Source organism: Nelumbo lutea, chromosome 6 (assembly GCF_056320005.1).
Source record: "Nelumbo lutea isolate HS-2025 chromosome 6, American lotus-T2T, whole genome shotgun sequence".
NCBI lineage: Eukaryota > Viridiplantae > Streptophyta > Magnoliopsida > Proteales > Nelumbonaceae > Nelumbo > Nelumbo lutea.
In genome coordinates, this window is record NC_142689.1 from 64,646,380 (window position 1) to 64,790,558 (window position 144,179).

The 144,179-nt window shown below is 37.9% G+C and overlaps 5 protein-coding genes and 2 pseudogenes across 9 annotated transcripts; 5 read left to right on the top strand and 2 right to left on the bottom strand.

The window, feature by feature from the left end:
• The first annotated feature begins 7,405 nt into the window (after positions 1–7,405).
• LOC148849275 (26S proteasome non-ATPase regulatory subunit 4 homolog) lies at positions 7,406–33,631 on the top strand. Its single transcript, XM_088949906.1, has 11 exons — positions 7,406–7,645; positions 7,759–7,872; positions 8,099–8,204; positions 26,950–27,064; positions 27,149–27,358; positions 27,462–27,777; positions 29,309–29,432; positions 31,979–32,082; positions 32,174–32,242; positions 32,883–32,967; positions 33,066–33,631. Exons 1-10 carry the CDS (start codon positions 7,634–7,636, stop codon positions 32,931–32,933), a joined length of 1,221 nt encoding a protein of 406 aa, XP_088806032.1. The 5' UTR covers positions 7,406–7,633; the 3' UTR covers positions 32,934–32,967; positions 33,066–33,631.
• Positions 33,632–40,984: 7,353 nt separating this feature from the next.
• LOC148849276 (actin-depolymerizing factor 5-like) lies at positions 40,985–42,669 on the top strand. The gene is made up of 3 exons (XM_088948150.1): positions 40,985–41,306; positions 41,453–41,712; positions 42,298–42,669. The coding sequence occupies exons 1-3, from the start codon at positions 41,286–41,288 to the stop codon at positions 42,449–42,451; spliced, it is 435 nt and encodes a 144-aa protein (XP_088804276.1). The 5' UTR covers positions 40,985–41,285; the 3' UTR covers positions 42,452–42,669.
• A 7,057-nt stretch (positions 42,670–49,726) lies between these two features.
• LOC148849277 (uncharacterized) lies at positions 49,727–50,346 on the top strand. The gene has a single exon (XM_088948151.1). The coding sequence runs from the start codon at positions 49,797–49,799 to the stop codon at positions 50,127–50,129; it is 333 nt and encodes a 110-aa protein (XP_088804277.1). The 5' UTR covers positions 49,727–49,796; the 3' UTR covers positions 50,130–50,346.
• Positions 50,347–63,035: 12,689 nt separating this feature from the next.
• Positions 63,036–65,983, top strand: LOC148849278 (subtilisin-like protease SBT1.6 pseudogene; annotated as a pseudogene). The gene has a single exon (XR_016100239.1). The product of XR_016100239.1 is annotated as a subtilisin-like protease SBT1.6 pseudogene (transcript).
• Positions 65,984–70,667: 4,684 nt separating this feature from the next.
• LOC148849279 (Transcription elongation factor (TFIIS) family protein) lies at positions 70,668–81,189 on the bottom strand. Of its 3 annotated transcripts, XM_088948152.1 has the most exons (4): positions 80,907–81,120; positions 80,294–80,389; positions 76,608–76,715; positions 70,668–74,258 (listed from the first exon to the last, which is right to left on the bottom strand). In XM_088948152.1, the coding sequence occupies exon 4, from the start codon at positions 74,137–74,139 to the stop codon at positions 71,053–71,055; it is 3,087 nt and encodes a 1,028-aa protein (XP_088804278.1). In that variant the 5' UTR covers positions 74,140–74,258; positions 76,608–76,715; positions 80,294–80,389; positions 80,907–81,120; the 3' UTR covers positions 70,668–71,052. The 3 variants fall into 3 exon arrangements, with proteins under 3 accessions (XP_088804278.1, XP_088804279.1, XP_088804280.1); XM_088948153.1 differs by lacking the exon at positions 76,608–76,715 and having other exon boundaries at positions 80,907–81,189; XM_088948154.1 differs by lacking the exon at positions 76,608–76,715 and having other exon boundaries at positions 80,294–80,797; positions 80,907–81,178.
• A 5,038-nt stretch (positions 81,190–86,227) lies between these two features.
• LOC148849280 (U-box domain-containing protein 39-like) lies at positions 86,228–93,530 on the top strand (annotated as a pseudogene).
• Positions 93,531–111,257: 17,727 nt separating this feature from the next.
• CLV1 (Leucine-rich receptor-like protein kinase family protein) lies at positions 111,258–115,901 on the bottom strand. Of its 2 annotated transcripts, XM_088948156.1 has the most exons (3): positions 114,875–115,896; positions 112,556–114,751; positions 111,258–111,793 (listed from the first exon to the last, which is right to left on the bottom strand). In XM_088948156.1, exons 1-3 carry the CDS (start codon positions 115,140–115,142, stop codon positions 111,441–111,443), a joined length of 2,817 nt encoding a protein of 938 aa, XP_088804282.1. In that variant the 5' UTR covers positions 115,143–115,896; the 3' UTR covers positions 111,258–111,440. The 2 variants fall into 2 exon arrangements, with proteins under 2 accessions (XP_088804282.1, XP_088804281.1); XM_088948155.1 differs by having other exon boundaries at positions 112,556–115,901.
• Positions 115,902–144,179: the final 28,278 nt, after the last annotated feature.

The window sequence follows — 144,179 nt, forward strand, 5'->3', positions numbered from 1 at the left end:
CCGGTTAACCAATTTGATCGGTTTATTAATATAAAAAAATTGGAGATTAATCAATACATACATATTTCATATATTTCATATTGTCTATATATTATAAATGAAGATATGTGCAATATATATTTATTATTTATTATTTATTATTTATAATATAAATATTTTATATTTATTATATACAATATTATATAAATAAAAAACCAGAAAAACCAACAAACTGAGCTGGCAGTTAAATCAGTCAATTAACCGATCGGCTTTAGTTCGGTTTCGATTATTGGTTTTCCAAAAAACGATACTACCAGTTCAAATTGGAAAAAAAAAAAAAAGGCCCATGGTTTGCTTATGAGCACCCCTACTAATTTGTATCTTATCCCATCAGTTTTACCTTTTTGGCCCCGTTCACCTTTCGGGAAGTTATTTACCTAGGTAAGTGCATTACCCATATTCTTTTATTACTCAATAAATAAGGCAATGTTTGGGAGTGCTTATGTTAAAAATAAGTCTTTATTGAATAAGTGCTTAAAAACAAGTGTTATTCGAATAAGTACTTATTTGCATTTGGCACCCAACTTTTTCAAGTGCTTATTTTAAAAACTAAGCACTTATTTTATATTGGGCGTTTGGTGGTATTTTTCTCCAATAAGCACATATATCTCTTTTGTCCTTCATTTTCTTTCAAATTTTCAAAATATCCAATCCAAAGTGAATGAATAAAAGTACTTTGGTAGAAGTGATTTCGTAAAAGTACTTTAGTAAAAGTATTTCTGTAAAAAGTTCTTTTGTAAAAGTGTTTTTATAGAAGTACGTTCGTAAACGTGCTCTTATAAAAGTATTTTTGCATAAGTACTTTCATAAAAGTGCTTTCGTAAAAATAACAATATTGAAAGGATATAATTGGTATTCTAAAAAATTATCAGGGACAAGTATGGGAGAAGAAATTGAATAAGTGCTTATTGTATGAGCACTTTAAAAAAAAAAAAACCTGGAAATTTGGGCTTGAAAAATAAGCACTTAGTTTGGACTTATTTCACAAACACCAATAAGTGCTTAATGGTGTGGTCCCAAGCCAAATAAGCACTTCTTTTTAAGCACTCCCAAACAAGGCCTAGGACAATGATTGTTTAGTCATTAAAAGCCATTATTAAAATGGGCAATTTTATTCTATCCAAGTGTTGACAACTTCCCCTAGTGGGAAAGGAGATGGGTATCACTTAGGATCTTTTTGGTGTCGTTGAAGACCAATCATACCACTTCAGTGAAAAATGGTCATTCGAACTCTCTTATTGTTGAAGAGAGTCAGGGTGTGACCGTTAGTACGATCCAAATGGTCAACGAATATATTTGCTTGACCATAGACAATTTTACCCTTTTACATTATTTAAGTGCAAGTCCCATTGTACCCGCCATTAACAATTTTCAGTGATATTCGTTCGGTGCTCGATCGATCAGAGACGTCCAAGGGGCCTCTACCACACTAGAGAAGAGGTGATACACTGCCACCGGAGAATATCTTGCCCTTAGATCTCCGTCAAATTTACTTATTGGAGTGATTTTGAAGAGGTACGTTATTTTTCCTCTTCTGACACTATTTGTCTTAGGCGGCTTGCCAGACGAACACCGGAGTAGTAATTTTTGATTGCCACAATGGACATTGTCGGATCCCTGTATCGACGTCGTGCAAGAGTTGTCGGTGGATAATGTTCATCGAACTTCTCCCAAACCTTGTCGTTGATGCATCTTTGTTTTCACTATCGAGGTTGAAAATAACCTCTCAACCCTTTTATGTATTTTGGAAGTATGGTTGTCCAGTCCATCTAAGTCGGACTAGGTTTTATTATATGCATGGTGTGTAATTATTATAAGGATGCGGTTATATGTATGCAATTTAGAGGGGAAGTTTTTTGTTAAATTGGCTTTTAAACCTAGTTTGGGTCAACCAATACCTATACTTCTTTAAAAAGTACAAATAGCCTAAGAAAATTTTTGGAATTTTGTGATGACAAAATTTACCCCTCTATATTTAAATTTATGGGAAATTGTCTAAAACTCACCATGAGTTTTCAACATTTTCCTTAAACTCACCACAACTTCTCAAAATGTCTAAAACTCACCATGTTAGTAAGTTTTTATTTTCCAAAACTCACCTTCCATTAGTGCATTGTTAATGCTTCCTAACATAGGTGTCCATGTCAGCATAAATAACAATTTTCATGACCAAATTACCCTTGAATGGCGAGTTAGAGGAAAAATGGTCTTTTCAGTTTTCAATTTTCTTTTTTTTTTTTGCATTTTTAGTGTTTTGTTATAATTTCCAATGTTTTTTATAGTTTATGTTTTTTTTTTACATTTTCAATTTTCTACTATCTATAAATTTTCCTATATTTTTTGTTATTTATTTGTATTTTCTGCATTTTTCTATAATTTTTGGTGTTTTTTCTACAATTTTTATTTTCTAATTTTGTTTTTCAATTTCTATAGTTTGAAAATAATTTTTTGTTTTTTTTTTTGCAATTTCTATAATTTTTTATTTTTTGTAATTTCTATGCTTTTATGTATTTTATATTTGAAAATATTTTTTGAACTTTTTCCTTTTTTCATGTCTAAATATTAAAATAGTAATATATTAACACATGTTAATATACTTTGTATATATTTTATATTTTTCTCTAAAAATTAAAATGGTAATATATTAACATTCATTAGTCTGTTTAACGTCAAGTTAGTGACATAGTGAGTTCTAGACATTTTGAAAAATTGTGGTGAGTTTAAAATAAATGTTGAAAATTTATGGTGAGTTTTAGACAATTTCCCTAAATTTATTGATAAAAAAATGATGGCAAATAGGGTAATTAGTTATGGATATTAAATGAATTGAAAAGAGTTAATTTTAAGATATTCAATGCATTCAATGATCTCTCATTAAATTCAACATTTAAGGTATTAATTTGCATTCACCTTCATTGAATCATATATTTAAGGCTTATTTGTTTCTTCTCAGCATTAAATTCTATAATTAAAAATATACATAATAAATTAATAATTTAAATAACTTAAAAACTTATACTTTTAAAATCTACTTGGAAAAAATAGTTTTTTCATCTAGGTGGTGGTAAGAAATTAAACCATTTGTGTCAAAGTGGCCAATCCATGTTACCACAATTAAATAATATAATTTAAAAATATATAAAGTGCAAAAAAAATGTATAAATAGAAAAAATGGAAACATTTTTAACATCATATATGTGACATATTAAACAATAATAAGTATGCTAAACAATATTTTAAAAACCAACTCAGAGGCCGACCCACTTTTGCCTTTGGGTTACAAGCCACCAGTTCGACTGTCAATGTCAAATGAGTCAAACCGTTTTGTGTCAACACTATGTGTGTGTGTAAAATTATATATTTTATCAATAAATAGTATAATTATGTTTTACATGTATCATAGTTATGTTTTACATATATTACATATAATATATTTATTATGTTATATTTATTTATATATTTTAATTCTGTTTTTTGTTTTTTTTATTTATAAAAAATATTAAAAATTATAATTTGGGGCCAAAAAAGTTTTTTTAGCAAAAATAGCAAGGCAAGGTGCATAATACCCTTGGAACGTATAGATCTTGAAAATTTTATCAAAAGAAAAAAAAAAGATAACCCCAATTGCACATCGGAGTGCAAAGTTATGGCTTCTAAAAGTTTGCACATAATCAAGTGTATAATATGTGACTTGGTTACTGGATCAAATGGGTTAATGGTTGAACCGCCAAAGTTATATGATTTTTAACCAAAAGGGGGAGTTTCAACAGAACTAAACCTAGAATCACAGTCGACTGACAGTTCAAATAGTTCAATCGACCAGGTCAACAACAAGTTGAAAACATTGATGATAAATAAGAAGTATTTTATTAATGATGGAAATGAAATGTAAAATTTAATACCAATTGGAAGTATAACTATTTTCTTATTATCTCTCATTAAATCCCACATCTAAAGTATATTCTCTTATTAAATCCTATATTTAAGATATATTTTTCTAATCATTAAATTATACATTAAATCCACAACATTAATTTTAATTATATAAAAAAAATATTTTGAAAAAAAATTGAAAACAAAACCATTTTCTTCCCTCTTGATGGTGAGTAAACAATTCAACCATTTGGGGTCAAATCCATTAATAAATATTGCCATAATTAAATAATAAAAAATTAAAATAAATAAAATATATAGTACAAAAAATAAAAAGAATTGGGCATGTTATTAAAATTGTATATTCATTATATTAAATTAAAAAAGTATGAAATGTAAGAAGTATTTTTGTATGATGAAAATGTATATCAAAATTAAAATTAACCTAAAAACGAAACTATGTCATAGCCAAATAATAAAATTAAAAAAAATATATAAAATACAAAGAATCATAAAAATAAATATTATACATAATATATAATGTTATATATTTATAAAAAAATAAAATATTGGATACATATATAATATTATACATTCATTATATTAAACAAAAATAAATATTATACACAAGATATAATTTTATCAATAATGGAAACGTAATACAAAATTTAATATCAACATAAAAATCAAACCATTTTTCTTTTTGGGTCGTGGGTTAGTGGTTTGGGTCAAATGGATTAATTGATGATATAATAGTTAAATAATAATTATTTAAAAAATAATAAAAAAGTACAAGTAATCAAAAGAATATATAAAAAATATACATTAATTTTGGCAAACAAAAATTAAGTGTGATAAATAAAAATTATGTATATAATGTAGATGAAATTTCTGCATTTAAAATTGATACAAAAGCAAAAATATTTTGTTATTTAAATGGTGGGTCAATGATCCAACTTTTCAAAGAAATTCATGATATTATAATTGAATAATAAATTATTAAAGAAAAGATAGAATACGAAAGATAAAAAAGTATAGAGTTTTGTCAAAGACATTTTAGAACATTTTTAATGTTATATAATAATCATATTAAATAAAAATAATTGTTAAAATAAAAACTATTTTTATGTAAGACAGAAATGGAATACAAAATTTAGTAGTAGTAGTAGTAATTATTATCGTAATTTAAAATTTCTGCGGGTGCACATTTTGTACAAGTATTTAAGTTTATTTTTAACCATATTGTTATTTTTATTAATTTTCAATTTCTATCCTAACTATGATATATCTAAGACTCAAGTAGTTAATAGGAAAAAAATTCATATGCACGTGCTTAATTACTAGTATGGCTAAAGGGACAAAAGTAGGTTATTAATTAATAATTAATTAAGTAATTATTATCATTAATAGTAATTATTAAATAAATAAGGAATATTATTAAATAGCAATTAATTTTACCATTAATTATTATAAGTGATTAATTGATGTTTAAATATATTATTTGAGCCACCCTATTTCAGTTCAAAAAACAAGTTTTATATATATGGTATGTGTAGATAAATGTATATAATATTATATATGTATTATGTTGTAAAAAATAATAGCAAATAATAAAAAATAATAGAAAAGTAATATTACAAAGATATAGAAGTGAAAAGCTCGTAATAAAAATCCAAATAAAATAATAAAAAAATTAAATATTGGAATATATATATATATTGTATGTGTATACAAATATATATAAATAGAAAATAATAAAAAATTATTAGAAAATGATAAAAATTAATAGAAAATTATTGTTAAAAAATACTATATATATATAATAACAGAAAATAATAAAACATATGACTATACATAGAGGTTTTATTATTAAAAATATTCAATATAAAAAGTAAAGATGTAATAAAACAAAATAAAACAATAAAAAAATTATTTAAAATAGAAAATAATATACATATGATATGTTTATATATATATATATATATATATATATATATATATTATGATAGCAAAAAATTAAAAATGGTAATTTGATGTATGAAAAGATTATGTGTATGCATTCATACATATAATATACATATGATATGTTTTATTTATCAACACAACCTTTAATTTATATTTTGTCAACTCTAATGTCAACACAACCTTTGATTTAATTAGCCATTTGCTTTTTTTTTTTTTATCATCTATCATATTACAGTTTTTTAATATTTTTGTTATCTTTACATATATATATACATTATTATTATTATTTTCTATTGTAAATAATTTTTATTATTTTATAATTTTCTTTTATTTTTTACAATATAATATATATTTTTATATTTATAGTTATAATATATTATATATATTTTTATATTGCTTTCATATATCATATTACCAATTTTTTAATACTTTTTTAGTATTTTATTTGTTTTTATATTATATACTTATATATAATAACACCAAATAATAAAAAATATTAAAAAATAAAAGAAAATAATAGAAAATTATTGTTGTAAAAAATAAGATATATTATATATAAAATGTTAAAATGCTAATAGTAAAAAAAATAAATAACAAAAAATATTATAAAATTACCAATACACACACACACACATATATATATATATATATTGGTATATATATTAAATGGTATATGTATTTAAATATATATAAAATATAAATAATTATTAATTATTTAAAAACTTAAAATACAAAACAATTATCTACTCTTATTTGTTTCTGTTATTTAACTTTTACTTAACAAATCTGCTATTACACGGGTAGGAATGGCAACGGGGCAGGGATCATAACCCCTGTCCTCGACCCCGATTATAAAAGTAACCCCCATCCCCATCCCCAATCCCCGTTGGGGATAAATTTTGTCCTCCATTCCCGATCCCCGACGGGGGTTCTCCATAGGGATCCGAATCCCCAAATTTTTTTTATATATAACAGTATTTATTTGAAAAATAAATTTACTTAAAATAAATAAATATTTTAAATTATAAATATTTTTTTAAATATGTTTTGATATATATAATATAAATAACATAACAATATATATTTAAAATATATATATATATATACATAATTGGGGTCAGGGCGGGGCAGGGACCTCAATCTCCATCTCCGTCCCCATCCCCATCCCTCGTAAACAATCTCCATCCCTAATTTCATCGGATCGAGGAAGTTAGATCCCCGACGAGGATGGGAAAAATTGCTATCCCTATACACGGGTCCGGCTAGTATTTTTAAACACTCCCATATTACACAAACTTGACCAAAGATTAAAAAGAAAAATCTTGAATTAGGTGTAAATTGTGCAATGACGTTAGGGCAATCTGGTAACTAAGATCAACTCTAGCCGGTCTGATGCTGACCAAAAACATGTTAGCCGGTCTGAGGAGCTCCCTTTATTACTGTCGTGGACAAATCTGGTGCAAATCGGATTTTTCATGTTATTTTCTCTAAATATTAGGGCAATCTGTAACTAAGAATCCTTTTTTGTAAGGCTGTGTTTGTATAAATTTTCTTACGTTTTTCTTTATTTTCCTATTTTTTCCTTCAAACCAAACATAGCCTAACAGTCTTCCAAGTTACCAACGAATCAGTAGCCTTCTGACACAAGGAAGAAGAAACTCTTTTTTGATCCCCCACTAATAAGTTGTTTTTTTTTTTTTACTTACAAGATTACTTCGTCTTGATTCGCCATTGTTGCTCCTTCCAACCTTCCATCATGGTTCTCGAGGTCTGTAATTGAATCACTCCCTTATTAGTTAGAACGAAACCATTATATATATATTTTTTCTTTTTTCTTTTTTGGGATTAGGGTTTATTCTGATCGGCGTTGTTGTTTGTCAGGCTACTATGATCTGTATCGATAATTCGGAATGGATGCGAAACGGTGACTACGCGCCCACAAGGTTTCAAGCACAAGCTGACGCCGTTAATCTCATATGTGGAGCTAAGACGCAGGTAATATCAGGCCATCCATTTTCTTGTCATTCTAGGAAATGCGGTTTTGTAGTGGAAGAAATTTATTAGGCTTGATTTATTTGAATTGGGACTTCTTTTCTTTTTCCTATACTGTTGTTGAATGAACTCTTGGGATTGCTTCTGGTTTTGTTTGTTTGTAGTTCCATTTCAGTTTGTTTCAGGGCTTGTTTCTAATGCAAATGTGAATCCACTGATGTATCCGCAGTCTAATCCGGAGAATACCGTGGGAGTTCTAACAATGGCAGGCAAAGGAGTCCGTGTTTTGGTCACGCCGACCAGTGATCTCGGCAAGATATTGGCTTGCATGCACGGTATTCTATTCTGTTTTATTTTATTTTCTTTTCTCAATTTGCTTCGACAATGGATTAGTTGTAATTCCATATCTTCTTTTCTTTTTTCCTTTTTTTTTTTTTCTTTTTGGTCTGATAGTTTGAGCTACTGTTATCTGTTGGACGTTATTGGGAAAGCGATATTCTACAATCTGGATGTAGGTAACCATTTTTTCTGTGAGATTAAAGGACTATCAGTTCTCATATGCGATGTAGACTCTGTCTTTGTGAGGTGGTCTATTCACTAGGTTTTCATGTAGAGTGCAAGTGTGCAAGTGTGTGTACAATGTAGTGTTACATGTTATATGAGATGAAGATCAGTTGCTGGGGACTGTAGGAGTTGCTGTTGGTTAGTCTTAGGGTTGTAGATTATGGTGGAACCTTATAACCCTAAGAACTGTTTGCTAGTGGGAGGAACCACAATGTTATGAATGGCCATTATTCCATTTTTTCTAAGTATTTGAGTCAGACAAAAACTTTTAAGTTTGCAACACATTAAATCGTTGTCAATTAATATAAAAAACATAAAATATCCTAAAGGGTAAATTACGGGTGTAGGATGTGTAAGGCTGGGGTGAGGAGCGGTCTCTTTGAAAAACAGAGGAAGGCCTATAAGAAAGAAAGGACAAAGTTCTTAGGTTCGGGTTGCACGATAGGAGAGTTAGGGTGTACTCGGGAGTACTGGATGGTAAAAATGCTTAGGATCTTATGATTTCTAATGTGAGGAGTATCTCTATTTATGGAGGAGGTTCCGAGATTCCAAAAGGTAGGAGATGAGGATATTCGCTCCGTATCGGGGAAGGGAATATTTGATTTGTTGTTGTTAGCATAGGGGTATTTCTGTCTTTATACCTTGATTGATGTTGTTGATCTGTAATGTTGTGTTGAAACATGTGCTCTTAACTTAAGTAAGGGCACATAGGTCTTTTCAGTCATGTTTTAATAATAATAATATAAATACTTACTGGCCGACTGGGAGGAGCTAAGTTGACTCTTTCAGTTCGAACCATAATTCTCTCCTCTCTTTCTTTCTTTCTCTATCACTTTTTCTTTTTCTACAGAATTGAACTCAGTCAGGACGAACTCTAAGGCAGACCTGAATTATAACATGGTATCAGAGCTAGGTTAAATCTGCATAGATTTCTGCTTGCCTAGGGTTCATTCTCTGCACACCCTATCTAGGGCTTTCCTCTTTTTTTTTGTGTTCGATTGGAGATAAGGGAAAGGGCTGAAAGGAGTGATCGCCCTCTTCCCTTGGGGGTCTCTATGCTTCCAGTCAGGTCGTATGTGGTCGGTTGCTATGATTTCTGAGATCGCCCTCTCCTAGTAGAGGAAGAATAGAGGGCCGAACTACGTGGGCAGTGGCTATTGTGTGTGGCTGTTGTGTGTGAAGCGGTTGTTGTGTGTGGACTGCTCTCCTGCTCGCATGGGTGTTACTTCAGCGATAAGGTAAGAGATTTCAGTGCATGATATTTGTTATGGATTAAATAGGAGGTGTGTTTCAGACCATTTGCTAGGGTTTCGACCAGTAAGTGCTAGGGTTTATGTTGGTTTCTTTGTGCATTTTGAAAGAAGAGATATAATCATATAGTGGTGAGATTTCAGGTAGTTGTAGGAGTAGGGTTTGTGGTGTGAGCACACTTTTTAGCAACAACAAGTGCTGAAATCAGTGTGACAGGTGTGATCTAGGGTTTGTGGTGTAAAGAGCACACATTCCAGCAACAATTAGTGCTGCAATCAGTGTGGCAGGTGTGACCTAGTGGTGTGTAGTGTGCAGATCTCAGTGATAATAGAATTCAGCAAGTGTGCAGAATTGGTGATAACATAATGGGAGACAATAATGATTATAAACCTAGTGTGATGGTGCCTACAGACTACCTGAATGTTCAGATGACCTCCATTAAGTTAAATGGAGAGAATTATGTGCCTTGGGATAAATCCGTTGAAGTCTTTCTGAAGGCAAAGAAGAAGGTAAAACACATCAGAGAGGAGAAACCCTCCTCTGACTCTCACGAGTATGAAGACTGGGAGCAAGAGGACGCTTAGATCATCACATGGTTGTGGAACAGTATGGAACTCGGGATTAGTGTGAACTTCATGTTCCTTGATACTGCCAAAGATGTGTGGGACCATGCGAAGAAATTGTATTTGGGGCAGGACAATACAACCTGAAATTATCAGCTTTATCAAGAGTACTTTAATCTGCAACAGGGCAATCCGAGTCTTGAGGAGTACTATGCCAACATGAGGAACGTACGTAATGAGTTGAATGTCTATCATCCTCTCACTTATGATGTCAAGATTCAGCAACAACAGAGAGAGCAGCTTGATGTGACTAGATTTTTTGTGGGACAAAATTCTGAATATGAACCAGTACGGGCTCAGATATTAGGGGGATTAGCTCTTTCGTCCCTAGAAGAGGTATTTGCTCAACTTTGGAGGATTTCTGTCGGATCTACTGAGAACTCTAATATCTCAGATAGATCTGCCTTTGCTGCATCGAGAGGCCGTGGTGGTAGAGGTGGAGCTTGGGGAGCTCAGTCTGGCCGTGGTGGTGGTAGTGGTTCTGCATATGGCCAAAGTGGCAATGGTGGATCTACTCATAATCGTGGTGGTGGTCGTACTGGGAGCAGAGATTCAGGGAGAGCCCGTGGTAGAGGACGTAGCTCAGGCCCGAGGAAGTGCACTCATTGTGGTATGGATGGACATACCATCAACTATTGTTATGATTTACATGGTCCTAACTCAACCTGGACCAAACATGCCGCGACTGGTGACTCAAGTTCCAACTTTAGACAGGATAATCATTCATCTGACCAGTTGCCTCCTACATCCACAGATGGTCCCATGAAGGAGATGGTGAGTGTTCCCCGTGATGAATACAAGAGGTTTATCCAATCACAGTAGAACACGACGACTTTTGCTCACTCAGGTATGGCTTGTTTGGCATCTACACCCAATCCCTGGATCATTGACTCTAGAGCCTCCGATCACATGACTGGAACTCCAGGTGTGTTTTCCTCCTTATCTCATTTCTCAACATCACAATCTGTCACCCTTGCTAATGGTTCCACATCCTCAATTTGTGGTGTTGGTAATGTTGACCTAGATCCTGTATCCCTCTCATTAGTTCTGTATGTTCCTAAATTGCCTTTTAATCTTATGTCTGTTAGTAAGTTGACCAAATCACTTAACTGCTCTACCTTTTATCCTTCTATGTGTGTCTTTTAGGATCTCAAGACGGGGATGAAGATTGGTGGAGGGCATGAAGCAGGTGGACTGTATTATCTTGACGGTGGTGGTGGTAGAACTTCAACAGATCTCCAGTCATCTCTTTCTCCTCTCCAGTGGCACTGTCGATTTGGTCATCCGTCGCTCAAAGTTTTGAAGTCCTTGGTTCCGTCCTTGAGTCATCTTTCTGTTTTGGATTGTGAGTCATGTTAGTTTGGGAAACACCATCGTGTTCCCTTTAGTTCTAGGGTTGATAACCGTGTGTTGAGTCCTTTTTCTTTTGTTGATTCAGATGTTTGGGGTCCTTATAAAGTAATGTCTTATAATGGATACAGATATTTTGTCATTTTTGTGGATGATTTTTCAAGGATGACGTGACTCTATTTAATGAAAGAAATAAGTGAATTGTTTACCATTTTTCAAAAATTTTATGCTGAAATTCGTAATCAATTTGGTACCCACATCAAAGTTTTTCGTTCTGATAATGGCCGCGAATACTTATCCTCATCATTTCAGGAATACCTGGACCAACATGGCATTATACATCAGACCTCGTGTACCTACACCCCGCAACAAAATGGGGTGGTTGAGAGAAAGAATCGCCATCTCCTTGAAACAACAAGATCCCTAATGCATCACATGTATGTTCCCAAACCTTTTTGGAGTGATGCAGTGCTTACCTCTTGTTTCTCACTTTGTCTTCGTTCCCTCTTACGCCGAGAGTTTTTGGGTGTGTTTGTTTTGTCCATAATCTGGGTCCCGGGAACGATAAGCTTGATGCCCGTTCTCTCAAGTGCGTCTTCCTTGGCTATTCTCGGACCCAGAAAGGGTACAGGTGTTACTATCCTGGTTCTCGACGGCCCTTTGTGTGTGCTGATGTCAGTTTCTTTGAGTCTACTCCGTTCTTTTTGGGGTTCGGTGATGCTTCTTCCTCCTCATCACCTCCTCATCTTCCACTTCCCGTTATCGATCCTCCTCTCTTTGTTCTAGTCGTGATCAAATCCTTGCCTCCGGTGCCACCACCTATTGAACGCCCACCTATCCGTCATGTGTATACACATCGCCCAAGTGCACCAGCTACTACTCCTCCGGCTACATCTCCGTCGACGGATCCGGCACCAGACCCCCACTTAGCATCTGAGATTGATCTACCTATTGCTTTGTGGAAAGGTAAACGTACATGCACCCTTGTTATCATCAGTTATTGTTCCTAAAGATGTTCAGGAAGCCCTTGCCTCTCCAAGGTGGTGCCGTGCCAAGGAAGAAGAACTCTCAGCCCTTCATCATAATCATACTTGGGACCTCACTACTCTTTCTCTTGGGAAGCAAGCTGTTGGTTGTAAGTGGGTTTATACGGTTAAGTATCTGCCTGATGGTAGTGTTGAATGCCTGAAAACGCGATTAGTTGCAAAAGGGTACTCCCAAACCTATGGCATTGACTACACAGAGACCTTCTCACCGGTTGCTAAGATAGGGTTAGTTCGTGTTGTGACCTCTCTTGCAGTCATGTATGAGTGGCCACTATATCAGCTTGATATCAATAATGCATTTTTGCATGGTGACTTACTCGAGGAGGTCTACATAGAGCAATCTCCAGGGTTTGTTGCTTAGGGGGAGGATGGTAAGGTGTGCAGACTAAGGAAGGCTATATATGGGCTTAAACAATCTCCTCAAGCATGGTTTGGTAGGTTCAGTGAGGTGGTAAAGAAGTTTGGCATGAAACAATGCAAAGTTGACCATTCTGTATTTAGTCATAACTCTCCGGGAGGAAAAATACTGTTGGTGGTGTATGTAGATGATATTGTTATTACTGGGAATGATAACATTGGTATTGATAGGCTGAAGACTTATCTGTATGATCACTTTTAGACAAAGGATCTGGGTAAACTGAAATACTTCTTGGGGATAGAGGTAGTGAGATCCAAGTATGGGATTAACCTGTGCCAGAGGAAGTATGTGCTTGATTTGCTGGAAGAAACAGGCTTGTTGGGTGCCAAACCAGCTGAAACACCCATGGACACAAATACCAAACTAAGCAGTGATATGGGTGAAGTGTTTGAAGACCCTGGCAGATACCGGCGACTTGTGGGCAAACTGAACTACCTAACCATTACCAGACCAGACATCTCATTTGCAGTTAGTGTGGTAAGCCAGTTCATGCAAAAACCTCTGATTCCTCATTGGAATGCGGTTCTGAGAATTGTGAAGTATCTAAAAGGGGCCCCAGGTCGCGGTCTGATATACAAGAGTGGGGCAAAATTTGAAATAGAAGGGTATTCTGATGTTGATTGGGCCGGTTCTATGTCTGATAGGCGGTCTACTACAGGCTATTGCACGTTTCTGGGAGCTAACCCGGTGACATGGAAAAGTAAGAAGCAGACAGTTGTGGCAAGAAGCAGTGCAGAAGCAGAATATAGGGCTATGGCGCATACCGCTTGTGAATTAGTGTGGCTAAGGAACCTTCTACAGGAAGTAGGGTACAACATTAACACTCCAATGAAGCTCTATTGTGATAATCAGGCTGCAGTTCGTATCTCCTCTAATCCAGTGTTTCATGAAAGAACCAAGCACATTGAGGTAGACTGTCACTTTGTGAGGGAGAAGGTGCTGAGTGGAGAGCTAGACACTACACATGTTAATACAGGAAATCAATGGGCTGACTTATTTACAAAAGGCTTGAGTCGGGGAAGAGTGGACTACATATGTAACAAGTTGGGAGTATATGATATATACTCACTAGCTTGAGGGGGAGTTTTAGCATAGGGGTATTTATGTCTTTATACCTTGATTGATGTTGTTGATCTGTAATGTTGTGTTGAAACATGTGCTCTTAACTTAAGTAAGGGCACATAGGTCTTTTCAGTCATGTTTTAATAATAATATAAATACTTACTGGCCGACTGGGAGAAGCTAAGTTGACTCTTTCAGTTCGAACCAGAATTCTCTCTTTCTCTCTTTCTCTCTTTCTCTATCACTTTTTCTTCTTCTACAGAACTGAACTCAGTCAGGCCGAACTCTAAGGCAGACCTGAATTATAACAGCTGTCGATTATTGGATGCTCTACTTGGGTATCGCCACATGTCTCATGAGGATCTTCTCAAGGATTGGCCTTCCTTATCCTCGAGTTCCCTCATTTTTCACGTGTGCTACTACCTTTTTGCACGTCATGACTAATCCTATGTGGCAACGGTGACATCATTGTTCGGCAGTCGGTACTTCGTCAATTCCTTGTGGCTGTTTGCAAAGTCCTTTACTGTCGTGGACCCGGATTACTGTCCTTTCTAGCCCCGTCATCCAGAGTAGGTTTGCAGGTTGTGAGCTCATTGCACGTCATAGCGGGTGTGGCTTCATCGCACACTCAGGTGTGCTTGGGTCTTCTTGGACGAGTCTTTCTGGGTTTGTTTAGGTTTGGGCGTTGGCTAGACCTTGTGGGCCGTGGGTTTATCGCAGTTTTGCTTAATGTGTTGCGGGTTCATCGCAAAAGTGGCGATGTACCGCGAGTGTACATACCTACAACGGGGACCCCTAGTACTTTAGGGGGTTGTGAACTTGTGATACTTTGCCCCCTATTAGAAGAATTGATCTGTTACAAGAAGGGGCTAGAAAATCTAGGGGCAGACTGAAAAGGACTTGCATGGAAGTAGTAAGAAATGATCCAAGTGCCCATAATTTAATGATGGCTATAATTAGGTGACAAAGCGTCCAATTGTTCATGGTGGTTTTCCTCGCTTAAGCACCTTGTACAAGGTGCTATATAACATTCTTTTTTTTTTTTTTAACTTTATGAGATTATCAGAAAATATAGGCATCATATATACTAGTTTCTTTTTATTATTTTCTTGTTTGTTCAATCAACACACATGTTGGTGTGTGCTGTCTTGAAGCTTGAAGACTTTAAGACCTGAGCCGATAAGCAAGGTAGAACTTAAAATTTTATCCAATCAAAGCATTCTTCTTCTTTTCTTCTTTACCTAGGAAAAAACAGGTATGAACTTTCTTTTCTTCATTGTTCATTCTTTTCTTGTTTTATTCTTTTCTTCTCATGAACATGTTGATTTTCTATATTCTGATATGAGGTTTATACTTATTTGATGAACATTCATTCAAGCAAGAGATGAATGTTGGTTGCTATGGGAATCTAGCCACCTAGGGAACAACTCTAGGATTTAAGGTTTTTATTTAAAGAAACAGATTGACCATGCAAGTGCCTCTTTCTGCCTGGACGCGCTTTGGCACCTTGAAAACTATGCCAAAGATCTGTAACATCAAAGTAACCTCACAGGATCAGTCAATAAATCTCAGCCATCCAAATTATGTATCAAGATTTAAACTAACTTGGTCCATCCAAATGAGGTAGATTTGATTTGGGTTGTGTTGAACTAATTTGAGTAGTATAGTAATAGTATATAGAACAAAGGTATGTAAACAAAATTTGAACTTTGTGGGACTAGTACTATGCTACTATTTGGCTGAACCGAGGGGTAGGGGGTTGCACCAATGTCTAAAAGTGCAGAGGTCTGAGGCTAGACTCTAGGACCTTTGGATGCATGAGATGTAATGTTCATAAACACTTTTTTAAAAGAAACAACCTGAAATTAGAATGATTAAAAGCATACGAATATGCAAAAGAGTATATTGTTATATTGGAAGAGCATATAAATGAATAAAAGATCATATGTTCTCAGAAGGCACATCCTTGGAAGACCACGGAAGGGCATATTCTAGCTTTGGTTAATTCTTGAATGCTGGCCAGCGAAGACTTCTCAGGCATCAGCTATGTTGACCTTGATGGAAACCTTCTGGAGTACCTGAAATCTTCCCGCTTTGATCCCCAGCCCAGTTTCAGCCTCTCTGTTGTGGAACAAACAAAACAAACCAGGGTCTGGAAAATACAATTGGCAAGTAGAGAAAAACAGGAAGAGAACAAGATAGAAAACAGAGTGTTCAAGCACACTCAGAGATTTATTTGGTTCAGCTTATAGCCTACGTCCATGGGCGTCAGAGGAGAAGAAATCCACTATGAAATAGTAGAGATTGCAGTCACAGTGTTCAGATTCCAAACCCTAGCTCCTAATACTGGAATTCAAGGCATAAACACAACTCTCTCATCCCGGACTGATTGTGCTTCCATTTTGCAATTCAATGTCTTTCTCAAAAGGTCATCTGAGCTCCCAGTGCTGCTTATTTATTTATTTATTTTGGGGGGGGGGGTTGGGTTCATCCTCAAATCTAATGGTGGCTTGCGTTGGGTTTTATAGTGGTCCCACAACTGCAATTGATGCCTCTGAAGCAGAAGCTCGCTCCCTTCTTTCTGGTCTAAGTAATTGCCAAAGAGACTCAAGCTGTTTCCTTGACTGGTGAAGGTGACTCCTGGAATGTGATAGGCTGGGCCATTAAGTATGGGGCAGGCCCCTGGCAGCTACTTCATCTCATTCATGAAATCAATGATCTCTCTGAGTCCCTTGGATGCTGTTACAGATGGATTCCTAGAGAACTGAACCAAGTGGCAGACTCTTTAGCTAAATCTGGATTGGATAGGGTTTTTGATTTTTTTTTTTCTTTTATAGAGCCCTGTTGTTTTACATCCTCTCATGTACATCTCTCTTTTTTTCTGAACGAAAGTGTTCTTTTCAAAAGATGACATGTTCTTATAAATGATGACTGTAATGAAAGTAATTGCATTTTAAAATGCTCTATACGTTGCTTATTCAAAAAAAAAAAACCCTATTATGTTAAATAATACCTTAAAACATTCTTAGATATATTGAAACATAGATCCAAGCACATAAACATGTAAATGTACACATCCAAGGCTTCTAATAGCATGAAGAATATCATATTAGAATGCATGAGCCTCAAGGTGTAGAGTATTGTAAGCAATGTGCACCTTTTAAAACACTGGTCACACTCACTTATGATGGTGGGGCTCAAGCCAAACCCAAGTTGCCTAATTGGATTTCATGCCAGATTCAGTGTGTAAAAGTTGAAAAACTGTTAAGATTTAAAATTTGGTTGCCTCAGGTTGCTAGATTGCATAGCACATCCCCAGTACAATGCTTGTACTTTTATGTTATTAGTTTACTCAAAAAAATTATATGAAATGTTGTGCAGATCAGTTGGGTTAGAGTTTGATTGGGCTAGATTATGTTCAAGTGATGAACACTTTGGCTTGGGTATGAGTTTTTCCCAACCAGACCTGATCCTTCTAAGCTAGACTCAATTTATGCTTTTTTTTTTTTTTGATCAGTGAGCTAGACTCAATTTATGTTACTACTTTTTATGCTATTTTCCTTCATGGACTGTTTATTAACAACTCTCGGTGACCATTTATAAACAAGTGATCTTTCACTCTAACAATCTAACATTCTATAAGTTGAGTGTTCTTTCCTTTGTCCTGATTTCCCTTCATGCTGACATGTTTTTTTTTCTTTTTTTTTTATGAATAAAGAAAAATTTATTACTTCATAACTTAATAGAAAGCTTTAAGCTCATACAAGATATAACAGCCCTTGGTGAGGCGCGAGCTGCAGCCTCTCCCAACTGATTACTAGGAAATTAGAAAGAAGAAAAAACAAGCATTATAGCTGAGCCCAAAACAAGACTTCCCTAATTGCCCCTTGCTTAGCTAAACCATCAGCCAAAGCATTTGCTGATCTCCCCACCCATTGTATAAGAACAGACATATTCCTTGTTAGCCACTGAAATTTTTTGATTTCATTCTTATAGCCATGTAGTATCCTTGGTATTCTTCAACCACCCCACCACCACCTTGGAGTCCCCTTCAATCAGTAGCTGCCCTATGCCCCGTTGATTTGCAAATTGCACTCCCTGTAGGGCTGCTAGTAATTCTGCCCTGACTGAATCCCCAAATCCCAAAGGACCTGGGTAGAGGAGTACAATCTCTCCAAGCTTGTTTCTCAGCACACCCCCCATTCCAGAGCGTCCTGGATTACCTTGGCTCCTCTCATCAGAATTCAGCTTCAATGAGCCTTCAGGCAGTGGGATCCATCTTGTAACTGCCCCACCACCACCTTGGAGTCCCCTTCAATCAGTAGCTGCCCTATGCCCCGTTGATTTGCAAATTGCACTCCCTGTAGGGCTGCTAGTAATTCTGCCCTGACTGAATCCTCAAATCCCAGTAGAGGAGTACAATCTCTCCAAGCTTGCTTCTCAGCACACCCCCCATTCCAGAGCGTCCTGGATTACCTTGGCTGCTCCCATCAGAATTCAGCTTCAATGAGCCTTCAGGCAGTGGGATCCATCTTGTAACTGCCCTAGCCTTGCTGGATGAACACCTTACTACTATTAACCAATTTCTCCATAAATCTGTTAAGGAGAATTGATGTAACAGTTCTATTGTCTTTAACCAATGTATTGCCCTATTCAACACACAATCCTTTAAATCATGACTATTCCTCTCCTTCCCTTGGAATATTCTAGCATTCCTTTCTTCCCAGATTGTCTAGATCAAGGCTTCTTTAGCGCATCTCCACATAATTTTTCCTCTGTTTTTTTGGCCAAATGAAGGTAGAGGGATTAAAAATCATGCTTACTTCTGTTGGCAAGTTCCACCTGTGCCCAAACAACAGAAAAAGCCAAGCTCATAATTCTACAGAAAGAGGACAGGACATTAGTAGATGGTAACGATCCTCTCCATGAGCTCTACAAAGAGTACACTAGTTGGATGAGATACGAAGGAAAGGTCTTTTCTTTGGTAGGGTATCTAAGGTGTTCACTTTCTCATGATACACTTCCCAACAAAATGCCATTATTTTAGGAGGAACCGGCCTACACCAAATTTCTTTTGAAGGGAAAAAAATCTATTGAGAGTGGGACTGATAGAGGGACTTGAAGAAAGAAGCGCAAGAAAAAACCCCTTTAGACTTGGAAACCCAAATCCTTTTTGTAGAGAACACTGATGTGGGCCCCACAGCTACGGTCCCACTGTGTTCGTAGGGTAGAAGATGTTCTAGTCTGCCTAGGGTTAGCTATTGGTCATTTAGTTGTTTCAGTTATTTATTTCAGTCTTATTTTTGCTCTATTTGTTATGTAAAGACTAAGGGCAGATTTGTCCTTTCCATGTAATGAGCATAACCTATAAATATTAATTAAAGTGGCGGCCGCAGAAAATTAAGCTTCTGCTCCTTTCAACCCTTGTGTTCTACTGCTTCTCCTCCCTCTTCCTCTTCCTTCCTCTTACCTTTCTTCTTATCTTCGATCCTGAAATCCATTAGAGTTCAAGACTGATAGCAGTCCTGAACTTCTACCTGGTATCAGAGCTAGGGCTTCTCATGTGAGTCTAGTCCAGCCGACCACATGAGAACCATCTAAGGCTGGAAGCTGAGAAAGCAGAGTTCGTTGACTGATTCTTGGAGATCTCCAGAGGATTAGCAGCTGTTTGAAGAAGTGCCATAGTTGCAGCGAGTTGGTGATCAGGAAGAATCAGAGAAGGCTAGGGTTCGGGTAACCTTGGTAGGCAACGAACTGCATCCTATTGTAAGTCTTTTATTTTCTGAGAGAAGTAACATCAGAGAAGATAGGTTGGACCTATCCAGCAAGGGTGGCCGAACCACTCTAGGGTTTTATCTCTCTATTCTCTAGGGTTTTGTCTTATCCCTGCGGCAAACCCTAGTATTAGGCCGAACCTTGTGATTTTGTCCCTGTGGCAAACCCTAATAGTTCTCCTCAACATTGATCAGTTTTAGGGTTTCATATTAACCCTAATACAAATCTTATCCGTACGTCTCTTAGGACTGATTATAACCTCATATTGGCTTCAGCATATCATATTGCTCTTCAAACTGTTTGTCAGTTTTCTTTTGGGGTTTTGAACACTTCTAAAGGGGTGAAAACAGTTCGGACTGTTGCTGTTGTGTGTGGTTATTGATTTCAGATCAGTCTTATACATGTTTCATGCATATCTACCGTGAGTACATATTGGTTCTATACTGGTTTTTTGACTGTGGTTGGGAGTCCTAGTGCTGGTTTTGACTGTAGTAACCATAATTTTGAGAATTCTGGTTCTTGACCAAAATGGAGCTTAAGAATCAGGCAGAAGGCAGTTTTGGGAACAGCAGTTATGGTGGTGGTTCTGAGACAAGTTTTCAGATTACAACTGTAAAGTTTGATGGATCAAACTATTTGGAATGGGCCCAATCAGCCATGATGGCTATTGGGGGAAGGGGCAAAGTAGGGTATCTCTTGGGAGATGTGGTAAAACCTTCCAAAGGAGACCCTATGTATACCAAGTGGATCCAAGAAAACTACTTGGTTATGACATGACTCTGTAATTCTATGCAGTCCCATATCAGCCGAAATTACTAATGGGCAAAAACAGCCAAGGAGATATGGAATGTGATGAAAGAGACTTACTCCCAACCCCTTAATGTTGCCAGAGCATATGAGTTGAAATGTGAGGTGAATTCCCTTAAACAAGGAGAGAAACCGGTGTTGATCTACTTCTCTACCTTGAAGTCCCTGTGGCATGAGATTGATCACTTAGAGACTCTTGAGTAGGAGAGTCCCAAAGATGCTCAGATACATAGAAAGCACATCGAGACAAACAGAGTGTTTGAGTTACTAGCAGGACTGAATTCAGAATATGATATTGTGAGGCAGCAGATTTTGACCAGAGATAGTGTGACCCTTTCTCAGGCATACTCCTTAGTGCACAGTGAAGAGACCAGGAGGAAAGTCATGATACAACCTCAGCCGCTTACACCTGCCTTGGTAGCTGTCAAACCCAAAACTGAGGGTGATTCAGAGAGGGACAGAAAGAAGGAAGATAAAAGGGATGTGGTGTGAGAATTGCAAGAAACCTAAACACACAAAAGAAACATGTTGGAAGCTGCATCCACATTTGGTCCCGACAAAGTTGAGAAATAAAAGGGGTAATGCTCATGTGGCTATGACTACTGATTCAGCATCCTCATCTAGCACGAGAGGCACACCATTAGAGACCTTAGCTGCAGTTCGGACTGCTCTAATACAATTGGAGAAGGAAGTTGGCAGTTCAGCTCAGTTACCGCAATCATCATCAGCTCCGGCCACATCGGCCTTTGCACACTCAGGTACTCGAGCCTCAGCCTACCATGATTCCGCTCTAGGTACTACTGAACCGTGTTGGGTAATTCAGGTGCATCCGACCATATGACTAGTTTGCCCTCTTTGTTTACTACTTATCACTTATCTTCTGGTAGGGATAAAGTATCTATAGTTGATGGCTCTCTTGTCCCTATTTCTGGCAAGGGTGACATCAAACTGTCAGATACTATATCCTTGTCATCTGTCTTGCATGTTCCTAAACTGGATACTAACCTCCTTTCCGTTAGTAGTATTACCAAACATTTGAACTGTTCAATAACTTTCTTTCCTGACCGATGTGCTTTTCAGGACCTGGAGACGAAGAAGGTGATTGGGACTGGCTGTGAGACGAATGGGATCTATCTACTCGGGGAGAGTTCTCATCGGGAAGAGTCAGTGGATAAGAAGTTACTTGTTTCTCAGGTTGTGAGTCCGATTATGCTTTGGCATAACCGATTGGGTCATTTATCTTTTCGGTCCTTGAAGAGTCTGTTTCCTACTTTGTTTGGGTCTGTTGAGTCATCTCAGTTGAAGTGTGAAAGTTGTGAGTTTGCTAAACATTGTAGAAACTCTTATTCATTGAGTAATAAAAGGGGTAATAGTTCTTTTGATATTGTGCATACTGATGTTTGGGGGCCATATCACATTCCTTCTATGGGTGGGTACAGGTATTTTTTGTTATTTGTTGATGACCACACCCGGTTTTCTTGGGTTTATCTTACCAAATGATCCTAACCCAGTTTGATGTCAGGATAAAAGTGATTAGATCTGATAATGCAAATGAATACTTTGCTAAGCCATTGGCATCGTACCTCCTTAATCATGGGGTTATCCACCAGAGCACTTGCCCTCATACACCTTAGCAGAATGGGGTTGCAGAGAGGAAGAATAGGCACATCTTGGAGGTGGCTAGAAGTATTATGTTTACGTCCAATGTCCCTATTCGCTTATGGGGTGATGCTATCCTTACGGCGGTATATCTTATTAATCGGATTCCTTCTCGGGTTCTTGATATGAAACCTCCTTTTTCCCTTCTATACATCAATGAGGAATTGTTCACTATTCCCCTCAAGACATTTGGTTGTACCTGCTTTGTTTAGCTTCTCGGTCCCCATCACTCCAAGTTTGAACCCAAGGCCTCCAAATGCATCTTTCTTGGTTATGCACAAACTCAAAAGGGTTATTGTTGTTATGATCCTGTCTCAGGGAAGAAGTTTGTATCCATGGATGTCACTTTCTTTGAGGAGACACCCTACTATTCTCGGGTCTCTCCTCAGGGGGAGAGTAGTGAGCGTGGAGACTTGGGTCCTTCTCTTCAGGGGAAGTGCAGTGAGGACAGGGTTAATACCTTTGGGGCTGCTCCCTTACCTATTCCAGTTGGTGATGAGGGCTGTAGTAGCGAGGGTGGTCAAAGGGATCAGGAGTTGAGAGTCTATCATAGGCGATGCAAGCAGGTTGATCCCGGTTATCAGCAGTCCCAGCCAGCTCCAATCTCTTCTGCGGCTCCAAGTCCAGATATTACAGTCCCAGGGCTCATAGAGACTCATTCCATTGTTGCTACCTCACCCTCTGCAGATGACCTTGACCTTCCCATTGCCCTCCGTAAAGGAAAACGGCATTGCACCACATCTACAGCCCACTGCATCTCCCAGTTTTTGTCCTATCCGAGAACAGTGCAAGAAGCCCTATCAGTCCCGGAGTGGAGAGGTGCAATGCAAGTTGAAATGGATGCCCTGTTGAAAAATAATACCTGGGAGCTAGTTGACTTGCCCAAAGGAAAGAAACCAGTTGGATGCAGGTGAGTATTTACTGTGAAGCACAATGCAAATGGTTCCATTGAGAGGTACAAAGTTCGGCTAGTTGCAAAAGGGTTCACCCAAACTTATGGTATAGATTACTTGGAGACATTTGCCTCGGTAGCCAAAATGACCACCATTCGGGTTCTATTATCTCTTGCAGCAAGCTACACTTGGCTTTTGTACCAAATGGATGTTAAGAATGCCTTCCTGAATGGGGACTTGCAGGAAGAGGTTTATATGCAGTTGCCTCCTGGATTCTATGATACAGAGGCATGTAAGAAGGTCTACCGGCTCAATAAGGCATTGTATGGTTTGAAGCAGTCACCTAGAGCTTGGTTCGACAGATTCAGACTAGCCCTTGGGAAGTTCGGTTATGTACAGGCCCAGTCAGATCATACACTGTTCATTAAGAGGGTGGAGTCGTCACTGATACTACTTGCAGTTTATGTTGATGATATTGTGGTGACAGGAAATGACAACCATGAGATTTAGTCCCTCAAACAGTTCCTTCATCAAGAGTTTGAGGTGAAAGATCTGGGTACACTACGGTATTTTTTGGGTATTGAGGTTGCTGGATCTAAATAGAGGATCTTTGTCTCTCAGAGGAAATATGTTTTAGATCTCTTGGCTGAAACTGGAAAGCTAGGTGTCAAACCTGCAGATATACCCATTGAACAGAACCACATGATTAGTGTAGAGAGTGGGGAGCTACTTGAAGACAAAGTTATGTTCCAGCGGTTAGTGGGAAAGCTCCTATATCTATGCCTCACCCGACCAGACATCAATTATGCCGTTAGTGTTATCAGTCAGTACATGCATTCTCCTAGAACCACACACCTTCTAGCAGCAGAAAGAGTATTAGCATACTTGAAGAGATGCCCGGGTAGAGGTATACTGTTCAAGAACAATGACCACATGAAGGTGGAAGTCTATACGGATGCCGATTGGGCTGGGAGTGTTGATGACAGAAGGTCTACCTCTGGATATTGTGCTCTTGTGGGAGGTAACCTGGTTTCTTGGAGGAGTAAGAAATAGAGTGTTGTCTCCCGATCCAGTGCTGAAGCTGAGTACAGGTCAATGGCTAATGGAGTGGCTGAAATTCTTTGGCTGAGATCACTACTTGAGGAGTTGGGTATTGAGTATGAGAAGCCCCTGATGTTGTATTGTGATAATCAAGCAGCTATTAATATAGCACACAACCCAATGCAGCATGACAGGACTAAACATATTGAAGTTGATCGACACTTTGTACGAGAGAGGGTCTCATCACAAGAAGTGTGTCTCCCATACATCACCTCCAATATGCAATTGGCAGATATCCTCACCAAAGCTGTACAACGGAAGAAGCTAGAGGCAGATGTTGGGAATGATAAACATTTATTCCCAACTTGAGGGGGAGTGTAGAGAACACTGATGTGGACCCCACAGCTACGGTCCCACTGTGTTCGTAGGGTAGAAGATGTTCTAGTCTGCCTAGGGTTAGCTATTGGTCATTTAGTTGTTTCAATTGTTATTTATTTCAGTCTTATTTTTGCTCTATTTGTTATGTAAAGATTAAGGGCAAATCTGTCCTTTCCATGTAATGAGCATAACCTATAAATATTAATTAATGTGGCGGCCACAGAAAATTAAGCTTCTGCTCCTCCTTTCAACCCTTGTGTTCTATTGCTTCTCCTCCCTCTTCCTCATCTTTCCTCTTACCTTTCTTCTTATCTTCGATCCTGAAATCCATTAGAGTTCAAGACTGATAAGAGTCCTGAACTTCTACTCTTTTGTTGAGTTTAGAAAGGATCCAAAAAAACTTGACTTAAAAGACAAAGCAAATTAGAGAGAGAATCAATCTCCTCATCCCTTAACCCCTTATGGGAGCCAAAATCCCAATTTGGGTCTAAGGGGGTTCCCAGTGGTGAAATAAAGTTTGAAACAACCTCTTCCTTGTACAAAGAGGCAAAGAATAGTGAGGGGAAAAGGTTCTTCAAAGGGGTGTCTCCAACCCAAATATCCTCCCAAAAACTAATTGAGTTTCTAGAACAAACATCATACTTGACATACTTGGGGAACTGGGAAAGAACACTATGAATGGCTTTCCTAGGTGTTGCCAAAGTAGCCTGCTTTGATACACCAACATTCCACCCATTCTCTGAATGTCCATGAATACTTCCCACCACTTTGTGCCAAAGCCTCCCTTTCTCCAAAGGCCACTGCCATAACCACTTCCCCAATAGAGCTAAATTTTTCTGAGCCACCTTTCCTAATCCCAAACCGCCCTCCTCTTTGTTTCTACACACAACTTCCCACTTCACTAAGGCTGTGTTTGATTTGAAAGAAAAAGTAGGGAAACCTTTACAAACCTTGTATAGATTTTTCTGCCTTTCCCTTCCTTTCCCTACCTTGTCCTTCAAACCAAACATAGCCTATATGATCATTTTTCCTTGTCTCGGTTCCCAAAGGAAGTCTCTCATTAATTTCTCTAGCTTCTTTGCTTCCCAAGGTGGTATCCTAAAGACAAACAAAAAAATAAGTAGGTCTGTTTGCCAAGGTAGTTCTTATCAAGGTGATCCTACCACCCAAGGAAATGTAGTTCTTCCACGAAGCCAGTCTCTTTTCAAACTTTCTATCACTAGAATCCAAAAACTAGTCTCCCTAGGGTTTGCCCCTAACGGAAGCCTTAAGTAGGACATAGGCCAAAGACAGATAGAATATTCAAGGCACTCTGCAATAGCCTCAACCTCCCTAGTTTCCAAATTGGTTCCTGCTATACAATTCTTTTCCAGATTTATTCTTAGATTGGAAATTCTTTGAAATCCTCTAATCAACTCTTTCAAATTTGCTACCTTCTCGCTATCACCCCCATCACAAAAAAATCATCAAATCATCCGTGAACTGAAGATGGATGATTGGGGTCCGACTTTTACCTATCCTCCAACCCCTTATAATATTTTCCCTACCGGCCTTAGTGATGATTCTACTGAAAACATCAGCTACTGGGGTAAAAAGGCAAGGTGAAAGTGGGTCCCCTTGCCTAACGCCTCTACAAGTTGGAAAGAAATCCTTCACCACTCCATTAACCAAGATTGGGCAATGGTAGGTACTAACACACCCAAACATCCATCTACACCCTCTCTCTCCAAACCCACAATTCCTCAACACTTGTAAAAGAAACTGCAAATCCACCAAGTCATAAGCCTTTTTGAGATCCAGTTTACAAATAAAATCTTTTTTCCCTGACCTTTTCAGCTCCTCCGCACATTCATTAGCAATCAAGATTTGGTCGGTTATTTGTCGCCCTTGAACTTGGCTGATTATAGAGGAGAGAACTTCTTTAATCCTCAACAAGAACACTTGAGCCAAGATTTTATAAATACTTGTCACCAAACTAATCGGCCTAAAATCTCTAGTGTGGCTAGCATCAGGCTTCTTAGGTATTAGAGCCAAAAAAGTATCCTTCACTCCACGGCTTACTATATACTTATCTGCAAACTCCTTAAAAACATCACACAAGTCATTTGAAAAACTCCCATGGCTAGCATCAGGCTTCATGCTGAGGTATGCTGTATACTGGAAAATCTTCCTTTTCATTTTCTCAAAAAAAAAAATCTTCCTTTTCAATGCAGGTTTAGAAATAGGTGGTGAAATGAACTTGGCTGCTGGGATTCAGGTAGCTCAACTGGCTCTTAAACATCGCCAAAACAAAAAGCAGCAACAAAGAATTATAGTTTTTGCTGGAAGGTTGATAACATTCTCTCTTGTTAAGCTTTATCATTCTCATCACCATTTATTGCTCAATTATGTTGTCATTTGTCATTATTTCAGCCCAGTTAAATATGACAAGAAGGTATTAGAAACAATTGGGAGAAAGTTGAAAAAGAACAGTGTTGCTCTTGATGTTGTTGATTTTGGTGAGGAAGATGATGGAAAACAAGAAAAGCTGGAGGCTCTCCTCTCTGCTGTGAACACTAATGATAGCAGCCACATTGTTCATGTTCCACCTGGTCCAAATGCTCTTTCTGATGTGCTCATAAGGTTGGTGTTGCCGTGTCGGTAATTTCCTTGTTTAACATTTCCATTTTAATAGCTTAGTTTGGTTTTGTGCATTTGAAGTGATATGGCTTCCTTTTCATTACAGCACACCTATATTCACTGGGGATGGAGAAGGGGGAAGTGGTTTTGCAGCTGCAGCAGCAGCAGCAGCAGCGGCAGGTGGTGTGTCAGGCTTTGATTTTGGCGTTGATCCCAACCTAGATCCTGAGCTGGCCCTTGCTCTTAGAGTTTCAATGGAAGAAGAAAGAGCAAGGCAAGAAGCAGCTGCTAAAAGGGCTGCAGAGGAAGCTGCTAGACAAGAAAAAGGAGGGGAACAACCCTCAAACTCACAGGATACAACTATGACCGAAAGTGATACTGTTACAGCCCCCGAAGCTGACAACAAAAGAAATGATCTAACGGTTTGTCTAATCACAACTTCTATTTTTCCTTGGAAATCATCTTATATGTTCTTTGGTAACCACATTAGACATCAATTTTTCTGACTTTTTGTATATATTTTTTAGTTTTCTTTTTTTGCATTATCTGAAAACGATTTTAGGCACATAATAGAAAACAGGAACTGTTATTTGTGATTCAAGATGTAGCATTTATCTGTGCAACTATATTGTGTCTATTTAATGCAGAACAACTAGGGTTGCAAGTTATTGATATTAGAATTGATGAATCAGTTAACTGAGATATTTTTTTATTGAAAGTTTGAAACTAACTAGGTAAAATGGGTAGTTTAATGTTAAAGATAATTCTCAGGCAGGTAGTGATTTAGGTTAATTCAAGTGGAGCTGTAACTGAACTGATGCAGTGAAAAAGAAACTGGTTGGCCTATGTATTTGAAAGCTCTTGCTTCCTTGTAATTTGGGCAACTCTTCAGTAAAACAATTGTAAACTTACTTCAATTTAATAAATAAAGTTCATTTGCTGATAAAAAAAGGTTAATTCAAATGGAGGAAATTGGAAAATTGAGGAAAACTAACAAATAAGGCCAATCTGCTCAGAATGGCTCAACAGGAGTTACTGGCTTATAGATGCTACCAAAGTACCAATCTCAATAGTACATGAAAGAAATGCAATTTAATTAGTAGTTACTGGCTTATAGATGCTACCAAAGTATCAATATCTATAGAGTGTTTAAAGTAGGTTGGTAAAGCATTCACAAACAACCACAAGCAGCTGCAGTGGAACTTTAGTAATAGAAAACCTTGGAGAACAAAATAGAGAGCACAGCACTAGATTACACTAGGGTTTGCTTGTCACACTTAGAATCCCTCATTTTTCTTGTTTAAGAATCATCCTAGGATTAGTCATCTTGCAACAGAAGCATGCAGCAGCACAACTTCTAAATTTTCATTTACAGACTCCAAACACTAGTGAACTTTTCATATGGTTGATGGGGTTTTGTTGAGTTAAGTTGAGACTAATTGCCTTCAAAAAGAAGAGAAAACAACAAGAACAGGTAAAAAAACATAAGGTGGAATACTATTCATTAAAACTATGAAAATGCCCACATGCAAAATTAAGGGATAATGACTAGATTTATGACTCCTTATGACAGGATTTCAAAATATTGATAAAAAATGACAGGATTTCACAACCAATAAATGAAAGGAAAGCACTCATTATTATTATATTTGTTAGAGGAACTTTTTGGCGATTTATTTTTAAAATTTTATCACCAACTTGAAAGTTTCTAAGCAAGTTAAGGACTGCAGAATATTCTGCTTTTGGACTTGATATAATCTCTTTATATGTTGGAGGGAACTTTGTATTATTTTGATATCTTTTTGTTGTATGATTTGATAAATGGATGCAAATGCTGCATTTGATTGTTACACAAATTTGGAAAATCCTACCTTCAGTGTTGCAAGATGCATTTGCAAATTTAATTTTGTCACCTTCCAATTTCTTAAATGGTTCAGTGTTAGGTGGTTACAGGATGATGAGACTGCATTGCTAGAGCAGGCCATTGCAATGTCAATGGATGACCCCAGGACTAGTCACTCTGTGGGTGACACAGATATGTCAGAAGCAACTACAGAAGATCAAGATTTGGCCTTTGGTGAGCTTTTGCATTTTGATGGGGCAGTTTCCATGTATAAAGCAACTACAGGACTAGTCACTCATTGATTGGGAATTATGCATGTCATTATTAGAAGATTTCATTTCGTTCTCCTATTGAGTGGTTCATTATTTCCTTTCATGCATTTGAACTTCATTTCTTGGAATGGTGTTTTAGAAAGTGAGTTTAAGGTGAATAGATGGCCTCCAGTTGCATGATGCTTGAGCCTCCAAATAATTGAATTAAGATGAAAGAATACACATAAACACATATAGCTTTGATAAAAGCAATGGATGGGTATATATAATGGGAAAAACATATGAATGGTCCAACAATTATAATAGTGGAAAATATGTAAGGGCAGGAAACTGCATTTAATGGAACAAAGTGAAGAATCGGATATCAGTGGTCTTGATGAGATTGAGAATGTTATCTTGTAGATTTAGAAAAGGTTTACACTTCATAGTCATGTGGATTGGTTGAGAGAGTTGGTTGTTTAGGTAAGTGTGTGGTTAAGGTTGAGTTTGTTGGAGGTTGTATGTATCTCTCCTCTTTCAGTCGGCTTCTGCTTACCTTTCTTGTAATTTATTTTTCCTTTCAATAATTTTTTATTTTACCTTAGAAAGAATTAGGTTCAGTTAAAGTGGATATGTTGGATAATGAGCTGTCTTTTGTTCGCTCTTCTATGTGTGTGTAAGATCTGAGATTCTCCACTTCAGGTCGTTGCCTGGTTAAGTTCAACTGATGGGCATTTCATTGAACAGGACAGAATGGTAGAACTGGAACAGAATTCATGTAGCCAACCCCATATAGTTGGGATTAGCAAATCAAAATTATGTTAGTAGGTTAAAGTCATGGTCCTAACTCCTAAGTAGGATTTGTCTCTCGGGTTTGCCTTTATCTAATTTTTTGATGGTGTTGATTCCTTGAAGAAGATATTAGATGCTGATTCCTAGAAAGGCCTAATTATGATTTCTAGGATGCTTTTCCTTATTTTTCTTAGCTAGTAAGTCTGTGCAATGCATAGGGTTGAATAGAATTTCAATAGGAGGCTCTAGGAAAAGAGTTTATGTGCATACTAACTAATGAAGATATGGATTTGCAGGTACATCCTGCATCATTGTTGCTCTCAGGATTTAACCTTAGTGAGGTGGAGGAATTAGGGTGTGAGACTGCTCCTTGGCCCTTTGAATACCTTGACTTCCTCTAGGAGGGAATAAAAGGGTCATTTACTTCTGAAATTCTAGTAGATTAGTTCTCTAAAAACCTATCTGCCTGGAAAAGCTAAAAGCTAAAAGCTAAAAGGTGGAATTTCTGGAATACAAGGGTCTCTAGTAGAATAAAAGGGTCGTTTTAAACGTAAACTTTGAACCATGGTACTATAGAGTCTCTGGAATACAAGAAATGCAAGAATCTTCAATGACAAAAGCTAAAAGGTGGAATTTCTCATGGGCGTCATAGCAACAAGACTGGGTTAGATCTCTACACATAGTGACTGCTCTCAGACTTGTACCTTCATTGTCATGCTTGTCAGCCCAAGGTTATACAATTGCACTAATCAATTACCCCTTGGATCTCTATATTGAAGGGTTTAAAAGATCTCAATGGGCTCCATTCTAAGGGGTTAGCAAGTAGGTGCTGCAAATGTAAAGGACTTGTGCTCAAAACAAGGTTGCTTCAAGATTTTCAATTCTTTTGATGGGGCCGTTCAGGAAGCTGCTTCCTACAAGAAACACACACACACACACACACATGCACACACTCCTTTGACCATTCATGTTGTGTTTAAAGATGGGCATTAAATTCAAATTTACAAATTACTGTGAGTGCCTCTGATGTAAGGGGGTTTGTTTTGCCCCAGACAGGCCTTCCAGCATCCTCACAAAGATGTGTCCTGTAACCTAGTTAGTCTGATGATCATGAACAGGGAGACAATATCCAAAATTGGCTCCTATGCGTTGTTTCTAGTTGAAAATTACACTAGATAATGCAAGAAAAGAGAGAGAGAGAAAGAAAGAAATTTCAGCAATAGGTTGTGGAAAAAGAAAAGAAGGGAAGAGAGAAAAGAAGAATTCGAACCTCTCTCTAGCCCCCTTTCATCACTTTTATTAATAATTCTAAGTCTGAGTACAATTACTTGGATGCCCTTAATGGGGTGGCCAGCACTAAAAAATAATTAAAGAAAATAAAAGAAGGCCGATAAGGCCCATAACTAAGCAACGTAACTTTTAAATATTACTTAAAGAACACTAAAGCCCATTCGGCCCATTCTCACTACATTTCTCAATCATTTATTTTCATTCAACTAATTGCTCAAAATGCAGTATTCTATTACTTGTGATGGGAAACCGTAACCAATTGCAGCTTTGGCAGCAAGAAGTGGGACATGAGGATGATGATTTATATGACTTTGTACCAACTTAGCTTGGTCTTTGTAACATGAATGGAAGACTTTTCCATTGTTGGCCTTCACATGTTCAATTGATTTGTATCCTGTTTCTTGTCCTTCATACAATGACCTATGCCCTCCTTTTGGTTGCACGCAGCTCTTCAAATGTCTGTGGAAGACAATCCAAAAGACTCAGCAAGCCAGACAGAGATGACCAAGGTGTTGGGGGACCAGTCCTTTGTGTCATCTATCCTTGCTTCAGTATGTTTATGTTGATCTGAACTTGTCAACCAAGTAAGATGTTACATTTAGTTCACTCTGCATGTTGCCTAATAATTTATTTCTGTTACAGCTTCCAGGAGTTGATCCAAATGACCCTTCTGTAAAAGATCTTCTTGCATCCTTGCAAGGTCAATCAGAGGTGAGTTGAGGCTTATCTATGAGCACATCAAGTACTGTTGGTTGTAGGTGGAAACCCCACAATCTATTTGCAATTAAGTGACAGAATGCATTAGTCTTTTATGCTATCTGTTCTTAAGTCCGTATAACTATGACATATTTACACTTGTTGCTCAAGTACTTGTTGTTTTGAGTTGTATTTTTACCATGGACAATATACCGCATTTACTTAGTGAGTTTTCAATCCCATAATGACATCAACGCCATCTTGTTTGTAAATTGGTTATGAAGCTTTGTTAGAACTCTGGACATTTCAGAGAGTTTTGATTTTTGTTTTTCTCTTGTTGGGTTGGTTTCGGTTAGTATGCGTTGGTGGGAGTTGGAGTGTTTTTCTCTCTCTTGGATGACTTCTGGTCACCTTCCTTGTAATTTTCTTTTTTCTTTTAATAATTTGATTTTATTACCAAATAAAGCTTCAGAATTTAGATTTTGAAATTTTGAAGATTGGTTGCATGCTATTTTGTCAGTCATGATATTGTATTAGTTACAGATCTTTTGTTGTAGATATAAATCTATTAAAAAAACTGATCTTTTTCCTAAACAAATGGAAAAAGCCTGTAAGGTATTATGTTTCTCTGATTGTATCAACATATAATGACCAGGCCCAGCAGAAGAAGAATGAAGATAAGCCACCCAATGAGGAGGACAAATGAAGATAAGCCACCTAATTGCTGCTGATTCTTAAAGGTAAACCTCAATTCACGGCTTTTCTACAACAAAGAAATAGAGATCGTTGTGCATGTATTCTTCAAGGATCGTAACTCTTCTTTTCTGTAATGCTGCAGGTCAGAAAGGCTCGGTATTGGTTTGGGGGGGGGGGGGGCATTAAGTTGCACTTTGCGGAGAGGACAGTACATGAACAGATACACATTATATTATATGGAAGAATGCAATCACTCCATTGTTCAGATATCTTTCATGGAAGTAGATGGGGTTCTTCAATGGCAGACTGGGTGAATGGTTGCTAGAAAAAATCATTGTTGGTGATGATTGTTACGCCCATCAAAACTAATTGACTTTGCTTGCTTCACTGGAAGGAATACTTAAAAAAAAACGCTGTTTGAGTTGAAAGGGATCTGACATATGTCCCTACCTTTTGGTGAGGGCTGTCTTTTGTGTTTGCCCTGATTCTTATTTTATAATTTTAAGTAGCGATCAGACCAGAGTGTAAATGCGGTCTGCACATGGCTGATAACACTATGGAGGAGACAAGGTAAAGCAATGGGAAACCTATGAAGGTTGGTTCCTCTGCGCTTGTGACTCCCGGTATTATGTCCATCGGCATCCATTTTCGGTTGTGTTGTGGACCGGTGATGCCATTCGAATGCATGTGTTTGAGTTTTTGACCTCATTCTGGCCGGTAGATTTTTTAAGCAATTCATATGTGGTTCATCAATGATCTGAAGCTGGATATGTTCTAGCCTTCTAGGAGGTCCCAGGTGTTCCAAGGTCTCTATTGGATAACACCCAATTAAAATTTAAAAACGTTTCCTTTTGGATCTGGATCATACCTATCTTATTTAATGCTATATGAAAATAAAACCTAATTGCGCCTTTGGTATTATTTCAAATTATAGGTTGTATGATTGGTAAGACTCGACATTTGAAAGTACGCTCTTTACGTGAATTATTCCTCCGTGGAGTAGGATGATGATGATGATCTCTTTTGAAAAACAAATTGGATTGTGGATTGTTCTATCTCGTTTTCATTTTGAGGAGTAAAACACCATCAATCACCATCAATGCTCAATCTTGTTACGTGCCTAACATATTGGTCCATTAGTTAGCCCACTTATTGAATGTGGTTTAAATTGGAAGAATAAGTTGGTGGGTATTTTTGGTCAAGTGTTGGGCCATGCATGTAGCAGAGAGCCACATGGGCCCATTTGTGAAAGTTGTTATTAATTGTTCCTATGCCTGGCAATTGGATTGGGTGGGTTGGGTTCAGGTTGGGTTAAGATACTTTGGGTTGATTTCAGGTTGGGTTGAACTTTGGGTTGGGTGTTGGCAAATGCTAGATCCTAACCCTTCATGTTATGGTTAGGGTTGACTCATGGGTCATTTTGGGTCATCCCAAGAAATAATTGAAATTTAAAAGAAAATAATGAAAAATACCAAAACTAAAAGAATTAAGCTTAAAATTCCAAAAATAAAATAAAAAACTTGAACAGTGGGTATGGGTGTAATGGGTAATGACTAACGAGTGGTTGTGTGAGAGTTGGAGTGTATATGTATAATATGCTTCCATTGTTTCTATGAGGAATCAATTGAAGATTTTTACCTATAACCATTTGGTTTTTAATTTTTTATTGGAGGTATCTTGTTTCCCTCGAAGTAGACAAAATTTACGTTACGTCCTATTTGGGATTGTAGCAGAAGGACAAACTGGTCTAGCAAGTCTCAGGGAGGTATCTCATTTCCCTCGAAGTAGACGAAATTTACGTGTTACTTCCTATCTGGGATCGTAACAGAATGACAAACTGGTCTAGCAAGTCTCAGGTGGTTTTGTCTTTCTTGCTAAGCAGCCTCGCAGTGGTTTTAGACGTTCGTTAGGAATTTCTACGAAAACAATTGCTAGTTTCTAGTGGAATTATCAAAGCCGAGATAGAATAGCTTCGGTTGATGGCCCCAGAAAAGGCCGCCTATTATCGTCCATACTCCATAACATTGCTGGTATGTTTGTTGTATTTTAGTGTTCCTCCATTCTCATCGGCCTGAGAACTTTCCCTCAACCCTTTATTCCTCTCTTGTTTTCTATCAAACCAAACACAGCCTTCAGTGACAAGCGATCCTTATCTCACTAAATATAATCCCACCGAGCGTCATGTCTTGTCACCCATTGCACCCTTCATCATGGGCTTCATATTTTACTAGTGAAATGATTCATATATAATACACGTGTACACATGAGAGGGGAGGGGGGAGGGGCTTTTTGCCTCTAAATTTATTATTTTAATGGACCTATCAAAAACTTAAATTATTTCATGGAATAATTGCTGATTGTTGCCTTATTCGACTACCCCACCCTTTTGGACCGACCTCTTCGTAAAGCTCTCAAGAATCAAGACTGCTCTAGGGGTCGAAATTTGAGACCTTCGACGTTCATTCACAAACACAAGTGGACAAGACCCCTTCCCTTCGAACTCCTTCATGTATTTGTTGTGTTTCATACTTCGGATCCAGTGCTTTTATTTGCAGAGCAGGGCCTTATTTATATTCACTCACTTCAGGTTAAATTTAGGGCCCATCAGGTATATACTCAATTCAAAGCCTTATCATAACTTTAGACTGAATAAAGGCAAGTTTTAATTATATTTTTTTACAGAAAAAAATTGGTTAAGTTTCTTATGTTTTCTGATAATATTTAATTTTTTATTTTTCTTCGACCTTTGCAAAAACCTTCCCTTATGCTTTTTAGGCCATATTTGAGAGTGCTTTTAAATTAAAAGTAAGTGCTTATTCGAATAAGTATTTATTTGTATTTGACACTTATTTTAAAAAATAAACACTTATTTTAGGGCTGTTTAACAAATCTTTTTTAAAATATTTTTTTTTGAAGTTCTGATAATCAAAAAATGATGTGAGCTTTTGCTTCAAGATCTTATCAGCTTGAATACCGTTTGGTTAAGGCACGTCTATTCGCGCATCTCTCTGCACGAAGATGAGTTGAAAAAAGACAAAAAGCTCCATTTGGAGCTTCCCGAAAATAGCTTGAAATGGCCTTATACAAAGTGCTTTATTTCAGGCTTATTTCCCAAACACTAAAAAGTGCTTAATGGTATGGTCCCCACCCAAATAAGCACTTGTTTCCAATAAGCATTTATTTTTAAACACTCTCAATCATGGCCTTATACAAATATGCACTGTGAGCAAGGTTTTTTAAATCGAACCAGACAACGAACTAGTCAGGGGTCTGGTTCCCAGGTTGAACAATCCGATCGTCTGAACCGAACAGACGGCCCGTTCTAATAAAAAATAAATAAATTAAAAAGTTTTAGAAAATAAAACGGCCAAATTGATAGTTCAACCGCTCGAATCAATGATTTGCTGACCAAATCAACAGTTTTTAGCAAAATAACGGTTTTGGAGTAAAATGAAACCGGTCAGTTTTTTTCGATCCAACCGTCCCGTCCAGTCCGATTTTGAAAACCATGACTCTGAGTATTGTTCATTCTTCAGGTTGCCTGAATTGAATACGGTATTTCTGACAATAGGAGAGGTGTTAGTTCAACCCCAACTTCAGCTTTGCAGTTCACTTGAAATTAAACAATGGAACTCAAATAAAGTGAATTACTTTCTGGAGGCAATTCAATAAATCTTCATCCCAACACATTTTTTTGTGTAAAAATGAGATTTTAAATACTTTTAACACATAAGCCAGTGTTTTCCATCAGGACAATCAATGGAAGGGGGGCATTTGCATGTTTACTTAAAACGCGAAGGGAGATTTTTATAGCAGATATCAAAATATTAGGGAGGTTAGTTTCCGTATTTCTTGGCTCAGTTTGGGAAGAGTGCAAATAGTTGTGTTCAGTGCAAAAGGTTTAAAAATGCATATGGACCACGTATAAGGTTTTGCAACATATTTGTATTTTCACTCTTCCAAGGAGCATAAATGATTTACTGATTAGGGTTTGTGACTCTAGGATCAAATGGTGTCCATTTGTCCAAATTTCAATTTAAATTCAATCCATTTATAATTTATAATTTGATCGAATATATTCCTCCCCTATCTGATCCAATATCAAAGTTTCAAGTTTCATATAAGTTAATTCAATTTATTTTTGTACACAAAATACGTCATTTTTAATTCATATTAGTGATATGAAAGGTGATAAATTCGATGAATAAGATCTCATTCAAATTTGAATATAGACTAAGGCTGCATTTGTTTTAGGTGTAAATTCAGTTTTACATCGATGAAAAATGTGAACTGGTTTAGTTGTCGATAAAAATTGGGACCAGTAGATTTTGAAAATGTACACTAACCATGTTTGGCTGTCAAGGTGTAAATTCGATGAGATGGTGCAGTTCTTTTCCCTGCTACCTAGCTGTTAACATTTCAATGTTTGAACTAATCTGACAAAAATTTCATTGCCGGCTGATTCCGTTTGGACCACATGTTCTTCTGTTTACGTCATTGTTTTTCTTCTTCACACTGCACAGAGGAAGGCATGTCACCAACCTGGGTCGTTCCCTTCTATTTATAGGGTGATTTCAGTGGCGGTTTCGCCGGTGCCATTGTCACCCTGGGTTCAGACCCGTCGCTGCAAAGCAATGGTGACGGAACAGAGAAAGAAAAAAAAGGGGGAAGAAGAAGGAGAGAGAGAGAGAAATCGTCGGTGCCACTGTTGCCTTGGGTTCAGATCCACCTAGTTGCCAAAATTGCCAGTGCCAATCAAAGCTTCGCCAGTGCCAAAATCTTAGACTAGATGTTTGACGGAGTGCATCGATGCCAATGAGAGAAAACAATTAAAACAGAGAGGAAGAGATGTTAGTTGTATATCCTTAATTTCGATGTATATTTTACATCGATTATCGATGTAAAAAAATTCAAAAAATGAGTTTTATGCCGATATACTATTTAAAATTACACTATTTCCAAACAGGTGTAAAATCGAACCGGGGTGTAAAGTTTACCCATGTTCGATTTTCCACCTCAAACAATCGTGGCCTAAGCAAATTTGAATATGCCCAGATCCATTTGCATCCCTACTTTACTCAATATATTTTCATTGAAGCACGCTGGCATGGGCCTTACAACTAGGCCTGTTAATGATACCCAAAAATTTGAGGCCCAATTTGACATTGGATCCAATTATCTCAGATTCAGATGATGTATTTATGTAATTAGACTGGATTTGGACGTTGCAATGTACATTCAATTAATAATCAGATTGGATTCGGATTTGAGCCCATCCCATCTCATTAAAATCAGAAATGGATTATATTATGATAGTTATTGTTTTTAACATATAAATTTTATATAATTATATTTAATTATAAAAAATAGATTCTATATATTATATTATACATATAATAAATTCAGGGTGTTATATTTATATTAATTTATTATATATAAAAGTTGAAAAGTAATTAATTTTTTAATTTTCTAGTATTTTAAAAAAATTAAATTTGAATCCAAGTTCTTCACAATCTGATTGGATTTGGATGCAATAGTTGGATCAGATGCAGATTTTGCTGAACCCAATCCAATTACAACTCTATTTAAAACTGAGAGTGGGCAAGGTTCAAAGTATTGGAAACACAAGGTGTATTCGAAAGGTGATTTTAAGAGACATATTGAGATACACTTTGGAAACACATAGATACAAACAAAAAATCAAGATTCGCATGGATATACTAGAAAATCCTTAATATGAACAACAATAAAAATGAGTTTTATGTGATTATAACTAATTTATTTAAACATGAAAAATCATTCTTTAATGATTTATATAAAGTATTGGGATATAATTAGTAACTGTTGAAAAATAGTAGAACTAAAATGCATGTGTCTGTATATATACTAATATTTATTATGTATACAAGTTAATATATACCTTAATTTTTAATAAATAAATAAAATTTGTATTTATCTTATTATTATATAAATATTAATAATCAAATTTTAGCATTTGTTGGGAAACATCCACAAGGCAAGAAAGATTACTTCAAGTATAAAAAAAAACATGTTGTTTTAATAAGCAATTAAGGTTGTCATAATGGTTAATTAATTATTGTTGTAAGCAAATAAATTGGGTTCAAAACTTATTACCTTTGGTTTTTTATTTTTAACAAGTTGTTTGACTTAAATAACATTTAAATACATATTAAATGTTGTAATTAAAGGTAATTCAAATGAGCATTTAATTAAATAATATTAGCATTTAGTGACTAAAATTGATATTAATGAGAGTGAAGAGATGAATTAAATTTAAATTTAAAAAGGAGAGTTTCGTATTGATTCGATATGGACAAAAAAATGTGAAACCATCTAATTATACATATTCCGTGTGTCAGAAATCTTCCAAAATAATACGTATCACCCGCAATCCAAATTTAAAATCTTGAGAGTGGGAGATGTTAACAATAAGCAAGCCGGGTTGGGTTGGAATTGAACCAATGGGTTCAGTCTCACGGCTTAACTCTTTGCTTCATGTGTTTTGTAACTTTTGCTATTATCATCACTTTGATTCTTTCTATAAAGCTGTGATTTGCGACTTCTCACTCTTCAGAGTTCCCACTTTGCTTTTACGCCAAGAAAGTGTGAAACTTGAGGGACGGAGGGAAGGGGGAATGGAGGCGTGTGATCCGAGAGGTGGGGTCCACATCTCGCATCTTTGCTCTCCGGATCAAAACAAATACAATGTTTGACTATTTGTAGTTGTAGGTGAGCCGTATGTATTTTAACTAAACCCCTCGTACGTAACAAATTGGGAATGCTAGCCCACCACGTGTCTTACAGTCAGGTGGTCACAATTTCCACAAACCCGTATCTGTAGGATAAGCCCCATATCACCACTCATCAGTCCATCATGGAATCACCAAGACACCAACACGACGGACACACCCCTCCCCCCAACTTCCAAATAAAAAATAAAATTAATGATCGATGGACTTGGATAAAGAAGCATCATCAGTCAGTCCCAACACATCATCAACGTCGGTGGACCCTACAGAAAAGAGAGGGGGAAGCTTTGGTGGGCCCTACCATTTGATGGGAATTGAAAAAAGTTTCATTTCTTGGACTCTGCATATGATCCGGTCCACAAATCGTACTACTACTAACCAACGTGCGCCGGTCACCTTCGACGCACTAAAAGAAATCTCTCATCTACGACTGACTACACGACACGAGCAGGAGGGCTTAAGCTTAGGTACGAAGTCCTGCTCCTGCTGTACAAAGTCTACAAAAGATGGTCCACCAATTCAGCGGCCTGATGTGTGGCAGAGGGTGGCCCCACTACCAGGCCACCCCTTCCTGATTGTTCTCACTCCGTCTGACTACTACTGTCGGCAATCGGCACGCATAACGCCCATCTGAGCCATCTCTACTGCCCATTTAGTGGGCCCCATCTCTGTCAATGGGCTTGCATGCGGGCCATCATCAAAGATCGTTTGATTTGCGATACAACAGATCACATCACTTGTATCTTTTGTGTACCTTTCATACTCCAGATCATTGCTCCTCAAAAGGACCTAGACCTATTATTATTCATTTCTTTTTGGTCCTGCACTCCCACTGGTTTGTGAATAGCTCCTCTTGGCGCTCCCACGGCCACGGCCCCATAACTCCATAAGCTTTTCTTCCTTTTTCGCCGTGGTGTTGGGTCGGGTCGGAAAAGAAAAGGAAAAGAAAGTCCACCGAAGCACGATGCCACGAGTCACGACCCAGTGTCCAAGCTGGCCTTGGCCTACTAGCCAACAGTATTGCACAAAACGGGAAGCAGCGAAGCGGACCATATTAGTTCGCCTGAAATCCGGGTGGAGTTGGCGGGTCGGGTGAGAACTGCACCGTGCCAGTCTTTCAGAGACTCTCAGAGACGGAACTCTTAAATAGCACAATAGCAGGTCAGTTTAGTCATTTTGAAGTAAATTTACCGAGTCGGAATGCTGACATCTGTAGAGACTTCTGATGTACACGTGTAAGACTTCTGATGAAGACGACAATATCTATGATGCCGATATCGGAAGAAACTTTACGAATCAAAACCCTGATTGGTCACCACTTTTAGGATATCATGCGTTTCCGGTATCATAGTTTAATTCGATGAAATGTAGTCAGATAAATCGGTAATAGAATCAACTCGAGTGGAATTTTAAGAATCCATGAATCTCTCTCTATATATTAATCCTACTCAGTCCTACTCTCCCAGCTTGGTGCTTATCTCATACAGATTACAGACACTGCTGTGAAGAAGAAGAAGAAGAAGAAGAAGAAGAAGTCGGGAACACACAGTCACTCAAACTAGACCTTCACCGACATACCGACTGCAACAACCATGGCGATGGCTTTTAAGATGGTAATCCACAACGTTACGGATGATTTCTTTCTTTTTAAATCGACTTCATTTATCTTTCGAGACTCTGGTGGATGGTTCAATTCCTTGGTTTTCTGTCTCTGAACTAAAATCGATCCGGTTGTCGATCATATGTTGTCGACAAACAGGCGACGACCGGAATGTGGATAACGGATGAGTGCAGGGACTCATTCATGGCGTTGAAATGGAAGAAGGTGCACCGATACATCGTGTTCAAGATCGACGAGCGATCGAGGCTAGTGACGGTCGACAAGGTTGGTGGGCCCGCCGAGAGCTACGACGATATGGCCGCATCCCTCCCTAATGACGATTGTCGATATGCCGTCTTTGATTTCGACTTCGTCACCGTTGATAATTGCCGGAAGAGCAAGATCTTTTTTATCGCATGGTTCGTTTCTCTGTCTTTGCCTCTTTGCTAATTGCTATCTATCTCACTACCTCCCTTTCCGTCCCTCGATTCTCTGTTCGGTGATGACTAGTGATTACCTTTCCGATGACCATCCTGTCCCTGAACTTTTCTTGTAATCACAAAGTTGGCTATAATTTGCGATTCGGAAAACGGAAAAGTAGGAGTTCACGTTAGCTCTGTCGGGATGTGCTGTGGGGCATTGTGGGGCGCAGATGTTTCGTAGAGGGAGATCGGACTTTTTGGACAATGCTGGACCAATCACGGTACCTCACGTTAGCTCTGTATAGGTGGGCCATATATCAGGATGACGTGGAGTTCCGTGATTGGTCTAATCTTCCCTTTCCAGTCGGAATCGAGAAATCCGCGGTGGGGCCGTGTCGATTCCGAGTCAATTTGATCTTGCAATTTGCAAATATAGGAAGTCTCTAATCGGATTGATCCCCTTTCCTGATTCCAATTGCTATGATCCTCTGGCTATTCTATAATTGCTCACCAATCAATCTTGGTTTCATCATTCTAGTGAAATGGGGTTGTTTATGATTATTTTGTTCCGGCGAATTTCAGGGCTCCGACGGCTTCAAGGATAAGAGCGAAAATGTTATATGCAACCTCGAAAGAAGGACTGAAGAGAGTGCTCGAGGGTGTTCACTACGAAGTTCAGGCCACGGATCCGACGGAGATGGGGTTCGATATCATTAAAGACAAAGCCAATAAATGAAGAAAAGAAGCAGAAGAAGGAAACAGGAATAGTCTAATTAACCATTTTGTTTCTCTTCACTTTTTTTTTTCCTTTAAATTTTCGTATATACAGTGCATGTATCATAGAGGATGTACTAAAATTCTCTTTTCAGTTCCTCTCTGTTTCTCTTTTCATAAGCTGATTTGCTAATCTGTGGTAATGAATGTGTTGAAGCATGTATTTGTTTTCAGGTAAAATGTTATAGCATAACAAGGGTTCGTTAGCATTTGGAATTAAAATTGGAATTGGAATCGAAATTGAAATGGTCTAAGAATCTTATAACCTGTTGGTTCAAACAAGGTTTTTATAATCAAATTGGACAATGAACCGGTCAGGGGTCTGGTTCCCAGGTCGAATGGTCTGACCGTTTGTATCGAATGAATGGCCCATTCTGACAAAAAATAAAAAATTTGAAAAATTAAAAAAAAACCACCAAAACTATTGGACGGTTTGAATGATTTGACTGCCTGAATCAGTAATTTACTGACCAAATTAACGATTTTAGAGAAATAAGAGTCTGGGGTAAAATGGAATCAATCACCAAACCAATTCTCTGTTTTTCTGATCCAACCATCAAGTCCGGTCCAATTTAAAAAAGCATCGATTCAACTGAAATGGAATCTCATTTCCAGACTCCTATCCCCGTGAATGAAACGGGCCCTAAGTTAAAACTGGCTTTCGAATTTCCAGGTTCCGAGTTTCACAATTACATGATTTCCCTCTCTTTAAGACCCTAATAATTTAGCAATCTCCAGACAGGCGCGTGCATCATGATATCATTTTTTGTCTCCCCGTATATGATTTCATTTCTCTCCAGGCTGATGAAGAGAGTTATGAATTTTGGAGTGGGTTAGGCGGTTGGGGTTTAAATTATCTACTTGGCAGAACAGTGAAACAAAGAGAAAGCTGTACCGAAGTTTTGCTTTTGATAAGTATGATTACATTAAACCAAAATCAAATAGATAACCTTAAGTGGTCAATTTCGTCAGCATCCCCATTCTACTAAGCAAAGCTTCATCCCCACTTGCCAGCTTTACACACAGACACAGTTACTCCTGGATATCCAGGCTTGGGACTTGCAGTGCAAAGCAAGCTCAGCAGTGGTCGAACCCAATAGTACAGCATATAAATTGCAAGCCTAACCTCCATGTAATTGGATTTGTATTGTGATGATGATGCCAAGTCTAATCCCAACTGATATAGTGGCCATATGAATTGTGTTTTGTCATGCTCTATTTAATCTCATATCCATTGTTAAATTAGAGTTGCTTAAATCATTTCTTACTATAATTCATTTACATTTTGGTCTATCCTTAGCCTTTTCAACTCTCTTAACAATTCATGTATTGGTGGCCTCCCGATACGTTCCAACAGCGAGTGTTTTGGGGTCTGACCTGGTTCAGGGTGTAGGCGGACATTAAATCGACCTCTTTGAATCAGGTTGAAAAAATAAAAAACTAAAATAAAAAAGAAGTAAGCCTCGAAACAGTTTGATACGCCCCAATCGGCATATCAACTGGATCGATATTTTGAACCTTGTAACCAGATGGGAGAACAGACGCGCATAGAAGCCTTTGATTCCTTCAGTTATGTCAAGAGATACAAATAGAAGGATAACAAGAGACGCGAGAGGATAAATTAATACTGAAACTAATCTTATCCTAACCCTTAATCTAAGTGGATTGCGATTGGACACATCGATGTATCTCGATCATAAGGGTTGTTACAATAGCACGTACCTAACACCCTTACCCACCCCCTACGTGCAATGTTCCAAGAATAATCCATGCCTAAATGCCCTCCAAAAGAAAGAAAAAGAGAAAGGTGGTAAAGGCCCAACTTGTCCACGAATGAAAAAGGCAACTTTTACCTTGTTAGACAAAGAAGTCGCACCAGAAAAAAAAAAAAAAAAGTGATTTTGCTTTGGTAGTCGAAACCATAATTGGGCAATGTATCTGCTGCTTCGTTGCTTTCATGATTAAGATGGCTGAGGCCTCAAATGGGATCGGAGGCTCGGAGCTTGGATTCCATTCTAATTTTTAGGTTTCAACTCTCCACAAAATTCATCCAAAATTCTGCCCCAAAATAATGAAACAAACACCTCATATTTTTGCTAGAACTCAAATTGAGATTTATTTGAGACCAATCCTTCTACCATGGAAAATTTTAATGAATTCAGTAACTGTTTTCAGCTAGAAATTGATCCACTTGCCCTGATTTTTAGGTTAAGTTCGGGAGTGCTTAAAAATAAGTATTTATTGGAATAAGCACTTATTTTAGGATGGGACTACACCAATAATCATTTATTTGCATTTGAGAAATAAGTCCAAAATAAGAATAAATACTTATTTGTGAAGCCCAAACTTTGGGTTTATTTTTAAGTGTTTATTCAATAATTGCTTCTTTCCTTTCTGCATATCTTGGCCCGTCACGTTATTTTAGAAATATTTATACTATCCCTATTTAAAATAAGTGTTTTTTTTTACATTATCTTAGAAATACTTATTTTTTAAATAAGCACTCCCAAACTTAACCTAATTAAGTTAGACTATGTTTGGTTTGAAGAAAAATGCAGGGAAAGAAAGGGAAAAATAGGAAAATTTTTACAAATATTGTATAAATTTCCTTGTCTTTCCTTTTCTTTCCCTACCTTTTCCTTCAAACCAAACATAACCTTAGAGTTACTGTTCTTATATGCTTGAAAAGTTGTTATTGGGTTGTGGACCCACATGGGCATCCACTAGACCCACTCCAAAATATTTTTTTTCCTTCTCTTATGAGTTATGAGAATAGAAGGATTCAATTTTGTTATTTCTCTGGATGCACCTAGTTGCTAACTGGGCTTGGACTATACAAAGCTTGGTCCACGACTGTTTAATGTACCCTCTCTGGAGATTTGACTGGGCTAGAGTCGTTCTCTGGACGAATCTTAAAACTTGCCATTTGGTACAGTTGGTTAAGTCTGGACTGTGGGTGCAGATACCTCATGCCTGGGATCAGATATTTATCTTCACCTCCCCATAACCTGAAAGCAGACATCATTAATAGGTACAGTAATTACACCTAACAAGTCTTACCTTACAGTCAATGCCCAGTATCAGTGGATGTGGGACCAAATGGGCCATCCATTCTACGAATGGCCCGAACCGTGGGTCCATAATCTATATTCTCTAATCTCTACTATCTCGAAGAAAGCATATCTGGGCCAAAAAAGTCTAAAGCTGGAGTGTGAGGACAAGATCCACATGTGGATCTCCACCGCTGGGCCAAAAATCAGCTTGCGTAGAAGCTTCTACTCCTCTGCAGTTAAATGTAGATGGGTGAGAAAGTTAAGAAGAATATTGTGAAGAATAATTATAGTTTGTTGGTATTTTGGTTGCTGTTTCCGCTAAAGATGGGACGAGGGCAATAAGATAAATCTGCTTCCTTAGTCGAGGCTGATGTATCCAACCTAAGAGCAAAAGATCAGACGTCAAAGGCTCTGAGTGTTATTTCAGGGGCAAAGACTCTGGCGCTCTAATTAGTCAAGTGTGCAAGAGGGGTTGGATGAGGTCTGAGGTGAGGGCTCAGACTAAGCACTTGAGAGCAAAAGAATTAAAAGACAGAAATGAGCAACATGCTTTACTTGGAGGGGGACACCCCTATTTATACTTGACCTTGCCTTGGGAGTAGTAGGAGGTGATTTGCAGTCGGCGGCCAGGATTGCATCTAGCCGATGCCACATGGCACATCAAGTTGCTAATAAGCATAACTTTATGAAAACTTCAGAGTAAAGGTTTTTCTTCTTGAAATATTTTGGATTAATCAATACAAGTTCATGATAAAGATATTTTTTCTCTACTGAAATGTTTTGTTTTTTTTTATGGATTAATTAATACAAATTTATGATAACCTATGTTTTGGGTTTTTCCTACCTGAATGTCAAATCTGACCTTTCAATTATAAATATCAACTACCGGTCCCACACATTTTATAGTCAAGTGATTCTCATATGTAATATGACAATACATGTAAGGTGGTGGTGATGGTGGCTTATGCTCTCAAAGTCTGGTTGGGAAGTGACTGAAATGGAAATGAGATAAGAAGAGGAATGGTTGGATTGCAAAGGGAAGAGAGGAGAGAAGAAGAAAGGAGAGAGAATAAATGGATTTCAATGTGAGTAACGGGTAAAAGTCCTTAAAACTGGGTATGGGATTCCTATTTATATTTAGAGTTTGGGTGAGTTACATTCGACAAGCTTCATGTACTGTAACTTTTTATTCTTTTCCATTTCAATTTTATCCCTTATACTGAAATGTTCTTTAGGCTGTGTTTGTTTGCAGTGCAATTTTATTTATTTGCACTAATACAAATGCATGGGAATTCAAATGTAAAAAATACAAATTCTCATTTAATTTTATTTTGGATTTTACTTTATTCTGTTCCATGTTCTAATTTACTTAATTTATATTGCAACGAACTAAATAAGTTAAAATTTTAAACAAAAACAGGTCAGAATTTACACTCAAATCATTTGCACTGTCATGGTTTTGCATCAGTGCAAATTTATTTGCATTGCAACTAAATACAGTCAGGTTCAATTTACAAGAAATATAAATACATACAAAATAATATAAAATACAAAGTTTTACACTCTACGTATTTATATTTGTACTCCTTCCAAATACAATCTTAATGTTTAATTAATATTTTAGAATGATTATATCATAATCTGAATGCTTTATTCTTCTAAAATATTCTAGGATTTGATTAAAATACTTGATCATTAATTAATATTTTAGACTATTCAGCACTTAGCTAATGCCCTTATAAAAAGTTATTTTACTTTTTATTAAGAGTCCAACTACTAGCTATTTGCTGCATGTTAAATCCATTAAATTAAAGATGTTACGCTGCTATTTTTTACAATTGTAGTGGATAATTGTCTTTTCAAATTAAGCACTAGAAGGTTTGATTTCATAGGATTCTCCTTCCTATATTGCATATTGTCCAAAGTCCAAATTCTCAGTGATATTGGCGTGTGCCAGGTTAGACATGAATAAACCCAAAACAATCTAATATTTTTCGATTACTGTATTTGATAACCACAGAAAGCAAAATATTTTGATTTGTCTCATCTCCAAATTCACCTTATAAAAGAATAAATGTCCTTTCTTTATAGAATTTTCATCTGATGTTTTCTATTCTTCTTATCTAAACATACAATGGGCATAAAGAGGGCATATATGTCCTTTATTCCCATTTTAGAAACTACTCACATATAAACTGCTTAGAAATTGTCCATGATTATAAATTGTTTTGTCTTAGAGATACTGTCACATGCAAATGCACTTACATGTTCACTAGTTAGATATCAAAGCATGAATGCATATTGATCTTAACCTAAATATTTGTTAGGAATGGAAGTGCAAATTATTAAAGTTGCGTTTGGATAAACCAGAGGATTTGTGCTTTTAAAGCCCCAAAGCCTCTTAAAAATATTTCGATTTTAGATTATTATGTTTTTAAATTACTATAACTCTTACTAAATGTTCAAGATACATTTTTATTTTTTTTTTTCATTTCTCAAAGCAAATAGATCAAAATCAAAAACGTATCCAAACGGAGCCTAAAATTTATATGATTATTGGTTGTTTGCTCTCTATTTCTCCTCTCTTAAGTATTAAGGTATTAAGATGAGAGTGTTTAAAATTATCTGATTAAGTTGATTTTGTGGTGTACTGAGATGGCCCTACGTGAAATGCATCGGATCATTGGCTCAATAACACGGAAAGAAAGAGATTGGCTGGTTGGATGCAGGCGTTACATAGCTCAGCATTTATGAAATATGTATGTGCATGTGTTGCAAACTCTGTCGGTGGGCTCGTACTCGGGGGCTATGTTTGGTTTAAAAGAAAAAGGTAAAGAAAGGAAAGTAAAAGTAAGAAAACCTATCCAAAGCTTGTAAGTATTTCTTTACCTTTTCCTTCAAATCAAACATAGCCTAAAAGTCTAACCCACTTCGGCGTAAACCGCAAATCCAATCCACTGGTCGATCAATTGGGGAATCCAGAATTTTCTTCCGTTTCTATTTCATTTATGAATAAGAATTAAAACGGGGTAGCTGATACTGTGGTACATTTTAGCATAGTTTTCTGGTCTAACTTTCTTCGTTATATGTTTTTAAATTGGGGGCTACTAGTAGACCAGGAAGAGGCTACAAATTAGATTTTGGGATTGCAATCCAAAAATCCTTAAATACAAATATCTAACTTCTAACATCCAACCGCGGTTATTTTAGATTCATTTAGTTAATTGTTAATTAATTTATTAAATAGTTAAAATATTATCTCATATCAAGGTTAAAGTGGTCAATTGTCATTCACGTTTTGAAATAATATTATTTACATAAAGAAAAATTTAAAATTTAATAAAAGTTCATCCACGCCAATACACTTCAATTTTAATCGATGTGGTCCTCCCTTTTTTTTTTTTTTTAATCACCTAACAGTCATATACGCACGCTCCTTTACTTCGCTCAATCCAAAATCCACCATTCCATTCTCTCAATCAGATATCATTCGGTGGGCTTGGCTGGCTACCATCCAAAATTGAGGTGTGGACGTTTCTTCTGCTTTTCGGGGTGATTTGGAAAATAAAGGAGAGTCAGGTATGAGAGAATCCGGCAGAAAACAGAGAGATGAGCAACCCGTCGCTGCCACGTTGCCCTGCAGAATATGATCATAAAAGCAAAGTTTTAGACACGTGGCGATATCGTATGATCTCACTGGGATGCCTCATAAGTCATACCTCACCTCACGCCAAAAGCCTCATTCCCCAGGGATAAGATCATGAGATAAGCATGGAAGCCACGAATGATTCTTTTTACATTCTGTATAGTCCAAGTCATAGACGGCATCCAAGGACATTTTCGTCAGTTTCAATTTAAAAAAAATGCAAAAACTTTAGATAAAATTAAAAATAAAAGAAAATCAGTGATACCGGAAAGACATGGTACCGAAGATCTTTGACCAATCAAAGTCTACTCGTGAATCTTGATGATACCATCTGATTGGTGCATACGTTTTTTATCTAAAAATAAAGATTAAAGTAAAGTAAATTAAAGCACAGGCACAGCCGTCCGATCGTATAGAGGCCTTGATGATGATGCGGGCGTATTACTATTACTATTACACCTTTGCTTGACGACCAAGCGATGGGCCCAGCCCAGACCCCAAATCTCCATTAATAATTCTTCTACTATATATAATGGTAACCTCACTTTGCTTTTGAGTTTTGAGGGAAGCTCAGAGATTGAGCGAGGGAGCGAGGCGATCAGTATCATATGGCGATATCTGATGCAGTGGTTGGGAACCTAACAACTCTGTACCTGGCTGCAATAGCGGCGATCAAAGCGTTTGGTCTGATGTCGGGGAGGAGCTTCTCCGGCGGGTTTGTTCTAGTTGCATCTACAATCGCGGTAGGGGCGATCCTCGTCGGCACCCTCGCTTGGGATGTATCACGTAAGGCCACGCGTGCTTTCTCTCCTGCTTTATCTCCCGATCCGACGGACGAGAGGTGTCGAGGTGGTATTTGTTGGCATGGTGTCGCCGTCCGGTCGCCGGTGTCTCAGGTCCGGTTTCGGCTCCCCCAACGGCCTTCGTCAGGCCGTCTTTAGAGAATACAAAGTTACAAAACAAAGCACTAAATTAAGTACTAAACTAAATCAAGTGAGGATGGAATTTTTTCTTTCTTTTTTTTTCAGTTTTCTTTTCTTTAAAATTTATGTAAATTGACTTGGAATCATTGGCGGTTCTTATGCGACTTGGATTTTGGAAGAGATTATTAAAGTGTGTGAATATGTTTTTCTAATAAAACCAGTGCTTGATACCTCACTCGAAGCGGATGTATCTGTTTTCAATCTCGCTCTCATGCTTGGAAAACCAGGAAAGAAAAGTGACTCAGTCGAGTCCATTGGCGATTCCACCCAATTTAGTCTTATTTTTCCATACCTTTCTATTCTTTCAGATAACAGGCCACCATGTGAAAATTATACTCTCTCTCTCTCTCTCTCTCTCCCCCCTTTTTTGCACGTGCTATCAACTGATACAGATGAAGGCAATAAATAGGGCTACATTAGTTCTTTCATTCCTTTTCAAAAATTCATTATAGATTTTATGCATTAATTCTTGTACAATATAATATATATGATATGATTATAAGAAAATGTTATATGATAAGTAATATTTTTCAGTACATTTATTCTATCTTCATAATTCCACAATTTAAAATTTCATTTTATTAGATATTGTCTTATAAAATCCTTGTTCATAATAGCAACTTTTGAATCAGATGCAAATTCTGTATCCAATTTAGATTTGTAAAACTATTTTGCACTCTTAACTGATGCAAAATACCCTGAACTGATATGAAATCTGCACCACACTTTTTCTACCTTAAGCAAAGTCAAACGTGGAGACCTGGAAAGGTAAAGCAAACTTTGTACTCATTCATATTCCCATACATGATGAATTGCACCAGTTCAAATTTCATTTGCATTGCAGAAAATCGAGAATGTTTTTAAGGTAGTAGTAATACTCACCAGTGACCAGTCACCAAACATAGTTGTTTGCTGGTTAAATCAATACCCATCATACCTAGTGCATCTTTACAAGCAATTAATCCTATGTCATAGTCACTCAGCCTCTAACCCCAGTATAGAAAGAGAAGTACATCTTAGGCCAACTTTTAGGCCTACTTCACATTCACACTACAAATAAAATAAAAGATAATCTCTTACAACTAATTTCATTAATTTCTGGGAAGAATTAGATAAACTTCTCATATTCTAAACATGAAAAATATACATACATGAATGGATTAATTTAAAACAAAACAAAAAGAAACATACACACAGATAGTCTCATATGTTTTGACTTTATTTTTTCAAAATTCAAATTGTTTATATTATATATGTTTTAATAAAAAGATTGCAATTTTTTTATTTTTCCATACACCAGAGAATTATGCTATTCAATATGGTATGCATATAAAATAAATATCACAATTAATGATTCTAAACAGGTGTGTTTAATTAAACAATCACATTTTAATGCTCATTAAAAGTTATTTGTCTTAAATTGGGATTAGATCTGAAAGAGTTGGCATGAACCATACTTTTCCTCAAATTTGTTTTCACAATCAATCACTATGTTGTAAATTTAACCCAATAGTTCAATATGTCCAGAAAATAAATGTGGCAAAAGCACAAATGCTAAGATGAATGAGCTAGTAAAATAAGAAATGATAGGATTGGAAATGAATTTATCTATAGGAACTAAGGAATAACTTCAATAGGTGATAAAATGAGAGAAAGTAGAATAAGATGGCTCGGGCATGTGCATGGAACACCATCAACTATGCCAGCTAGAACTGTTTTGGATAAACCAAAAAGGGCATGGATAAAAGTATTAAGAAATGATTTAATCACTAATTGATGGAGGGTGATTTGGCCCAACTTCGTAGCACAGGAACACGTGTGCGTGACCTGACTCGACGAACAGCTCAGCCTAATAGCACAACCGTGACTCGACGGGAGGGACCCGCCAAGTCCAACATTGGTCACTCAGCGGGTTAAGCGACTCGCCGGGGACTAGCACCCGACCAACCTTGACTCCCACCAAGTGTGGAAGATCCTGAACCCCTCTCAGGACCCGAACTCCTCTTAGGGCCCGAGCTCTCCCTTCCTAAGAAGGGAGCACCCTGGTTTTTGGTTGTGTCCTAAGGGAGAAACACCTCGGGGTAGCACTGTCGAGACTCCTGTTTGAACTTGCTTAAGGCCCGCCTCTAGTGTGGGCATCTCAGCGTACCTCGGCACCTCGGTGCAAGGCAAACCTGCCCCAGGTGGTTCGGCATACAATAGCTCGGCAGGCTGCAGGGAGATCTTCCTGACATCCGTGCCTGCCTGACATCCGTACCTACCGGATCCGGTGGCAGGGCTCAAATCCCTTACCAAGCGGCGTTCTGCTTGCCAGGCGGTGTTCTGCTTGTCGTCTCTGAAAAGCATGGCACGCCTGTCGAGTCCGTACCTTGCAATAGCAGCCTGTAGCAGCAACCTGCTCCTGCCACACCTGCCCTAGCAGTAACGGCTAGGGAAGTGGCAGTTATGCCAGATGTGACTGAGCTCCGATATAAAAGAACCCCAACCCTCACGAAGCAAAGGTATTGAAGCTAGCACTTTCAGCACTCTTAACTCTTTGTATCTTCTTTGAGTTTTCCCCAGAGTTCTAACTTAGCCATCGGAGTGTTCCCTCAGGGAGAGCTCCCCGGGAATCCTTCATCTTCTTCTTCCTCTCAGATGCCGTCCATTACAGCTAGGAATCAACTCTCGGTAGTTAGGAGTGCCCAGATTGTGATGCATCACTAATAATTTAACATGGATATAACTTTAAATGTAATGGATTAAAAAAATAGACTTCATGTAGCCGACCCCTTATAATTGGGATAGGGCATGGATGATGATGATGAGTCCAATAACCACTTATCGTGTTGCCATGCATTGAACTGTATAAAGAGGGTGGATTTAGGCAATTCACTAAGGCTATGCTTTAGGATCACTGGAGTGGATTTCGAATTTAAGTTTTCCCTTGCTTTGATTATGTGAGATGCAAGTGACAAAATCACTGTAGAATTCTTTGTAAGTCCCACCAGTAAGGGTGTCAATTGGACTGGATTTGGTCCAATCCGATTCAGTCCAATGTGAATCCGTTATAATTGGATCAAGTCCAATCCAATTCAATGAGTGTTTTGGACTAATTTGGACCAGTCCAATTCAATGTCTGAATCATCCAATCTGTTCAAATTCATTTTGATTTAGATTGGTTTTAACCCAAACCCGATCCATTGACATATATATTCTTATCTTAAATCAATGGACCAGATATTGGCTTAATCCAGCCCAATCCAATATAAATTTGTTACAAATGGACCAGGTCCAATCCAATCTAATAAATATTTTAGACCAGATTGGTCCAATCCAATATGTCTTGTTCATGGTTTTTAAAAACGAACCAGTCAGGGGTCCGGTTACCAGTTCGAACGGTCCGACCGTTCAACCCGAACGGTCGGCCCGTTCTGACAAAAAAAGAAAAAAATTTAAAAATTTGGAAAACGGTCAAAACCGTCTGAGTGGTTCAAACAGTTAACTGGCTGGTTCAGCGATTTGTTGACCAAAATCAACGGTTTTGAAGGAAAAAACAGTTTTAAAGAAAAACGGAACTAAGCAGGTGACCGGTTCCCAAATTTTCTGATTCGACTGTCCGGTCCAATCCGGTTTTTAAAACAATGGTCTTGTTGATCCATCCCGGACGAGTTCGATTGACACCCTTACCCACCAGCAAATAAAAAAAAAAATAGAACTCAAAGGCTGCTAAGTTGTGTTTGGATTAGGTGAAGATGGAATCAGATGTGGAACCAATATTTTGAGTCCGCACTGACACTTGCCTGGGCGCATGTCCAAGCTTCATGCGGTTTTACCTGTGCCCGCTGCATCACTATGTTCATGTTCCCTTTGGATTTATCAAACCATTTTAAGTTGCTGGTGTGGTTAAAGGCAACGGACACAATTACCACTGCCCACGTGCTATAGAATCGATGTGGTGTGTCATGATTGGCCTGGTGTACTGTAGTAGAACTGTAGATGATTTGGACTTGGAGTTGGAGCTAGTCGTCCAACTTTTGCTTTTTACAGGTAAAACGGCAAAGAAGTGTTCGATCTCTCCACTGGGTTTCTGATTTCTGAGATCCATATTCCATACACAGGACTGCAAACTGTATCCGTTTATCCGAATTCTAATTCGAGATTGGATCACATGATCTTCCCCTATCCGATTTGATTCAACTAGGTTTGAATATTGTGTTTCTTGCCAAGAGTCAGAGGTTCAAGGTTCATACAAGTTATTCTTAGTATCTGTTCATGACATACGATAAGTTAGGGCATGTTTAGTTTGTGAGAATAAAGGTTTGAAATTGGAATGAGAATGGTTCTTTCTGATTTCAACCGTTTGGTTGTATAGAATGAAATTAAAATCTCATTTTCATTTCTAGTAGGCCTCCATTTTAGAGAATGGCCATTCCCTCCCTCTCTTTTGGGAATGAAGTTCCATTCCAGCTGATTTCAATTCAGACTTCATTTCCCATATGAATCAAACAAGTCATGGGATATATCATTTCAATTCCAAATCTTCCAGGTGCAAATCAAACAGACCCTATTTTTTCTCACTCACACGAGAGCATTGGCTGTATGGTAAGTTGCCTCTCTATTGTTTATTTTTTGGATAAATTGTTAAAACTTCCCCTGAAGTTTCTGATTTTTTATTTACTCCTTATATGGTTTATATGTTTTGTAGATGGGCATCTTAATCTTTGATTAAAGATAGTCATACTTTTAACTAATAAAGCATAATTATAGTAACTGTATCCGTATGTTAAATTAACTGTGTTGCAATTGCATGCAGAATGCCTTCAACAACATTAACTTCTCCATAATCAACTCAACATACCCTTATTCCTACTATATCAGTTGGCTCCTTTGTAGTCATAGCAGGATTTAGTATTAAAAACATTTGGGGTGCAGATTTTCAGTCATTGATCAAACTAATTAGAATGTTTAAAGCCAAAGATTTGTCAAGTCAAATTACTGGTAGTGATTCCCATGTTCATATTATCAGAAAGTCTGTTTGGTTTTGAAGAGGATACATGATTAAATTGGAGGACATGGAAAGATCCCAATGGGCAATGGACCTGTATTTGTTTATGCTTAAGAGGGTATAAACAGTAGATGTAGGAAAATACTGCTTTATTTGAATTTCCCTGCTACGTACATTTATGCCTCGTTTGGTTCACTGGAATAGGGGTCTGAAATTGGATCCGATTCCAACTGTTTGGTTGGGCAAAATCAGAATCTCATTTTCATTCCTGTTGGAATGACATTCCCCCATTTGAGGGGATGGCTATTCCCTGCCCCTCCCTTGGGAATGAAATTCTATTCCTGCTGATTCAAATTTCCATTTCCATTTCTTTATGAGCCAAACAGACTCTAGGAATGGACCATTCCAATTCCAATTCCGACCGGGAACCAAACAGACCCTTAGTAGTTAGTATAATCATCCATTATTTAATAGTTTCCCAGATGTGAATATTGATATTTAATTAACTTTGTATAATGCTGCATGTGTTTTGAATGATTTAGGACTCTCATATTGAAATGGATCTGCCAAAGAGATGAATCGCTAACCTTAGTGCCCGTTTGACAAGTCTTTTGTAGAAGATCTATTGCAAGATCTAACAGTTAAAAGATAGGGTGAGAAATAGATCTTGGAAGATCAAAGACTATTTAATTGAAATATTTTTCATAGATCTCTCGAAAAACCATAAAAGAAAGGAGACCGTTTGGTAATGTGACGAAAATATGCTTTATGTATATATGAATGTCTTGTGTGTGGGCTATCAAACATTTCATTTTACACATGTGGAACCCCATATACATGTCTAAATGTGGATTTCATAGTTGTGGGCCCCCTTGTTCAATCACCACAAATGGGCCCCACATACATTTCAACATATGCATAATATGTAATGTGGGCCCCACATACATTTTTCTAAGGTAAGCCCCGCATACCATTGGTGGACATGTATGTGGGGTCCATGTGTGGACATGTGTGTAGGGCCCACATACATTTTCCAAGGTGGCCCCCACATGCCACTGGTGGACATGTATGTGGGGTCCATGTATAGATATGTATGTTAGGCCTACATACATTTTCCAAGATGGGCCCCACATATTACTGGTGGGTCCCGTTTGTACGTTCAAATAGTTTTTTGTCAAAAGATAACCCATATTCTCCCAAATGTACATGTTGTGGTACGCATTCGAAGAAGACGGGGTGCTAAAAGCCCAAATTCGGGTTGTTCACGTCTTTTATGGGCTAGAGTTTATTCCCAATAAAATTCTCCATTGCCGAACAGGAAAAGCCCATAATTTTGTCTTCCGGGCTTTTAAACAGCCCAAAGCCCGCATGGAAAGACTTACCAAACACGGCTTTACAGAACATTCCCCTTGGGTCTAGTAGTAAAAACAATCTAGCTCAACTTGATCTTTATGTATCTTTGTTTCTCTGTTTTTATTGTCTTGAATTCAGAATTTCTTGATTGTGGGTACTATTTTAGTGAACATCGTGTATTTGAAATTCATAGGTTTCTATATATCTGTTAGGGAAGCCGCGTTAACTATACAAATCAGTAATAGATAAAGATAATCCTTATCACTCCGTTCAATAGATAAGGATAATCATTATCTCTCTGTTGTAACATGTTATTCCTTATCTCTTTGTAATCTTTATCAAATCGACACAACAACTGCATATATATGGACTCCTATCTCTAATACAATATAACACTTTTCCGCCCTTTGTGTTACTCTATCTTGGTATCAGAGCCAATATTGTGACAAACATCCATGACTTCTGAAAATCCTTAGAATGCCTGTACGTCCTCATTATAAACTCAACCTGATTCTAGCAATGGTCGAACCATCAACACAATCTCCCGAGCAAGATTCATGAATGTTATCTCAATAAAGCTCAATGGCGTAGACTTACTGCTGGATCATGCAAACTACATTAGCAATAAAGGGCCACCGACTCTATGGGTATGTGGATGGATCATTTTCATGCCCATCAGAATATTTAAGTTTTTCCTCTAATTGAGAAACTGAAAGAAGGATCAATCTTGACTTCATCATCTAGCATGAATAGGACTAATTAATTATGAGTTGGCTATTATCCTTTGTAACTGAACCTATATTGGCTGAGATTGTGGGATGCACTACCTCCAAATAGGTATGGGATAGACTACATTCTCTTTTTTCTTCAACCAGCAAAGCTTAAGTTCATGATCTCAAACTCAAACTTGCCAATCTTAAGAAATGAAATCTGTCAGCATCTAATTATATTCAAAAAGTTAAAGGTCTTTTTGATTCCTTAATTGCATCCAATTATCTTATTTCTGAATCAGACCTGATTCATTACCTTCTTGGACTCCCAATAGAGTACGACACATTTGTTTTATCTTTGCTACCAAACTTGATAATTTATCCTTTTCAGATATTCAAAGTTTATTACTTACATTTTGAAAAGCGTATTGCATGCCATCATGTGGTGATTCTAATCGAAAGCCATCTTACTCCAACAATCAGAAACCATGCAATGGCAATTCTAATATCCGAACCTCTGGAGTTATTTGATAGTTATGCGGTTGTAAAAGGGACATTGTAGCAACTTGCCATTGGTATCTTGAGCTAGTCGGTACTAAGTCCAAACAAGTTGACTCACATTGCATCAGCCTCCCATTCTCCACATGATGAGAATTGGTATCCTGACTTTGGGGCTACCAATCATATGACCACCAAACTGGGGAACCTCTCTCTTCATCAAGACTATCACGACACTGACTAGATTACTGTGGGTAATGGTTTATGTCTGCCCATTTCTCATATTGGGTCTTCTACATAATATATTGTGAGTGCCTCATATATCTAAGAATTTGCTCTCGATTAGCCAATTCTGTCATAATAATAATGCTACTTTCATTTTTAACTCTATTGGTTTCTCACTAAAGGACAATATGATTGGGAAAACTCTCTTCCACGGACAAAATAATGGTGGTCTCTACCATCTCCGTACAATGCATAATAATGGTGAACTATCAGTTCTTATTGGAGAAAGAACCAACTCTTATATTTGGCATCGCAGACTTGGACATCCCAATCCAAAATTTACCCAACATCTTATCAGTTCCTTTAGTTTACCTGTTTCTAATAAGGACCGCACCTTCTGTACTAATTGTCCATTAGGCAAGAGTCATTCTTTGTCGTTTCCATCTACTAATTTTGTTGCTTCTCATCCACGGGAAATTTTATACTCTAATGTTTGGGGATCAACTCCCATTTTATCTAAACATGGATATTGATATTATTTGCTATTTGTGGATGGCTTCAATAATTTTTTATGGATTTTTCCAATGACTCATAAATCTCAAGTGTATGCTATTTTTTAAACCTTTTAAAAGAATGTTGAGAATTTGCTTGATTGCAAATCAAAATTCTACAAACTGATGGTGGAACTGAGTACAATCATCTCCAACCTCTCTTGCACCAATCTAGCATTACATTATGGTGCTCTTGTCCACACACACACACACAAAATGTCTCAGCTAAGCGTCACCATTGACTTATCGGTGAGACTAGCTTAATTCTTATGTCTACTGCTTCTCTTCCTAAGGCCTTTTGGTATGATGCTTTTAAAACAATGGTATATTTGCTTAATCGCCTTCCTACACCTATTCTCAACATGGTTTCTCCTTGGAGGTGCTTATTCGGTTTAGATCTTGATTATTTATTTTTGAAAGCATATGGGTGTGATTGCTATCCCAATTTGAGACCATATATTGATTTGAAGCTAGATATTCACTCCAAACATGTCTTTTTATTGGGTACAATCCCCATCACAAGGGGTATCAATGCTTGGACTTGAAAACTAGACGTGTTTATAGCCTTGCCTCCACCACTGTTGAACTCTTGTGACTATGCATGTTGTTCACTAAATTGGGTTGGAAACCTTCCTCTCCTTTTGTTTTATGGTGCGATAACCTGAGTGCCAAATATCTTGCTTCTAATCTAGTGCTTCACTCTCGCACCAAGCACATAGAACTGGACATTCACTTTATTTGCGAGAAGGTGGTTGATGGTTCACTTCCTCCCTAGCAAGGATCAAGTTGCAGACATTCTGACCAAACTGCTTCCCTCTAGACGATTCCATGACTTGAAGCTCAAGCTTATCGTGTCCAAATGACTTATCAGCTTGTGAGGGGATGTTAGGGAAGCCACATCAACTATACAGCTCGATAACAGATGAAGATAGTCCCTATCACTTTGCTCAATAGGTAAAGATAACCATTATCTTTCTGTTGTAACACGTTATTCTTTATAGATTGACACAACAACTGTATATATATATATATGGACTCCTATCAATTATACAACATAACACTTTTAGCGCCCAGAAAGTTGACGAGGGAATGTGGGAGTGTGAGGTATCTCCCTCTAGTCCTACTTCTACATAAACCTATCTGCTTAATAGAATTTTGCTATAAGTAAATAATAGATGTGCATTGTTGTCTGGCTTTCACAAAGATTTTCCATGAACAAAGTGTTGACAACTGGAATAAGATCAAGAGAGGTTGGAAGATGAAAATCATACTTACCACATTTTTGCCATGAATCCTGCAATTGTTTCGAAAGTTTGAACTCCAAGAAATAGACAGTTTAATTTGCCAGTTATTGATATGCCTTCTCTGTATTCTGTACAAGGTCTACTTATCAATTTTCTGCCATGACTCCTGTGATTTTGTAGCATTTCCATTTTTTCCATGAGCCTAACTATTGGGATCTTTTCATCAATGTCCAAATTAATTAGGATTCAAAAATGTTCATTTCTGTATCACCTGGCCCGTTGTGTATGGTTTGATAGTTTGTGTCCTTTTCTTTCAATTGCACATTCTGTATTTTAGTTTGCAATATCGTATATGTTAAACATTTTCATTATATCATTAACGGCCCCATGGGTTTATAGTCAATCAGAATTGGAATGGTCTATTCACATAACATGTTTGGTTCAAACAGGAACCAAAAGCTGAATTGGAATAAACTGAAATGAAATCTCATTCTCAAGGGAGGGGGAGGGAATGGCCATTCCCTCAAATGGGGAAATGCCATTCCACCAGGAATGAGAATAGGATTTAGATTCATCCAACCAAACAGTTAGAATCGAAATGGACCATTTTGATCCAATTCCATACCTCTATTGCCATAAACCAAATGGACCCTAAATGATTGAGAATCACATGTAACAGGATTGAGTTATTGAATGGACAATTAGGCAATCCTAAGTTCTTCGCTCGTGTTTATTTCAAAATAAAACTTTAATCCAGAGCGAAGTGTGTGGGTTATGGGGAGTCTTGGGTTTGGGGGTTAGACCAGCCCCTAGTTGTGGATTGCAAAGTAGATGTACAACTTGGGCCAGGTTCGCCTAAGCCCATTAAAAAGTTGGTTTTGTTTCAAAAATCAATTTATGTTTTTAAAAGCATCAAAACTATGGTTTTAAAAACAAAAACAAATTTAGTACTACAAAAAGCGGTGCAATGAAGGCATTGTTTGGTATGGCTTCTGTTTATTCGATAAACAGTGCTATGCCATTGCCAAATGAGCATTTATCCCATCATGATATTTCATATGCATATTTATTGATAAATTCTTGTCTTAATTTACGTGCAAACCAACCATTAGAGAAAACTTCATTTTAATGCTTCCCCAACACAAAAATATTTATTTACTGTTCTGTTAATGTGGCATTTAACGGCACTTAATTGTCAATAAATCCAAGAAAAACATTTATCAACCACTTTTTCTTTGTTTTGATGACAAATTAAATACAAACTTTTATTTAATAAACGAAAGCTATACGAGACACATAGATAATCCATGCCCAATGAGCGAGTGATACGTGATTGAGGCAAGGAAGGACATGTAGATGAGTTGAAGAACCACAACACGCCAGCCCCTGAACCCTTGTGCATGACCAGCAAGTCAATGCCAAGGAAAGACAACGCGTCTTACTAAGTGGGACATGTGGTGGATACAAGAAAGTTCCAGTTCCAAGCCAACCACCCAAGTTGGTGCAATGGCTTGCTCTCATCTCCATCCATGGTAGGACGTGTCACGTGTGCGCCACATCAGAGAACGGCTCGATCAGGGACTCCCTTAGAGGATGGCAATTGACATGTGTCCCATGAATGGAAAGTGCAACAGCTCCCGACGCCTATACTAGGGCATTTTGCCTCAAGTCTCTCTCTCTCTCTCTCTCTCTCTCTCTCTCTCTCTCTCTCTCTCTCTCTCTCTCTCTATATATATATATATATATATATATATATATATGCACTCTTGCATTCTAAACTCTCTAAGGCCCTGTTTAGTTCACCAGAATAGGAGTCTAGAATCGGAGTGGGAATGGGTTATTCCAATTCCAATTGTTTGATTGGACAGAATAGGAATCTCATTTTCATTCCTGCCGCAATAGTATTCTCCTATTTGAGGGAATGACTATTCCCTATCCCTCCATTGGGAATGAAATCTTAATCCTATTGATTTCAATTTTCATTCTCATTCATGTTTGAACCAAATTAATTATGGGAATAGACCATTCTGATTCCAATTCTAGCACTGAACCAAACAGACCCTAATTCTCTTCACCTCTTCTTGCACTCACAAGCTCATAGCTTGCAGTGGCACAACTGGTGTTAGAGGCTCTCTCCCCGAGGATCCATATCAATAACTAGATAAAAAGTATTCTTTAAACGAACATGTTTTCAGTTTCAGTATTGGATACAAAAAACACACGTAATCAAGAACATGTTTTCTGTGTTTTTGTTTTAAGAATCAATTTATTTTTAAACCAGCTTATTTTGTTTTATTTTTGAAACTAGTAACAAAGAAAAACAATTCACATTGGATCTCTCCAACAACCCTTGTACAGAGTGCGAGAAGACATGGATCCGTGTTGGAACCTCTGCAGTGGTGGAAGATGTAGACAAGCTAATTAAAGAAAATGAAATCTCAGAATACCATAATGTTTGGCCTTTGGGAATGGTGATCTTCGAAGCTGAAGACATTTGGCAACAAACAAGGTTTACAATGGTTGTTTGATGTGTTTTTCCCCTTCAGACTTTGAGTTAGGGATCTCCTCCTAACAAAAACCGTTCCAACACTTCCAAATGATATGTATCCCTAAAACGTAGATTAGGAAGGATCAACCAGTAGGGGTAGGTATCTACTACCAATAAAACGCTACTAATCCTATCCCAACAGGCCACTGCAGCCTCAGATTAATAACATTTTCCTTGTTATTTACAGGGAGATGTTTTCAATGTAAGGCTGCAATGGCCAATTGGGATGTTGTTGGCACGGTTTATTGGTAGCTGATCCGAATTCTTCTAATAGAAGATCATACTAGAATGTGTTGGAACGGTTTTTTCGTTTAAACTTGGAAGACTCTTCAGACCACAATGAAATGTCTGATAAGGTTAACATTTTCCAACCGTGACCTTCCAGAGACTCTGGAATCACCCTCGCAGGACTGTGGAAACAGAATATCTCTATGCTTTTTTTCATAGGGAGATATTCCTTAACAATGATGTAAGGGTCTTGTGAGGACTGTGCGAACCGTGTGAGCATGGTATTGGAACGACCAAATCCGATTTTGATCTTCCTTACACTGATCTATTTGAGACTAACCCAATACTAATTGGGTTTGGCCCAATTGGGTTCCCGGCCCAAAATGGCCGGTAAAATGTAAAAACTATATACTTTTTAAAGATAATGGATAGTTTTAACATTTTTAATAGATAATTAACTGTATATAAATTAAATTGACACTTTTAAAAGTTTAGATAACGTAGTGACACGTTTGAGACGTTTGAAAGCAGGGTACTAACTTGACACTACTCCCACAGTTCATGTTAGTAAAGTGGAATTCTCCCAAATTCTTTATATCTCCGTATTTATCGCCAACATCGCAGACAACAAACGAGTAAAATTTGCAGAAAAGAAAACGAGAAAAACAAAAGGAGCTATGAAAGCAAACATTCTCAGTCCGGGTTCCACTTCCCCCACTACTAATCTCTAGTCTCTGCTCTTCCTCGGAGACCTTACCTTTTTCATCTCTCCAATGGCTACCACGCTCTTCCCCATGTCTATTCTCTTTTTCTTTCTCTCATCCCTCCTCAATCTTCCTCTGCAAACCCTAACAGCTTCGACTGATCAGACAATCAAAACCTTCATCTTTCGTGTAGACGAGCATTCCAAGCCTTCCGTATTCCCCTCTCACTATCACTGGTACAGCTCTGCCTTCGCCGATCCAGTTCAAATCCTTCACGTTTATGACACAGTCTTCCATGGCTTCTCTGCCACTCTAACTTCCACTCAAGCTGCTTCCATCCTCCAAAACCCTTCCGTCCTTGCCGCCTTTGAAGATCGTCTTCGGCAACTCCACACCACTCGTTCTCCTCAATTTCTAGGCCTTCGGAACCAGCAGGGCCTGTGGTCGGAATCGAATTACGGATCCGATGTTATAATTGGAATCCTGGACACTGGAATTTGGCCTGAGCGGCGGAGCTTCTCCGATCTGAATCTCGGCCCTGTTCCGGCTCGGTGGAAAGGTGTCTGTGAGACTGGAGTTCAGTTCAGCTCTGCTCATTGTAACCGGAAGCTCATCGGAGCTAGGTTTTTCTCTAAAGGCCATGAAGCGGCGGGGAGATTCGGCGGACCTGGTGGAATCGGAGGGATCAACGAAACTGTTGAGTTTCGATCGCCGAGGGATGCAGATGGTCATGGAACTCACACGGCTTCGACTGCTGCAGGTAGACACACGTTCAAGGCGAGCATGGCCGGGTATGCGTATGGAATCGCGAAAGGTGTAGCTCCCAAGGCTCGATTAGCTGCTTACAAGGTATGCTGGAAGAACTCTGGCTGCTACGATTCCGATATACTGGCTGCATTCGATCGTGCTGTCGCCGACGGTGTAGACGTGATTTCTATCTCAATCGGTGGTGGTGATGGCGTTTCTTCGCCGTATTATCTTGATCCAATCGCGATTGGAGCTTATGGCGCTGTTTCGAAAGGGGTTTTTATGTCGTCTTCGGCCGGAAATGATGGACCGAATGGCATGTCCGTAACGAACCTTGCACCATGGCTCACCACCGTAGGAGCCGGGACCATTGATCGCAGCTTCCCTGCCAGTGTAATTCTCGGCGACGGTCGGAAACTCTCCGGCGTATCGCTCTACTCAGGGAAGCCACTGAACGGAACCATGTTCCCTCTGGTTTATCCTGGTAAATCGGAGGTCCTCGCTGCTTCACTCTGTATGGAGAACTCTCTTGATCCCAACCTCGTCAAGGGAAAAATTGTTGTCTGCGATCGCGGAAGTAGTCCGAGAGTTGCCAAGGGTTTGGTCGTGAAGAAAGCAGGAGGTGTTGGAATGATTCTCGCTAATGGAGTCTCCAACGGCGAAGGCCTCGTCGGCGATGCTCATCTTCTCCCTGCTTGTGCAGTTGGAGCCAATGAAGGAGACACGGTGAAGTCCTACATTTCGTCCTCTTCGTTTCCGACGGCCACAATTACTTTCGGCGGCACCGTGATCGGTGTCAAGCCGGCGCCCGTAGTGGCTTCTTTCTCTGGTCGAGGACCCAACGGTTTAACCCCGGAGATCCTTAAACCGGATCTCATCGCACCCGGTGTGAACATTCTAGCTGCCTGGACCGAAGCGATAGGTCCAACCGGGTTAGATTCCGATAGCCGGAAAACTGAATTCAACATTTTATCGGGCACGTCGATGGCTTGCCCTCACGTAAGTGGGGCTGCGGCGTTACTGAAGTCTGCCCATCCGAATTGGAGCCCAGCAGCAATTCGATCGGCGATGATGACCACTGCGAGCATCGTCGATAACCGGCTGCAGTTGATGACTGATGAGTCCACCGGGAAACCAGCAACCCCGTACGATTTCGGCTCTGGTCATCTCAACCTCGACCGTGCAATGGACCCTGGTCTGGTCTACGACATTTCAAACAACGACTACGTGAGCTTCCTGTGTTCCATTGGTTACGGACCAAATACAATCCAAGTGATCACAAGGACACCAGTTAATTGTCCGGTGAAGAAACCGTTGCCGGAAAATTTGAATTATCCGTCGATCATGGCGCTTTTCCCGAGTACATCGAGGGGGACCACGAGCAAGTCTTTCATTAGGACGGTGACAAATGTGGGACCGATGAACTCGGTGTACAGAATGAAGCTCGAAGCTCCTCCCATGGGGATTTCAGTGATGGTAAAGCCGACGAAGCTGGTATTCTCAGAGTCGGTGAAGAAGCAGAGCTTCGTTGTGACGGTAACTGCCAATACTCGAAATCTGGTGTTGGGTGAATCGGGTATAGTATATGGTTCGTTGTCTTGGTCGGACGGGAAGCATGTGGTTCGAAGCCCCATCGTGGTCTCACAATTGGAATCATTGTGATCGACGGTTGAATTTATTTTAATGCATCCATCGGCTGGTAAGATTGGAACGTTAGATTAGGTTAGGCCGAGTGTGATTAAATATTCGCTCGGTAGATGAGAAACAAAAACAGTTCCAGCATTAGCAGGCTAGCAGCAGGGTTTATTTTATTATAAATAGGATTGGTTGTTTCTGTTTTTTTACTTTGAACATGTTAGGTTTTGGGTTGGGTTGTTACTTGTCTGACGTTCTCCTTTTTACGGTTTTGATTTTCTCTTGGCTGTTTTTACTCGTGAATTACTCGCACAATGTATGTAAGTGAAGCACTAAAGACAATATATAGATGGTGCAATGCTCTTCATGCACGTTTGTCCCATCTCATATGGACTATATTATATATAGGCAATAGCAGCAATAGATTTCAAGTTAATGGGGTTGGGATCAAAATTAAAACAAGATGGAATAGAATGAGGTGGGTTGCAATCGTAAATTAAGAAGAAAGCTGACATGGTAAGAGTGTGTGTAGCAGTGTAGCAGTGTAGGGGTATTGGACCGGACTTGGTCCAATCCGGTCTAATATGAATTCATTGCACATGGATCAGGTCTAATCCAATCTGATGAATACTTACGACCAATTTGGACCAGTCCGATTCAATGTATGAACCATTTAATCTGGTCAAATTAGTTTTAATTTAGATTGGTTCTAACCTTGACACCTATATTCTTATCTTCTATCAATGGACCGATATTGATTCAGTCCAACCCAATTTAATATACAAATCTAATTTTATAGATGGACCAGGTTCAGTCCAATCCAATAAATGTTTTAGATTATTAAGTCTAGATTGATCCAATCCGTGTTATGAATGTGGTATGGAACTCATGCATGTCGTCACCCCACAATTTTTAAAATTTTGTTGTGCTTTTAGAATGCGTAGTGCCATTCATTGGTAGTGGGATTTGGATATTGGAGTGTGATGTGGGTGGGAACATTGATTACGAATGAGTGCACTTTGTTGCTTTGCTTTATACCTAATCCTCTCCCCCTTCATAACTAACCAAGTAATGTAAAAGACCCACCTCCAATCCTATCACCTTTGTTTATTTTATTATTTTGGGAGCCGGGTGGGCTAGCCTGTACTTTTAACATTCCAAAAAAGTGCTTTCTTTTTAGTTTATCTGAACTCTATTTCCTATATATTAATACTGCCATTTAAGCCTCTAATTTAATGCCATTCATTGAAATTTATGCACACCTTAAAATTGCATTTTCAATACTCATTATGATGTGAATGTGATACTTTGAACCTTCTAACTTCAGAATTTTTGCAACATCACTCTCTAAATTATTGCATTAAGCGTCCATAATTTTAACACATTGAATATATGACACTGAACAGAACAATAACAGAATGACGAGGTGAAACAGGATTCATGTAGCCAACCCTATATAGTTTGGACAAGGTTTAGGTGATGGTGACTCTAAACTATGTAAACCCCATCACACTACACTGCATTCTCATGCAATGTATCCATTTTTTACATGATATATGAAGTCAAGCTAGTCACATTTTTTGAATTGTTTGACAGCTAAATGTGCTTGCAAATTTGCAAAATTGGGGGGAAAGAATAGTTTTTGATAGAATATTGGCCAAATTAGCCATGTCTCATTTATCCTTGGTTAAAGGCTTAGAACAGAGATAAACCAGTAGGTAAACCACGTATTAAATGTGAAGTTGCCTCACTTGCTTATTGACAATTAATTAATTCATGGTTCTATATGATATTTAAAGTAAATTTACCACAATATGGAAATACATATGTCACATGTCATATTACTATGCACCCTTCAAAAAAATATATCCACTCACAAGAAAAGAAAAAAGAAGAGGAAAAAAATTCGCTTCTTTCGCTTGGATCTGTGATCATTTCATTGGCTGGTTTAATTTACTGGTAAAATTCATCCCTGTATTGGATGCAAGGTTTATTTTAGATATTAGTTATCAACCAAAAAAGGTATTTAGGTTTTGAACTCAATGCAAAGTTGCAAACATGAAATTAAATATAGAAGTTGCAATCTTTCTTGGAACAACATGGATTCTGATATTCTATTATTTGAAAAACAAACACTCATTTCATTTGATGCTTATTACTATCCAATATTTTTTGGGGTTTCTATTAGATAGCCTTTATTGGGTCTACTGTTCTGACTTCTGAGAGTTCAGTTTGAAAATTTTTTCAAGTAATCTCTTATTGAATGAATATATATATATATATATAAGTCTCTGAATTCTTTGGTTGTCTCTGTACTGACGAGGATAATAAAAGTGGAATTGTGTGTGCTTTCGTTAAAGGTGGGTCAGCCAGAATATGAAAATGGGTGGAATTTAAAGGAACGAATTCCAACAATTCAAGTGAGAAGATGAAATTCTTAGGGAGGTACTACTCATTTTAAAATTTCTCTCTTGGATGGATTTGAAATCCTTATGGAGGGAGATGGTTGTTTTGAAATCCCTTTGTCAAGGGGAATGCGGAGATGGCAGGAAATCAATGTCCACATAGCTATAGGCAGCTCGAACCAAACACACAGAAGAATCGTCAACATTTTTGCCACGAGGCAAGCAGCAGGCAATGGCAATTATGCCTTCTGGGGATTCTAAAGTATTAATCCAAATTTAGAAGCACAAATCAGGCTTATGGGCACAGTTATCAATGGGGCCCACCATGAAGAGAGGAGACTTCTGGACTCAATAAAGCTCCCCTCACAGCTTTGTTTTGATTTTTCTTTATATATACAAGAATCCATAAATCACTGAGTTTTCGTCTGTGCCCATTAGCGGCTGTTTTGGTATCGTTGCCGTTTGTTGGAGCAACGGGGCCACATTAGAAAAAATAGTTTTTTAGAAAATAGGCATTTGTTTGGAACTATTTTTTTATAAAAAATGGTGTATTAAGTCACGCCTCAGAAATGGGAAAGTCATGATTTGGAGTAATGTTAAATTTGGCATTTCCTGGAATAAGGGCAGTGATGTGGCACTGGATAATTTGTACCAGTGTTGAAAATGTTTCCTAGAGTACCAAACAGAAAAAGTTGCTATTGTTCAAGAAAACGTCCTACCTGATAGTAACGATTCCAAACAAAAATAAAGACACAATTTTCTGAGAAAATAATGTTTTCAACCATACATCAGTAGCACCATTTTTTTAAAATCAAACATATACTAAGCTTTCTTTTGAAAATCAAAAGAAAGAGTTCATGACTTGAGATAGAAAGCTGAACTGGTTTTCCAATTTCCAACACCCATGGATAAACAAAGATAGGAGTTTTTTTTCTCATATATCCAGGGTGGCGGAGTTTGGATGAAGGCATACGGTTGGTTGATGATCCTACATTGTTACAGGCCATAGAGGCCATCATATGTGCTATACTGTTTTAACGTGGAATATATACAAAACGACATAATTGAAACTTAGAAACAAGACACCTGATGTTTGCCAAGAAAGTGAAAATGATATATGTTCACCATGACCAACTACTGCATAAGGTCAAAGGGAGCAGATATGTACAATCCAAACAAGCAAGCAAACAAAGCCCACGAGACAAATGACGTTTTGTGTTACATTTTTCATGGCTTGACCATCACTTTGAGAAGGGACTTATCATACATCTCAGAAAAGCCAACCATTACTTACGCTTAAAATTAGAGCCATCCCATCCATTCCCTTCTATGTGATGGTTGGTAGGTATCTTGAAGTTAAAAGGCCAGTGTTTGCAACAATTTTTTTTTTAATTTCTTTTGAAGGGCTACGCAACGGGGTAGCCCATCCCCTAATTCAGGTGTTGGCGGGATTTGATTTAAGTCTCTGCTAATGGTAAGAGACTTACCAACCAGCGGTTGCATCTTGCACAATATATATAATTTACTCAGTACTCATTTCACGTCATGGTTTTCAAAACCGGACCGGACGGACAGTCGGACCGAAAAAATCGAGAAACGGTCAAGTAACTATTTCTGTTTTTCCCCAAAATCGGATTTTTCTCAAAAATCGTTGATTTTGGTCAACAAATCGCTGACCCGGGTGGTTAACCGTTCAAACGGTTTTGACTGTTTTTTATTCTTTTATTTTTTTGTCAGAACAGGCCGACTGTTTGACCCGGGAACCGAACCCCTGACCGGGTCATTCTCCAGGTCAGTTTTAAAAACCTTGCTTCACGTTCCTTTTTGAGAGGGTGGAAAGTTGGTCAATGAGAATCCATGTTCCTTTTTCAGATTTATTTTTTTCTGGACACTACTTATCCGGGTAATTGATACCCATCTCCCGAGGGATAAATAACTTTTCCACTTAGGGAGAAATTTTCCAACACTTATATAAGATAAAATTGTTCCTTTTAATAATAGCTTTTTATAAATTAATAACTTTCCTAAAAGCAAATGAAACTAAGAGATTATGCAAAAATAGAGGATTTTGAGTTGCCCTCCACCGGAGAAGAATGATTTGGGCTTAGGCACCAATCACATTTCTAAAACATGGGGCATCTCATCACTGAAATAACAAAAGATATCTCCGTTTTTACAATTAATTTTGTGTTTTCAAGTACTCTTCACCAAGAGGGAATTGTAGCATATGGATGCATCTGAAGCGCACCAAGTATATTGTGTTGCCACCCAGTAGAAGCCTCCAACTTGCAATTTTCAGTGTTCAATGGACTGACGCTTCTACCAGACTCGAACTAAATGTTAAAGATGCAATTTCCCACGTCAAAGCTGACATGAATATCCAAACGCAACCTTACCTCGATATTCAACTTGGACAGAGCAACTCTGCCGGATAAGGTATTGAGATTCAACTCGGCCAGGTAAACGACCAGTTGGGTTGACTTGAGGTCCAGTGGTCCATAATGCGGGAAAAACTAACCAATCTTTGAATTAATCTCTCTGGATCATGGGTATCAGCCTATTAGGAAAGGAAAAACTATCATAAATTATTTTCATGTACCGTCCAAGGACCTAACAAATCACAGTTTGGGGAATGAAGCCCATTGTCCACAGCGAACACCATGAAGAAAAAAGATCCAATTCTTTCATTTCCTGTTGATATTTATGAGAAGTATACAGATACATTGGACCCAGCTTTCTCTGGTCGTGACTTCTATGGGTAAAAAAAAAAAAAGGAAAAGATCACAAATAAAATAAAAATTGAAGAAAGAACAATCAAGACTACTCTACCCCCAACCCGTCGCTGGCAATCAGACATATCTTCCAGCTTTATTCAGTTCCACCCCTTCCACCTAAGCCAATTGGCTTCTCTATCCATCTCTTCGGCCATTTGTTTGGTAATGTAAGCACTGATCTTTTATATTTTCTTTCCTACACCAACAGCAGCTCCTCCCTAGAAAGAAAGGAGCCCTGGGTAAATTAAAAGTAAAAAAAAAAAAAAAAAATCTTAATTCCATGGTGGTTGCTTTTTGAAACTGCCGGAATATGGGTCCCATCCACTGTCGGGCTCCTTTCGCTTCATTACCATACCTGAGCTTGACGACTGTGACACAGACCTTATCTGTTCCTCAGAAGAGCGGCCTTGCCCCTGAATAAATAGCGGCGGGAAGCCCCCCATTTCCCTGTTCTCACCTTCTGCTAATGTTAAGCCTGAATTCAGATCAAATCCTGGACGTGATGGCCCAACTCCATTCAATCCTGATGGAGGGCCAGTCATACTCATGATAAATGGTAATCGGGAGGATGAGACAGGTGCCGGAGAACCCACTACCTGTGGCACCACGGGGGCACCTCTTGAATCAACCATGTAAGGAACAGAGCCAGGCACATATATAGCTGGTGGAAGAGACACAGGAGGCGGCCCCATTGTGAGGCCGTTGTAACCAAACATAGGAGTGGGTGTGTACGTCATTACAGGACGTGCCACAATGCCACTACCTAAGCTTGCCATATTGGATCCAGTCACAGATTCAGCAACCTGCCCATTTGGCAGCAACAACCGAGTTTGGGGTAAAATCTCCTTTTTATTGACCTCCACTCTAGCACCCATAATAGAGATGACAGGATCATTCAAGTCTCGGGAAGACAATTTCACCTCAGAAGGTCGACCATGAGAATCATCATGAACACATGGGCTGTCATTCAAGTCAATGTTTCTCGATGAAGGCTGCCTTGAGGATGAAGCTGAGGAAGGAGACGGGCTTCGATTACCATTTCGGTGATGATGAAGGAAATTTCCCTCCATTCTCCAATCTGATGATGGGGCATCTTCATTTTCACCAACACGATTCAGGTCCAGCTTAAGTCTCTCCTGCCTTTTTGAACTCACTTCAATTGAAGATTCCCCGGAAGGGAGGCCAGATGATACTGGAATATGTTTTGTTAATACAAGACCAGTGACCACCCCTTCATCCTCAACCCCAGCTATGTTAAGATCAATATTAAGAGTATCCTGCCTCTGCTTTGAACTATAGCTGCTTCCCTCAACAGAGGGTGTCTTTTCACCATCTGGAGTCCTGCGAGGAGATGCTCGACGGAAAGCACTCGTTGCAGCAGAGCCCTTCCATCCCAGTTCCCCCCCAAAGAGCAGAGGGGTCATCAGAATTCCAGCAGTATTTGCTGCTTTGGAAACGGCAACAACAGGAATAGGAGCAGAGATTGGGGTCATTGGACGATCAGTTTCCTCTGAGCAGATCTCATTCAAATCAAAACCACAGATTCCTTTCTCAGTAGCATCTTCTGGTTCCTGAGCAGCCTCAGTGACCTGGGATGTCTCCACATCTTGAATGCAGTCTTCTGATTTTTCATCCCTGTTATCTGGATTTATTAAATGTTCTCCGTTTGGCGATGATGCCATTGCAGAAAGATTTTGTCCTGTTTGCACCTCATTTTCTGGTCCCAATGTCTGTTGGTCCTGCTCACCATTTATAGAATCAGGGCTTCGGGGTTGCACAACTCCACCTGCTGAATTTTTCTCAGAAGAAGTACACAATGGTTCTCTGTAATCCACTACCTCTCGCTCTACTTCTTTGGCAACTTGCCTGGCAACTTCAAGTGCATCATCAACACCATACTCTAGGTCCATCTCTGATCTTTTGTCAATCCTATCTGAGCCTTTGGTATCCATTGTCCATTGTGAGACATCAGCAGGTAGTCCTAACTCCTCTCCTTTCCCTACCACCAAATTTGGTTTACTGGAATGTTCCATAACATCTTTCACTGGGCCAATATCTTCCTTCCCACAAAAAGAAATATGTGAACCCTCCATCTTTCCTGGAATACAGCCATTGCCAGATAGGTCCTGCTGAACATTGGGGAAGCATTCATTGTCCTGACCTCTAGACTTAATCCCCACTTTGCTTCTGGATTGTTTTGATACCCCACATTCAACTAACCCCTTCTTTGGATCTGACACTGCCATGACTATATCACTGTCAAGACCAAGCGAGGAATTCTTCTTCAGACAAAATTCCATCTCTTTTGCAGGTTCCACCACAGATTGCTGAGCATCAGGATCATCAGTTGAAGAAACACATTGAGGCCCCAATGATGCATAAACAGAAGGAATGTCCTTACCACAGTCAACTGGTGTATCTGTCTCTTTATCACCATCGGTGAAGTCTTTGAACTCTGGATCATCTGTGGACTTCTGAATATTATCATCAGCTGGACCTAGAGAAAGGCATGTCCCTGTTCCATCTGTATGATGCAAAGAGGAATTTTCCATCACAGAAGGGTTCTCCTGAGGATTGTTTGACATGACAGAGGAGCTCAGAGCATTTTCTGGAAGCCCATCTTCCTCTGTCTTGCTCAAAGTTGTGGAAGAGGTATCCTGATTATTAGACATGGGGAAATTTGTATCACTGAGACTCTGCAACTGAGAGCTGTCCGAGCTCCTTGAATGCTGAGATTCACCTGCAGCAAGCCCCACCACATGATTATCTTCATCAGCATTTCCCCTGAAAGATGGAACATTGGCAGCCACCTTCTCCAAGCAATCACTCTCAGCAGTTATTTTTCCATTGGGTGAAATTCCATCAAGGCAAGTCTCACTTTTCTCAGCATCTTTGTTAATGGGTTCACCATGCTTGCTTTGGTTCCAAGAATCAATCAGAGCTCTTGCTCTGTCCTGAACTTTGAAGCTCTGGTGGCCGAAAAGATTACTCACAGTCACCCCAATTCCAGAAGAAACTGATCTCTCTTTATCAATGGGCAGCTTCTCAAGTGCTCCTAATAGTGCAGTTATTGATTCTTCTATAAAACTGTCATTTTTTTCTTTACTGAATTTCTGCACTTCACAAAGCCATTGGTTTAGAAAACAGAGTCCATCTAAATAAATAAAGCGGTCAAGACAACCTTGATTCTCAGTGGCTGCCAAGGTGCTTGCAACAGTAGACCACTGTCTTGCTGCTTCCCCAACATTCTTCACCAGAGGATCCTTTTCCTTTATCACAAAGACTAACTCCTCAACTCTGGCAGGGGCTGTAAGCCCATCCTTTATCTCAGTCAGGGTAAAGAAGTCTTCTAGCGTCATTCTATTTTTATACACCAAATGGGTAGTTCCAAGCTTTGAGTCAATCCTTCTAACATGCTCTTTTAGTTATTTGTGAAATCTAATTGTAGCTTAAGACTTGGCCCCAGTTAAGTGATTCTCTGCAATACATGACATTGTAAGCTGGCTAAGTATACAACTGTTTGATGTCAGAACCAGCATAAGAAATATAATGTTTCTATAAAAACAAAGGTTATATGAAATGAATTTATGAAACACTTGGGTAGTGAAAGTTAGAAGTTGAACAAACCCCACCCAACAAAAGGAAAAATAAATCAAATAAAAAAAAAAGAAAGAAACTTGTTTATGAATAATAATATGCACATTACACAAATACAAATATATGATGCAAGGATTGTTATAGAACTTGTGTCTTTAAAAGATGGGCAATCACACTTCCTATACCCATTAAGCCTACATCTCCTAGAACTTAATAATGGGATGAATGGCAACCTCCACCTCAAGGTAAGGTTAAACTTAATACTGATGGAGGTTTCTTGATGGATTTTCTGTGACCTATGGATATTGTCCATATTAATGATGTACACATTGCACATCTGAAGTCTTTGTAACCTCCCATTGCATTGAGGCCAATACAATGCCCTCTATTTACCCATTGCTTGGCTAATGAGTCAGCCAACCCATTTTTCGCCCTTGGAACTCATCTGGATAGATATTACCATTCCCCTGGTCAAGAATTTTATTTTCTTTATGGCATCTATGCAAGTCCAAACAGCCCCAGTCTCGTCCATCAGCCAACCAATCACCACTTGGGAGTCCCCTTCAATAACCATCCTTTCTAAGTTCAACTCTTTTGCTTTTTTAACTCCACAAAGGCACAAAGCACAGCAATTAGTTCTGCTCTTGTAGAGTCCCCCAAGCCCACAGGACCTAAGAACAAGGCTAAAATGTTACCATTCTTATCTTTAAACACACCTCCAAACCCCAAAGGGACTAGGCTGCCAAAACTGTTACCATCAAAGTTAAGTTTAATAAAGATATCATCAGGAAGTCAGAGATTTTCTGAGATTTGCTCTTCCTTGTTGATGTTGCCACCTCATCCTTCCAATTCCTTCTTAAATCATCATGCGAGTACAGTGAAAACAGATTCAAAGAATTAACCCAATGAAACACCATTGTCATAAGACATGATTAGCACAGGGATGACCTTGACTAGGGACCAGAACACATGGCCCATTAGAGGCGGCCCACCTGATGATTGGTCTTGAACTCTTCATTGGTGACATCATCTGTCAGACGGGATAAAAATAAGGTAATTTGTCCAGACAAGAAAATTCAGCAATCAGTTTAGGAACTTCAGGGTTTTGTGGCACCCCTTTGTAAGAAAAAAATTTCATTCATCTCTCCTTGCACCAATATCCAATTTGTGAAGAACTTTCTATGTTCAATATTTTGAGCTCTTCCTCCTCCCTTCAAAAACTCTACTATTAACAGATTTTTTCTTCAAAATAATCTAACCCCCTATAAAATTTTGCATGAAAATAAAGGACCATTAATAAACACACCCAACACCATTACACCAAACATTTAACTCCCACAAGACATAACAAATAGTGATCTCTAAGTCTATCAAAAACCAACAAGATGATAAGCTCATGGGTTCATACTTTATACATTGAGAGTAGGCTTGTGTTTTTGTTCAAAACCATTAAAAGAAAGTGTAGGAACTTCAGAACATATTCTATGTGGTTTTTTCAAATGGCCTACAGCTTATCTATACTTCTATAACTCTCATTTATTTTCTTTTTCAAAAGTTTTGCAGGTTAAGTATGCCTGCACTGAGGAGTGAATTTGTGTAAGTAGTAGGCCCTAAAAAGCGAGAGAAAGACGAAAGAAAACATTGTCTGAAGTGGTAAAAATTAAATTAAGAATTTTTGACAGAAAATACGGCTCATGATTGACTATAATGGCAGGATAGGATTCTTGTAGCTGACCTCAAATAGTTGGCATTAAAATGTAGTTGAGTTGAGTTACAGTTGAGAGATTAAGAATTGAAAACAGTCATTGGGTGGTACAGAGAAGGAAGGCTGCTTGGCATTTTAGAAACCAATTTAGAGAACCTAGAGCTTCAGCATCTAGAATGAACATCTCAATCAGATGAGTTTGGAAATCAACCAAGCCTAGCTAGAGTAGTGGGAGACAAGACTTACATTAGGGTGCTGCAACCAAGAATAATTTCACTTTAGTTCTTTGTTTTTCTGGGTTATGTTGATGTAATAATGCATCTACTCTTTTAGCTTACCACAAAAGGTTGGATCTGGATCCTCATCAGGGAATCAAAAGATTGCATTTTGGTTTTATTATCTCTTTGATTTAATAACTGATGAAAAACAATATTCTGTCAACAACCAAAATGTTCAAGTGGAAGTTCCATGATAAAAATAAACAACCAACCAAATCAAGGGACAGAGGCAAAGGAGCTACAGTACCTTGGTAGTTCTAGCTTTGGCCTTAATGGAAGAGCATTCACTACCCTTCAATTAATTTTCTGGCAACAGAATGAATTGTAGAACCACTTCTATTGGGTTGCTTGACTTCTGTTTACCATATTATAAATAATGATTGTGACGTTAATGGGTTAGTATACAATAATACAATGTAATTAAATTATTAAGCATTTAATAAAACAAAAGAAAGAGATCTAATATATGACCTTTTTTTTTAAATGTAATATATGACTTAGAATCCTTAATTAACAGATGGAAAGTTGATTTAATCCCCAAATATCATATTCATCCAAACCCTATTCCCACATTTCAGCCTGGAAACTGATTTGAACATGTAATCACTAGTAGATCTGTCAATCTGTCATCAAGACAAAAGTGACCAATTTAATTCTCTATGATAATTGTCTTGAGAGTAACAGAGTGGTAGTAGGAGATAATGATATCTAGACATATGTGTTCATCCAAACGATATCCAGAGATAGGTGTTTGACTTAGGGTTTGGTTGGGTCACAAGTTTCAACTTTTGGAGGGCATTTAGTGTCAAATGTGCTTGAAATAATCTTCAATCTGCATATGGAGAAGCTCATCACCTTTGTCAGAGATCATTTGTTGAGTAGATGGAGTAAACAGGGTTGGTGGACTGATGACCCTTTTTTTTTATAGGAAATGGTAACTTTCATTGATGAAGTTAAATAAAGAGTACAATTATCACCACCCAACAGAAATATGATGTCAGGCAATCCCAACCCTGCTGGAGGGTTAATGACATTTGAAATTTATGCTTAAAAGCAACATATTAATTGATATAAATTGATCATTTGAACAACAAAAGACATTAAATGTTTAATGTACAAATTAACTTTCTTAAACCATTTAAATGGCAATGACAGTTTAGACAGTAACTAAGAACTCAAAATGAAAATTCTAAGTAAGGCGATGGTACATGTCCTTAAGGGACACAATCCACACCAAGAAAAAGCACGGCAATACACAAAACATCCCGAAAATAAGCATGGTTTAAACTACCTGATACATACATAGAAATAGTGATATGGGTTTGAAATACAAATATGTGCACTGCACTAGACTATGATTTTCCTTTTAAAATAGAGTTAAATATGTGCCTGTCCCTATAACAATTTAGTACGTACATCGAAAGAACAGAACACTTTTTACTGTACAAAAGAAATGTAATTAATCACCGTAAAATCAATTTGTAACTATTTTAACCAAGGAAAATTAGAGGAAAGTAGTATGTATTTTCATAATAGGAATGGTTTCGAGCCAAATATCATAAAACAAAAGCACCAAGTTTATGCTTTATATGTTTGATCAATACTCTAGTGACTAGTTCAGGTACAGCTCCTAACTTAGTTTTCATGGAAAATGATAAACATCAATATTCTCCTTTTTATTTCATGTTGACGATGGACCAATACAGAAAAGATACAGGTATAATTAGGGGTATGAGTTTCTTAATAATTTTAAATCATGGTTAATGGAAAAAACCACTGAACGAATTTTCCAATACATGCTGACACCTCAATCCAAACAGAGGGAGCAATAAATATGAATATGATAAATGTGCTAATCCAACAAGCCTCGCTTTGCAGGGTCCTCTACCAGTAAACTCAAAATACTAGAATGTTAATTCATAAGAATTTATTTTATCATATACTAACAGGAGATGATACATCGAAGCATATTCTCCTGTTAAACCATATTTCTTTATGCTAGGCTTTAGAGAGGCTGCCACTAGAACTACCATGTTTTCTACTTCTTTTTTTAACCCCCCCCCCCTCTCTCAATCCAAATCAATAATGAAGAGATTATTTTTAGGAAATATGAACTAAAGAACCAAGAACTCAATCAACCCACATAATCAGGAAAAGGGAAGAACTCCCTTTTATTTTATTTTATTTTACTTTATTTTTTGATCTGCAACTTAAAGAGATTTATTAGAACTTAAAAAGAGAATAGTACAACAAGAAGTTATTAGAGATAACACCCAATACAGCAGAGAACCCACCACTTCCCAACTAACATTGATTCCAAAACAAATGATGTCTATTCACTCCTTATTTAGCTAAGCCATCTGCCAAACCATTAGCAGACCTCCTAACCCATCTTAACTGGATTTGCATATGTCTTGACAGCATCTTGAACCGCCTGAGATCATTTCTGAATTGCCATAATACCCCTTCTCTTTTCTTCAGCCAGCCAATGACTATTTTTGAATCTCCTTCTACTATTAATCTTGTAATCCCCATTTCCTTGGCTATTTGCACCCCAACAATAGCCATCAAGAGCTCAGCTCTCACTGAATCACCCTGATCAATAGGCCCCAAAAACAAGCCACAAATGATCTCACTCCCATCCCTAATTACTCCTCCAATTCCAGACGGACCTGGATTACCAAAACTACTTCCATCAAAGTTAAGTTCCATCCAGTCTCCAAGATTACTTCCTTATTTCTTTCTTTATCCTCCAAGATTACTCCCTTTTATGATGATGATGATGATGATGATGATGATGATGATGATTTGTTAAAATATATATGTAGTATGATTTGTTTTAACATATATGTAGTATGATTTGTTAAAATATGTAATTTACATATATTAAAAGTTTAAATGCTATAAACTATACATTAGAAGTGTCCGAGCAGCATTTGGTGTTGTATTGACTACTTACTGAGTCTGATACCAGTACATGAGTACACTTACAGTAGGCATGTATAGGAAGTAAAAGTGCAAAACAAATATTATTGCAACAACTGTCATCCAGAACTCCATGATACCTTAATTAGAAGATGTCAACACCTTAAAAATCAGTCGTTTGAAACACCACTTCAACAAATGTCCACTTTCCATAAATAACAAGCTGATCTTTTTGGCCAATCTTTCTCTAACAGGTTGGAACGGAAATGGCTAAGTTTGGGAATAAATTAGAATGGGATCAACCCATAGAGTTCCATCTAAATAAGATAAAACCTCTAGATCGTAAAGTTTGGTTTCAGGAGACTAGACAAACCTCGTATCAATTCAAACTTTAAATTCAAAAAAGACTTCATTTTTTAAGTATGGGTCCATGTAGTAAGTAGTAACCCATCAAAAAGATCAACATGAAGAAGCCAAAACAAGCCCCTTGCAGATTGTTCTAACCAGTGTAGTAAATGGCAATGGCATTGCTTTGGTGGCAGGAAGCATGCTATAGCCACGGTACCACCATAGCTCTGGCCACACTCAAGCATACAACGAATTAATATTTAAAAATAAGTTTAAATGAGAGGATAATTGCATATTACTGTTAAAACATCAAATATATAACAAAAAAGGGCCCACTAGTTCAGTTGGTAGAGAACAATACAAATAAAGCATAGGCTGCTATTGTCATATGCGGATTATGAGAATTGAGGCATCAAATTAAGTACACTACATTTCAATTCCGTGATAATTTGTACGAAGAATTACAAATGTAACAAAAATTAATAAGAATTTGTAAATGGACAAGTTCAGTAGAGAAGCATTTGTTTCAGATAAAAGATAAATGACAATAATACAAGTATTGAACAACTGAGTGTAATTTAGTAGAGATAAAACATTTGATTCAAATTTAATAAAGAATCATCTAGCATAGAAAAAAGAAGAAGAAGAAAATTAAATCACCTAGTAAATATGTGATTATAGGAGGCGGGTAAGGACTTCCGGAAACTTCAATTCATACTTCCATACTATGCCCGTATCAGTGCCTCATATTGGTTTCTACATAAAAAGGGGAAAAAAGCATTCTCGTATATTTTATTCTTATAAAAAAATATTGGAATACTAAAAGGTTAAAAGAATTAAATATTACAAAATATACACAAAACTAATTGTGGTTTGCAGGGACAGAAAGGCAGCGATTAGGGTGGAATAGTGTTTCAACAACGGAGATGAAGAGATCGGTTCACAACTTAGAGAGAGAGAGAGAGAGAGGGAGAGAGAGATTAGGGCGAAAGTGTCTGGGTGACATTAGTGTTTCAGTAAGGACGAGGAAGAAGAAGAAGAGGAAGAAGAGGAGAAGAAGAAGAAGAAGAAGAAGAAGAAGTCAGGGTCGGAGCCTCCGCCACTGCTTTCAAGGATGAGGGAGCAAACCCCTGATTTTGCACAGCAGCCGCTGCAACGCAGCTCCTAGGAGAGAGAGAAGAATAAGAAAAGAAGATAGAGGCGGAAGGAACAGAAGAACAAGAACAAGAAGAAGAGGGAAAATAAAAAATAAAAAAAAAAACACCGTACCAACCTAATTTCAAGCGGAAGTAGCCTTCGATGCAGAAATCTTGACTTCGTTCCAGGTGCTAAATTCAAACCCTCACTTATTCCTCCTTTTATTTTTCCTGTTAATTTTCAATCTTCAAAAATTGATCCCCGTAACTTCACCGCCTTCGAACAATCTGCTCTCTAGGGTTCCTTTTCACTACCAAACAAAAACAAACAGAACCAGCAAAAGTGTTATAAGCAAGTCAGTAACCTTTATATATATAACAGTGAGATGTGAAACGAGGGAGGTGATTCGGGCACGTCCTATTTTTGATGAAAGGGGACATTCCAATCATTTTGTCCCAATGCATTTATGTTAAATGACGAAAGCGCCCCTCCTATTTTAAATTTTCAAAGCATCTAAACAAGGGTTTCTTTGTCTTTTTCTTTAAGGACTTTGCCCACCGCCCATACCATTTCATTTAATCGTTTACTTATTTTATTGATGGAATTAAAGGAAAGGGCATCCTTATGTTGTAAATGACTCAAGAGGAATTAGTGCCACGTCATTGCTTCTAAGTAGACATGTTCATGGGCCGGTAGTCCGACGGGCCGGCCTGGCCCCCAGACGGGCTTGAGCATGTATTTTAGTCTATGGGCTTGACCTCGGGCCTAAAAGCTCGAGCCAGATTATTTTATGGGCCAGACTGAGATTTGTTAAAAAAGCCCAGCCCGACTTTTGTACAAGTTAAATCCTAACCCTAAATATTAATCCCTCTCTTCTCAATCCCTCTCTTATCACTCATCTTTTTTTCTTAGTTAAACAAACTTCCTTCTCAGTCACAGCCTCACATAACCAAACATTATCAGGAAGACAAAACTGGCACAACCAGCGAACTCCAGCGATGACTGTGAGCTCTCTCTCTCTCTCTCTCTCTCTCTCTCTCTCTCTCTCTCTCTCTCTCTCTCTCTCTCTCTCTCTCTCTCTCTCTCTCTCTTCATTGTTTGGTTGTTCCTCTTCTCATTTCTCCTTCTCACTATCAGAATCTCAGCTCAGTTCATTTATCAGACGTAAACTCAAGCACCGACGAACACAGGCACTGGCAGCCAGTCCTTTCTCTTTGCCCTTTGTTCTATTCCTCTCTTATTATTTGGTCGGCGGCGAGCACAGACACAGACACAAGTACCGGCGGCAAACACAGACACAAGCACCGATCTGTCCTTTTGTTAGGTCGGGCTTCGGGCTCGGGCCCAAACTTCGGGCTTTTTATTAGGGTTGGGCTCGAGCTCGGGCCTAACAAAATCTTGTTTATGAAGAGTAAAAGCCCGACCCGAGCCCGGCCCATGAACATGTCTACTTCTAAGTTCTAACTAAGGATTAAGCGATGTCAATGGGTTGGGTCTTGACGAAGAAATATAAAATCCCGACCCGATTAGCTTGACAAACCTTTAGGTTGATACTTTTGACAAAAACCCAATAAATGTATTTTTCTTATATATCGTATAACAACCCCTGCTTAGCATGAAATTAAATTGTAACTAAACTGTGTCATAAAAACATCTATATATATATATATATATATATATATATATATATATATACGCTTAATTAGTTCTAACATAGGGATTTGCTTTTATAATGTTTAGTCAAGTGGCACACTTTCTCCTAAATTGTCTCTAACTCCTATTTATCTCCTTAATTATTTTTAACTCTTATTTATCTTTTAAATTATCTCTAATTTAATAGAGGCATTCTCTCCTAAATTATCTCTAATTTAATAGAGATATTATCTCCTAAACTATCTCTAATTCCAAATTATCCTCTCCCCAACTTTTTATCTATATCTATCTAAAGAAAGTTTCAATTAAAAATTTTCAGAATTATATAAATATTATAACAAAATTATATACTAAGTTTAAAATATTTATTCAAAACACAAAAATAAATTATAATATATTTAATAGTATTCATATTATTCATAATTCTATATTTTTACAAAATTCATCATGAAATTATGTAGTAACAATATAACATATAATTTAAGAATTATTCAATTTAAATGTATTTGTTTGCACTTATATGTATTTGGAGTTGGAATTGAAATGACCTATTCTGGTTTGGTTAAAGGAATGGGGTTCTAATTCCTACTCTTGGCATAATGGATTGATTCCTCCATTGCCATTTTTGCCTCCGCCCTTCAAAACAAGGTTCTCATTCCAATTGGCCACAAAAAATGACAACTAACTTATTAACTCCCAAATCCTATTTTTGTCCACCTGAGGCCAACCTTCCTTGGGAGTTCTATATATCTTATTGAATCCAATTCTAAGTCTAGACTGAACCAAATAGGTGGGGTGAATAAGTGATTCTAATTTTAAAGGGTTTCAATTCCAATTCTGATCGTGAACCAAATGGACCATTAATTTAGTTAATGCTCTTATATATGATTTTAGTTGGACTAGTAAATTTTTACGACATTGCATGTGGCAATTTCAAATAATAATAATTATAAAAATTCATGTAAGAAAGATAACTGATCAAAACATTGTGTATTAGAGGTTTTGTTGATTTTCAAGTAAAAGACCTAGCTTCAAATCTGTTTACTTATAAATAACATAAAAAGTTTCATCTTGTAGTTGAATAAAATGATTGACCTGTCACCCAACCAAAATTATGAATACGTTTTAACCCAAAACCACTTTGTTGCATTAAAAAAAAAAAAAAACCATTGGCTAGGTCAACAACTATGTGACCTTAATGTTAAAGTAATGGCTAATTTGACCAGGTTAACAGATGGGTTAGACATTAATTCTCCATTTTTTTTAGTTTTCTTGTTTTCATTTGTTGTAATTTTAGCCATTTCTAGATTTAATAACAAAAAGTCCCATTTTGCAAACATATTTTGGTTTAATATGAACAATATATGATATTAAAAACATGCTCAAATTTATATAAATTATGTATATTTTTATTTTCATTATTTAATTTATGACATCATAAGTTGATTTGTTTGATTGAGAGAGAAACATAGTTCTAGACGATTTTTAGAATATTGGTTTTTCTATCCCATTGTCAAACTAATTGGTCAACCCATCACCTGAATAGTATTCTAGGTTCATATACCGCCAAATCGCATTAGACATCACTAACATCACCCAATCCTTATCCCAACTATATCGGGTTCACTACATGAATCTTGTTTTGCCATTTCGTTCTATTTAATGTCATATATATCCATTGTTAAATCATGGGCACTTAAATCATTTCTAACTACTTGGATTTATGTCCTTTTTTATTCACCTTTGGGTCTTCTAGTCCTTCAACTTGTAACAGATTACTTTTTCTTACAGATGTTGGTGGTTTTCTATGCGCATGACCAAATTGATTGCCTGCAAAAAAAATGATAGACTTGGTTAACAGCATGGTGACCTATCTAATTAAACTGTTTAACCCAATTAGTGGGGCTACGAGTTAAACATCAATTATCTTTTTTTCATAATTTTTGCATTCCATTTCCATCATTAATAAAATAATTTTCATCACATAATTATTTTTTTAATATGAAGAATATACAGTATTAGAGATGTATCTAAATTTTTCTATATATTACCATAATTTGTAGAACTTTATGTATTTTTATTATTTAATTATCACATAATGGGTTGACCCATTTAACCTAGGAAGTTGAACAACTCACCACCACCTAGATGAAAAATCCATTTTGCTTGTAGGTTTATTTTAAATTTTGTATTCAATTTCTATCATTAATAAAAGTATTATTTTCACACTTTTTTTGTTTAATATGGCTGAATATATATAACATTACAGTTGTGTTCAAATGCTTTTCTATATAATTTCCACATTTTTTATGTTTCTATTTTTTAAATATTTAATATTTAATTATGACATTACGGATTGACCCATTTGACCTAGAAGGTTGGACTATTAACCTGCCATTTAGACACAAAAAATTATTCATTTTTACATTGATTTTAAATTTTATTTTTTTCATTTATATCATTAATAAAAATAATTCTTGTTTATCACAATTGTTTAATATAATTAATGTATAATATTAAGGGAAAATTCCCGATAGGTACCTTGTACTTTAGGCTGAGTGCCAATTTAGTACCCGAACACGAAAACGCGACAATCTAAGTACCCGGCATTAACCAACCGTTAAGTGTCATGCAAAAAGACAAAATGCCCTTTAAGAGAAGCCAATGAAAGGGACACTGTTCATCATATTCTTTCTCACGAAAATGAAACAGAGCCCAAAACATGTGTCCCTTTCATCTTCTTTCGTTCACGTGACCTCTTTCTACTCTTCTCTCTATCCCCCGACGGTCTCTCCCTCTTGGCTTTGAAGTTTGCCTTCAACCAGACGTCAGATGTCTCGGCATTCTCCAACTGGAACGAAAATGACACCTATCCATGCACGTGGAAGGGTGCATGTGGTAAGGGGAGTTGCTGGTGACAGTAAGCTTCAATCTATATATATGTCAATCATCTCATAACTAAACTTGTCACTGTATAAAAACCCCGCCGGAGAATGAACCAGAAGAAGATCGATAAAAACACTTCCCCTGTTTTGCTAAAAACTTCCACGTCTCCTCCGCCTGGAAAATGGGTTGGTTATCACCCTTGGTGGCAAAGAGCATTGCCATGAAAATCCCTCCGAACCAGCGGCAACGTCAAAATAATATGCTATTCTTGTGTCTAGATTTCCGGATTTGGTCATGAGAGATTGTTCTAGGTAAGCTAGGGCTTTTCTTGAGAGGATCCTTCTCATTCCTCCGTCATCAATGCTACGAATACAGACCTTACCTCTTTGATTCTTGATCGCCCCCACATCGTTACCGGTGGTTACCAAAGATGTAGTTTCGCATTTTGTTTCTATAGTTAGAGTGATCTGTTTGGAAATCCAGAGTTTCTAATCGTTGTAGCCGAAGAGAAAATTACTTTCTAGAATAGAGATCTCATAACTAAGCTTGTCGGTATCGATGCTCGGTTCTTGCATTTCCAATGGATTACAAGCCATTTCTATAATATAGAAGCACAAAAACAATTCTAAAGGAGGATTATTAATTGCATACCTTGATTTAATCTTTTTCTTTTTTTTTTTTTTTCTTTCACTACAATCTTTGATCTTCCAATAGGAAGTAACTACTTTGCATGCTATTAGTACCGGAGACTATTTCAAACTTAGCTCCTTGTTGACATGGTGTTAACACTTACCAAACGGGTTCAGGTCTACCGTCGCTCTGTTTCTCTGTGAAGAAGATGAACAGTGTTAAGCACCCCAATATTGTAAGGTTAAGGGCTTATTACTGGGCTACTGATGAAAAGCTTCTTTGGTAGTGATGGCTGGAGCCATTGGTGCAAGTATTCTTCGGTGCGACAAATAACATCTGGTCGGTGGTGGATGGAGGCTTTACCTTCATCAAGAGATTTGGGTTTCTGGAACCTAATCTTCAATTTCTTGAGAAAACAGATGATGAAGAGTGTGTTTGGGCTCGCTATAATTTTTTTGAGAAAGAAGATGATGACCAATGTCCAAGGGTAGTTTTGACATTCGTAAAAGTCTTAAATCGCACATGAGGTCACATGATATACGTAACTGACGTTTGTTAACGGTAGGTACTAGATTGTCACAAAATTCATTTTGTGATACTAGATTGTCACATTTTAAAGTTCGGGTGCTAAATTGGTACTTGGCCTAAAGTATAGGGTACCTATCGGGAATTTTCCCTAATATTAAAGATGTGGCCATAATTGTTCTACATTTTTTTGTATTTTTCAGAATTCTTTGTATTTTATCTATTTTTAATTTGTTTCTTTTAACTATGGCATCATGGATTAACCAATTTGACCCAAATGGTCAAATTTCTAAACCAACACCTGGATAGAAAAATTGCTTCATTCCCTATTGGTTTTAAAATTTATATTCCATTTCCATCATTAATAAAAATAAGGGAAAATTTTCGATCAATACCTTGTACTTTGGCTCGAGTGACAATTTGGTCCCCAAATTTTAAAATGCAAAAACCCAGTACTCGAACTTCCAAAACATGACAATCCAGTACTTGCGTTAACCAACTGTTAAGTGGCATGTGAAAAGATACAAATACCCTTTAAGTGTTATCTAATTTTCTTTATCAACCATCCGCTAAAATTAGAACCAATTGTCAAAAATTTCATCCATTTTAATTTTTTCCCCTAAAAGATAATCAACCAAATAGCAAACTGGAATTTTCACACATCCATTTGGGTTTTTCTTTTGCTTTTTTATTTTCTTATTTGGGTTGAAATTTGCAAGTTATTGCAGAACAATAACATTTTTTTGAGAAATTCCGATGGAGCTCGAAAACCTTTCCATGCTTCAGACGTTGGACCTATACAATAACCGATTCTCTAGAAACATTCCCATGTGGCCATGTCTCTAGGTCAACTCAGTAGTTTGCTATACCTGTGAACTTTTTGAATAAACAGAGAGAGCTATTCATCTCTTTCTTTGTTGAATTCATGCTTCTTTCTCATTAGTCGTCTGCATCTAATCTCTTACTTCTTATCTTTTCTTTGTTTCCTTGTATCTAATCGTGTAGGAGGTTGAACAATAATAGCTTATTCGGAGCATTCCCAGAGTCCTTGGCCAAAATCCCTTAGCATGTTTGGTTCAATTCTCATTCTTTCTCATTCTTATCCAAGATGAAATTCTAAAATAGACAAAATGGGTAAAATAGGCAGAATGAGAAAATATTGCTATGAACCAAACACTTTTTTCTTAAAAATGATTTCTTTTCAAACTGACAAGTGTCATATGTACAAGTGCTTTCGTGATTTCATAAAAATACTTTGATAAAAGTACTTTCATAAAAGTTCTTTTGTAAAAGTATTTTTATAAAAGTATTTTTGTAAAAGTACTTTTATAAAAGTACTTTCGTAAAAGAGCTTTTAAAAAAGTACTTTTGTAAAAGTTCTTTCGTAAAAGTACTTTTATAAAAATGCTTTCATACAAGTGCTTTCATGTAAAAGTACTTTCATAAAAGCACTTGTGTAAAAGTGCTTTTATAAAAGTACTTTCGTAAAAGTGCTTTTGCAAAAATGCTTTCACAAAAGTACTTTTGCAAAAGTGCTTTCATAAAAGTGCTTTTATTAAAGTGATTTCAAAAAAGTGATTTCGTGTAAAAGAACTTTTGTAAAAGTGCTTTCATAAAAGTACTTCCACAATAGTCATGCCCCTAAGCATCTATGGCATCAATTTTATAGGTAGTGTTTCCTCAAAGAATGAAAATAAGAAAGATGGGGCATGATTATTTTTCATGTTGTAGGCTACTTCAATTTTTGTGTTGTGGGTTGATTTTTCATTCTAAAAGGAATGTGGCCCATGGCAAGAATTTTGTAACCAAACACTCTAATGTTATTCATTCTTTCTCATTCTTGCCTAGAATGAGCAAGAATTAAAAGAATGAGGCCAAGAGCAGTGAACCAAACATGGCCTTATTTTATTGTGAGAATTATTTCTCTTCATTCAAACTTGCACAGTTTTTTATTGCGTTCTATACAAGAAAATTGCTTCTTGTGGTTCTAATCTAGGAGCTTAACAACAACATTCAGGAGGGTGGTTGATCTCCATGCTAATCTTTCGAGCTCCTTTACCAAATTAGTTGAAGCTTCATCCGATGGGGATTCAGGTGATACATTGAAATTGGATAGGAAGCCAAGACACAAAAGAGTTAGGCCCAACTAGGAGCTGGAACCTTGGGCATGCCGCATTTGTACCGGGGATTTACTTGACACAATCAAGGTTCAAATTATCGATACATATCGATCCATATCGACCAATACGTATCATGCCCGTGGCTTCCCGATATGCCCCTACAGGGGTTGTATCAGGTCAAACCATGGTCAAAGGGTAGCTGGGACTTAAACCGACCCCTCTGAACTAGTTTTGAAAAAAATAAATAAAACATAAAAAAGCGCATCGATACAGGTCGGCATATCGACCTGTTTTGATACTTTGAACCTTGGACACAATTCTCATTAGAATATAATAAAGAAGAATGATCTGGAGCAATTCCAACCATCCAATGAGTGGGTTTGTTAGAAAAGATCGTGTTTGTAGTGTTTGTGACAAAGAGCTTGGGCTTTATTTCATCTTCTTGAGGAGGAAGATGACAGAGAGCAATGTGTTTTATTTCTAAGGGTAATTTTAACATTTTCAAAAGTCTTAAATTGCACATGAGGTCACGTGATATACATACATAACTGACGGTTCATTAATGACAAGTACTAGATTGTCATGTTTCAAAAGTTCGGGTACTGGACTTTTGCATTTTAAAGTTCGGGGACCAAATTGTCGCTCGAGCCAAAGTACAGGCTACTGATCGAGAATTTTCCCTAAAAATAATAATGGTTTATCATGTTTATCTTTATTTAATATGACAAATATATAATATTAAAGATATGCTAATTTTTTTACAAATGCTCTTTTTTGCATATTTATATTTTTATTATTTAATTATGGCAACATGGGTTAACCTAGTTGAATCAAAATGGTTGAACTACTTACCCACCACTTAGATGAAAAAATAGTTTTGTTTTTGTGTCAATTTTAAAAGTATGTCTTTTTATACTATTATATATTCTATTATAATGGGGATACTTGCCATGGTTTGGTGCAGGTCATAAAAGTTGGACTTGATTATATAATCTCAATTTATATCTTTACCCTTTGCTTGCACATGCCCTTTAAGGTATGAATTTAATCATGAGAAACAAAAATACCTATCAAATATAGGATTCAATGAGAGAATGACATTTAGTACCTTAAATATGGGACTTAATATAGGATCTAATGATAAGGAATAAAATTACCTTAAATATAAGACTCAATGAGAGAGAATGATAGTGTTTTTTTGGTGAGAAAAAGAATGGGAATTAATACCTTACACATGTGGCCTAATGAGAGGCAATTGAATGAAATAAATAGTAGTATTCAAATTACATTTTTTGCCCTCACAATAGAGAGGGACCAAATTTAAAAAGAGTGGTTTTTTAGTCAAGAAAAGTTTAAAAATCTAAAACCTTATTCATACTTTTTTTATAATAGTTTTTCATTCCTTTTCATTGCATTTGATCATAGCTTTGTGCTGAATTTAGATAATTTTTTTTCATTTAACTTTTTTTTCACTTCATAGGTAAAATGGTGTTGGTTTTTCACTTCAATAGTGGCCATGCTTGCTAGCATATAATCACTTATGGGCCTTGCTTATCTTAATACCCCATTCATTTTTAGGTAAATCACTTACCTACGTGTTTTTTAGGCAAAACTACCAAGGTAAATGCATTTATTTGTGTTTTTTTATCAAAGTAAGTTTTTATTTATATTTTTATCCTTATACCTTTTTTTTTTCATTTTTAGCACTTGTATTATGGGTATTTTTGTCTTATTAAATTTTAGCAACTTTCCTTTGGTGACAAAGTAACTTACCTACTTGGGAAAATGATAATAGTTTTCTAGATAAGTTAAAAAAAAAACTTATCCAAGGAAAAGTTATTTTACCTTTTTTTTGTATATTTTGGAGGGCTACAAAACGGAGGATAGTCCATCCCCCAACCTAGGTGTAGGTGCAAGTGGGATTCAATCCCAAGTCTCCACTACAACCAACAGGAAATCTTATCAACCAACTGGTTGGCACCTTGTAGGAGTTGTTTTATCTAGGTCCCACATTTACCAATAAGGCCCTATTGGTTTGTTGGTATCCTATGAGGGGTAAATTGGTTAACCGTGTAATTGATCACAATCCCTACATTTATATTCGGGGTCTTCATGGGTCGGTTCGGCTTGGTTCCAAGCTATTTGGCCAACCAAATCGACTTGGTTGGGTTGGGGATTTAGTCACCCAAACCCAACTGACCATGACGAAAACCGGCCAACTTGGGTTGTATCGGTTTGGGGTGGTTCAAAAAATTAAATTTAGAAGTTAAATTTAAATTTAAAGAATTGTAATGGTATTATTAAAAAGTAAATTTCAAAAAAAATAAAATTACAATACAAAATATTTTAAAATAGGAAATATGGGATTTTTTCACTTTCCCATATTAAAAAATATAAATTTAAAATATAAAATTTCAATATATCTATGGTCGGGTTAGTTCGGTTTTGGTTGGTTTACAAATGATCAAACCAAAAATGACCCAACCTCTCAGGTTAGCATAAAAACCAAACTAAAACTGACCAACTTGGATCAGGTTGGCTGGTTTGGTCAATTTCATCGATTTGGTGAAACATAAATTAAAATACATATGTTACATGTAGAACATAATTACATATTATTTATTGATAAAATACATGTTTATACATATCTATACACACATATACATGTATATATATACATATATATGTATAAATTTACGTACTTCTGATGAGGCATGGTCTGACTTGCAACCTAGAGGCAAAAATGGTTTTCCCTCCGAGTCAATTTTTAAAACATTAGTTAAAAGAATTCGGATTTATCAACTACCCCCACCCGTCCCGCAACTTATCCGTAGCGGGGTCTAAAGGTGGAGTGCCTTGTCCAATGGTTCAGTTAACTACAAGCGTTGGTTCAAACCCACGGAAGGGTTTGCTTTCCCATGCCGAATTGCCACTGGGGAAAAACTTTAGCTGTTTGTAAAAAACAGCCTGGGCTGTTTTGGAAGCTTGTAGTGAATGCCATATCATGTATAAAGTCTCCCAAAGCTAGTTTGTTTTTTTTTTTTGGGGGGGGGGGGTTAAATTAAAAAGACCCCCCTGTACTATGGGGTCTGTGACAAAGACCCCCCTATACTTTCTTTTGCGACAAAGACCCCCCTTGTACTATGACCATGAGACAAAGACCCCCTTCCGTTAGTCTTCCATCCAAAAAGGCCGTTGCAATATTTTTTAATCCCTATATTACCCTCAAACGAGAATAACACTGCTCATCTTCCCTGACCTCACAATACACTAACAACAGTGGTGATAATCTCCTCTACGTCAGATTCCTTCACATTTCTCTCTTCTTCCCCAACACCCGTGAAAACTTTAATCTACGGTAACTTCAGCCCCATCTGTGCAGGATTACTAGAGAGATAGCACCCATCTTCTAGACTTTCTTTTTGCATTTTTGGCATTGCAACTCATTTGACATCATCGAATCTTGACTTGTTTGTTTTGTTTGTTCGGTTTGTCATCGAAATAATGAAAAAAGTAGGGATTTTTACTCAATTTTTGGAACAACTTCGAGAAGAGTCACTCGGGCTTCCATCAAATAAACTCCGAGGAAAGACAATAGATTGGAAGATTAGTCGCATAGATAGGGAGTGGGAGGCACAAGTGGTTCTCCTTCCATCGGTCTTCTTCAGGTGCCTTGAAGCCCGAAGCGAAGCAATGCTCGAAGGAATTTGTGTGTCCAATTTCTGGGTCTTTAATGGTGGATCCTGTAATTGTTGCTTCCGGTAAGACATTCGAGCAGAACTGCGGTAATTACCAACATCGCCTTCAAATCGACTATTCTCAATTGGAAGAAGGAGGAGGGGGAAGAAAGAGTAAAAGACTCAAGGTGTGTATGGTGCGTTGAGGATGTCGGCTACGGTGAAGTCGGCACTGGCGTGAATGAACTCTACTTCCGCACCATTGCAGTCGATGAAGACAGGCCTGGTATCATCGTCATGCGACGTAATTGCCAAGTGGCCAACTAGTGGAACAAAGAAATCTAGAGTGAAAGAGAGAGAAGTTTTAAGCAAATCAATCACTTCATTTTCCTCTTCTTTGCCTAGTTGGAATGTGGGTTTGAGATAAAGAAGACCCTTTTGGATGTAATGGATGGGAAGAAATCGGAGATCCCACTAGAGTCACTCTTCTTCGTGGAAATCGGAAATTCTCTAAGTTGATTTGTGGGGATTCGCCAGTTGAACTGTGCATTTGAAGATGAAGCGAATTCGCTTTTAAGCTCAAGAGATTAAACCCCAATTCGTCCTCATCTGAGATTACCGCAGATGATGAAAATCTAAACCCTAATTTGTCTGAAGAGGACAAATTCATTTTTAAGCTCAAGAGATCTTAGGTATTCAAGTAGAGGAATCTGTGATCTCGTGATCTCTCTAAGGAAGGTAAAGAGAACCCAAGAAGAAATTAGGGCTACCCTCTGTACACCTCGATTGCTGTCAGCCCTGCGACCTCTCCTGGTATCACGATATTCTACTATTCAAATAAACGCAGTGGCAACATTGGTGAATCTATCATTGGAGAAGATCAACAAGGTGAAGATCGTAAGGTCATGCAGGGGTTGTACCACCATTGATCGATGTACTGAAAGGTGGATTCGCTAAGGCGTAGGAACACGCAGCTAGTGCCCTATTCAGCTTGGCGCTTGACGATGACAACAAAACGGCAATAGAGGTTTTAGGTTCATTGCTGCCACTTCTGCACCTACTCCATCCAAGAGCGAGCGGGCTTGGCACGACTCCATGCTAGCTTTGTATCACCTCTCACTCGTTTAGAGTAATCGCACCAAACTCATGAAAATGGGTTCAATCCCAACGCTGCCAAGGGGAAGGGGAAGAAGAGAGAGAGAGAGAGAGAGAGATGTGAAGGAATCTGAGGTAGAGGAGATTACCGCCATTGCTGTTTATGTATCATGAGGTCAGGGAAGATGAACAATGTTTTTCTCGTCCGAGGGTAATATGGGGATTAACAAATATTGCGACGGCCTTTTTGGACGGAAGGCTAACGGAAGGGGTCTTTGTCTCACAGTCATAGTATAAGAGGGTATTTGTCGCAAAACAAAGTAGAGGGGGTCTTTATAATTTACCCTTTTCTTTCAAACAGCCAAAATGACAGTCTTGAATGAGTTGAAGACAAGAATTTACAACACGGGCTGGGCACCCAATGTGTAACAGGTATTACTTTTTGAAAAGTAACGGGAGAAGGGTTAAACTCTCGGTTACATCTCTTTTAATTTTTAAATTGATTTTTATAAAAGTCAAATAATATAATTTGTTAACCTTTTGTCTCCCTCCCTCTCTCTCGCTCAAAGAAACCTAATCCCCCATGAGAAAGAAGCTGAGCAAATCAAATGGGAGAGAGAAGCAGAGGCCCCCAACAAGTCCTATTCTGACTTACGAGCTCCCTTTTTCTCTCTCCTCCTTTGCAGTCAAAAAACTAAAAAGGTAACGGACAGTTATCTACTCTCCCGTTACTTTTATATGCTAATAAATAAAAGGGAGAAATAGGATGCGTGTTGCAACGCAATTGGGTGCCCAGCCCCCAGCCCCCAGCCCATGTTGTAAATTCTTGCCTTCAGCTCATCCAAACCCCCAAAGTGAAACCGGCCACTGGGCCCTACATGCATTGCCGCGACCAATCCGGATTAGCTGCACTTGATTACTATGTTGGGACTGTTTGAACTTTGACCAATAACCATTGATCGCTGATCGCTGCAACTTAGCGGGCTCAGAAATTTTAACGGGCCCGGTCCAATACTATAACCAGCATTCCATGTACAGACATTTGACGGAGCAGCTTGGGCTTGTAAATCCAGACCCAGCAGCAGGCCCACTCCAATGGAATTTAATGAGATGGATGGGGCATAAATGGATTTGGACCCATTGACACCCAAGTTATCAAAAGCTGATTAACCAATGAAGACAAAGTGGATTGTCTCCATGGGGCTAATACAAAAGGGTTGATCCAATCCCAAATCACTGAACTACTATGAAAACACCCATACGGCCATAGCCTATATGGTCCATACACCAGACTAGCGATAGGGTTGATCGTGGGCTGGGCCAGGCCGGGTTTAGCACCTAGTATAAGGGGGCTTAACCTAATCCTGGGCCAAGCCCGGCCCAAATCACTATCATATTTATATTTACGCATAATGCACGTAAGTTAAAGAGTAAGAAGGAATGAATGATATCTAAGCATGATAACAAGAAGATGTTTCATGGCCCAACAAAGTTAATGATGAAGAAAAGATTTTGTCCTCAGAAATGACACTTCAAAACAAAATCTTGCTCTTGTTATAGAAGACCAAGATGCGTCCTTGCAAATGGCATCTACTGATTAAGCCTTCTAACATTCGACCTTAATTACTATCTTCTAATTAGTCTCTAACATGAAACATAAATTTGATATTCCAGGATGACTGGAAATAAAAGAAAACTTATAATACAAATGGATTCAGAATACAGAGAATTCATACTAGAGTGGTGTCCTAGTAATAAAACAAGACAAAATTCATAATGCATTAACGCAGTATATAAGCCCAAAACAAAATCTAAACACGGATCCTTACAATATAAACATACAACAAACACAATATTCATCATATTTCACTAGTCTCTTTGACAAGCACAACGAAAAATAAAATAAAAAGAATGATGAAGTGCAAAAGATAATAATAATAATAATGATAATGATAATGATCAGAGGCTTTGCTTGATCTATATCTATGTAAGTATCAATATTAAGAAATATTTCAATTTCTGTTTTCATTATATTAAGAAATATTTTCGGTCGTTGTTCTCAATATGTTTTCTGCATAACATATTCATCTCCATATTCTTATCTCTATTTGCTCCATCCTTCATTATTCGTCATATTGTTCACTATTCACTGTTCATCTCCATATCATTATACAATGTTATACTATTTTGGTATCAGAGCCTTTGATCCCAAAGACTGTAGCTTCTTCGAAGATATCACCGGGCTAGAACCCCAATTGGACAAACTAGACACCTGCCATTTTTACCAAAGTTATAACCCTTGAACCAAGGTCGTAGTCGCGTTGTAGGCCGAAGAGTTGAAGTCCGTTTAAGTTGAATGACCGTATTTAGTGAAGTAAAAGGATAAGATGAAAAAGTTATTTAGGACCATCTCTAACTCCGGCAACAACTCTGAAGAAAGTGGTAGTAGCTTGTCCTTGACCAAATCTCTATCAATAAAAAATATAGAAGAAGTAAACTATGATAATATAGAAAATCCTTGCACAACTGGACCATCCAAAAAGTTGCACCTTCTGAAATTTATAAAAGAGGAATGTTTAGTTTAAAGACAGATCTAAACGTTACGATTGTGGAAAGAACAATAACCCTAGGTAAAAAAGTAGAAAACTTCTCTCTTATAGATAAGAAAATAATAGAAACTTACAATTCCTAGGCAAATCACTTGGAAGGAAGTAAAATTGCCGGACAGTTGGTCAATCACTAAAGTGAAGACTCCCAAACCCATCGAATCTACTGAATTAGCATCTATATTCAGTGAGCAAAATGGATCTGTAGAACCAAGGTTTAGAAGAGCCTCGATATCTTTGCGGCTTTCGTACTCTGAACCAGTGGACTTAAGATCCGATTATTCAAGGAGATCTATAGATTTAACAGAATCGACACGTCCTCCTCCTGGCATTATCTATGCCACTTATGAAACACCAATAGCAGATACCCCATCTTTGAACTATCATATAGCCCGAAAAGAAAGCCAGTCAGTAAAATCTTATGAACCTACAGAGGCAGACTTTAAAATCAATAGGTTGGAAACAGAAGAAGATTTCCAAATGGACAAGAACCTCATTAGGTTAGACTTTAATTCACGACCAATAAAGAAAAAAATGGTTTTTTGAAAAGTTTTCTAAAAAGGAAAGATATCATATCAGAGTATTATGGTACGATGATATGATAGAGTTAAAAGAAAATATCCCATTTTGGGATTGGTTTTCAAAACAAAAAACAATATGAGAAAATAAGGCTTCCATCAGAAGAATTGGATCTATGCCATAGAGAAACTGTCGAAAGCTTGGAAGATAGCAACGATAGGGAAAATAGTGGAATCAATCCATCCACCTTTAGATTATGGAGATGAGTATGTTATGTAGAAAACATATTGAGAACATCGATAAAAAATATTTCTTAATATAATGAAAACAGAAATTAAAATATTTTTTAATTTTGATAATTACAGAGATATAGATCAAACGGGTATTCTTAGCGATGATACAACAACACCCAATCGCTTATAAATTTACAAAGCTTACAAATAGCACACTTCTAAGATCACTCGGAAATAAAAAACACTCAAACTATTACAAAGCACTGAGAACTTGGAAACTTCTACACTTCGGAAATTTTTGCACACCTTAAACAAAGAGAAGGGCTCCTTATATAGAGGTTGCCGAAGCTTCGAGAGAGAGACAACGAGGAACCACTTTATTCATTCTTATCTTCAAGGCTTCTATTATTGAGATGCCTTTTAACTTTTCTTTAGTGCATTTGAATTATTGAGTTGCTAACTTATCTTTATATTGTCCTATTAGGACCAGCTGTTGAAGCTCTTACTGTTCAAGATAGGGATGAGTTTCACAATAGTGATGTTGACCTTAGTGTGGGCTGAGCGAGCGGATACTTTCGGTCTCACTGTCCTTTGAGATGCCTTTACTCTTTTCTTTCATCTTTTCAGTCATACGAAGGGACATGTCCTCAAGTTCGATGGGATCCAGGTCATGGAATTTGCTACAGAGCTTATCCATGTAGGACTCAAAGATAGACTGAAAGATGATGTCTTTGTCAGTAGAAGGCTTGAGGGCTTCTATGAGATTAAATTTATCCCACCACTTTATCTCCATCACTCGATCAATGGCTAGAGGCATCCAAGAAACATCTAGCTGATAACTCCATTTTAAAATCCATGGGAGACGGAAGGTCTTAAAGAATTCGAACTGCTTAATGTGACTGAATTCTAAATAGCTTCTCCCTTTTCCAAAATTTTTATATTTGTCAGCTAAATCTTGACAAGGGAAAATATCATCTAAGGCTCCCCATGAGGTCCACCAAACATAGGCTCAATCGGGGAAGGGGCCTTGAAAGTCTTCAGAAAACCAGATGAACCATGAGTGCCTAAAGATGGAGTTTTGTAGCAGACATACTTTATACCAAGCATCTTGATAGCCCCATTAGCTGAACATTCTGGGTCTTCTGTCAATTGGCTTGACAATAAACCTAGGCTTGCTGGAGTCATCCCATGTTGATTTAGTCATAAATCTTACTATTACTAGCTTAGAATAAGCTAGATCAGTTTTGTTAGGATCTCTAAAATAATGTTGGATTCTTGTGGATCCTGATGCAACAGGATTTCCTCATAATATTTTTGGTCTTTATTTAGACCGCAGATGGTAAAATGATAACCGTTGAGAACCCTCGAAGTGAGATGTTGAAGAGCTCTTTTTGGATTGGCATGAGATGTGTGTGACATAAGAAGTTCTTTTCGGGAAACAGTAACCACAAATTCGATTGAATTATAGATATATTAGTTGGAATTAGCCTCATTCATGCCAGGCGATGGATCCCTGATTAAGGGAGATAGTAAGGGTGACTAATTAGTCCTTGAAATTGATCCAATTTGATAAGATCTTGGATTGATCTCATTAGATCTCTTTGGTTGCCTGGAATTAGGACTTATTGGAAGATGTGGTCTTCTATCGGTCATCTTGAATTAGATAACCTTGCAAGAATTCCCTGGTTAAAAAGTTTGGCAGAGCATTATCATATCCTTTAATATATTTAATTTTGAAATCAAATACCAATAAAATAGCTTGCCATCTAGCAAAAATCTGTTTTGAAACCAGGTTTTTAACATCTTTTTCAAAATCCCTTTGGTCAATTTGCAATCAATTTGAAGAGTAAAATGTTGATTTATCAAATCACTTTGAAATTTAGTGATGCAGAGGACTATGCTAAGCATTTCTTCTTTGACGATAGAATATTTTTTCTGGGTTTTCATTCTAGGTTCCCAAGGTAAATTGAATAATTTCCTATTTCCCCTCTCCTTTTTGTTTCAGGATTCCTCCATACCCCAACTCACTAGCATCAGTTTCTATAATCTTAGGAAATTTTGGATGCAGAATATTGAGACATGGAAGGGTTTTGACTCTGTGCTTGATTCTCTTCACTGTTTGGGTGAATTGCTCATTCCATTCAGGGGCATTCTTTCTCAGTCTCCTTTGGAGCAGCAAATGGTCTTGTGCCAAGTGTTTGTAGTAGTCTGCTACGTAATTTAGACTTCCTAAAAATTTTTGGAGTTGGGTTTTTTCTTTAATTTCATTAGGAAATTTGTCCGCAAATTCTATTACCCTTTGGATGGGTGCAATCTTTTCTTTGGATATTTGATATCCTAAAAATCTAATTTCTGTTTGGAATAATTTCATTTTTCTAGTTGAAGTCGCTAAACCATTTTCTTTCATTACCTTTAAAAAGATATTCAGGTGTTTCCAATGGGATTTTAGTGAGGGGGAATAAATTAACGCATCATCTATGTACACTATTATAAATTGATTGTACGGGATAAAAATTTCATTCATAATTTTTTGGAATTTTGAAGGGGCAATTTTTAAGCCGAAGGGCACAACATTCCATTCATAATGCCCAAAAGGAACTGTAAAGGCGGTTTTATATATGTCCTTCTCTTCTATTATGATTTGCTAGTGACCTGATTTTAGGTCAAATTTGGAAAATATTTCTGCATCGTATAAATGATTTATTAAGTCTTGTTTATTAGGGATTGGGTACCTAATCTATCTTAAAGCTTTATTTAATGACTTATAGTTTATTACTAGCCTCAAAACTCCTCTTTCTACTTCGACGGCATTCTCAACATAGAATGCCAGACAACTTCATGGAGACTTGGTCTAATTAGACCTCTATCTAATAATTCTTGGATTTCTCTTTTACAAATTTCTAATAATCGGCTATTCATTTGGATTGGTCTAGCTTTTCTTGGGATTTGGACTTCACTAAATCCTTCTTCATATGGAAGATTAACCATGTGCTTTTTCCTATGCCATAATGCGCTAGGGGTTTCAACGCATATCTCCTTTTCTATTTTTGTCTGGAAATTTTCAATTTTCAGCGAGGTCTTTGATTCATTTAGCAACTTAATGAGTTGCTTCTCTTTTATCTCTGCTTGCAATTCAAAGATAAATTTGACATTGCCTTTTAAACTCTCTTTTAGAGTGTTAATAGTGGAGGCCTTTGGTTTTGGCAAAATTTGTAGGTGACGGGAATTTCTCCTATATTTGTTGTGATTGCTGATGGATCAATCTGACAAGGAAGGATGGATAGTAAAAATAGAGTGCCTAAAATAACCTCTTGCCTCAAGTCTTTTACCATCAGGAATGTGGACTTTAGACAAGTTCCTTGGTTACAAATTTGAGTGACAGAAATCTTATATTTCATCCCTAGTTTTCTCCCATCAGCGGCATTAACTTGTTGAGAAATTTTCTCAAAGTATCTAGAAGGTACAACGCCTTCTCTAATATAATTGATGTCTGCTCCTAAGTCAATTAGGGCTACCACAGAGAGGTTGAAATCCTTAATTCTAATGGTGATTTTTTAGGACGACTTTTGGTGCTTGACTTCCTCTGTTGAGTATATAAACTCTTTGTCATCTCCAATGAATTCAATGGGTTCTTGTTCTGATGATTTTTTTAATTGTTCTAGCCAAAATCTTTTAGCTTCTAAATGGTCAACCCTAATTTTTAGGGTTTTATTTCCTTTTTTAATTGATTGACATCTTGTTGTAGATCATGCAAGGTAGGAGGTCTAGAGTTTTCTGCCTGGGTCCTTATTATCTCTTTCCTTATCTCTGCTTGAAGGGCCATAAGCAGATATTTTTTTTTTCTAGATTCTTCATCAGGAATCTCATCTAGGATTTCTAGAAGATGTTCTTCATTCAAGGTTAATACATTAATTTCCCCCGACTCTTCCTCTTCTGAACTCGTTTAATCTTTGCAAGTACGTATGTCGTTGGCACAACATTCTTTAGAGGAAGTAGAGGATTCCCTTTGTGACACTTCTTCTTCTGCTTCTCCTTATTCATTAATTTTCTTTGAGGAATTTTTATTTTTAAAACATTTATTAGCATAATGCTCTTTATGCCCACATTTGAAATAGGTTGGGGCGGAAGTGTTTCTTGTTATAGAAAATCTTTTTGATTTCTTATATTTCTTGTCTTCTTTTTTCTTATAAAGCTTTAGTTTATTTTTTCTATAGGCTAGTTTGGAGGTTGAGGGCTCAGGAGCCATTCCAAACTGGTAACAAAAATCTCCCAATTCTTTTTTAGAGTTGAATTTTTCTTTCTTAATTTGTCTTTTTAGACATAAATCATTGCATAACTCTAGTCCTACATGATTTACTACTTGGACAAAATATCCATAGGAGTAATTAGAGTAAAGGATTCTACCACCTCTTAATTGCCTAAGGTGGTTACTAACCTTCTGAGAAAACACTGGTGGGAGCCCAGAAATAAATTGTTAAGATTTGTTAGTCTTTGAACTTTGAACAAAAATACATCTTTGTACCATCTAAAATTAGATAGTCTTGCATTTAAGATTTATCAATTGTTCACTTATCCTCTCAACCATGTTGTATGAATTTCCTATAAATTAGTTCAAAATGTTGAGGATTAGGGTAATTACCGCATCTGATATAGGTTGGCCTTGACTTAGGATCCTCTCACCATCTTCATCCCTCGTAATGGCGTTAAGGATATATTCATTTTCTGCCTCTGTGAGATAATTGATCCACCAACCTTTTAACTATCCTGTAAAGGATTCTGTAATGACTGTAGCTATTACCTTTTCATCATTACTAGCCAATTTGTTGGCACTTGCGTATACCATCATGTGATGTATCATATCATGAATCTGGTATTCAGACTTTTCGTCTAAATTCCATTCATAAAATGTATTCCAGTTGTACCCAACTTGTGGTTTTATTGGTTCCTCAAATAAGAGGTCTACTGGGGTGTGCCTATTGTAATAAGGCTTTTTACTTTGATGGGAAAGTTTATTTATCTCTAGATCTTTTATAGATCCAAACTCTGATATTGATTCATCATTTGATTCTTCACTCAGAAAATTCACTGAGTAGGAATCTGATGTTTTTTCTTCCTTCTCAATTTTGGAGGGTTTTGAAGTTTCTCCTCTTTCCCAATTTGATAATGATATCAATTTGGCAGATAATTCCTTATAACGTACTTTTGATAAATCTAGTGGGGTTGTTTTAAGCCTCACATTTTCTAGGAAACTTGGTATTACTGTCATAGGTTTTTCTTTTTTAATTATTGTTTTGTATTTAGAAATTTCTAACGAACTTAATAAAGATTCTATTCTATTGGTTTGTTTACCTAGAACATTAAGGCATATATTTGTATAATTATTTTGTTCTATGATTTGAGAACAATGTTCTGGAGAAACCTTTTCAGAATCTTTCAATGTTATTTAATTTTTTATTGGACTTGCTATTAGCTCATCTTTTCTTATTTTTAAAGCTTCTAAAGGTGGATGGATTGATTCCACTATTTTCCCTATCGTTGCTATCTTCCAAGCTTTAGACAGTTTCTCTATGGCATAGATCCAATTCTTCTGATGGAAGCCTTATTTTCTCATATTGTTTTTTGTTTTGAAAACCAATCCCAAAATGGGATATTTTCTTTTAACTCTGTCATATCATCGTACCATAATACTCTGATATGATATCTTTCCTTTTTAGAAAACTTTTCAAAAAACCATTTTTTTCTTTATTGGTCGTGAATTAAAGTCTAACCTAATGAGGTTCTTGTCCATTTGGAAATCTTCTTCTGTTTCCAACCTATTGATTTTAAAGTCTGCCTCTGTAGGTTCATAAGATTTTACTGACTGGCTTTCTTTTCGGGCTATATGATAGTTCAAAGATGGGGTATCTGCTATTGGTGTTTCATAAGTGGCATAGATAATGCCAGGAGGAGGACGTGTTGATTCTGTTAAATCTATAGATCTCCTTGAATAATCGGATCTTAAGTCCACTGGTTCAGAGTACGAAAGCCGCAAAGATATCGAGGCTCTTCTAAACCTTGGTTCTACAGATCCATTTTGCTCACTGAATATAGATGCTAATTCAGTAGATTCGATGGGTTTGGGAGTCTTCGCTTTAGTGATTGACCAACTGTCCGGCAATTTTACTTCCTTCCAAGTGATTTGCCTAGGAATTGTAACATTATTCCTAGCGTTGGTTTGGAACAGGGTAGTCATTCCCCTGGTTCCTATTATCCTAGTATTAGGACAAATAGTATTCATGGTCTTAAAATAGACCCTGTACACTAATGCTATATTCTCTAAGCCTGGTCTCATATCGAAACCTTGGGTCTAAAACCTGAGAGTTAAGGCTTCATGAATCCCGGAATCTATAAGTGATACGGAAAAATTTGGAAAAGCATTGAAATAAATAGGCCCTTGATGGAAACTTCCTTCTATAACTCCTAATAAGGAGTCACTGAATCTATCATGTTTGGAATCTGTCGAACAAGCTAAAGCAACTGTTTGTAATCCCAATATTGTTAATGGTTTTATTGCTACCTGTATTAGGCCAAAATGTATAAAATTACAGTCAGATTTCGTGTTGTAAGTTTCTATTATTTTCTTATCTATAAGAGAGACATTTTATGCTTTTTTACCTAGGGCTATTGTTCTTTCCACAGTCGTAACGTGTAGGTCTGTCTTTAAACTAAACATTCCTCTTTTATAGATTTCAGAAGGTGCAATTTTTGGGATGGTCCAGTTGTGTAGGGATTTCTCTATATTATCATAGTTTACTTCTTCTATATTTTTTATTGATAGAGATTTGGTCAAGGACGAGCTACTACCACTTTCTTCAGAGTTGTTGCCAGAGTTAGAGGCGGTCCTAAATAATTTCTTCATCTTATTCTTTTACTTCACCAAATATGGTCAGTCAACTTAAACGGACTTCAACTCTTCGGCCTACAATACGACTACGACCTTGGTTCAAGGGTTATAACTTTGGTAAAAATGGCAGGTGTCTAGTCTGTCCAATTGGGGGTTTAGCCCAGTGATATTTCCAAAGAAATTACAGTCTTTGGGCTCTAGCCAAAGGTTCTAGAACTCTTAATAATAATAATAATAATAATAATAATAATGTATAAAGCAACTTTTTCTGACAAGTGGTAAAAAAATATTGTATTACTACAAAGGAGGCACCACCAAAAGATATACATGCATCATGTATGACTATAGTATAAAAAAGGTTTTGTTTGGTTCACAGGAATCGAAATCTAAATCTTTTGGGATTAGAATCGGAATAGTCTATTCCTATAGTTTATTTAGTTCAGACAGGAATGGGAATGGGAGTTGGAATCAAAAAGAATGGGATTTCATTCCAAGGAAGGGTCAAGTTATGACTATTCCCTCAAATGGCGGAATGCCATTTCAATAAGAATGGGAATTGAATTTTTCAATCAAACAATTGGAATCGAAATAACCCATTCCGATTTCAATTCCAGACCCCTATTCCCGCAAACCAAATAGGGCCTTAATGTGAAACCTTAGTCAACACATGACATTTTGCGGAGTTTTCACACTAGGATATAGGACATGAGCATATGTACATTTAGAATCCTTTCAAATGATGAGAGAGATAGATTATATGGCTGTAATGGCCCCACCAACCCTCCTCGGCATGGTATTGTCCAATGGGGGCCTCATGTCTGATGAACAAACAAGAAAATGATAGTAGAGCAATAATTAATACTCTATCAAAGTCTAAAGAGACAAAGACTATATTCCAAATCTAGTCGTTATCAAACAGAGGCACCATGGAGTGATGGAACACATATACAGCTTATAAAAGGAGTTGTGACATCAATGAATTCCAAATCTAACACAGCAACATTAGTTGGGTTCTTGAGGTCATAACTGGGATTCTAATGTCTATATTCTGCAAAGTCAAGTGTAACCGATTTCACCATGGTTGCCTCATCCCAATATCCTTTCTTACTGGGCAATGAGCAGCTAGATAGTTGGGATCAGCTTTTGAGCAGTGCAGCCAGAAGTGCCGTTCCCATGTTTTGTACAAATAATTATACAAGGGTCCATTTGGTCCACAGCCAGAATTTGGAATGGAAATTGGAGTGGTCTATTTTCATAATCTGGGTGGTTCAGATAAGAATGAGAATGAGAATTAAAATCAGTAGGAATGAGATGTCATTCCCAAGGGAGAGGCAGGGAATGACCATTCATTCAAATGGGAGAATGTCATTCTAACAGGAATAAGAATTGGATTTTGATTCCACTTAACCAAACCAAACAGTTAAAATCGAAATAACGCATTCCAATTCCGATTCCAGACCCCTATTCCCACAAACCAAACAGGGCCTAAATTATTCTGATTCATGAGCAGTAAGTTAATGAATTAAATATTTTTTAAGGAGAAAAAGAAAGGAATCATAGAGGAAAATATTTACAACACAGATACAAAGAAGAGAGGAAAACAATAAAATTACCATTCTAAAGCTATCTATTTACCTTGTTGGTTCAATTTGTTCTAAAACTAGATATTATTTTATGCGTTCAGAATGTTCTGCTGCATCCCCATTCGATATGTTGGTTATGCATTAAGAATTTGGGCAGGAGATCCGGACTTATTTTGGTCGTCAAATTCTGTTGTTCTGGGAGCAGTTATTAGCCAAGCTGTAGGGGAGCTTTAGATACCATCCATTGGAGGGGTTATTGGTGGGGTAAACGTTTGATTGAAACACTGGTTTTTCCATTTATGTAGGAAACAAAACCGATAGTCAAGGTTCCAGTCAACTTGTTTCTTTCAATGATCTTATTAATGAATGAATTACCATACTAATCAATAACCCAACTACTTTTGTTGTAAGGAGCTCTAATTATTAATCAAACAGTAGTAGTCAGTCCATGAGATGGACATATTTTGTGTACTTGTTGCATCAGGGCCTTGTGCTTGTCTTTGGCATTGGTCCAACCACAATAACAAGGGTTACATAGCCAATCTTGATTGGTCAACCTCACAACCAAGTTTCTGTCTGGAGTGCTATTTGTGTAGGATTGGTCTCTACCCAGTTTCCAATCTTCATCCAACATTGTTTTATGTTTGGCAGCTAGTTCTGCGCTTAAGGGTGTCAATGGACCGGTTTTGGATTGGACCCCGTTCACTGCAAAATCAATTTGGACTTATTGGACAGACTAACAAAAACATATCGGATTGAACCATTCCAATCCATGATATTTATTAAATTGGATTGGACCTGGTCTGTCCATAATAAATTTATATTGGATTGAGCTGAATTAAACCATATTTGATCCATTGGTATAAGATAAGAATATAGATGTCAATGGACCGGGTTTGGATTGAAACTAATCTAAATTAAAACAAATTTGAACAGAATGGATAGTCTAAACATTGAATTGGACTGGTCCAAAATGGTCTAGAATATTCATTGCATTGGATTGGACCTGGTTCGTTTGTAATGGGCTCACATTGAACTGGATTGGATTAGACCAAATCCAGTCCAATTGACACCCCTAGTTGCGCCTCGTTTCCAGCCCAGCCTAAGTTTTAGTTATACTTGGGTTATGGCTTGGCTAATCCAAACACAGCCAGGCCTATGTTATAATAAGGTATCTCTCAAACCAAACATAACCATTAATAAAAACAATGGCAAATTTTTTAAACTACTACTATTTAGCTAATTGACAAATTGTACCTTTACTGTTTAACCATTATCTTAAACTATTCCTACTATTTCTGACAATTGACTAACTCTACCCCTATTGTTACTGTCTGTTAAGGTTCTGTTAAAATCCATACACACATGACACCATGTGCCGTATAAAATTTTTAAAACTCAATTTTACCCTTCGTCCCACTTATATAAACTCGATATCTATTGTTAGGAAGTCAGTCTTCATGGCACCTGAAGTCGCTCTTGGGTACGAACAGGTCCCTGCCAATGTCTGAGCTCTTGGGGGTATAGTGATTGAGAATTTGTGATGGCCATCGGATTTTGCCCTTTACCACCAAGGAGGAAATGAGCTATTTTGGATGCATTTGGAAATGACGCAAATGGAGTATAAATCATGGTTCAAGGTAAATTTGCACTTTGATTCACTGTTGCTTGTGTTTGTCAACATTACATTTATGAATTAACAAATCACAAAAAAAACACATTTTCCAATGCAAATTTACATTGATAATAAGATGTAAAAATACATCAACAAAAAAGAAGTAAATTTGCATTCAAATGGGCTTTTGATAAAAAAAAAGGCATATGCTTTATTGGAATTTGTGTTTGCATATATATATACACTAAAACAAAGCAGTCAAGAAATTTTCTCCTTTTTTTTTAATTTTTAATTTTTTTATTCCATGTCATTTTTGAAACAACCAATGAGATGCACTTTCCAAGAACCTAAATAATCACTTCTCCTAAAATTTCTCCTAAACTACATCACCCACTTTCTCCAAAATTATCTCTAATTTAATAGATAGTTTTTCTCCTAAATTATCTCTAATTCCTATTTATCCTACCCCTACTTTTTATCTATATTTATCTAAAGAAAGTTTGGATTAAAAAAGTTAAGAATTATTTAAATATTCTAACAAAATTATATAATAACTTTAAAATATTTATTAAAAACACAAAAAATAATTTTATATTTTTACAAAAGGTTAATGGGTTCAAAAGATTTAAACTTAAAAATTAAATTTAACTTTAAAATTTTTCATGAGTTAGGTTTTATTTTGAAAATTAGAAGAATAATGAAAGGTAAATTCGACATTTCATTTTTTTCCCGTTAGTACTTAACTAACATGTCAATCGCAGAAACAATAAGGTACTCTAAGATAAATATGCAAATAGTAAGGATACAGTTTGTCAATTAATTAAACAGTAGGGGTAGTTTTAAGAAATTTTCCCAATTATAAGCTTACAAAATTAGAATGTCAATTAATAGAATCATTAAAAAAATAATAATAAATTAACATATCTGTTAATAGAGGTGCATTTGGATGCGATGAAAATCAAGAACCAATGTAAATTTTACATCGGTTCGGTTTTGTATGCATTTGGAAAGAGGTGTAATTAATATCGATGTAAAGCTACACTCCAGTTCAATTTTGCGTGCATTTGGATGAAGTATAGTTTTACGTCAACGATGTAAAGCCTCATCAACTCTAAAGTTTTACATCGATAATCGATGTAAAAACTACATCGATTTTATCGATATAAAACTTTACACTTTCATTCATTATTATTTTAAAAAAAGCAATGGTCACTTTATGGTTCAGTGTAAAACGTCATCAATATATTTTTACATTGATATGATTTACACAGCCTAATGCATTTCTGTAATTCTAAACACAGCCTAATGTATCTCTATAGTTCAAATGTCAAATTGAAAGATGTAGCTGACAAAATTAGAATGTTTTAGTGGGGCATATGTTTCCAAATCTGGTTCAAAAAATGAGAACTTTTGGGTCATTATAAGACCTATTTACATGGGAGAAGCCTAAGATATCCGCTGGGTGGTATCCCTTTTATATGATCTTCTAATTATCAATACACAAAAAAGATCGACCATGCAAGGTAGTGATGGGACCCATTCAAGATAACCAGGCCTTAACAGACCTTATTTGAGAAATTGCAACTGGATCCCAGCTAAGAAACAACTATTTTATTCTTTTTTTTTTCATACTAAAAGGAATAAAAAGAGAATCGATTGAATGATTATAGCATTTTTGAATATGAGAAAAATAAAAAACAGTCGAAACCTGATTTTCTGGATATGGTTTCTTGGAATTCAAGGTATGTATTCCTTGCTTCTTTTGTTTATCTATAAAATCAAAGAGAAAGCATCATTAATGATTTTCATGTCGCTAATAATCCTTTTGATGCTGATAACAACATGTTGCAGGACATCTATCAAACTATTCAAGACTGCTTTTTGACCTTCTTCTATCTGCAACTGCAACTGTATTCGATAATTTGTTGATTATTTTCACATGTGTATGATGCAGGTATAATGAGTTATATCCATTTTCTTCTCCAAATTTATGTGATGTAATAGTGTCATTGCAATTTATTCTTAAACCTCGCCAATTTGAATTCTCAACGAATTCATACGAGTTAACAACACATTGGTCATGGGCGTGGAAATAGAGTTTGAGGCGAAGGCATGGAACCGCACATGGGATAACATTACAAGTTACAACAATCAAACATCCATCCATCTCAAGCTCAATGCCTCAATCCTTTCCTTAAAATGACCTGCATCATTTGTCGCTTACTCGTAGTAGGTCCTTGACCGAAATATATTTATTTCTTCGTACAATTTTTTGAATCTTTTCCGCTTCGAAAATTGAAATTAGCCCTAGGGCTATTTACAGGTCGGATTGGGTCAGTTTACTGAGGTTTTTTCAATCGATTCGACTTGGTCGGTTTACCTGAGATGGAAACCGAAACCGATCCAATGTTAAACAAAATTGACTTGATCGGTTTGAGTCATATTGGGTTGGTTTGAGTCGGTTTCAACTCTAAATTCATCCATGCCCCCCATGGCCACCTAGTTTTCTGAAATATGTATTTTAGAAATATATATATATATATATATATATATATATATATATATATATATAAAAACAAAAATACACATACAAATACATTAGAATATATATTTTCTAAAAATACATATCTAACATTTCATAATATATATTTTTTAGATATAAATATTGGAATATATATTTTTAGATATTTCAATTTTTAGTTAAGTAGGAACTAAATCGGTTCGGTTTGATTCGAATCGATTTTGATTTTCACACAAAAAAATTGAAACCGACCCAAACCATCGATTTATGAATTTGTACAACCCAAAACTGATCGGTACTAATGAAAACTCGACCGACTCTGGTTGGTCGGGTTGGGCCTTCTTATGAACAACCCTAATTAGCCCTTTCAAATAGGGATATAAATGGATTCAATATCCGATCAAATTTGGATCCTATTCGGATCAAATAATAGGATTCGATCAGATTGTTATACATACATATATATATATATATATAAGAATTAAAAAGATACTTATATTTTTTATTTAAATTGATATATTTTAATTTTTTTAATAATTATTAATTTTTAAAAAATAAATCAAATCGGAATCAACTCCAAAGATCTGACTTCTTGATCAAATTCAAATTCATATCGTTGACTATCAAATCCGATCCAATTGGATCGGTCATAAACAGTCTCAAATCAGATTCGGATATACCCAGATTTGTATTCAGTCCGATCCGTTTGCATCGTTAGTTTTGAGCCTAAAGAATCTGTAGCCATTAAAATGAATTTATTATCAAGGGAGGATCGTTCGGTTGGGACAAGGGTTCAGTGTTTTGACCTTCAACAAAGAACAAGGACCAGAGAAGACGAAAACAGAAAAAGAGAGATTGAGGGCAGATAAAACCAAATAGTATTTTAGGAAAGGCTTCTTTGCTCTCCCGTAAGTTATTTATTCAGATAAATGCAGTTACCTGGATAAGTATCTATATTCTTTTATTTTTCAAATAAATAAGGCAATAACGGTTTTAGTCATTAAAATCTATTATTTAAGAGGATATTTTTGTCCCATCAGTGTTTGGTACTTTTCCTCGGGTGAAAAAATTGGATCCGGATTCAGTTGGTGCAAGGCGCGTTCCAACAATCTTTATAGCCTTGCATTGAGAATATCTCCCATCAAATAAAAGACAGAAGTGCGGAGATATTCCCAAGGCTGTTCGGAATGACCTTGCACTGATCGACACCAATAACGAAAATGTTGTTTATTTACCCAAGAGATGAGTATCGAGCAATACTGATAAAAAACCCTGATCCCCACATAAATGAGTTGGGATCTCCTACCCCTGGGAACATCTTCCCTATTTATATGTTACCAACTTACCATTCTTGGAGAGATGTTCCCATATACAACTCTGGTGTCCTCTGGGTAAGATTATTATGGGTAGGAGATCGAACACATAAATCTGAAAAATAAAGCATAGGTTTTTAAGTCAATGGGAGCCAAAATCTCATTTACCTAACTTCCCCTATAGCCCTTAGGAGAAGCTCCCATCCAAAATCACAAGATATACTCCAAGTTCTGATTGTCAATAGACACATTGAACTAACTGCCCGAAGACCGTTTGACAGATGCGCATTTTTTCGTGCACCATTTTGGATCTTTTCGTACAAGATTGAAACGCGGAAGATGCGGGAAACTTCATTTCGAACTTCCCAAAATAAGTTCAAAATAAGCTAGGCTTCCTGCATCCTTTTGGCACCCCATCTTTTGGGACAAAATCTTCTACATGCCAAACGGGAATAGACCGATTTTCGGTCTTTCCAACAGTCATAAAAACCGCACGGAAAGATGTGCCAAACGGGGCCGAATCAACTCCGTGCTTAACCGATATCAACTTTTGAAACCTTGCATTGGAAATATCTTCACACAAGTTCGGAGATATTCTCAATGCAATGCAGTAAAAGCTGCCATTCAATTTAAGGTACAAAAATATCACTACCACCTAACCAAGAAAAAAAAAGTTCAGAATTTACAGTTGTGGGCACATAAGTTAACCCCGCAATGCCCCAATATCCCCCCTTCCCTTGTTTTTTTTATACCCAACATGTCCCTACTCACCTACACTACATAACTACTATGCAGATTGCAGTAAATATGCTTACATGGCCAGCAGATTAGGAGGCGAAGGAGGAGGATTGGTGAGCATGTGAACCACTTCCCTCATAGTAGGTCTTTCACTGCTCTTCTCTGCGACGCAACGCATAGCCACTTTAAACAGCTTGATCACCCCGGCTATCGGGTACCCGCTTAACCTGGGGTCCACCACTGCCAGCACTGTCGCGGCATCCGACGGCTTTGAGATTTCCGATGTTGTTTTCTGGACCCACCTCACAATATCCACCCCATCCCCGAACTCGCCGACTGGCTTCCGCCCGGTGATCAGCTCTAGCAAAACCACCCCGAAGCTGTACACGTCGCTCTTCTCGTCCACCCGGAGCGTGTATGCGTACTCTGATCCAAAATAACAAAAGCCTAATTTAGCTTAATACGAAAAACAGGCATATCAACAACCTTTAATTTTCCAAAGTATTTATGGGATTAGATTGGACCTGGTTCATTGGGATTGAACCAATATCTGGTCCATTAATCGAAGATAAAAAATATAGGTGTCAATGGACCGGAACAAAAATCTAAATTAAAACCAATTTAAATAAATCTGACGATCCAAACATTGAATTGGACCGGTCCAGGTCCACAATATTCATCAGATTGGATTGGACCTTGTCCATTTTAATGGATTCATATTGGACCGGGAATCCGGTCAGATTGAGACACCCCTACATATAACTTAGTTCAGTCTTCCCTTTTGAACGGTGGATAATAGAGAAACGTTACCGTGTTACCATGTTAACAATAAACCATGCACGACGTGGCTCTTTTACCCACCGTGAAAAGGGTATTCCCTCCACATAAAGAAAGTTTGAGTTCTTCAGGATAGCCGGAGACGGGAGGGAAACAACCGCTCACTGACCTTTGTACTTTACAACACCAGAATCCAGAAACCGATTTGTAACCGTGACACCATTAAAGTCGATAGCCCGTGATATATTTCACCGTTCCCCTATTTTTCTAATAACTTTTTCGTAGAATAAATAAAATAATAAAGCGGAAAAGAAAATGGTCTTGGGGATAATTTCATCATAGAACTGTTTGTCGTTTAGGAGAAGAGTCAAAGTAATAAAAAGCAGAGATCACATGGTTCATATCACGAACCTGGCGCAATGTAACCGTACGATCCAGCAATGGAGGACATACACTCCGACGCTCCGGCACCCTGTAGAAACTTGGCGAGTCCAAAGTCTGCGACATGGGCCTCGAAGTCGGAATCAAGTAGGATATTGTTTGATTTCACGTCCCTATGAATTATAAGAGGAGAGCAGTCGTGGTGAAGGTAGCACAATCCCTTCGCTGCCTCCACTGCGATTCGGCACCTCGTCTCCCACTGTAAATGCGAACCCTTCGATCCATGCAATAGTTCTCCCAAGCTGCCGTTCGGCATGTATTCGTAAATCAACAGATTTGTATCGTTGTTAGACACGAACCCTAGCAATCGAACAATGTTTCGGTGTCGGATTCTTCCCAGAGTTTGAATTTCAGCAGAGAAGCCGTGATCGCTCCTGCCACTGCTTCTCCCCACCAGGCGCTTAATGGCCACGTCCACGCCATCCGGCATGGACCCACGATAGACGATTCCAGCGCCACCTTTTCCGATGATGTTCTCTTCCTTCAAGCATTCGACCACGTCTTCTACCTTGAAATCGAGCTTCTGGAACGGGGTCAGTTTCCAAGCTTTTGATTCGCGGCATTTTTTCCGGTAGCTTTTGAGCTTTAAAGCTGCAGTGACAAGGCCCAACAGAACAACTAAGATGATCACAATGACGATAACGACTTTTGAGGACGCGGAGCTTCGGCCCGAAAACCCATCCAAGTTTTGGGATGGTAAACATTGTACATGAAGCAATGGGCTGCAAAGATTGGGATTTCCCGTAAAAGAGGTGTCGTTGAAGACCAGGAATTGCCCACCAGTCGGCACCGAACCCGCCAACTTGTTGTAGGATAAATCAAGTATAGTCAGGCTGGCCATTGATCTTATCTCATTGGGAATTTGTCCTGTAAGATGGTTCCTTGATAGGTTCAGTGTGCTAAGGATTTCGAGCTTCGCAATTTCTCTTGGGATTCCGCCGAAAAGATTATTACGACTGAAATCTACCGACGATAGAGACTTGCAGTGCCCCAGAGCGATAGGGATCTCACCTGTAATGTTGTTACTGCTGATATTGATCTTGGAAAGCATCTTTAGACCAAATATCTCCGGCGGAATTTCGCCGGAAAATAGGTTTACATCGAGGGAGAGAGTCCGCAGGTTTGTAAAGTTTGCAATAGCTGGCGGAATTTTTCCGGTGATCCGGTTGTTGGATAGGGTCAGCAATCCGAGTGTTTCGCCAGATATTCTGTCCGGAAGTTCGCCGGTAAAGAAGTTATCATTGAGCTCCAGCATATCAACCAATGGTAGGTTGAACAGCCCAGATGGGATCGTTCCGTTGAGAAAATTCTTCATGAGACGTACCCGAGTCAACGATTTACAATCGCCGAGTTCTTCAGGAATTGGACCAAGGAAGTAATTATTCATCAATATCAACGTCTCCAACCTTTGACCGGCGCAGAGACGCGGAGGTATTGGTCCGGTGAGATGGTTTATACTTACGTCAATCTTTTGAAGCATACCATTACTTCCGAGATTCTGAGGGAGCTCGAAGGTGAAGTTGTTCCCCCACACTTGTAAGACCTCGAGATACGGGAGCTCAGCGACGAACGGTGGGATTCGGCCGCGTAGATGGTTACGAAAGAGATTAATGAGTGTCAGCTGCTTTAGCTCAGAGAAGCTCTCGGGAATCTCTCCCGTAAGATCATTATTCGAAAGGTCTAGTGATTTCAGACTGACAAGGCCGGAAAGCTCCGCCGGAATCAGACCTGAAAGCTTGTTAAGCTGTAGAAACAGAGTGTGCAGCAGCTTCAAACGGCCCAGACTTGCAGGAATCTCCCCGGTAAGATTACAGCTTCCCATATCAAGTATAAGTAACGAACTTAACGAACCAAACTCCGGCGGAATACCTCCTTCATACGTGCTGTAATAACCAATATAGAGTTCTCGCAAGTTCGAAAGCCTGCTTAGAGTGGCCGGAATCTTGCCTGATAATCCATTCCCGTTCAAACCTAAATACTCCAAGCTCTGAATCTCGGAGTACACAGAAGGAATCTCACCGGAGAAAAAATTTCCTCCAAGATGGAGATGTTTAAGCCGCTTTAGTTTCACGAGCCCGGTTGGGAGACGTCCCGTGAAGTTGTTGTTATAGATATCAAAGATCTCGACCTCGAGCAAACCTGCTGCGATGCTCTCTGGGACTCCACCTACAAAGGCATTGTTTGAGATGTTTAGAAGCTTGAGAGAGGTGAGGTTGGCGATCTCTTCAGGAAGCTTTCCTGTGAGATTGTTGCAGGAAAGTGTGAGGTTGACAAGCTTGTTTAACAGACCGATCTCCGGAGAAACTGTCCCGAAGAGAGGAACATATGAGACGTTGAGCGCAACTACCCTTGAATTTTCGTCACATGAGACACCAGAAAACAGGCAATGTGACTTTCGAGAAGATGAAACGTTCCAGTCGTCCAGGCCAGAACCTCGCCGTCCGATCATGGCGGTTTTGAGCTTCAGCAGAGCATCGAGATCTGTAGTTGAAGAAGACGTGGAGAAAGCGAGACAAACTGAAGCAAAGAAAAGGAAGCATCTGCAAATGCTCCTCATCTCTGCAGTTGTTTCTTTTTACAAATTTCAGAATGGAGCTTCAGTAGAATTGGAGCTAGACTCGGTGATTGTCGAAAGCTGAAACTGCAATAAGTAGAGCCTACTCTATGAGAATCGAAACAACCATAGACAAAGAAAAGAGAAACAAACGTGAAAGTTTAGAGATCAGAGACGGAGATGGAGACAGAGAGAGGTTGCACGGTGCAGGCATGCTTCTTCATCGCTGAAGACTGATAGTTCTGAAGGAAGAACGTGAGCGCAGTCCGCATATCACCGTATATCTTGGGCATGACGGTTTCTAACGGAGAGTTAACGGAACTCCTAATAGACAAGTTAATTAAGGTGCCGTGATCGTTTGCCTTTTCATGGATGGCGTCTTGATCTTATGATCTCTGATGGGGTTAATGAGTACGAATCTTGATAGTCGTGTTTTGACGGCGTGATCTGGCAGTTTGAATGACAGTCTGCGTGATGATCTTCTTGTCTCTTGTTCAGTATTCCAGACTTCCAGTGGGGTCAGATTTGAGATGATGTGGCCTAGCATTTAATATCCGGAATTAATTATTTTTAACTTATAGACGCGGATCCTTCTAATGGGCCGTGGGCCTTGGGGTTTTTTAGGGCCCCACCGCAAAGTCTGTCTGTGTCTTTACCCAAACAGACACCTTTCCTGTCTGACCGATCCAAGAAAAAGTCTTCCCTTTTTGTTCTTTTCTTATTCTTCCCTCCTACTTATTAATCCATCATTAGCTTCTTTAAACTCTGAATTCAATTCTTATATTATTGTGCGAGCCTTAGGTTTGATCATCCAAAACCAAAAAAAAAAAATTGAACAGAATCTAAATTTCCAGTATTTTTGTAAAAATCAAAGTTTTGGTTAATTAATATAAAAATCAGCAATTAATCGAATTAACCGATATATTTGTATTATATATAATATATGATTTATTATTTATAATATGGCATATTATATGTATTTCTAATATGTATTATAAATAGTAAAAATTTGAAAAATGATGAATTAAAGATTCAAAGTTTCGATACATTCCGGTACGCCAAATTAGTGTATCTGTTGAGGGGTCAATTAAAGGCTTGACCCCGAAACTCCTTACATTTTGCATATCGGTGACTATTGATATGAGTCAATACGAATCAATACGTAACAAAGTTTTGAATCTTAAATAAATTAAATTAAACCGGTGGAAATTGAACCGATTGGCCTTTATTCAATTTCGATAGACAATTTTTCAAGAATTGATGATACTGGTTCGATTTGAAAAATAGGCCCACAATTAACTGTGATCACCCTAACGCAAGGCGACAGTTATAAATGAGAACCGAACTAAGGACCATGGCCCACTTATTTGTCCACCTCTGACCCGGAGTTGGGCTTACTAGCGAAGCCTGATAGGTTTAAAGTAGCAACCAAGGACGGGAAGATATTCCTAGAAGGCTAAAAAGAGAATATTCGAAGCACAGAGACAGACGTCGTGGGATGGGAAAGAAGCATTTATTCTTCTTCTTCCCAGTGACGTTGATCCACTAGGGAAGTGGGAATATATCCGAATTCTCTCAAATTTCTTTAATTGGGTGAAGGAGGGGAAAAACGGAGAATCTACCAGCAATAATGCATAAAGTGGGTGATTTAGAGAATATGAACTTATTAGTTTAATTTGTAAGGTCAATTTAAGAGATGCTTTCTAAGGAGTTTTAAAAAAATAAAAATTGGAGGAGGGAGAGGGATGAGAATTGGGGTAGTGCGTTTGGCTTTTAGATGTGTGCAGAGAATAAAAGGTGGTAGCTTCTAAAGCTTTAAGAAGAATAAAGTGGCTTTTTAAAGTGGTAGCAGACAGTTGGGTTGGGCATCCGGACCGGATCATGCTAGCTAGCTCTTGAATTAGGATTAGGTTTAGGGCACATCTGTTGAGAAAGGGGAGGGGGGCGGGGCCTACACTTCGAGAGTTTGATACGTAATACATGCCGCAATCATAACCTAGTCTACCTCATTTGTTTTATTTGAAAAGCTAAGAAACTTTGTGGGAGATGTGAGTCTGACGAGAGGTTAAGGACCGAAGGAAAAGCCCGGCTTTTGTTTTTTCAGCTGGGCATCGTAACCGCACTTATTTCTCACTAATTAGAATAAACTAGATGGCTATTGGAACCGGAATCAGAATCTTATTCATCGCCGAATGGCTATTCTCTTCTTTTTAAAAACCGACCCTAAGGCTGAATCTTTTTTTTGCCTCCGGGTTATGGGCCATCGATTCCATCTGGTCAAACCGTGCCACATCAGCCACATAAAAATTATATATATGAGTGTGTCTAGATATGCATAAATAGACCATTAAGCTCAATTTGAAAGGAATATGATCTAGTGCGATCCGGTCACTCCTAACTGACTGCCGATTGGCTCCTTGTTGGCAATGAACGGCACCTGAGAAGATGAAAGGAAAGATTTTCGGGGATTTGCCCAGTGGGAATACTTCAATGCTTAAATTAGTACTGTGTATAGGAAGTAAAGGGAAAAACAAAGGCTAAGAGTGGAGGTTGCGCTTTTTTCCTTTACTCGAGAGATTGGAGGTCTCAAGAAGAAGTTTCTCCTCTGCCCTGAGGGCTTTTATAGGGGCGCTCTTTATGAGATCGGGCATAACCGCCACCAGGCCCCCTACCACAGTCGTTACCTGTCTGGGCTGCGCAGGTGGCCGTTGTGACGTAGTCCTTACCCGGACGAGTAACACGTCCCCAAAGTGACAAGCACGCCTCCGCCTACTGAGAGACGTGGGCACAGACTGACGAAAGGATAGGAACTGCGTCGTCAGTAAGGGATATGGCGCAGCCTGATTGGTACGGCCTGTCAGATAGAAGCTTCCTGTGGAATGCTCGTGTGGCTCACTCACGAGCTACTTTGCAGCGAGCTCGGAATACTTCAGGAGTACCCTTAGTAGAATTAGTCCTCGAGATGACTTGTCTTCTTGGGAGCTCGAGCGAGCTGGTTTTCATAGCTTACGAGCTGAAGCTGCCTCGGAATATCCCTTTGGGGGTAGCTCGGGGAACCCGAAGCCTGCGTCGTGGCGAGCTCCTCCTTTTGTGCAATATGATGTGGTGAGCTGCTTTATGGGCCCGTTACTTAGCTGTACTGGGCCGCAATGCTGAGTTGTCGCTTACGTCGGGTCAGTGTCCACGTGTCGCCGTTTCATAGATCGGGTAAAATCATCCTTCATCAATTGCCCCCCACTCCTCGGGCTAAGAGTATCACCTTAGCGCGGGGAGTTTATGAAGTGCGATGGACTGATTTGACCGAAATTCAAACTTGATTGACTGCACCCATTAAATGCATTTGCGGGAATCAAGAGATCTTCTGACCTGCTGAGGTGGCCTTTAATTCCGAACGTCGTGCGGCTGCGACTACCTTAATCGTAGAAGATGTGCCGCCAATCGCCTTCGGTTTTCAGAAGGCGTGAGGTCAGGATATCTGCGGACCGTTGGATCTGCTTTGATCCGGGCCGTCAGTTTGAAAGGACGGGGGCTATAAATAGGGGGCCCCCCACGGGCCCTATCTTCCTCCATGCCATCTTTTGGATTTTGAGGTCGCGTACTTCGCCTAGCCTACTCGAGTTCCTTAGTTTGCTCCATTCCGTCTTACTCTGGTGAGTCCCAATCGTCGTCAGCCATGTCTGGGTACCCACGCCATACCTTTCACAAGGGCGATAGCCAGGATGGATGATGCTCCCTCGAGCTCGGGAGGATCCTGGGAGCATATCCCGGAGGCTCGGGAAGCCTCCGGTGACGTGGCGTATACTTCTAGGGGGAGGGAGCCTAATACCTTTGGCCCTTCCTTAATGACAGCAGAGAGATTCAGGTCTCTAATCCGCTACTTTCGCCTCCCTGGGGACCTGGTTTACAGCCTCCCTACTGGCAACTTCCCCTAGGAGCATGGTCCCAATGATATAGTGATCTTTCAAGAACAGCTCGAGGCTGGCTTGCGTCTCCTCCTGCACCCCTTGATAGTGGAGGTGCTGAATCATTTCAATGTCACTATTGACCAGCTTCATCCCAACGCTGTTCGAAACATTGTTGGGACTATATCCCTGTGTCACGAGTACTGCCTTCCTTTGGACCTTGATATTTTTGCCTCTATCCTTTGCATAAAGAATGCTGCTCCTGGGGCTCATCCGGAGAGGCACTTTTATTACCTCTCCCCCCATCGCGGCTATAAGCTCTTATATGAGCTGCCGAATAAGATTCCTGCTTGGAAGTGGGACTACTTTGTGGTCCGTAACCCCGAGGGGTGGCCCTTTCCCACTGCTTGGAGGGGCGCTATCCAGGACCCCGGGGCTGAGCTGGACCCTTAGACTCGGAAAACGATGTTGTCTTGGGCGTCAGTAGGCTTCCATTGCTCGGGCTACTTAGCCGAGGAAAAGCTTGTGCAGGCAGGCTTGAGTCTGGGTAGGTCGGTCTTTTAGGTCACAAAGTGCCCTATGACTTGCGCACACATGCATTTTGTTTATTGTTGGACTAATACCTTGTGGTCTTGTGGCAGCCATTATGTCTAGTGCCGATTTGCGTCGCCTTCTCTCGGGCAACCAGAGACGCCAGGTGAAGAGGACGCGCCCCGACCGAACCTCGCCTTCGGGAAGCACTGAGTTCAAGTCTACCGAGCCGGTCCTGCCCTCTTCTTCGCCCGAGGTTCCGATGCCCCCTCCTGAGGGGACTAGTGGGACTAACCCTGGGGGAAGCGAGCTCCCTCAACCGACGGAGGTACCCTTTAACCCCCTTCAGCCCCGTCCTTACCCTCGATTCCCAGTGGGAAACTGGGAAGGGGTAAATGATTATCTGGTATCTCACCGAAGGAGTCGGAAGGCAATCACCAATGATGAAATTGCTTAGTGGGGAAACATGGAGCCCGGGGATCTCTCCGGTTTGCCTCTATTCACTGCATGGTGGTAAGCGACCTATTTCCCTCTTCCTCTCTTGTTTTTCCCTTTTTCATTGTCTTCTGATCTTTCTTTTTCGCCGATAGGTAAATTCTTCCATCCAAGCCATGGCTCTCCAGATGCGCATCCATCGCGTTGACTGCCTTGACCAGCTTGCTGCCAACCAGAAGCTCCAGGTCGAGTTCGATCGGATCCGGGGCGAGTTCCAGGAGGCTCAAATTGCTCGGCTTACTAAAGAGAGCACACGCTATAGGGAGGAATCGTCGAGGATGGTGGGGGAGAGGGAGCTTCTCAAGCAGCAGGTGCGGGACTTGGAGTCCACTCTTCTGAATCGGACCCGAAACTTTGATCAGATGGTGGAGGCTGAGCGAGAGAAAAGCGGTCTGGGATTTTAAAGACTCCAGGAATTTCATGACCTCCAGGAGGAGTATGGTTTAGGTTCGTACCGCTCAGGGTTTAAGCTCTGCCAGTGGCTGGTTTGGAAGAAGTTCTCCGGGCTCAACCTCGATGGCATTACTATGAAGGGTCTGTCTCCTGAGACAATAGACCAAGCGGATGAAGAGGAGCCTGATTCTCTGGAGGATGAGGAGGCGGATTCTTGAGGTGGCATTTCTCTGGGCTTCTATGGCTTCCGGATGCCGTAGACCCGGTCTTTCACAAGTTTTCGGTTGGGCGGTTGTGCCCTATGATGATCAAACCTTTCCCGAGCTGTTTAGCTCAGTTACTGCACTTGTTTTTTTCTTTTTTCTTTTTTTTTTTTACAATGAAAGTTTCTTCCTTCTTTTGAGTATGATGAACTCCCTTTAACTTTACTAAAGCAATCTCATCATTTGAGCTGTTAAAGTTACATACTTGAAGTAGGGCTCTTCAATAGACGTTATCCCGATTTGTCACGTTTAAGGCCCTTGTGGTATATCGCGGAGTGATTACAACGTATGTCCAAGGTTGGCTATTCCTCAGTTTGACCAACGTGTCAGGATGAGCTATGCTTCATAGGGTTCAAACCCGAGCTGCTTACGCTTTTGATATTTCATAACTTGCCTTCGCCACTGAAGTGTCTACTGAGGTCTTTGTTAGCTCGGTGTTTTGGCCTTTGGGATGAAGGAGTGCTCGTGGCCCACTCGCGGAGTTTGCCCATACCATAGAAGCGGTTGGGTCCTATTGTGCCGAGGTCATATTAGCCCGGTGTTCTGGCCCTTAGGCTTTGGGAGGGACCCGTAGTCCGCTCCTGGATTTCTCCCAGGCTGAGGTAGCAGCTGGAGTCTTCTTGTGCCGAGGTCATGTTAGCTTAATCTTCTAGCCCTTAGGCTTTGGGAGGGACCCGTAATCCGCTCCTGGATTTCTCCCAGGCCGAAGTGGCAGCTGGGGTCTTCTTGTGCCAAGGTCATGTTAGCTCGGCTTTCTGGCCCTTAGGCTTTGGAAGGGACCCGTAGTCCGCTTGATTTTTATAGATAATATTGCCTCAGGTTGACAATATTCCATGCTTGAGGTACTTGTTTCCCTTCAAGGGTCTCGAGCTCATATATTCCTTCCCTGAGCACTCGTTTCACTCAGCAAGGACCTTCCTAGTTGGACCCGAGCTTGCCAGCACCAGGCTCAGGCACCATAACTTTACGAAGGGCCAAGTCGCCAACACGGAGTTTTCGCCTCTTGACCCTAGCATTATAGTACCGAGCTACTCTCTGTTGGTAGGCTGCGGTCCTAATGTACGCGAGGTCCCTTACTTCATCGAGTAGGTTGAGGTTGGTACGTAGCTCATCTTCGTTTGTTTGATCACTGTATGCTTCTAGGTGCAACGTAGGTATTTCGATCTCTGCGAGAATCATTGCTTCGATGCCGTAGGTGAGATTGAAGGATGTTTCTCCTGTGGCGGACTTCTCCGTGGTTCGGTAGGCCCATAGGACACTGGGTAGTTCATCTGCCCACAATCCTTTCGCTCGGTCCAGCCGTGCCTTTAGTCCGTGGAGGATGGCTCTGTTCGTGACTTCTGCCTAACCGTTTGCTTGAGGGTGCGTGACTGAAGTAAAGTTCTGTTGGATCCCCATGTCTCGGCACCAATCTTGAAATTTGATGTCATCGAACTGTTTGCCATTGTCGGAAATCAATACCTGAGGTAGTCCAAAGCGGCATACGATGTTCTTCCAAAAGAAGTTTTGGACATTTCGGGCTATGATCGTCACGAGGGGCTCGGTTTCTACCCACTTGGTAAAATAGTTCACAGCCACTACTAAGAACTTTCTTCCACCCGTTGCTGGCGGGAATGGCCCGAGTAGATCGATGCCCCATTGCGCAAAGGGCCATGGGCTGGTGAGATACTTGAGGTCGGTAGCAGGTTGGTGGTAAATATTGGCATGTCTCTGACATTTGTCACATTTTCTAACGAGTTCAATGGCGTTTGCCTTCATTGTTGGCGAATAATACCCTTGCTGAAGCACTTTCTGGGCAAGGGCCCTGCCCCCCAAATGTCCGCCGCACAGACCCTCATGAGTGTCACGGAGTACGAGCTCGACTTCGGTAGGTTGCAAGCAACGCAAGTAGGGGAGAGTGTAGGATCTCCTGTATAGCCGCTCGTCTATCATAACGTATTTAGCTGCCTAACGTTGCACCCTTTTGGCTGCATTGCGATCTGCAAGGAGGGTCCCGTGTAACAAGAAGCTCATGAGTGGGTCAATCTAGCTTGGCTCTGCTCGAACGATGGGAACAATCTCCTCTACCCTCCCAAGAATGCTAGGCCGAGACAGGTCCTCTACGTACACGGTTCTCATGGAGATGTCGCTAGTGCTGGCTAACTTGGACAGGGCATCGGCCTCGGTGTTCTCCGACCTAGGGATCCGTCTGATGAATTGTGATTGGAAGTTGAGCAGGGCCTCTCTAACTTTGGCTAAGTAGGCGGCCATGGCCAGCTCGCGAGCTTGATATTCGCCCGTGACCTAGTTGACCACGAGCTGGGAGTCGCAGCAGATAACGATGTGCTTGGGTTTTACTTCTCTGTCTAAGGCTAGTCCGGCTATCAATGCCGCGTATTCAGCTTCATTGTTAGATGCCTCGAACTCGAAGCATAGCGCGAACTCCAGTTTAATGCCGCTTGGGCCGTGTAGAACTATTCCGGCACTGCTGCTCTGTTGGTTTGAGGAGCTATCTACGTGAAGGATCCAGGGCTCCTCATCCCAGCTCGCGGTTGGCCGAGCTAGGAGAGGTGCCACACTAGCTACTACTTCACGGGGTTCGGACTCGACCGATCCGGGAGCTTTGGGCTCACCCGAGGTGGGAGCCTCGCGCTCAACCGGACTAGGAACTTCGAAGCTAAATGTGCATTCGGATATGAAATCTGCTAAGGCTTGGACCTTAATGGTAGTTCGCGACTTGTACTGGAGGTCGTATTCGCTAAGCTCAATGGCCCACTTCGTCAACCGACCGGAGACCTCGGGCTTAAGCAATACTTGCCTTAGAGGTTTGTCGGTAAGGACGATAACAGTATGAGCTTGGAAGTACGGGCGGAGCTTCCGAGCTGCAATTATCAATGCGTATGCTAGGTTTTCCATCTCCAGGTATCTCGTTTCTGCTCCCTGCAATACTTTACTAGCATAATAGATGGGTCGTTGGACCCGATCTACTTCCTTAATTAGTACCGAACTGACCACCTCGTCGCTTGCCGAGAGGTAGAGTTTTAAAACATCGCCCTCGTCGGACCGGGTTAAGGTCGGCATGCTAGGAAGGTATTCTTTGAGCTTGTTGAACGCGAGCTGGCAATCTTGGGTCCATTCAAACCCTTTGCTCTTTATTGCCTTAAAGAACAGCAGACAGTGGTCCGCTGATTTAGACATGAAACAACTTACGGCGGCTATGCGGCCATTCAACCTCTGAACTTCCTTTAACTTTCGGGGTGGTTTCATGTCCAAGATGGCCTTAACCTTATCCGGGTTGGCTTCAATTCTGTGCCGGTTAACGATGTATCCTAGGAACTTACCCGAGGTTACACTGAACACACACTTGTTTGGATTCAATCTCATATTAAATTTACGCAAAATTTCAAAAACAGAACGCAAATCTTGTATTAATTCATATGAAAATTGAGTTTTGACGACCATGTCGTCCACATAGCATTCTACTTTTCTGCCGATTAATGGCACAAATAATTTATTTACAAGCCTCTAAAAGGTTTCCCCTGCGTTTTTCAACCCGAAGGGCATAACCTTGTAACAGTATAGGCCGAACTCCATGATGAAGACAGTCTTTTCTTTGTTTGTTGGGTCCATCTTGATCTAGTTATAGCCCGAATAGGCGTCCAAAAAACTTAGCAACTCATGCCCTGAGGTTGCGTCTACCAGACGATCGATTCGGGGGAGTGAGAAGCAGTCTTTCGGGCAAGCCCGGTTCAGGTCGGTGTAGTCGATGCACATGCGCCACTTACCGTTGGCCTTCTTTACCAGGACGGGGTTGGCTACCCAGCTCGGGTATTGGACTTCTCTTATGAAGTCCGTTACGAGGAGCGTCTCGACTTCCTCGTTGACTGCTTTCCACCGTTCCGGGGCTAGGTTACGTTTCTTCTGTCTAACGGGCCTAACTACAGGATCAGTGTTCAACTTGTGAGTTATGAGTCCAGGGTCTATACTGGGCATTTCTGTCGCGGACCATGCAAAAATGTGTAAATTTTGAAGTAAAAAACTTACCAGTTCGGATCGTAGGGGCTCCTGGACAGAAGCGCCGATCTGGAGCGTCCAAGCTGGGTCTACTGTTGAGGTCGGGACCGCGACTGTTTCTTCGGTGGGCGCGGCTCACTCTTCGCCTTGCTCCGTGGGTCGCTCTAGTACAAGGTCATCGGCTACCTTGCTTTTCCCCTTTAGGGCGGCAATGTAGCATTTGCGGGACTCAAGCTGGTCGCCCTGCGCTACCCCCACCCCGAAGTCTGTTGGGAACTTCATAGCCAAATGGTAAGTGAAGACCACTGCCCGTAGGACATGGGTGATCGATCGACCTACTATGGCATTGTAGGTCGAGGGTGTCGCAACCAACAGGAAGTTGTGCTCGAATCTGACCACACAAGGCCACGTGCCGACCTCTATAGGTACTATTATTTTCCCAAGGGGCCAAACTTCTTCTCCGTTGAAGCCTACAAAAGGAGTGTCTGTGGGCTTCAGGTCGCTTCTCTGCAACTGGAGCTGGTCAAACGCAGATTTGAAAAGTATGTCGGCTGAGCTACCTGAGTCGACGAGTATGCACCTGACCTCAAAGTCATTGATTCTCAGCTTTATCACGAGCACGTCGTCGTGGGGGTAATGGACCCCTCGCGCATCGTCTTCTGTGAAGAAAATCAACTCTTCTGTTCTTGGCCGCTTTGGGGGGTTATGCTCCTCCCGGGTGACCTCACGAACCGACGTACGAGCTGCCGCTGAAGTGTAACCCGCAACGATTGAACCTCCCACTATCATGTGGATGGTCCCCCGAATTGGCCTCTCCTCTGGAGGCTGCCTCTACGATTGTTTGGCCGGCCTACTACTGGACTCGGGAGCGTATTTACCGTGCTCCCCTTGCCGACCTATTCTATTACTATTATTATTATTATTTTGTACAATGTTTCTCAAATAACTGCAATGGATGAGCTCCTCTATCTCGTCGCGGAGGTTTTTACAACTCTCGGTACTGTGACCGTGGTTTTTGTGAAAGCTGCAATACAAATTCTTATTTCTATCATTAGGATTCCCCCTTAGACGGAGTAGCCACTTCACGTACGAGGCATCCTTGATCGCCATCAGAGTTTCGGCCCGCTTTGCATTCAGTGGAGTGTAATCTACTCGATCCGGAGTAGGAGCTCGGAACAGCTGACCTGGCTTTGCACCCCGAGTTGTTTCCTTTTTTCTTCGGGTGTCCTCTTGACTGGAAGGTTCTTCTCTCTTTCTTTTTTCGGGTGCGCCCTCACCCTTCTGGTTGATCTCCTCTTCGGTGGCTATGAACTTATCCTCAAGTTTTTAGAAACTCGGTTATAGTTGCGGGTTGGTTGACGACCATGTACCACTTGAACTCTTTGTGCTTCACACCCTTCTTGGCTGCTGTAAGGCGTACGACGGGATCCAAGCGCGATATCTGCATACAAGCGTCGTTGAACCGCTTGATATAGCTCCTGATGGACTCTCCCTCCCTTTGTGCTACGTTGAAGATGCTTTCTTCAATTCGCGGGTACTGCTTGCTGGTGACAAAGTGGGACGTGAAGGCTTGTGCGAACTGTGCCCAACTTCTTATCGACCCGGGTGCCAAGTTCCGGTACCATGTGTGGGCTGCTCCCCTGAACGTAGTGGAGAAGGCCATGCACATGCACGACTCACTGGCTCACGCCAGGTGCATCTGTGACTGAAAGGCGTTTACATGATCACTCGGGCCGAACGACCCGTCATACTTGTCAAGAGGGGGGAGATTGAAATCCTTGGGCATCGGGACCGCCAGGAGTTCGGAAGACAAGGGGGACGGAACTGAGAGGAGGGGAGCTTTGGCTTCGGTCGAGCCTACCTCTTCTTTGCCCACGAGCTCGAGCAAATTGCTGGTGACAGATTGGCGAGCTTGGCATCGGCTTCTCTGCTTCCTGACGGGCTCGGTGTTTCGTGCTGCTCACCTCCACGCTATCCAGAACAATTTGCGCTGGGGGTAGCCCGGTCTGCTAGTGATGGCTACGAACAGAAGGGGCCTGCTTGGAGTCTGTTGCCAGGATCTCAAACTGGTTCTCAAGAATCGGGGTTCCAAACTTCAACTGTCGAGGCAACGCTGACCTGCCGAGCCGGGGTCCTCCCGACCTGTCCGCTCGCGACAAGATCGGGGTAGCCGGTCTCTCCCATCTGCCATGGGGGGAGGCTTGGTTTTTTGGGAGATTTTGGGGGGCCTCTCCTCGGCTAGAGTGTTTGCACTGGTAGCGAGACTTGGCTTGCTGCGAGGCCAGGTGCTGAGGCTGTTGAAGCTGACGTTGGGGCAGGTGGGGGAACTGCTGCTGATATTGGTACTGGGAGACTTGGTGCAGCACGTGCTTTTGATAGAGCTGAAGTTGTTGGAAATGTTGCATTTGGGCTTGTATGGCTCTCATGCACTGCATCAGGTCCTCCAGTTGGTTCGGGCTGGCCACTGGGGGCACGACCGAAGGTTCAATGAACGTCGTTCCGACTGTAGTAGGGAGTGGGGCCATGACAGGTGCCATTGTGAGAGGCACGTTCAAGCTGGGGATTTTGTCCGCTGAGAGGGGAACGGTGAACTATCCGATACAGACAGTAGGAAGCTGGGGTTGTTCCCTGGATTTATCCATTTTTGTGCTATCGTCTGGCGTTGCTAGGGGAAGCCATGAATGTTGGAATAGTTTCAAGGAAGAATAAGGATATGAAAGAGTTTAGAGAGAAAGGCCTTTTGAAGCATTTCCCACAGACGATGCCAAATGATGTAGCGCAATCCGGGCACTCTTAACTGACTGCTGACTGGCTCCTTGTTGGCAACGAACGGAACCTGAGAAGATGAAAGGAAAAATTCTCGGGGATTTGCCCGGTGGGAATACTCCGATGCTTAAGTTAGTACTGTGTATAGGAAGTAAAGGGAAAAACAAAGGCTAAGAGTGGAGGTCGCACTTTTTTCCTATACTCGAGAGATTGGAGGTCTCAAGAAGAAGTTTCTCCTCTGCCCTGATGGCTTTTATAGGGGTGCTTTTTGTGAGGTCGAGCATAACCGCCACCGGGCCCCCTGCCACAGTCATTACTTGTTTGGGCTGCGCAGGTGGCCGTTGTGACGTACTCCTTACCCGGGCGAGTGACACGTCCCTAAAGTGACAGGCACGCCTCCGCCTATTGAGAGACGTGGGCGCAGACTGACGAAAGGACAGGGACTGTGCCGTCAGTAAGGGATATGGCGCAGCCTGATTGGTACGGCCTGTCAGATAGAAGGTTCCTGCGGAATGCTCGTGTGGCTCACTCGCGAGCTACTTTGTAGCTAGTTCGGAATACTTCAGGAGTACCCTTAGTAGAATTAGCCATCGGGATGACTTATCTGCTTAGGAGCTCGGCCGAGCTGGTTTTCTTAGCTTGCAAGCTGAAGTTGCCTCAGAATATCCCTTTGGGGGTAGCTCGGGGAACCCGGAGCTTGTGTCGTGGCAAGCTCCTCCTTTTGCGTGATATGATGTGGCGAGCTGCTTTATGGGCCCATTACTTAGCTGTACTAGGCCGCAATGCTGAGTTGTCGCTTCTGTCGGGTCAGTGTCCACGTGTCGCCGTTTCATAGATCGGGTCAAATCATCTTTCATCAAAATACAAATACAAATATATAAATTGAAAAACTTTGTATCCTATATTCTTTTATATGTATTTATACTGTACATAATTATATTTGTATTCTTCCCAAATTATCCCTAGCCTCATGAATACTAGTACCGCAAACGGTATGAATTATCCAAATTCGAATTCGAATTTGATCCTGTTAAAAGTGATCCGGATTTGATCTATTTATAATTAGATTAAATATGAATCTAACCCTATCCAATCCTATTCAATTTGATGTAAATATATATGTTATAATAGCAATTTCTAATTCATTTTGTTTATAAAATATAATCTTAAAGTTATTTTTAGCTCAATTTATTAATAATATATAATATTTTAATCATTTTTAGTTTTATTTATTTATACTATTTAATACTCGATTATAATCCGATGTGATGTGGTTTAACAGAATAGTAAGAGGCCGTTAGAAAACGGCTGAAGTTGTTGAGCGGAAAAAATTTAGATTTCATGCTTTGTTTTTTAGTTGATATTTGATAAAATAATTAAATATTCACAATCTCCTTAAAAACTTACTCAATGAGACAAAAGTAATAAACTTTTCAATTCAGCATCTTAAGATATTATCAAATGATCCCTTAAATCATTAAAATCAATTCAGGTCAGCTTTAACTATTCACCTGTCACCAAACAGCTCGTCCTGTCTCTTGTATATATCAAATATTTGTTCCAAAACATTCTCATTTAGAGACGTTGAAATTCTTGAAATCTCTAAGGGTAAAGTGGTCATCTTAAATTCAGCATTCAACATGCACAGAGAAACATGTGAAGTTGGAATGTGACCGGAAATAGTGGCAAAAGAAAATAAATAAATAGGGGATGTTCAACCGTGGCCGTTTTTCAAAAAAACGGTGTCACCTCGGAATTATATAAGCGTTTCAACAAATGTTCATATATTTCATTGTTTGGTTCAGAAATTTATTAAAAAGCAGACATGTCTCGTAAATTGGGATCATACTGATGCATGAAATGTTAAGTTTGGTGAATCTTTTCTTCTAATGATTGATTGATTGGCGATTAAATGTATCCTATGTGGTGCTTACATATCAGTACATGCATAAAAAACGGTGATAAAAATAGTGTTGCTCATTGCCTACGTGACAGAAACACTTCCAAACAAAATTAAAGCATTTTTTTGTAAGAAACGGGTCTTGAAAGCATGAGAGTTTTTTTTTTTTTTTTTTTGAAAATCAGTCCCAATAAACACCACGCTTCCAAAACACCATCTAAGATAGTAAGATACTGTCACCAAGGAAATTCCACAGTAATCAACGCATCATACATAAAAAGCAATTGTAATTTGAATGTAGGGAAGCTGAAATATTTATAGAGGAATCTTCTTGCTGCCTTGATCTCCATATAGGGATGTCAATTGGACTAGATTTGGTCCAATCTAATCTGGTCTAATATAAATCCATTACAGATGGATCAGGCCCAATCCAATCCCATGAATATTCTGGACCATTTTCGATTAATCTAATTCAATCTTTGGATCATCCAATTTATTCAAATTAGTTTTAATTTAGATTGATTTCAATTCAAATCTGATCCATTAGCACCTGTATTTTTATTTTTCTGTAAATGGATTGGATATTGATTCAATCCGATATAAATCCATTATGGACAGATCAATGAATACATTGGACCAATTCAATATGCCTTATTGGTATATCCAATCTGTCAAAATTGATTTTGAGTTCGATGGGATTCAACCCAAAACTGGTCCGTTGACACCCCATATCCATGCAAAACGTATCCATCCAATAAGCTTTGAGAGAAACACCATTCAGCATAAGCACCTACAACGAGAGTAAGAAACTGATAACCACAAGGACTACAAGTGGAGGAGATAATGCCACCACCAGTGAATAACACAATGAGATTTCAGAAAGGAAGGTTAAATGGTATAAGGAACAAAATGTTCTGAAATAGTATTTTGCGGGAAAGGAACATGTATGGAGGAAATAGTAATAGAAATCACCTGATTTAGAACCCACTGAACAGAAACATTTTTATCGTGGATTTTTTTTTTATTTTTATTTCTTGCAAATCAGACATAATAAGAAGCAATCGCAATCCATGCGATGTTTTTAAAACCGGATTGGACCGGATGGTCAGACCAGAAAAAACAGGAACCAGTCACCCGTTTTACCCTAGAACCATCTTTTGGCAAACAAACATTGATTTGATCACCAAACCATAGATCCAGGCATTCAAACAGTCTAACGGTTTTTGGCCATTTTTTATTTTTTTTAAAATTTTTTTGTTAGAATAGGCCATCAATTCAGTTCGAACAGTCGGACCATTCGACCCTAAAACCGGATCCCTGAATGGTTTGTTGTCCGGTTCGTTTTTAAAACCTTGAATCCATGTAGTAATTTTCAAAAATTTTGAACTCTCTTCTTGTTTTCAATGGAAAAAACAAGTTGATTTTGTTTCAAAAAACAATATATGCTTTTTGAAACTATCAAAATAATGGTTTTTAAAATAAAAACAGATTTTCTAGTATAGAATTTAGAATATAATCAATGGAATATGATGTTAAAAAATCATATAAAAACATGTTTATAAGAACATACTTTTTGTTTCAGTTTTGAAAACAAAAAACACACATACAACAAGGAAATTCTTTTTATATATTTAGTTTTAAAAGTAATCTATTTTTAAACCAAGTGATTTTGATTTATTTTTAAAACGGCAACAAGTAAAACAATTCACGTTTCACAACGCCCCCAAATGTTACATCTTTGATAACAGCTGAAATGAATGAATTGAATGACTATGTTGGGTCAAGGCCGATGATTGGTATAGAGTGCAACCGGGGCGAACTTGGGTTTATAAATTTTAAATGGGCCTGACCTTGGGCTTGGTCCAATTTAATATATATTCTTTAAATGGGTGCCCAACTAATAATCTTACTTTCCCTTTATTTTCATTTGTTTATTTGCCAAGTATCTAAACTCGACTAGAGATGTTAATTTTCAGTTTTGTGTTTAAATCAAATTATTTTTTTGGGTAAATAGGTGTACATATAAGCGGGAATATTAAGAAGGAAATACATCATAGAAAGTTATCCACATGAAGGGCCAAATCCAAGAGTAAAAAGGATGGCTGCATATAAAAGGTTGGGGCATTAGAGATTAATTCATAAATCTTTGATTTTCCACGAATTATACTTAGGTTGTATAAATATATTATCTTCTTAATAGCAAGAGATGTTCAGTTAAGACTTGAAATAGAAAGGAAATGGGTTATATCTTTGTTCTTCTTTCATTTATAAACTATAATTATTAGTGCTCATGTGAAGTCAACATCTTCCCAAGGGGCATATTTTTTTTCGTTGGACATTTCAAAAATGTTTTAATTATTTTAACGCAAAAATTTTATTTTCTGTCCCCTTGACATGGGAAAAATGCAGCTTAGGTAAAATTTTTAGGCCCCGTTTGGTGTGTTTTTCAGGCATGTTCTCAGATTTTAGAAGTCCAGAAGCCCACGTTTTCATCTTTTATGATTGGAAAAAAATCTAGCCACCGAAAGATGCAGCTCTAGAAATACAAGGGAAGCCCGCTTTGGCCTCTTTCGGGAGACTCCAAATGGAGCTTTTCAACTTATTTTGTCTCGTCTTCACATGAAAAGACATACAGAAAAATGTAACTCCAATCAAATGGGTTGTAGGCTGCCAAGATTTTTATGTAAAAGCCCACTACATTTTTTGATTGTCAGATATTCCAAAAGATCTTTTAAAAAAGAATTGTCAAACAACACTTTAATAATTTATAACTTCTAATTTATCTGCTAAAAGATGATGTTTGTTGTTCTATAAAAGAGGCGGCAGGGGGATGTTTTTGAAGAGTTCGCACGCGGTGGGGTGTTCCCGCGCGTGGGGCTAACGGGACAGACGTTATCCCCGCCCTTTAGCCCCAAAACAATCTCAAAAGGGCAAAGTTTGAGTTTCTCCCGTCTTCCCACCCCCTAAACCTCAAATTGAAGTCTCTGACCTCGTTCTAGCCCGAGCTCGGATCTCTGCCCCCATCTCTGGCATCAACGATCGCTTTGGTCACCAGGTAAGCTCCAACCCTCATTTTTTGTGTGGGTGTTAGGTTTTTTCATTTGAAATCGGAGAAACGAGGGTTGTGTGGGTGACGGTGGCTGAAGCGATCGCCGGTGCCAAAGAGGGAGATGGAAGAAGGTAAAAAAAGTTTATGGTTTGAAATGAAAAACAAAACATCAAAGGAGGGTTTCTTTGGTTTCAAATTTAAAAACCAAACACCCACACAAAAAACGAGGTTGGAGCTTACTTGATGATCGGAGCGATCACATCTGCCGAAGATGGGGGTGGAGATCCGAGCTCGGGCTAAAATGGGGGTCAAAGAATCTGATTTGAGGTTCAGGGGGTAGGAATATGGGAGAAGCTAGAATTTTCCCCTTTTGAGATCATTTTGGGGTTAACGTCTGTTCCATTAGCCCTGCATGCAGGAACGCCCCACCGCGTTCGACTGGACAGGTGTCAATTGCACGTTGTGTGGGTTGAGGAGCAGTGGGGCAGAGATGTGAACTCGCTTTCGAACGTAAAAACAAGCACCAAGTCAGCAAAAACAAATTAAATAACTTTTAGGAGAATAACAGTCCAGCCCAAGATCATAATTTGTAGGCCTAGAGTACTATTTGGATTAGGTGACAGTTCGAAATTGATACTAATTCACTAGCGGGCGTTAATGCATAGAGTGTGACTTATTCACATTTTAAATGTTTACAACTCTGCAGAAATCAGAAATCTGCATTACTATCCGTAATTTTCCGTAATTTTAATGACGTAGAACTTCTTTGGCTAATTTTCAAAATCGGAAAATTTCGTTAATTAGTTACTTTTAAAAACACCTAAGACAAGGCCTGTCAGAGATGACTAATAAAGTGATGTTGAGGGCTTTCCAACGACCAAGCATAATTCTCCATGGTTGAAAATAGAAGATAGCCATTAATGGAGTTCACCTGATTGAGAAGCCTTCTCTGCCATGCCATCGATCAAAATGAAGACAACTGACTATCCACCAGCTTGCTGCTGGTGCCTGGTGAAGTCTCCAACTGGTTGAGGCAAGGAATAAGAATTTGCCTCTATGATTTGAGCGCCCTAGGTAGCGTAGGCCGCGAGCTAGGGAGGGATTCATGAAGTGACGAGAACAGGAATTCTAAAGCAGGAATATTTTTGTTTCCTAAATTTAAATGTAAAATATAAAAATCATTGGTATGACTTTCATTTATTAAATAAATATTTATTGACATGATGTTACTAGGTGCTACGGAACAGTAAATAATCATTTATTAAATAAATATTTATTGACATGATGTTACTACGTGCTGCGGAACAGTAAATAAACACCTTTGTGTTAAGGGCAATGTTCACCGCCCAAATTGTTTTTGTTTCCATCTCCTAGAATTATAACTACATGTGTAAATCAGGCCCGTGAGTGGCCCATGCCTTTGATGGGTCATGCAGTGCTAGCCTATGGGCCATTTTACCCTCCCCTAGGATACTTGGAGTGGGGGGGGGGGTTGGTTTGGTATAGTCTATGGCCTGAACCCATGCAGGCCCATGTTGTGTTGGCTCACGTATCAAATCAGGTCGTGCTTTTCTCCTCTAGGATACTTTGGAGGATCGACTTGACACGACCCATGTAGGCCAAGTTGGTTCGTGGGCCTTGGGCAGGCTTGGCCACGGACCAGGCTAAGCCATGAGAGGTATATTTAAGAATGATAATAAAAAAAAAAAATTAAGTAAATTAACAAAATAGACAAAAAAATAAAAAAAAAATCTTAAAATTTTATTTTATATGAATTTTGATATATACAATTGTTTATATATGCAATAATAAAATGGAATAGTATAACCTTCCCTGCTCCTCAAACTGCCTTAGAGATTTTAAAATAGTAAGAACTCTTTATGGCTTCGATTATTAAGAAGTACTAGGGTCTCTATTAACTTTCGAAGGAAGGTTCCTACTTCCCGGGAGTGCTTTCGGCGGTGTTTGGAGCCATTGCCGTTTCCTGAGGCTGAGAGGTGTTTTCTTAGAGGTGCTGCATAAATATGCTGTTTTCTCAGGTTTTCTATCTGGTATCATTGCTGTTATTGTCATATAGGCGTTTTTCAATGCCATGTCAGCAAGTTGTTGCTCGTAACAGTAGAAATAAAACAAAAAAACCAAAAAAAGGCATTTTCTCAGATCATACGTTTCCCAATTTTTAAGACATGTTTTGAGAAAACTCTTTTTTTTTTCTGAAAAAACGCCTAACCAAACAGCTGATGTTTTCTCAGAAAATAAATTTTTGATTGGCATTGATGTGGTGCCATTTTCCGAAAAAATGGCATTGATGCCAAACACCTACTTCATGATCTGAAAATGTTTAGCTTTCTCTCTCCTTGATCTCCTTCAGGAAGTTGGGGTTCAGCTTCATTTGCACTCGGATCTGAATGTTTGGGAGAATCAATGGATTTTGGAAAGCGAAACTTTTAGAGCTCCTCAAGGCCCTTTCTACCCAGTTAAACCAAAACCTTTGTATCAAAGATCTAATTGATCATTTGTCTAGCAGTTGGGATTCAAGGTCTTTAGTGCAGAATTTTAACGTCAAAGAAGTTATGGATATTCACTTCTTGGAATGTTTTGTTTGGGTAAGAGCTCCTAGTGGAATGTTTTCAGTTAAATTGTGCTACGTTAAGGAATGGAAGGCTATCAATGATTCTCTGGATTCTGATGTCTTGTTGGATGACGAGAATCTGGAAATTAAGAATTCCCTCACGTTTTAAAAATTTTCTTTGGAGACTTTTGAGGGGTGGTTTTGTATTGGGCTGAATGTCAATCCTAATTGCGTTTTTTGTAATCAGGATCATGAGTCTCTCTCTCATCTTTTCCTTTCATGTTCATTCAGTAGAGCTATTTTGTTTGCTAGCCCTTAGAATCTCAGAGTAGATCATGGTTTTGAAAATCAGACCGGACCGGAAAAATCAAGAATCAATCATTTGACCAGTTTCATTTTCCTCAAAACCATTTTTTTCCCCAATATTATTGATTTTGGTTAGAACGATTTAACCGTTTGGTTAATTGTTCGAACTGGCTGATTAATTGTTCGAACTGTTTTGACTGTTTCTCAAATTTTAAAATTTTTTGTTAGAACAGGCTGTCCGTTCAGATTGTTCGACCCGATAACTGGACCCTTGACCAGTTTGATCACCGGATCGGTTTTATAAATCATGGAGTAGATGGTCAAAAATTTTCTTCCCTTTTAGATTTATCAAATTCTGGTCCTTGAGTTTAATTCAACCTCTGATTTGTTTGGCCTCTTTGAATGGCTAGGAATAGCTTTTTACTTAATCTGGCAAACAAGGATATTTAACAATAAATCATGTTCTGTCCATTGGGTTTTATCCTCTATCAGTAAACTTTTCTGTAAGCCAACTTCAAGATATACTTCTTCTGCTACTTCAAATTCTGTGTCTCTGTTGAATTTGGTGGGTACTAATTGTCAATTGTGATGGAGGAGTGGACAACTCTGGTCGAATTTCTTTCGGTTTTTCTGTTCTTAATTCTAATTCCAAATTTTTTAGTGGTTGCAGGTGGTTTTTTGGGTTATTTTTCTAATCTGGTGGAATAGTTTGAAAGGCTCTAGACTAAAGTAGTCCAATGACCCGGCCCTGGACAGGCTTGGACGTATTATTAAGCCCATGGATCAATGATCTAAGCCCAACTTAATTTTGGGTTGGGTTCGGGATTTTATATGAAAGCCTGGCCTAAGCCCAACTCGGTCCGATAATGTTAATATAAATAAATAAATATATTAATAAAAATATTATATATTTTCTAAATCTAACCCTAATTTTCACTCGATACTATCCCCCTGTTTCATGCTTTCATTCGATACTCTCCCTCCTCAACCCTTCTACTCTGCCGGCGGTGGATATTGGATACTGGATACCATCATACCAGAACTAGAATACCAGACGAGTGAGCTACTGAGCGGCGACCGATGAAGCTGCAGATTCATCTCTTCGGCAAGGCGGCACGCCATCTCTCATTCTCTGGCAAGCATGAACTTGAATATTACGCTTATCAGTTACATTAATAAGGCTAGAGGCGACGAGCCGACGACTCCATCTGCGACCGGCGATTGGCAAAGCGGATTCATCTCTCTGACAAGGCAATACCACATCTTCAATTCTCTGAACCTGATATAGAGTTAGAGGCGGCGTCTCCATCCCCAGTAGCGCCCAGCGGCACTCCAGAAAGTGTCTTTATCCCCAAAAAATCCTATTAGGATTATACAGGTGTTTCAGGCTTTGGCCTCGGGCCAGGCCCTCAGGCCTGAATATTTTATATTGACAACAGATAAAAGCCCGACCCGGCCCATGAATAAGTATACTCGAGACCAGAATTTCATTTGTGTCTGATCAGATGCTAAAAATGTTATCTTGGCGTTGAATGATGGGCTTTCTTTACCTTAGAAATATAATGGCTGGGCGGACAAGATTCAGAACCTTAAATCTTTTTGTTTATCCCTAGAATTGTTAATTTTTTTTAATATTAATACCAAAAGTGTTGATTGCCTTATTTGATTCCACATCAAACCAGCTAACACACGAACGAGCCAGCCCGGTCGGTTAGAATTGTTAATCAGGCTGCTCGTCTTTTAGCTCACAAGGCTAAATCTTTTGTCTCGGGGCTGTGTTTGGTGGGGCTCTCCCCCAGTCTGTATTGAATTTTTTTTGTCCAGTGTTTAATATACTTTATTTTCTTATAAAGAAAAAGGTAAACTTGGTATTTTCAAGAATCAAACACATTGTCAGTGTTTTTAGTCGCAGACAATGACAATAGCGAGGCAATGCATGTTGTTATTTTCGTGAGATGTCATGGGAAGGTTTGTGTGATTGTCTCAGGGGTGACTTATTTCTAAAAAGATGCCACATTCAGAAAAATGAATATTATATAATTTAAAAAGTGAAAACAAGTTGATTTTATTTCTAAAGACAATTTATATTTTTGAAGCCAACAAAAGTGATGGTTTTTAAACAAAAACAAAATTTATAGTAAGATATTATTTGATCTAAGGTTTTCTAATCGGACCAGATTGTGGGTCAAATGGTCCAATCGTCCTATTTAAACAGATGGCCTATTCTGATTTAAAAAATAAATAAAAAATAAAAAACAGTTAAAATTGTTGTCTGAATCATCGGTTCACCAGTTTGACCACCCGGGTCAGTAGGTTATTAACTAAATCAATAGTTTTTGGGTAAAACAGAATCGATCAGGCGATTAATTCCCATTTTTCTGGTCTGACCCTCCAATCGTCCGGTCCGATCCAGTTTTAAAAACCACAATAAGAAAAACAATTTACAAATGTACAAGAGATACAAATTATAAAACGCTAACCAAGGAAATAAATTAGAACATTACGTGAAATGCTCCTCCCCCCTTCCTTTTTTTTTTTTAATAATTTGCATCGTAATAGATGTGCTTCGTGGGAAGTCAGGGTCAGGCCAAGTCTCAAGTCTCAACACAAAATATAGTTTAAGATGGTCGGTTGGAATCGGTTTTATAGCCAGGCCATTGCATCTAGGCCTGTAAATGATATTCGAAAATTTGATGCCGGATCCAATATCCGATTCGATTAACTTAAATTCGGATGATGTATTTATATAATTGGATCAGATTATGATGTTATAATCTATATTCGATTAATAATATAATATTTATTAATATATATATATATATATATATAATTATATTTAAAATTATAAAAATGTATTCTATATATTATATTATATAAGAATTTATATATAATAAATTTAGTATGTTATATTTTTACTAATTTATTATATATAAAAATTGAAAATTAAATAATTTTATGTATTTTTCTGGTATTTTAGAGAATTTATAACAGGATTGGATTAGATCTGAATCTGATTTGAGTCCGTTAGGATTTGAATTAGAATCCAAGTCTTTAAATCCAATCGGATTCGTATATAGATTTTCATTAATTGGATCGGATACAGATTTTGCTATGTCCGATCCAATTACAACCCTAATTGCATCAGTCAGTCTTCCCTAACTCAAACCAAATAGTTGAGTGCAGGTTAATTTTAGCATATATGGCTTCACTCACGAAGTATCATTGAATGGTATTACGAGTGCTTAAAAATAAGTGCTTATCTAGAATGTTATTGGTTCCATGGGCGTTTATGGATAGGCCATTTATTTGTACTCTTTTACTTTAAACGTTTATTTATACTTTTTCACTTTAAATGTTTTATGTTTTTATTGTTTGGTTGGGCTTTACTTTAAACGTTTTTTACTCTCTGCCTCAGATTTATACCTATTAAAGTGTGTCACATTAGCATTTGGTTTCAAAAACTGTTGGGGCGTTGGGGGAAACAAGAATTTGACGTTTCCTCAAGTACTCCATGCACAAATATCGAAGTGTTTCAGCTTTCTACCATTTGTTTGATAAACGGTGAAACCAAACAGATGTTTCATTTTGCTTCATATGCAATAAACGCCAATGCCTATGTGGTGTTGATGTAGTGGCATTTTTTCAATAAACGCCCATGGAACCAAACACAACCCTAATAAAATCTTATTTTAGACTGGGACTTCACCAATAATTACTTATTTGAGATTGAAAAATGTGCCTAAAATAACTGCTTATTCTGAGAATACACATTTAATTGAGAAGCCCAAGTTTTAAATTTATTTTTAAGTGATTATTTTCTTTATGGCCTGTTTTGGCCTGTCTAAACTCAAACCATTTTGAGAATAACAATATTAACTTCGTTTAAAAGGCTTTTTCACCAAATACTCATAATTCTTTATTGTAATAAGCACTTAATTTTCAAATAAAGCTCTCCCAAATTTATCCAAATACTCAAAGCTAATTTATAATAAAAAATTAAATTAAATTAAATATTAAAAAAAGAGAAATTTCTCCAATGCACACTCTTCAGCAAAGATCATTTTTAATACCATGTCCCTTTCTGATCCAGCTTCTCTATTTAAGTTTATAAAGAACTAGCGGAGAGTCGTGCGATGCACGGACTTTGTTAAGTGAAAGCTAAACAATAGAAACATATAAGAGTAGACAATTGTTTTATATTTTAATTTTCAAAATAATTAAAAATTATTTATATTTTATATACTATTTTAAAATTTCTTTTTATAATATAAAAATAACAATAACTTATTTCATCTAGGTCTATTCATCAAACCAATGAAACTGATGAATCCGACCCAACTCGGCTCAAGTTGGTTGGTTTTTCAATGTTTCCAATTGACTTCTGTTTAACAATTTCTCGACATGACCAGGCTAGGTTAGTTTCGGTTTGGCCATTTGTAAATCAACCAAAATTGAATTGACTCGACCATATATTTTTTAATACAGGAAAGTGGGAAAATTCCCATATTTCTTAATCTAAAATATTTATATTGTAAACTAAATTTTTTAATTTATTTTTTAATAATATCATTTGAACCGACCTACCAAACCAACAATCGACCCAAACTGATACCGATGTTATTAACCCATCGTTGACTTGGTCGGTTGAACCGTTTGAACCATCACCCAACCTTGGTTTCAGGTCTAGTTCTATTGAAATCCACCCTTTGGTCAATAATTGTCTGACTCGAATGGTTCAACCGTTAACCTATTCGATACGGTCACTAGAACGCGGGTTGCACATTGAATGCATGTGCAAACTTTTGGATGCCCTAGCTTTGCACTCCGATGTCTGATTGAGGTGATCTTTGTTTTGATTTTGGGTAACTTTTTGAGATCTATGCGTTCCAAGGTGTTGTGGGCACTTTGCCCTATTATTTTCATGAAAAAAAAACCCATTTTGGCCTCAAATAAATTTTTAATATTTTTTATAAATAAAAAAATAAATAATTGAATTATAAAACATAAATTAACTATAAAATAATACATATATTATATATAAAACATAATTATACACTATTTATTGATAAAAGATGTATTAATTATTTAATTTTATAGCAGTAATAATAATTATTAACTATTTAATATTGTAATACTAATTATTAATAGTTTAATAATTATTACACTAAATTAAAAATTAAAGTGGGTGGTCTAAACACACCTAACAATCCTGATGGATTATAATAATTATAAGAAATTATTATTATAATAATTCTTATTAATTATGGTTGTTATAATAATTAATAATTATTAAAATTTTAGTAATCATTACAATAGTTGTTGAACTAAATTGAAAATTAAACCGACTCAATAAATCCTAACTTTAGTTTGCTGCAACCAAAAAAACTGAAAAAAGAACTAAAGGGGGAAACAAGCTTCTTTCCCTGAAATAAGCCTTCTTTCACCCTCCCTCCCCTAAATGACTCTAAAACTCCTAGAGTGCTAGATATGCAAAAATTCGCAAGAAACAAGCATGAATTGTTTTTTTTTTTTATTTTTTTGAAGATTTTTCAAATTTTAAAAAAGTATGGTAAAAATAGGCAAGTTTTTTTCAAATTTTTATAATATCTTGTGATTTATATTTTTCCTTGAATGTTTAAATCTATGTTGATCTACATTTCTTACATTCAAAATCACATTTTTTTTTCTATTATGAGTGGATCTATGGAAATTTTATGAAGATATTTGGGGAAATATAATTTAACAAAAAATTTGAAAATGTAATTTTTTTCTTCCTATAAAGACTTAATATGTTTTAGATCTATGGATTTATATATCATATCCATAGAACAATTGAAATTTCTTCTTTAATATTTTTTGATTTTTTTATGTTTTAGAATAAAAAATAAATAATAATTAATTATGATATATCATTTAATCACAACGATTGAATATATTATAATTCTATGGATGATTTATCATTTATCATTTTCCTTTACTTTCTCTCCTCTCCCCCCTTCCCACCACTCTTAATTAGACCTGTTCATGGGCCGGGTAGTTTGACCGCTCGACCTGTTATTTTTAGGCATGGACAAAATTTTAGGCATGTGGGCTTAGGGTCGGGCTTTAAATACTTGGCCCAATCATTTTCTGGGCTCGGCTCAGGCTTTCTCAAATAAGCTCGGGTTAGGCCCAAGCTTGGCCCGATACTTACATATAATAAAAAAGTACTTATGTTATATATAATATATATTTGATTCTTAAATTATTAATAAATATTAATTTACTATTAGGAAATACAAATTAGTTTATTAATTTATTAAATTATTACTAAATTAATATAATATTAGTTTATAAAAGTACACTGAAAATAAGACATTTTGTGTACAGATCAGGCTTCGGGCTTGGGCTTGGGCTTCAGACTTTATATAAGGCTCGGGATTAGGCTTAAGATCTAGGCCTGATGGTTGGGCCGGGCTCAAGCCTGCACATCTTTTGTTGATAAAGAGGCAAAGCTCGGCCCGGCCCAGCCCATGAACAGGTTTACTCCCAATTTGTCATCTCAACATCCTCTCTCTTCATTCCTCTTCCTTCCCATTGGATTCTCTCTCTCCCACCACAACTCAAGTCTCTTACTTTCTATAACAACCTTTCTCTCCTTAATTAGCTCAATATATGTTTGATCCTCTCCTTTAGAAGAATAGGCCAAAATTTATTAAGATTTAGTTTTTCAAATCAAACAATATTTATATCTATAGATGTGATTTCAAGCAAAGAGAGGGGAACAAGGGGAATTCGATGTTTCCTCTATATTTATGGCATCTTCTATTATTGTTAAATAATCTATTCTTAAATAATAAACTATTGTTAAATAATCTAGTAGTTATGAAAATTATTAAAAATTTCTAGAAAATAGTCTACCAAAAATTATGAAATAATTATTTCAGAAATAATCCATTATTTAACAAATATTAAATAATTTAATAATCTAACAAAAATTAATAAACAATTCATTATTTACTAATTTTTGGTTATTAATAAATGTTCAAAATTTCAAAATTTAGTGTAATTTACATTACTCATTGTAATTTAATAAATTTTCATTAAAATTTTTAATAATTTATTGATAAAATATACTACTAATTAGTAATTTCTATAAAATCAATAACTATAGTTAACAATTATCAAATAATTTAGGGAAACTATTTAACTAATAATACACAATTTTTTTTGAAACAAATAATTAAAAAAATTAAGAAATCAATGTATGAAAAAATAGTCTCCAAAATATTTAAATAATAATCCATCATTATTATTATTATTCAACTAAATAATTATTAAAAAATTTAAATTAGGAAATTAAATAACTTAGGAAAATTATTAAGTCTATCCACACTGATCTAGATCACTTGGTTGACTTTGATCAAACCTGGTTTTACATTAATTAACAATAAATGGTTTACTTTTAATTAAAAATAATGTAATTTATCATAAATACATTAATTTACTATAATTACATTTACTTTGATTAATAGTAAATAATTTAGGCTTGAAAAGTAAATAATTTACATTAATCTATTGTTATTGAAATAATTTATTTACTATACATTACTACTAATCAATAGCAATTTCAATAATTTTTTGGAAAATGTCATAAAATATTTTAATTTATTGTTATTTACTTTACTATTAGCTAATTAGTTATAGAAAATTATTAGAATTGTAGGGATGACAATTTTCCCTGAAAAACTAGGGCCCTACTCTACTCTGCATCGAATGGGGCAAGTATTCTCAAATCTTAAATAGGGATAGGGCAAAGACAGGGTGGGGAAAGGGGAAAATATTTTTGCCCCAATTTAGGGATGGGGTTTGCATATAATTCCCCGAACCCGATGGTAAATTACTAAAATATTCATAGATTTAATATTGATTTTTAAAATATCTCTAAGTTTTCCTTATATTCTTATAATCTTAATATCCCATAATTTCATTTATAAAATACCCCCAAATTGTCATAATCCAATTCCTAAAATACCCCCAAATTCACATAATCCTATTTGTAAAATATCCACAAATTAGATTTTTTTAGGTGATTGCCTCAGGGTGGAGTTCCCCATCCCCTGGGGAATGGGGAATATTTTACGTAATAACATTAAAATAAATAAGATTCAAATAATGAAAATTTTTAAATATTTTACATATTATTTAAATATTTAAATAACAAAATATTTAACATGACAAAATTTTAAATAGTTAAAATAACGAAATATGTAATAAATTTAAAAAAATTATTAAAAGTAGAAAAATAATTATAATAGAATTCATAATATTCGAATTAATAATAATTTATTATTTTACAAAATTAATAACGGAATATGTAATAATAGTACAATTATAATTTTATGGATTATTAAATTCAATAAAAAATTGGCATTTTAAGAATTTAAATAACAATATTATTTCAATAACTAAACAATATTATAAATAACTAATTTCACTTATATCAATTAATAATTATATAAAATAACTATCAACAAAATTATATTTATTAGTAATAATTTTATAATAATAGTGTATATTCATTATATATTTATATATACTATAATTAATATTTATTTTATTTTCAGTAATTTTTTATTTTTTTTATAAATATGCTTTCAATAATTAATTATAAATACATTTTTATTTTTTATTGTTTAATAGAAAATTATCAATAATTATTGGAGATTAAACAACTATTATTTAACTTTTGAAATTTAATTTATCATATTTATTGTATTTTTGCTATAAATTTATTTTTAGTAATTATATATTTTTTATAATTTATAGATTAATACTTATTAGAGATTAAACTAATATTTAAGATTACACTATTTATTGACTAATTTAGT

Coding starts and splice junctions, on each gene's coding strand:
- LOC148849275 (XM_088949906.1), top strand. Junction 8,205..26,949: donor GATATTGGCTTGCATGCACG/GTATTCTATTCT, acceptor TTTTCAATGCAG/GTTTAGAAATAGGTGGTGAA. Junction 29,433..31,978: donor AGATCAAGATTTGGCCTTTG/GTGAGCTTTTGC, acceptor GGTTGCACGCAG/CTCTTCAAATGTCTGTGGAA.
- LOC148849276 (XM_088948150.1), top strand. CDS start 41,286: ATGGCGATGGCTTTTAAGATG. Junction 41,307..41,452: donor TGGCGATGGCTTTTAAGATG/GTAATCCACAAC, acceptor GTCGACAAACAG/GCGACGACCGGAATGTGGAT. Junction 41,713..42,297: donor AAGATCTTTTTTATCGCATG/GTTCGTTTCTCT, acceptor GGCGAATTTCAG/GGCTCCGACGGCTTCAAGGA.
- LOC148849277 (XM_088948151.1), top strand. CDS start 49,797: ATGGCGATATCTGATGCAGTGGTTGGGAACCTAACAACTCTGTACCTG.
- LOC148849279 (XM_088948153.1), bottom strand. CDS start 74,139: ATGACGCTAGAAGACTTCTTTACCCTGACTGAGATAAAGGATGGGCTT.
- CLV1 (XM_088948155.1), bottom strand. CDS start 115,142: ATGAGGAGCATTTGCAGATGCTTCCTTTTCTTTGCTTCAGTTTGTCTC. Junction 111,794..112,555: donor GTACGGTTACATTGCGCCAG/GTTCGTGATATG, acceptor ATTTTGGATCAG/AGTACGCATACACGCTCCGG.